The sequence below is a fragment of the Apodemus sylvaticus genome, chromosome 7 (genome assembly GCF_947179515.1).
Source record: "Apodemus sylvaticus chromosome 7, mApoSyl1.1, whole genome shotgun sequence".
NCBI classification, from domain to species: Eukaryota; Metazoa; Chordata; class Mammalia; order Rodentia; family Muridae; genus Apodemus; species Apodemus sylvaticus.
In genome coordinates, this window is record NC_067478.1 from 75,424,935 (window position 1) to 75,552,380 (window position 127,446).

At 41.7% G+C, this 127,446-nt stretch overlaps 3 protein-coding genes and 1 non-coding gene across 4 annotated transcripts; 3 read left to right on the forward strand and 1 right to left on the reverse strand.

Annotated features, from left to right (window-relative positions):
* Window positions 1-8,920: 8,920 nt before the first annotated feature.
* On the forward strand, window positions 8,921-31,493 carry Rab39a (RAB39A, member RAS oncogene family). Its single transcript, XM_052188327.1, has 2 exons — window positions 8,921-9,291; window positions 26,019-31,493. Exons 1-2 carry the CDS (start codon window positions 9,065-9,067, stop codon window positions 26,443-26,445), a joined length of 654 nt encoding a protein of 217 aa, XP_052044287.1. The 5' UTR covers window positions 8,921-9,064; the 3' UTR covers window positions 26,446-31,493.
* A 10,830-nt stretch (window positions 31,494-42,323) lies between these two features.
* On the forward strand, window positions 42,324-92,290 carry Cul5 (cullin 5). The gene is made up of 19 exons (XM_052188328.1): window positions 42,324-42,764; window positions 50,903-51,012; window positions 54,136-54,235; window positions 54,655-54,831; window positions 56,645-56,786; window positions 58,461-58,606; window positions 58,690-58,770; window positions 65,857-65,950; window positions 67,288-67,418; window positions 67,955-68,062; window positions 69,358-69,422; window positions 72,192-72,324; window positions 80,999-81,130; window positions 82,721-82,844; window positions 82,988-83,163; window positions 83,847-84,008; window positions 84,631-84,749; window positions 85,493-85,616; window positions 88,902-92,290. Exons 1-19 carry the CDS (start codon window positions 42,516-42,518, stop codon window positions 89,094-89,096), a joined length of 2,568 nt encoding a protein of 855 aa, XP_052044288.1. The 5' UTR covers window positions 42,324-42,515; the 3' UTR covers window positions 89,097-92,290.
* Window positions 60,795-60,920, reverse strand: LOC127690346 (small nucleolar RNA SNORA61). The gene has a single exon (XR_007979067.1). It is a non-coding gene; the product is annotated as a small nucleolar RNA SNORA61 (small nucleolar RNA).
* Window positions 92,291-95,709: 3,419 nt separating the features above from the next.
* Window positions 95,710-121,627, forward strand: Acat1 (acetyl-CoA acetyltransferase 1). Its single transcript, XM_052188329.1, has 12 exons — window positions 95,710-95,862; window positions 105,508-105,555; window positions 107,469-107,586; window positions 108,241-108,336; window positions 108,514-108,614; window positions 110,976-111,119; window positions 111,603-111,753; window positions 113,498-113,593; window positions 114,551-114,664; window positions 118,036-118,100; window positions 120,550-120,707; window positions 121,335-121,627. Exons 1-12 carry the CDS (start codon window positions 95,800-95,802, stop codon window positions 121,453-121,455), a joined length of 1,275 nt encoding a protein of 424 aa, XP_052044289.1. The 5' UTR covers window positions 95,710-95,799; the 3' UTR covers window positions 121,456-121,627.
* Window positions 121,628-127,446: the final 5,819 nt, after the last annotated feature.

Here is a 127,446-nt window from a genome sequence, read left to right on the forward strand (position 1 = left end):
TAAAATAAAATTTTTGCCTTGCAACATCTTGGTGTTAGCTCCTTGTTTTCTCAAAACTGATCAGCTAAGTCATTCAGCCTTATGAGCCAAACAACTGTTGGATTCTGAAGAAATAGGCTCTGATAACAGTTGGGGAATGAACTTGTCAGAGAGAATGAGGGCAAGTAGACAAAAAGGAAGAGCTTCCTTTCCCCATGTCCTTTATATAGATTGCTACCAGAAAGTGTGGCCTGGATTTAATATGAGTCTTCCTACCTCAAATGATCTGGATTTAATGTGAGTCTTCCCATCTCAAATGATCCAATGAAAAAAAATCCCTCACAGGTGTACTCAGCAGTTTGGATTTAGTTAATTCCAGATACAGTCAAGGTGACACCCCAAAATAGCCATCACACAGGTAGGTCAACCTCTATTTTCTGATAAGAAATGCATCTAAGGTTGGAGAAATGACTCAGAGATTAAGAACTCTGGCTGCTGAAAAAGAGCTCTGTCTGCTTCTCCAGAGGACCCTGTTTCAAATTTCCAACACCCACAGTGACTCACAACCATCTATAACCCTATAGTGCCATCTTCTGACTTCCTTGGGCACTGCAGGCATGTGGTGCACAGATAAACATTCAGACAGAACATTCATATACCTAGGATAAGAATATAAGTCTTTTAAAAAAATAAATACAAAAAAATCCTCATCCAAACATCCTTGGGATATCTGCCCTAATTAAAACACTTAAAATTCAGTCCCTGTACTTAAGGCTCAGGAACACTGCAGGAGTGGTTGGAAAGACTGTAAGAGCCAGAGGACCAAGATGATTGCTATGAGATCTTCCAGAGGGAGGGAGAGAAAGAACACAAAGAGTGTGGAGGGCGAGGTGGATCTGAGATGAATTGTAGGGAAGTGAGGAGTAAATATGATCAAGATATGTTGTATGAAATTCTCTCAAAATTAAAAATATTGCATAAAATATTCTTTTTATATACATTACATTTACAATACATAAAAATTATATTTGAAAGGCATTCCAACATATTTACTAGCTGGATTAGCTCCATGTATCTCAGTTTGAGTGGCTGGAATATTAATTTAGTTATACATGACTTAAAATCACCCTGGGTTACGCTACTAAAGTCAGGCTCCATTGTATACATCACTGGGGTCTAAGAGACTTTTTCATCCCAATGTACATCCTGAAGTGATGTATTTTTCCTCCCTAAAGCTGCTTCCATCCCTTCTAGATATTTCTATCTTTAAGAGAGGTTATGTATCTTATCACAAGCCAAAGGGACTATTAAATTTTATCTCTCTACCTTTAACTGCACTGCTGGCATTGAGATAACATTTAATTTACAATCTCTGTCCAAGTAAGATATAAGTAATACTCATGGATGTGTGATGGAACAGCTTATTCCCCTCGTTTATGCTCAGTGATATCCCTAGGAAGGACCAGAGTAGATGAAGGCTGGGCCGCATCTCTCCTCAGTCGTTCTTGCTGGAGTACGTTCAGATGGAAAGCCACTGTCCTACACCAAGGGGATTTTACACATATAAAAAAAAAAGCCAAACCCACTGGTCTTTCCAGGTCTCCACTTCTTCACCACAAGCTGGAGTTGTCATAGAGAAAGGAGCCTCCCTTGAGAAAATGCCTCCATGAGATCTAGCTGTGGATCTCAGTTGGTGACCAAGAGTGAGAAGGTCCATTGTGGGTGGTGCCATGCCTGGGCCAGTGGTCTTAGGTTCTATAAGAGAGCAAGCCAGGCGGTGGTGGCGCATGCCTGTAATCCCAGCACTCTGGGAGGCAGAGGCAGGCGGATTTCTGAGTTCGAGGCCAGACTGGTCTACAGAGTGAGTTCCAGGACAGCCAGGGCTACACAGAGAAACCCTGTCTTGGAAAAATCAAATCCAAAAAACAAAAAGACAGAAAGAGAGAGAGAGAGAGAGAGAGAGAGAGAGAGAGAGAGAGAGAGAGCAAGCTGAGCAAGCCAGGAGAAGCAAACTAGTAAGTAACATCCCTCCATGGCCTCTGCATCAGCTCCGGCTTCCTGACCTGCTTGAGTTCCAGTCCTGACTTCCTTTGGTGATGAACAGCAATGTGGAAGTGTAAGGTAAATAAACCCTTTCCTCCCCAACTTGCTTCTTGGTCACAATGCTTGTACAGGAATAGAACCCCCGACTAAGACACTGTCCCACTTCCTAAGTGACAGACCAAATGTCTCACCCTCCTAGCAGTCTGTTCAACTCCTTTTTTTTTTTTTTTTTTTTGGTTTTTTTCAAGACATCTCTCGAAATGTGTGATTGTCTATGCTTACAATCACACATGTGATTTACAAATCAGGGTAAGGCCGGGTGAGATGGTTCAATGAATAAAGACATCTCGTAAGCCTGAGGACTGAGTTCAACCCTGGAAGAACTTGGTGGAGAAAATTAATACATACACACACACACACACACACATGCGCGCGCACAAACAAATACACACAGAGACACACACACAAATGCACATTTTAAAAATAACTAAACACACAGATTAAAACTAAAACAAATTTTTCAGTCAAGGTTGGAATTTGGTTAGAGTTTGAGATAAAGGCTCAGAAGATGTCAGTATGGAGGATTCTCAAAAAAAAAAGACAACTGAAGAAACTATAAGCTCTCTGTCTCTGTCTCTGTCTCTCTCTGCCCCCTCTGTGTGTGTTTCCTGTCATATCTATAGATCGACAGACAGACAGACAGACAGAGACAGATAAATAGATAGATCCTTAGTTAGGGATTCTGTTGTTGTGTTGAAACACCACCACCAAAAGCAACTTGAAGAGTACATTTCTTACTCTTCCATTTCACAGTCCATCATTGAGGACTGTCAGGGCAGGAACCCAAGGCAGGAACCTGGATGCAGGGCTGACCCAGAGGCCACAGAGGAGTGCTGCTTACTAGCTTGCTCCACGTGGCTTACTCAGCTTGCTTTCTTATTGCACCCAGGACTACCAGCCAAGGAGCGCTCCTACCTACCACGGGCTAGACCCTCCCATGTCAATCACTAGTCAGGAAAATGCCCTACAGGCTTGCCTGCAACCAGAGCTTACAGAGCTATTTTTCAGTTGAAGTCCCTTCCTCTCAATGACTCTAGCTTGGGTTGAGTTGACATAAATTAGCCAGCACATACCCAAAGGACACTTGCAGGTCCATGTTGATTGCTGCACTATTCACAATAGCTAGAAAATGGAACTAATCTAGATATCCATCAACTGATGAGTGGAGAGTGTGGCATACATGCGGAAGTCTACACAGTTTGAAAGAGAAAGGGAGTCATGGCAATTGCAGGAAAAGATGTGCTGCCATCCATGCATTAAATAAAATAAGTAGGGTGACGTAGGGGGAACCGGGAAGGGGACAGGGGACCGGGAAGGGGGGGCAATATTTGGAATGTAAATAAATTAAAACAATTTTTAAAATAAAATAAACAGGTGGCTGGAGAGATGGCTCAGCAGTTAAGAGCACTGACTGCTCTTCCAGAGGTCCTGAGTTCAATTCCCAGCAACCACATGGTGGCTCACAGCCATCTGGATTGGGATCAGATGCCCTCTTCTGGTGTGTGTATGAAGACAGCTATAGTGTGCTCATATACATAAAATAAATAAATAAATAGTAAAAAAAAATCAGAAACCATTAAAAATTAATAAAATGAAATAAATATATGTATTTAAATAAAACCATGAAAAAATAAAATAATGAGTGTTTTACTTATTTTGTTTACTTATTTACTAATGAGTAAAAATAAATAAAACAAATTTTCTCTTATATGTGGAACTTGGATTTAAAATCGTGAGGGGAGAGATAAAGAGAGTGAGAGAAACTAGAAAGGGGATGGTTATCAAGAGGAAGAGATCTTAAAGGAGGTGGCAGGCAGTGTAACAGAATTCAGGTAATAAGAATGCACAAAGGGATGCGAACTGCAGAGGGAAGGGAAGAACCAGCTAGAAGGGAGCTAGAAAGACTCCACAATGAAACTCACTAATTTATACCACAGCCTGAAACATTAATTGGAGAATTCACTACTTAGAGCAGTGTCATTCCAGCGACACAAGAGGAGGTTCAGTGGCCACCCACAGATACAGTTCTCATCAAAGCTCCAAGATTCACTCAGATATCCTGTCTGAGCAAGTGTGAAGCATTTGTTGGCAAGCACACCCACTAAGATCCCTCTCACAGGTCAGTTATCATCGGTGTCAGTTCTTCCTCTTGCAGTAGGCAAGATTCGTCCAGTTTTACTGCTGCAGGCGTGGAAATGAACTATGAATTCTTCCTTCAACTCAGTGTGGTACTCATCCTGAGAGTCCATTCCACCTGACGATAATACATTTATTTAAGGTATTTTTTCAATATTTTTTATAGATTTAAATTACCAACTCAGGACTCCCTCCTCCTCATATTTGTTCAGATTATCCAAACACCTAGATGATTACGGGATGACATTAGATTGGAAGTGGGGCTGGCTGGGTGGTGCGTGTCTTGGATCCCGGCAGCAGATCCCTGACTTTAAGGCTAGCCTGGTCTACAGAGGGAGTTACAGGATAGCCAGGGCCACACATGTCTCAAAACAAACAAACACACAACAATGACAGGGAGTGGAATTGAACGTTAGCCCACTTGAGAGATGGCAAAGGCCTTCACAAGCAGTGACTGTAGAGTCTTAATTTTTGTTTGTCTTTGTTTTGCATCCATAGTTTCGCTAGGAGGCTTAGACTAGCCTGGTACTTGTATTAATCCTCTTGCTTCAGCCTTTCAAGTATTAAGATTATAGGTTTGTACAAGCTAGTTTTTATTTATTTATTCACTTTACAGCTGATACATACTCTCCTCCTGGAAAGGGTAGGGTCCCCTGGGTATCACCCCACCCTGGCACATCAACTCACTACAGGACCAGGCACATCCTCTCCCACAGAGGCCAGACAAAATGGCTTAGTTAGAGGAAATGGATCCATAGGCAAACAACAGACTCAGGGACAGGCTGGTTCCCCCCCTCAGCCCCCACTCCTGCCTCTCCAGTTGTTAGGGAACCCTCATGAAGACCAAGCTGCACATCTGCTACATGTGTTGTTTGGAGTAGGGGGTGGTTAGGTCCAGCCCAAGCTTCCTCTTTGGTTGGTGGTTCAATCTCCGGGAGCCTCTAAGGGCTCAGGTTAGTTGACTCTCTTGGTCTTCTTGTCGTGTTTCTGTCAGCTTAGGGTTCCTCAATCCTTCCCCTAACTTCTCTTCTACAACACTACCCAAGCTCTGTCTAATGTTTGGCTGTGGGTTTTTGTGTGGAGGCTGCATTTGTTTCCGTTGGCTGCTGAGTGGAGCCTCTCGGAGGACAGTGATGCTAGGTGCACATCTGCAAACATAACAGAGTACCGTTGATAGTGTCAGGGATTGGTTCTTGCCCATGGGATGGGTTCCAAGTTGGGTCAGTCATTGGTTGGCCATTCCTTCAGTCTCTGCTCCATCTTTGTCCCTGCATATCATGTAGACAGGACACATTTTGAGTTGAAGGTCTTGTGGGTGGTTTGACGTTCTTATCCCTCCATTGGACATCCGCCTGGCCACAGAAGGTGGCCACTTCAGGCTCTGTATGCCCCACTGCTAGGAGTCTCAGCTAGAGTCACCCCCATAAACTCTCTATCCCCACCCCATCCCAGGTCTCTGGCGCGTACTAGAGATGCCCCTCCACTGCTATTTTCTCCCCCGCCTTCCTACACTTTCTCCCCCGCCCCCACAACCCCATCCTCTCCCAAACTCAGTTCCCTCCCTCCATCTACCTCCGATGTCTATTTTATTTCCCCTTCTGAGTGAGATTGAAGCATTCTCCCTTGGGCTCTCCTTGTTATTTGGCTTCTTTGGGTCTGTGGATTATAGCATTGGTATCTTATACTTTATGGATAATATCCACTTATAAGCGAGTACATACTATGCATTTCTTTTAGGTCTGGGTTACTACTCAGGCAGCTGGGTGGGTCACCTACTTAATTCAAGAATTCGTAGATCTGGAGGAACAAAGAACTTAACCTTCACTCTTGAGCACTCCACCCTAGGTGGAACAGGATCCTGACTAGCAAGGGAATCCAGGCTGGGAGAAGTTTACCTTGACCAATGGCAAGTACACTCTTTGTGCTCCACCCTAGGATAAAAATTCCTGCTGTAACCTATTTCCCTATTATGCCCAAACATCAGATTCCTGCCCGAAGCCAGGAATTGTCCTTGGCCAATGTCAAGTTCCTACCATGTGGCATGATACCCCAATATGGCTCTGTACAGAGGAGGAAGAGGAAGAAGAGGAGAAAAAGAAAGACAAAAAGGTTGCCATTCCCTCATAAAATAGAAATAGTCCTTACAAAAAAACAAAACAAAACAAAACAAAACAAAAAAGGGCTACTCCTCTGTCTCCAAGGATAGAGCTGTCACTTGGTTACCTTTTAATGGAGGAGTCCTCAGAGGTCAGGGAGAGTGATGTGGTCAGAGGTGAGAATGAGGACAGGTGGGTTGAATCTGGTAATTAGGGGGTCTTATGCAGAGTTATCTGAAGTAATTGTTTCTTGAGAGTCTGTGGCATAGAAAATGTATGAAGGCTTGTTACAGATAGTCTTGGGGATAAGAATGAGGGTAGGGTGCTCTTTCGGATACGGGAAAAGGAACATGACGTGGAAGCAAAGGAGCATCACTGAAGTGGTTCTGGTTAATCAGCTCTAGGACTGTGAACACTCAAATGTGGCTGTAGACTGAGGAGTAGAAACAATAGTCGAGCTAGGTGGTGGTGGTGGTGGTGGTGGTGGTGGTGGTGGTGCACTCTTTTAATCCCAGCAACTAGGGATGCAGAGGCAGGCATATCTTTGTGAGTTCAAGGCCAGTCTGGCTGATAGCGCTAGTTCCAGGATAGCTAGGGCTACACACAAAAAAACCCTGTCTGGACAAAACAAAAATAATAACTAAATAAAGAGGAAGGAAGGGGACGAAGACAGAGAGAGAGAGAGAGAGAGAGAGAGAGAGAGAGAGAGAGAGAGGAGAAAGAGAGGAGAGAGGAAGGAAGGAAGGAAGGAAGGAAGGAAGGAAGGAAGGAAGGAAGGAAGGAAGGGTGAGAACCCTGTCAGGAATAGCCGGCCAGCTCCCCACGACCCAGAAAGGGGTCAGGGGGAGGGATCTATCCCTGGGGCAGGATAGATAAGGAAATGGCTTAAACAGAATCACCTTGCCTAAGATAAGGTCGGGGAGGGAAGTGACAAAAAAAAAAAAAAAAAAAAAAAAAAAAAAAAAAAGACAACGCCAGGAAAAACCACAAATACTTCAAGGTGGGCAGGACAGGGCCAAATGGCAGAGACAACCTCCCATTCGAGTTGACCAATAATTTTAAATGTTGCTCAGGGTAACCAATCACAGTCATCCAACTCTGGCAGCAGCTGAACTCCCCGGCAAATTGTTCATAAAAAGGGTATGCTTTGTGAGCTTGGGGTCTCCTCTTGCCTGTGTGCTGTGGGACCCCAGTGTACATTGGAACAATAAACCTCTTGCAGATTGTAGCAATTCCAGTCTCTATGGCCTTATTGAGTGAGGGGGTCTTCCAACGAACTCTTACAAAAGAAGCAACAATTGTAGAAGATGCATACCATATAAAATAAAGATGAACTAATTGCGGGCAGGGGGCTAAAGATGCATGGCAGAGAAAAGAACACCTGAAAGTCACACTTCTTCCTAGGTAAGGAAGAATGCGATCAATTTTGCAAGAAAAGAATGAAATAGTTGGCAAAAAAAAAAAAATCAGTATTGAGGCTCAAACCTAGGGTTTCATGCAGGCTGGAAAGAGTGCTAACACTGAGCTATATAGCTCTCATCACAAACTTTGGTTTTATAAACATACGACTTAAAGCTATCAAACTTTGATTTGACTTTCAAAAGTGAAATCGTCCTATAACTCTCTGTGTAGCTGAGGATAGTCTTAAACTTCTGATCCTCATGCTCCACGTGGTAGAATTATAACCGTGGGTCACCATATCTGTTTTATGTGGAGTTGGGGACTGAACCAAAGGCTTCATGTTGCTAAGTAAATCTACCACCTGAGGTCCAGAAGAGTAATACTCTTCTTCCTCATCAAACTTGAGGCAAAGGATGACATCTCAGTAAGGTCTCACTAAAATTTAAATATTAGTTCCTGTATTAGATCATTGGTCATACGCAAGCAGAGGGCAGCTGTAAGTTTTTCCCAGGCTGGAGGGCCACAAAGAGCATATGGCTAGAACCAGGCCTTTCTCTAGTCTAATCCTAAAAAAGCGCTATTGCAAACAGCAACAGGCGATCTGTAGCAGAAACTATCAGAACTAGTTCTGCAAATTTGTTTTCTTCAAAGGAAACTGCCAACTGGAATCTTTTGAGAACCCGGACACCACTAATCCACATACAGAAACCTGCTAGTGCCTGACTGACTTTCAAGACCAGGGTCTCAGTCTGAGGAGCCTTTGCGGACCCCTGAGAGAAAATGACTCTCACTTCCCATTGGCTGACCTTTCTGGAGTATAGCCCTTCAGTACATTTTCATTGGTTGCTATTGCTGTCACATCCTTTAGCCACACCCACTTCCTGGTCCACTTCCAGCAAAATCTGGACTAGGATACGCTAAGGTCGTCTAGAGTTCTGCTACTTCCCCATCGCCTAAACCGATGCTCTCGCCGCGCCCCACTAGTTAGAGGACCCGCCCCCGAATGACCAATGACCCGCCCCTAGAACGTCAGTTCCCGCCCTTTACTGCCCCTCATCCCGCGGCTGCTGCTCTGCAAGTTAGGTTTCCGCCCCCAACTCAAGATCACACACCTACCTGCGGTCCCTCCCTAACCCGTGGCCCCGCCCTCACATTCAAGCCACGCCCCAAGCAGAAAGGGCCCACGCCCCTTGCCCGCGGTCCCGCCCCTCCCTCCCCAGAGGGCGGCTACGAGGCGGCGGCCGCAGCCGCAGGAAGATGCTGGAAGCGGGCGAGCGCGCGCCCCGTAGGTGCTGAAGGGACAGTTCCTTCGGCAGAACTTGCTCCTAAGCGCACGGGGCACATCAGAGATGGAGACTATTTGGATCTACCAGTTCCGCCTTATCGTGATCGGAGACTCCACGGTGGGCAAGTCGTGCCTTCTGCACCGCTTCACCCAGGGCCGCTTCCCAGGGCTGCACTCCCCTGCCTGCGACCCCACAGTCGGCGTGGACTTCTTCTCGCGCCTGCTGGAGATTGAGCCGGGCAAGAGGATCAAGCTGCAGCTCTGGGACACAGCGGGGCAGGAGCGCTTCAGGTAGGGAGGCACCCGCCACAGGCTCTCGAAAGTGCTAGCGCTCGATGCTCGCTTCCCCTTCGCCCCTCCCCTTCCAGGGGCGACTTCCTCCTCCGCAGTTTCTTCTTTCTTTAGTGCGGATTTCCTGCGCCCCCTTTCTGTCTTCTTTCCTGCCCGAACCAGGGTCGCCGGTCTTTCCCAGCTCTGTCTGCTCCTCTTGGCGTTTGGGTCTCTTTGGCTCCACCGCTGTCTTCTCCCCAAAGTCGACTTCGCTCGCTGCGCGCACACACCCTGACTCAACCACCTTCCTCCTAGAACCTCCTCCCCAGTTTTGACCAAGCCTCTTTCAGGCCTGGGAAATATGCCAAGTGGGGTTCCCAGGTCTGTGAAAAATCTTTCGTTCTCATCAAGCAGATTTCCAGCCTGGGTTAAAGCCAGAGCTCCCTCAGAACAGTGAGATGCATGCGCTAATTGTTGAAACATCTGACAGCACCGAGTGTGCTCATCAGAAAATTCTGGGCCATGACCCTTGGGAGTAGGTCTTGGAAAACAACTGTATGCAACAACGGAGTCACTGACACAACTAAGGGTGTGTGTTTGTGTTTAAAGGGTGAAGTTGCCTTTAAAAGCTCGTCGCCTTTGGCTCTTTGATGTGAAAAACATAATACTGAGGGTTGCCTGCAGCCTTTCCTTTATTTCAATGATGGGTTGGTAACGTTCTTGATGTGTGACAACAGAAGAAAGTACTTTTCTAAATGGAGAGAGTCAGTCTCAAGTAGATAGTCACGTCTGGGTGTTCACCGGAGAACCTGAAAGATGATATAGTCGACTGACCTTACAGAAAAAAAAATAAATGAAACTGAAATCCTTGGATAGTTGAGATTAAATAACATTTAAAGTGTATTTCCAGTTTTTGAGGTCATAGAGTACTACTTTATGCTAGAGGAAGGTAAGAAAGCTGATAATGTAGGGTTTTGTTTCTTAAAAACCACGTGATCAATTGGAACTCTTGGAGGTAAGCATTTTAAATTTCTCAGCAAGTACTTTCGCTTGTGAAATAAAGAACTCCATTAAGGAACTTCACAAATATGGCTTCCCCTCCTGCAGCCAGCAGCCTTTCCAAGAGAGTTCAGCCTACACGTGTAGAATGTGCAACATTCAAAATGTTGGCTTCCAGCCAGACTATGAGAGGACAAGTCTTTAATCCCAGAACTCCGGAGGTAGAGGCAGGCAGATCGCTGGTCTCAAAAACCAAAGTGGGGTTTTGGTTTTTGTTTTGTTTTTTGTTTTTGTTTTGTTTTGTTTTTGGTTGTTTGCTTTTTGGTTTCCATTCCTGGGTCAGACACCGACTCCAGTGATTCACAGAGATAACAAGTGAACCACCTTTCTTGCTTGTAAAGAAGTTGTCTTACTTTTGTGATGTAGAGAAGCAGGAAGGCCAGCTTTCTGAGAGACACTGGAGGTAACTGACTGTTTAGAATTCCATGAAGACATTTACATTTCCTTTTCAATCAGCCTCCTTTGATTGAAACAGTTTTTGTTTTTTTTTAAACTTGTGCTTCATCTGTAAGATGAAGACATCTTTATGATTTCAAAGACTTCTTCCGGTTCAACCACTCGTGAAATCTGTTACAGATTCTTCCATTTGTGATCTGAGTCAGAGATGAACTTCGAGATATTTCAAAGTCTGGAGGAAAAGAACAGCATTTATTAAGAGCATTTGCTTTACCCTTTGAAGATAGTAAAATCTTCCTCGGTCTAATTATTTAGTTAAAAGAAATTCCTCACCCTATTAAAAAAAATTCCTCATCTTATTGACAGGAAGGTAAAGGATAGTTAATTTGTTAGAATGTAAGCCTTTGCTAATTGAGGGTTTTGTAATGCCTTTGAGAAGAATCTAAATAGCAATTCATTTTATTTATACATTATTAAGCCCATCCAATAATGCAAGAACAGTTAGAGAACATTTATGATGAGTCATACTTTGTTTAGTTTGGCTCTTTACCAATGATATATTCATAAATACATGTTCAGTAGCTACCTACAGTAGTTGCCTTCCTAGCATTTAGCAGAATGCTTCACCATAAAACAGCATTCAGAACAACCGCTGTTAAGTCATCCATGTCTTCTAGAAAATACAGATATTTGCTTTGAAACGTGGAATTTCTTCAAAGGTACTTGAAGATATATGTGTGTCATTACAGTCATAACCAAAGGAATTTGTGGGAAATATTGTATTAGGTTTGCTGGTGATTAGACATACGGAAAAAAGGAACTTAACTTAGGGAGCTCATAAGGTAGTTTGAAATATATTACAGAACAATGAATGATCAGCATATAATTATCACCATTAATTTTACTTTACAGTATTTAAATTAACATTCTGGTAGATTTTAACATAACAAAAAAGGAACAAGATCAGCTGGACACAGTGATACTTGCCTATCATTCAGAGGTTGAAGCAGGAGGATCATAAGTTCAAAGCCAGCTCAGGCTACACAACCAGACTTTATCTCAAAAGAGAACATTGCTGGGCATGATGATACAAGCCTTTAATCCCAGCATTTTGGAAACAGAACCAAACAAGTCTCTGACTTACAGGCCAGTCTTGTCTACACAGAATGTTACAAGTGAGACACTTTCTTAAAAAAAAAAAATAGAAGAATAAAGTCAGGGTATTGATTTGATTTGATATAATACTTAGGATTCCATGAAGAACCCTAGTTCAATAAGGGCCGCTCTATGTCTAGGAAGTGGGGAAATTAGAATTATGTGGGGAGTTTAGAATTATGAATGTTACAGGGGAACTAGCCATCACCACTTTTTACAATTTTTAATATAGTGGGGAAAGTTGAGTAGTAAAAGAAAAAGAAACCATGTTTAATGCAGTATTTGTTTGACTAGGGTTTTGTCTGTCTGTTTTGTTATTGTTGTTATTCTCTCCCCACCCCCTTTCTCTTTGGAACTCATTATAGAGAGGGCTGGCCTTGAACTCAGACAGACAGCTGCCTTTGCTCCCCAGGGATTGTATTAAAGGTGTGCACCATCACACCAAGTGCAATACGGTGTTAGTAAGTATACAGAAAGTGCTAAAATATGCAAAAGTATTAAGTAGAAGAATATAAATTCTGATTTTTTCCATAAAATACATTTATGTAATAAAAAAGTACTAATATTTATTCTTCATGTGTTGACATCACTAGTCTCAACCAAATTCACCAGAGTAATTGGTAAGAGGTGTTAGGACTCAAATGTAGGGGTCTATTGAGTAAAGTTATTGGGTTATTGGCTACATCATCCTTGGGAGGAATCGAATCATTTGATAACATATGTTTGGTTCCTGGGACCCACATGGTATAAAGAGAGCATTGGCTCTTGTTACAAGTTGTCCCCTGACCTCCATGTGGGTAATGAAGTGCCTTTCTCCATAAATAAATTCATGAAATAGAAACATGAATAGAAATAGAAAGACATATTTAGGATAGAGAATTTTAAAAAGTAATTTCTCATGGAACCCCAAATAGTTTCATGAAAATAAGTTCTTTCAAAAGAATGAGTCCAGCCCCTTCCAGCTTTCTGGCACCTTGTCTTGCTATGTGAAGTCTTCCTCTCAAACATGCAGCCAGGAGGATGTGATGCAGCCAAAGGGGACCTCACAAAACCCAGTGTTGGGTTGCTGGATGAACTGCTTTTCTTTATACTGTATCCAGCCTCAGATATCTTTTTTTTAATGATTTATTTATTTATTATATGTAAGTACCCTGTAGCTGTCTTCAGACACTCCAGAAGAGGGCATCAGATCTCATTACGGATGGTTGCAAGCCATAATGTGGTTGTTGGGATTTGAACTCAGGACCTTCAGAAGAGCAGTCAGTGCTCTTAACCCACTGAGCCATCTCTCCAGCCCCAGCCTCAGATATCTTGTCACTGTGGCAGGAAGTGGTCTAATACGTAAGGTGAAAAAAGCATAGTAGCAATATTGAATCCACACATGTACCATGAAACTTGTGAATTTCAAGCCAAATTTAGCCATTTTTTTATTTTCATATTGTCTGACCTTTTGGGGTAGTACAATTACAGGCACTAATTATAATGCTCAGGGGGTGATGCCTTCTTCTCTCTGTTCTCTCAAGATGTGCTTGATCCCTTGTGATTCTTTTCAAAGGATGACCTGGATAATCAAATGTGTTTAGATGTAGCTGCCAGCAGCTACTGCGAACTGGTTTCCTAGAAGAGAAGCTGGGGATAGATGGGGGCGGGGGGGGGGGGGGAGGGAGGAAGAATGGAGGCCAGGACAACCCGACTGCTGATTGAGGCCCTCAGTTTAATGGAGGTCTGACAATTTAAGAGTTTGGGCGAGTGAGTTCCAGGGAAGTCTCTGGTGGTTCCTTGGCTCCACTGCTCAGGCGCAGACCTGGAGGAACTTCACCTTCACTCTGAGCACTCCACCTAGGTGAAGCAGAATCCTGAATAGCACAGGAATCCCTGCTCTACAAAGGCTGGGAGAGAAAGTTCACCTTGATCAATGTCGAGTTCCTACCAAGTGACATGACACCCTAATATGGCTCTGTACATTTAGAAATCCCTATCACTTTAACAATCCTTTAATTCCCATATCAAAGCATCTAGGAAGCCAGGCATGATGGTGATCTAAGCATCTGGCAAGCAGAGACAGAATTCTAAGTTTGCCGTTAGCATAGGCTACCTAGCAAGACTTTGTCTCAAAATACCAAGGACTAAAGCTGTGACTCAGTGACAGAGTTCTTCATTACCATTCCTAAGGCTCTAGGTTTGATCTTCGCACAGAAGGAAGAAAGCTGCTAAGAAATATTGCAGCAAAGAAATTTGTTGTCATCATCATCATCATCATTATTAAACAGTCCAGTTTACTTGGTCTCTTTAAAAATATGCAATCAGGAATAACTATTTACCAAAGAGTATACAGAAGAAGAAGCAGCTCTTTTTTTTTTTTTTTTTTTTTAGATGAGAAGCAATAGCAGACCTACTAAGGAGTTAGCTGGCTGATTGTAGGCAGTAAGACCTGAACTCCAGGTCTCTTCCTGCCTTCACTAGCTCAGTGCTGGGGTGTCAGGTCCATGCTGCTGTACAGCCAGCCTTTTTTTAAATATGGGTGCTGTGGACCCAAATTCAGGTCCTCGTGCTTGCAAAGGAAGCTTTTACCCAGTTAGCCACTTCTGCATGCCTTTCTTCTTATTAGCCCTTCCCAATATACCCCCTTTTTACAGGATACAGGATGCACTTACAGGATACATATACATTAGTGTGATATGGGGTTATATAGACAGGGCTGAAGTATAGCTCCAACGATAAATGTGTGCCTTAGATATACAGAAGTGTAGCAAGTGTACCAAACTGAGACCTCTCTTCGAGACTAAGAGAGAATACTGCAGGGGGCAGGGGGCAGGGGGAGGCAGTAAGGGGTCCCCAAGAACTTCCCTAGCTACAAAAGAAAGCATTATGAAAAGAGATTATAGATTCTCAAATTACAGGTTTTGCCCATCACTTTTCTCTGAAATAGTTTACAATGTTCTATTATTAGTAGGTGTCATTGGAGGAAAGAGTTTTCTTAATTTTTTATGGACTAAATTTATTTTTACTGAAAAATGGTCTCATGAAATCCAGGCTGGCTTCAACTAACTTTGTAGTCATTCCCTTAAAATTCCCTTAAAATCTTGAACTCCTTCCTGCTCCTCCTGCCTCTACCTCTCAATTGCCATTTCCTTTCTTTCTTTTTGTTTTGTTTTGTTTTTGTTTTTGTTTTTTCCAGACAGGGTTTCTCTGTATAGCCCTGGCTGTCCTGGAACTCACTCTGTAGACCAGGCTGGCCTCGAACTCAGAAATCTGCCTGCCTCTGCCTCCCAAATGCTGGGATTAAAGGCGTGCACCACCACTGCCCGGCTGTCCACAATTTTATAGCTCATAGCTAACTGGCTTGCATAAAAAGTCTCTCTCCTTTCCTCCCCCCCCCCCCATATGTATATCTGTGCATTGCAAGTGTGCAGTGCCCACAGAGGCCAGAAGAAGGCACCAGATACCCTGGGATTGAACTGCCATCTGTGGGTAGTATTTAATTGTATCTAATAATCCATTTTACTATATAAAAAATACTGCTGAGCAGCCTGGCATTACTCATCTACAGGAGATACCAGGAAGCACTGGATTCAGAGCTGGGAGCTGGCTGGTGATGAAGAGCTTCCTGTTCCAGCATGGGCCCTGAGCCCTGAGCCCCAGCATTCACACAAAATGGCACATGTTTTTTTGTTTATGCAGGGTCTTAGTACATAGCCAAAGCTGGCTTCGAACTCATGATTCTCCTGCCTCCGCCTCTCAGTCTTGGGATTATAGGCATACACCACGGCTCTGTGGATCTCATTTTATAATGGGGGGAGTTGAGCTATAATCAAATAAGCTGAAAATCACATAGAATGTCAGAGTGTATTCATTGTTATGGAGAATAAAAACAAAAATAGCAAATAGGATACTGGGGATGGCAAGAAGCACTCTTACCAAATGAGGATGTGTCATGAAAGAGAAATGAAACACTGTCCACAGGGGAGTGGCTTGACTGACACATTCAAAGGGAAAGTGGGGTCGATCAGTCCCTTCTCAGTATTTCTTGGAGCCTTTGTAACCACAGCCTGATTTTTTTTTAAATTGGGAAGATGCTGGAATTATTAATGTTTGGGTGAAGAAAGATTAGCCTAATTTCAAAGTGTTGAGTTTCAGAATCCTAGGCAAGGGCAGGGACTGAGTGGGCAGACCATTCGTTGTAAGCAGTCCTAGGGGCTGGCATCACAAGGCACAAGGAGCAGGTGAGTGAGTGAAGCAGCAGCACCAGGCCTGTTCCCACAGGGCAGTCGGAGCACACCGCCCCGCCCGGCTGGAAAAGAGGCTAATGCATCTGTGAGCTACTAGCTGCCAACAGTCTTCAGCATCAAAGCACTCTTCTTCTAAATGCCTATTTTACAGTTGGCAAAGCCACAAGATGGGCATTTCCAGGAGGACCATCTGATTCGCTGAACCCAGGTCGGCAGATGCCCAGCGTTTTAAAGAGTCTGACGTCTATTCAGCGAAGTTCACAATGACATGCAAACTATTTAATCTTGCCACTTACACTTAAATATTTATATATGTCACTGCTATAAATCTGGGCACTCCTGGGCCTGTGGAATGTTGTTCTCCATACAGCAAAATCCTCTTCTTTTCAGTGCTTGCCAAAAAACTGGGTAGCTGTTTGAGATACCATTTATGTATTTTTAGAGCCTCTATAACTGTTTTTTTGTGCCAAAAGACTCCAAATTCCCCGTAGCAGTTCACTCCCAGTTCATTACATTAACCAAATAAGTAAGTCTTTATAAATCCAAGTAGGCTCTAAGCTGCTAGCAATTACTCATGTATACATTCTCTCTGGAGAAAAAGAAAGAAAGAAAATTCAGCAGCTAAAACTCTTTAAGTAGCCATGCTGGGCATGGTGGCACTCGCCTATCATCTCAGCACCGGAAAGCTAAGGCTAGCTCTGAGGGCAGACTGGGCTATACAGTGAATGTTGGAAAGAGACAGAGAGATGTCAGAGGATATATAATGCATGATTCTAGAAGCATTTAACTTAAACCTAAAGAAACAGGAAATAGTGATCCAGAGAGATCTAGACTTAGAGGCCTGAAGATCTGAGCAACATTGTCCTTAAAATGAACAACACTGTACTATACACTTAAAAATTACAGATGTGTGACAACTTGAGTCTGAGATGTCCCCCAAAAGCTTGTATGAAAGGGACTTAGTTGCCAGCTGATGGGCTTGGGAGAAGAGACTGAATCTTGACCTAACTGATTAATCCCCTGATGCTGTCACGGTTTTGACGATAATGTGAAGAAGTGACGAGTGATTGAAAGAAATGTCACTGAAAGATGCTTGTCTCTAGAATGGGTGTGTTTTTTCTCTCTCTCTCCACCCCCTCTGCCTATCATTTTCCTCTCCCTCTCTATCCCTACAGCCCTCTCCTCACTTTCTCTATCCCTGCCATCCTGAGGTGAGCAGTTCCGCTCCATCACACCCTGCCTGCCGTGATGCTTTTCCTTATTTCCGGCCTACACAGAGGGGTCAAGGGACTTTGGCCATAAGCCTCTGAGACCATAAGTGAAAATAAATCTTTTCTCTCCTTAAATTTCTTTTCTCAGGTATTTGTCAGGGTGACAAACAATCTGACTGACTAACATAGAGGAGGGGGTTGGAGAAAGGTAGAAAGAGAGAGAAAGAAGGCTGGAAAGATGTCTCAGTGGTTAAGAGCACATATTGCTCTTCCTAAGAACCTGAGTCCAATTCCCAGTACCCACAGCAAGAAGCTAACAACTGCCTATAACCTCACTCCACAGGGATCTGACACCTGTGGGCTCTGTGGGCATGTGCATTCATGTGCACGTTTACCTGCACCTTCCCACACACATGATAGAAAGAAAAAAGTGAAAGTTGCTCTGATCACTTTGTAGGCTGCCTTGATAGAATGGGATGAGGTTGTTCCTAAGCGGAAGAGGCAGGTTTAGAAGAACCAGGAGCTCCTATGAGCTCTGAGCAGCAAGAACCACGGGAAGCCTCTAGTCCCCACATGATTGTGCTGCCTCTCCTTGACTGCTCACCCGCTGTCATAAGAAGCTCCAAAGAGCCAGTGGGCAGCCTGGGCTAATTCAGTGGAAGCATTAGTGTTCTCAAGTAAAAGTTTTCCTCATCTGACTTCAAATTTTTCTTTATCAACAAAATTTAAAAGAATTAAAAGCATCCAAAGTATTTAGTAACTCACATGTGGAACATGGCAACTTATAACTCTTTTCTTGGGAGGAGATGGCAGAATTGCCTGGCGTTCGAGGCCTAGTCTGCTACAGTGTGAGTCACTATCAAAAAAACAAAAGAGAAATTGAAAAACAGAAAAAGATTTAGTGATTCATTAAATGCAACTAAGAAAGGCCCCCTCACTCAACCGTCACCTATAGCTTCCCATGCAACAACTAAGACTCGTGGAAGGAAAAGAAATTCACTTCTTGTACTGTTCATTAGTTTAAGATATATGCATTTTGAAGAATCATATCAAAATCTTACAAGGTGACATCCTCTGGCATGGCATATCTAAATCTCCATGAGCCCTTCCACGGTTGCATAGGAGCAGCTGCCTCTCGTGGTAGTGACAAGCTCTTGGAATCCCATTGTTGACATTAGTCCCCTTTCCATCTTCACCACGATCAACTGAATGCTTTAACCAGTGTGCTATATATAATACCACAGCAAGGAATGAGACATTCTGTGATTTCATGGATGGTGGCTAAGATGTCCTGATTCCAGAGTAAATCCTTTACAGTGAGACTATCCAATTTTCACATCAGTGGTTGCTGGAGATGTGGGTAGCAAACAGGAATGGATGTCCTAGGCCAACATGGATAAGAGCAAGACCCTCAAGTCCCAGAACGCTCCCAAGGCCAGTTTTCATTCAAACTAGAGTGAAAATCTTTACGGATAATGACAGGATGGAATTTTTGCTTTGTTAATTATCAAGAATTCCTCTATGGAGGACCTTTTGATAAGCTTTCATATAAGCTACAAGTGTTCATTACCTGTTCATCAATACATTCTTTCAAACCTCTTTATAACTAGTCCTCTGATGGTGGTTTTGGGTTTTATTTATTTATTTTTTATTTATTTATTGTTATATGTAAGTACACTGTAGCTGTCTTCAGACACACCAGAAGAGGGCATCTGATTTCATTACGGATGGTTGTGAGCCACCATGTGGTTGCTGGAATTTGAACTCAGGACCTTCGGAAGAGCAGTTAGTGTTCTTACCCGCTGAGCCATCTCTCCAGCCCCGGTGGTTTTGGTTTTTAATATGACAATCCCTTAGCCTGTACTAATGGATTTCTGTGGCTCTAAAGCCACATCTATCCTCTAGAAAAAGTAGACCATGCTTGGGCCACTAGAAACTTTCCAAATGGAGCTGACTGGTGCTAACTCTCTCTCTCTCTCTCTCTCTCTCTCTCTCTCTCTCTCTCTCTCTCTCTCTCTCTCTCGTGCGTGAGCCCCTATGGGTGTGTATCATCTGTCTGTCTTTCTAGTGACAAAGCTCAAGCCTGGTGAATCACAGAATAGCCTGCTCACAGCAAGCATCCAAGCTGCACAGTCATTCGGTGTTTACAGATGGGTGTTTAGTCTCTTTCAAGCCAGGTTATGAGCCAGGAACTATTTTTCAAAGGTATAATAACCTTTGACAAAGAGCATGCCTCTGCTACAAAATGTCACTCCTACGATTGTTCATTGGAGTCTTTCCTGGGCTTAATAGAACATCTCATTCTGCTGTGTACACTTGAGGCCAATATCATTAGATCTGATGGCTTAGATGGCAAAGTTGCTTTCATTATAGCGTATACCAGTGCTTTTCAACCTTCCAAATGCTACAGTCCTTTCATGCACTTCCTCATGTTATGGTGATCCCCCAACCATAGAATTATTATTGTTGCTATTAATAACTGTAATTTTGCTGCCATTGTGATCTTAGTCGACCCCTGTAAAAGGGTCGTTTGACCCCCACAAAGGGGTTATGACCACAGGTTGAGAACCACTGGCATAGACCAACTTAAGATACTTCACCTGTTAAAGGTGGTACCTTTCAGGTCTCACACTTATGGGTCGGAGAAGTGCATTATTCTCTTCAAATGTCCTCTAAGATTAAAAAAAGGCTTTCTTCTTGGCATGGGCATAAAATATACAGCTACAACTACAAAGTGGTATACAAGCCTGGTAACCTAAGTTTAATCCCAGAACTCACATATGGTGGTTTCAATAGATTTGCGCCCCCCCCCCAATAGATTCATGCATTTGAATGCTTGGCCATTGGCAGTGACAGTATTAGGAGGTGTGGCCTTTTTGGAGGAAGTGTATCACTATGAAGATAAGCTTTGAAGCTTCCTATGCTCAGGCTCCTCCCAGTGTGGAAGAGAGCCTCCTCCTAGCTGCCTATGGAGGACAGTCCATTTCTGCTGCCTGTGGATCAAGATGTAGAACCCTGGGTTCCTCCAACACCATGTCTGCATGCATGCTGCCATGCCTCCCACCATGATGATAATGGTCTGAACCTCTGAAACTGTAAGCCAGCCCCAATTAAATGTTAGCCTTTATGAGACTTGCTTTGGTCATGGTGTCTCCTCATAGCAATGGACCCCTATGACACCGAGAAGTGTAGAAGGAAAAAATTGAATCTTCATATTTGTGCCTCTGGCCTTCACATGCACGCCGTAGCAAGCCCACACATGTACCTCATACATATACAATAATGATGATGATGATTTCTTTTGAGATAGGATCTCACTATGTATTCCTGGTTGGCCCTAAATTCACAGAGATCTACCTGTCTCTGCTTCCCAAGTAGTGTCATTAAAGGCGCACACCACCATACCCAGCTAATTAATTTTAAAAGCTACTACAACTCACTTTCTTTGGGTTCATCTACACGAATTCAACTTAAGAGTCAGCTCCCACAGGAAACTTTACTAAGATCACTGACTATTGTATGTTAATCAACCTCTCCAAATACTGATAGCAAATGCTCTTGTATAAAACATGAGGCCAAACTACTAATCGATGACATGTTAGACAACATTTTTGTACTGCTCTTATCTCTTTGTCCTGACTTTTATTATTCTGTCATGTCTCTTATTTCTTCATCAGCTGTGTTAGTGACCCTGACCAGATCAGCCATTCATTCATTCACAAAGATACTAGGTCATCATTCTGTCCTATGCACTTGAAGAGCAGTGGATATGCAACAGTGAACAAAACAGACATGGCTCTTCATGCCTCCCAGTTAGCAATCCAGGAGCATGCATATAGCATGCATAGAGAGTGGAAGGGAGGGGAGAGGATGCCATGTAAGGGCACCGGCAGTGCTCCTTGGCACTGCTGAAAGCCCACTTGGGATTGGGTATAATTAATTCACAGTGATTTCAAACGATGTACTGCAGAACCACCTCCTCAGCACAAACTGCAGTTAAAATTGTTTTTGACATTTACTTATTTGGGGTGGGGTTATGCACATGACAAAGGACAGCTTGCAGGAGTAAGCTCTTTCTTTCCTCTGTGTGGGCCTGGAGTCTGAATTCAGGTCATCAGGCATAGCAGCGAGCACCTTCACCCATTGAACCATCTCATCTCACTGGGCCCCCAAATCTAGGCCATTAGAGATGAGAACATCTAGGAACAGGTACTGTTGAACAGCTCACCAGGGTAGCTGCAGATGTCAGTAGAATGGCAGGACTTGAGACAGACAAAAAGTCAAGTGCTAAAATCTCTAGTCTGTGGAGAATGGCTCAGAACTGACAGATACCAGCAGATGGCCACAGTCTCAGAGGAGCAGAGGATTTGTTTACAGCAGGGATTGGAGGGGATAACTGGGGGAGGGGCTAGGGGCAGGTGTTCCTGAGGCCTAGCCAGAGAAGATGTCTTTGAAAGTGGGTGAGACTGTGTCATCTTCAAACTGTAAAGGATCTGCAGGCTTCTTCCACATGTATCACCAGTGGGGCTGAGGATATAGCTCAATGGGAGAGTGCACGCTTATTAATGAAGGCTTGAGTTAACTCCTAAAGACATGAAAAACAGCAGACAAAACCTGGATCTTCCCTTTGGGAAGGATTCCAGTCCCATTATATTGTACTCTTGGGGTTCTGTATTCCCTTACACTCTGGCCAGAGGATAGTCTCACAACTATTCCCTCTAGTTCTACCTCTACCACACAAAATTGGGATTTTCTAAAAAAAAAAAAAAAAAAAAAAAAAATGCACATTTCTAGAAAACATGGTGTTTCCTACATTGTAAGGCATGCTTATGTATGTATATATGTATGTATGTATCTATCTATCTATCTATCTACATACACATACACACATACATCATGGAAACATTTCATCACTGAATTTTCCTTTTTAGGTGGTAACTCATTTTTAAAATTTTTGTTTTGTTTTGTTTTTTGTTTTTTTCGAGACAGGGTTTCTCTGTATAGCCCTGGCTGTCCTGGAACTCACTCTGTAGACCAGGCTGGCCTCGAACTCAGAAATCTGCCTGCCTCTGCCTCCCAAATGCTGAGATTAAAGGCATGCGCCACCACGGCCTGGCATTTTTTAAATTCTTAAACTTAAACATATTTACCAAGATATCTTGGTGATTCAATGAAGTCAAGCTAATTTGTTTGTATTACATCCTGTAATTTTGGAAAAAATCCATTTCTGTGTAGTCCCGACTGTCCTGAAACTCACTTTGTAGACCATGTTGACTTTGTGCTCTCAGAGACCCACCTACCTCTGCTTCCCAAATGTTGTGATACAGGCATGCATCCCACTGCATGGCCATTTCTGTTCTGTTTTTAAAATAATTTTATTTTTGAGATTAATATAATTATATCATTTCCAAACCCTCCCAAGTGCCACTCACCTTTATTCTTTTTCAAACCCATGGTCTTTTTTTCCCTTAATTTTTGTTGTCCGAGTGTGCTCACTTGCATGTGTGTGTGTGTGTGTGTGTGTGTGTGTGTGTCCCTGAATATATAAACACAACATTGTCTGTGTAATGTTTCTTGCATGTTAGTTTTCTCAGAGCTGACCACTTGGTATCTTGGTGTGTCTTCCTAGGGAGACCCTGTCTCCTGCTCTCAGCACTCTTGAGTTGCCTGTGGTTCTTTGTCTAGGATGGAACATGAGTCTCTCCTTCCTCACTAGCCTGTCTGTTGCTGTGGTCCTGGTACAGGCTCTATTGTTTTTAATTATGTATGCTTGTGTCTACATGTAACTATGTACATTTGAATGTTGCCCTCAAAGCCGAAACATCAGATGACTCTAGAACTCTGGGCAGTTGTGAGCCACCCAATTTGGATGCTGGAAACCCAATGTGGGTTCTCTGCAAGAGCTGCACATACTGTGACCACTGAGCTATCTCCTAAGCTCCCACCCATATCCCAGTAAAATTTTGACAAACTTGTGCTTACTAATCTTCTTCAGTTTTGAGTTTTCAACCTCAAAAGTTTTGTTTTTAAAAATTACTCTGAAAAAAAAAATTACTCTGGTGAAGCCAGTGAGGTGGCTTAGTGGCTAAAGGCGCTTGCAACCAAGCCTGAGGACGAGTTCAATCCCCAACCCCACATAGAGGGGAAAACCAACCCTCGAAAGTTTTCCCCTGATCTCCATGTGTGCATAGAATGCATATTCCCAAATACATATGTAACATATGCACATACATACATACATACACACATTAAGTAAATAAATGTAATAAAAATCACACCAATGTTAAGTTATAGAAAGTAATGTAGATTTGGTGCTGATGGAGTTCTGGCCTAACAACATAGCCTTAATTAGAGTTATCTTATGGCACGGCACATCTGCCTGAATGTGCACATACGGAAAAGTGACAGAACAATAACAAATTAATTATCCCACAGGATTAAAGAAGACAGCATCAACTTAATTGAAATAGATTATTTGTATCCTGCCAAAGATGATGGGGATTTTTCTTCTCACTGGAGTCCTCATGCTCCTGGAGCCTGGCGTGATGGTGCATGCCTACAGTCTGGCATGATGGCGCATGCCTACAGTCCTAGCACTCAGGAGGCTGAACCAGGAAAGCAGCTGGGCTGCATAGAAGTTCCAGGCTGTCCTGGACGTAGAACACCATGTCTTAAAAATAGAAAGATGTCAGCAGAAGCCCCAGGCAGACTGGCCAACTCTGCTGCCATCTGGGTCCAGCCCCAGCGCTTTGAGTAGGTCCACCCCAACATTGATTCTGTCTATGAGCTGCTGGAGCATGTGGAGGAGCTGGTCTTGCGGAACTGGATGTCATCATTGAATAGGGCCAGTCTAGGCCCTAGCTTAGAGATACTGGGGCTGCAGCCTGAGCTGGGAGACAGAGAGTTGGGGGTGTGGGTGTAGGCAGGGAAGTATGTGGCAGCCCAGAACTTGCACAGAACATGCCTTCCCTAACCCCCCAACCAGTGTAGCCACAAGATCACCCCAACTCTGGGCAACAGCATGATATCTGAGATAAGTTCCAGTGATGGCCTAGTATTTATGGTGCGTCAGAAGCCAGACACCTGAACCAGACCAATGCAATGAATATTTGCATGTAAAGCTGATAGGGGGAAAAAAACCAAAAAAACAAAACCAGATAAAAAGTTTGTGACAAGCCGAGCGGTGGTGGTGCATGCCTTTAATCCCAGCACTTGGGAGGTAGAGGCAGGCAGATTTCTTCCTCCCCAACTTGCTTCTTGGTCGTGATGTTTTGTGCAGGAATAGAAACCCTGACTAAAACAACCTTCAAGGAACTATGGACTGAGCTAGAGACATACCTGCATATTCAGTGAGCACATTATACAAATTGGGGTAAATATAATAGCAGTGTGCTAACAATTCAGTGGAATTATTTGAGAAAAAAGTCAATGACAGAGAAGGCTTCTCATTTCTTGAACTATTGAAGGAGAGATGGGAGTATGGAAGACAAAAGAGCCTCACTGAATCACAGGACAGGAGATCTGATTTACTCTCTGACACTTCTCCCTTTGCCCCCTCTCTGTTTTGTGTTTGGTTTTTTGTTTGTTTGGGTTTTGTTTTGTTCTGTCTCAAGTATCTCAGTCTGGCCTTAAACTCATTATGTAGATAGACAAAGAGGCCTGTCTGTGTGTCTAGTGTGGTGTAGAAATGTATACCTATTTTTGTGTGTGCGCAGAGGCTCATGAACATGTGTCTGGCTGTCCTAGACCAGACTGTAGACCAGACTGGCCTTGAACTCAAGATGCACCTCTGTCTCCCAAGACTAAAGGCATGGGCCACCGCCTGGTGCCTGTTTTGTGTTTTTGAGTCCCATCTCTCACTGGCCTAGAACTCACCCAGCATACTAGCTGCCTGGACAACAAGTCCCAGGGGTCTGCCTGTCCCTCACTCCCGAGTGCTAGGATTACAATTTTGAGCCACCACACACTTTTTTTCCCCCAAAACCATGAATTCCAGGGACCAAACTCAGGTCTTCTTGCTTTCTTGGCAAGCACTTTACCAACTGAGTTAGTCTCTCAGCAGAGCCTTGAGCTTCTCATCCTCCACCTTTACTTCCTGTGAAGGGATTACAGGAGTGTGCCACCATGTCTATCATATTTGGTAGGCATTGAACTCAGGGCTTCCTGCATACTAGGCACTCTACTGAGTTACATCCCTAGTTTTCTATTTGTCTATACGTTTTAAACCTAATTTTGTAATTAGGTTTAACTCTTCTACCAAATACTTAAAAATAAAACCTCATGCGGGGCGGTGGTGGTGCACGCCTATAATCCCAGTACTTGGGAGGCAGAGGCAGGCGGATTTCTGAGTTCGAGGCCAGCCTGGTCTACAGAGTAAGTTCCAGGACAGCCAGGGCTATACAGAGAAACCCTGTCTCAAAAAAAAATTTAAAAAAAAATTAAACCTCATAAGATACTGCAAGATGATATACTGCATAAGTTCTTATATATCTAAAAATGTTATTTTAATATTTTGTCAGCATATGAAATAGGCATATGTGTTAATCTCAGAATAGTTTGTTCATTTATGATTCTTCATATTGGATTTATAAATTCTAGTTAAAAGACATGATGGTATCTTCTAATTTGGTTCTGTTGTTTCATTATTCAAAGGAGGAAGAAAGAGCATTGTCCTCACACAGCCTTTTTTATTTTTCAGATCAATAACTCGATCCTATTACCGCAACTCAGTTGGAGGATTTTTAGTGTTTGACATTACTAATCGACGGTCTTTTGAACATGTGAAAGATTGGCTAGAAGAAGCAAAAATGCACGTACAGCCTTTTCAGATTATATTTCTACTGGTGGGACATAAATGTGATCTAGCTTCGCAACGTCAGGTTTCAAGAGAAGAAGCTGAGAAACTGTCAACAGACTGTGGAATGAAGTATATAGAAACCTCAGCAAAGGATGCTACAAATGTTGAAGAGTCCTTTACAATCTTGACAAGAGACATATATGAACTTATTAAAAAAGGAGAGATTTGTATTCAGGATGGATGGGAAGGGGTTAAAAGCGGTTTCGTTCCAAATACTGTGCATTCTTCTGAAGAAGCAGTGAAGCCCAGAAAAGAGTGCTTCTGTTGACTTTAACCTGCCAAAGATCTACCACAGACAGACCATGTCGCTCTGGATAGATGTCAACATTCACAGCAGAATGATGCAGAGTGAACATCTACGAACATCCAGAGCATTTCATAAGCAGGCGGACACAACGCTGTGTCTCACCACTTATACCAACAGGCTGGGTAGTCTGCTAAGTTAGGAGGAAAGGGAGACAACTTTTCTCTTGAAACCAGGGTGTACAAAATTACATCCATTCTCACTTCATTAGCATATAGCTGACCTTAATGTCTAGATATGTCAGTATTAATCATCTTTCTTGACAACTGAAATTATACTTTTTTGTATACACGTAACACCGCTGAAAAGAATGTATGAGGATTTATATTCTCCTGGGTCAACTAGTATTGAATACAAAGTGTACTTGAAGGGCCAATGAGGTGACTCATTGGGTAAAGAAGCTTGCCACCAAATCTGCAGACTTGAGTCTCATGCCTGGAGCCCCTGTGGGCGAAGGCAAGAACCCACTTCCCTTGAAGCTGTCCACTGACCACATGCATACTGTCACACACATGCACATACAAATGCACATGAGCAAGTGCAGGGCCATACACCAAATAATGTTGAAGATGCATAAGGTACAACTTGAAGGCTGGGCTATAGCTCACTGATAGAATGCTTCTTTAGTTATGAAAACTCAGATTCAATCCCCAGCATCAAAACTAGAGCAGGAAAAAAGCAAAGTACTTATAAGCAGTCTTAAAAATACTTACTAGGACTAAAATATAAATTTTCTTTTTAAAGTAGCACAGTTGATATTCTCAGAACATAATAGGTTTTATATTCCCCTTTTGTTCATGGATTTATTGCTCCTGGAATCTTCACATTTGATGATATATATAAGTGTTCAAAGGAGATGCTTTTAGCAAATATTGTAAGGAAATAAAAAGGATCATTCAATCAATATCAAATACTTTGTTGTTACAATACATTGCCCAAATTTAACTTATATACTGACATTTTCAAAGAAAAAAAATACAGTTTACCTTGAACTACTTTCAAAATGATTAACATATATACATAGTATTTTTTTTTCAAATTTCTAAATTATCTCACTTCCAGCAAAAGTGTGGACAATATGTTCTGAACAAAAAAAAAAAAAATGGTGTTAGAAAATTAATTTAGCAGCCAGGCGGTGGTGGCGCCTGCCTGTAATCCCAGCACTCTGGGAGGCAAAGGCAGGCGGATTTCTGAGTTCGAGACCAACCTAGTCTATAGAGTAAGTTCCAGGACAGCCAGGGCTATACAGAGAAACCCTGTCTTGAAAAAAAAAAAAAACACAACAACAACAACAACAACAACAACAACAACAAAAAAAAAACCAAAAAAAAAAGAAAGAATAAAAAGAAAGAAAATCAATTTAGCATTCAGAATTTATTATACAAACTCATTAGAAGAGAAGATAAAATACTCAGTTAAATGAATAAAATAATGTTCAAGTTCAATTCTTTTTTAAAAATAAAATAATATTGTTTTTCTTTTTTATAGATAGTTTTGCTATATATTTCAAACCCACTTGATTCAGTCTCCCAAGCACTGGGTATGTGACACCATACCCAGCTCCTTAATTTTTTATCATGGGGGTTGAGACTGGGAGCTCTTATGGACCTCAAACTCAGTATGGAGATTAGGCTAGATGTGAACTCAAGAGATCTGCCTGCCTCTGCCTCTGTGTCCTGGGATTCAAAGTTTTAACTTACTGCTTGAACATGCATGGAGAGGACATTTTATAATAATGTTAAATATCTTATAGTATGTATGTCTGTTCTATGCTATAAATTGCAAAGTGTAACTAATTACCCAATGAAGCTGACTTTTTGACACTGTAAGGTTCTTATGCTTATACAATAATAACCTTATGTGTATGAAAAGCAAATTGGTTTAGTGTAAAGTATATTAAGTAAGAAATCAGAGAACACAGCTCTAAGCTTACCTTTGCTCATTTTTTTTCCTGGTTTATAAATTGAGCCTACCAGACTCAGTTATTGAATTGTATGGAGTTATTCTGAAAATCAAGCAGATGGTGTTAAAAAGATTTGAGTGCAGAAAGCATAGTACAAGTGTTTTGCTGATTCTGGACATATCATTGTATTTACAATGGAAGGATTTTCTTGAGTTCTTTCTTTTTATTTCTGGGTAGAGATAGCAGAAGACAGTGTGTGTTTTCATGGACCCAAGGGAGCTCTTGGCTGGTGTTTGCCCTCTGTCCTTCTACCCTGAACTGCTGTTGAATCACTGTTTCTCTAAAGCATACACAATAGGGAAGAAATCCCTTGGGAAACTAATTCAACCAAAAAAATTGTATCTGAAAATATTTTGTGCAACTCTGAAGTAGGTATTTAATTGTATTTTAAAATATAAACACTTGTACATTTGCTAGATTTGTGTATTTTTAATAGTACTCATGAAGAAAAGAATATAAATTATGTCACTATGATAAGTTTTGAATATTTATATTGTCAATATTTTTATATCCCAAGGCTGTTTTGTGGGAATGAATGCAAACTGCCCCTCCCCACACAAGTCTATTTTTACTGTTATAATATTCAATTCCATCACATCCAAAATGGAGTGACTTAAAATGCTGAATAGCTAATGGTCTCAAGTACAGTTACCTGTGTCTACTTGTCAAGCTAAAAAACTGCAATTGAAAGTGTGATTTCATTTTCTTTGAACACCTCCTTATAATAATGCTGGATAAAGACTAAAATCTGGTCTGAAGCCTAGGATGTATTCCGTACTCAGAACAGAAGCTGGAAGAATGGATGGGAAGGTGGGGCCTCCAAAAGTTGATACTTGCACAAGCAAGTTCTGCAACTCTGTGTCTCTCAACTCTGGTTATCAGTGTGTGTGTGTGTGTGTGTGTGTGTGTGTGTGTGTGTGTGTGTGTGTAATGGATGCAAAAGGATTTAGTAAAGTGGCCACAGTTGATTTTACTTTATAGAGGAGGTCTTTCCCTCCTCTTATGAGGAGGTATTATCAGTGTGTGAAAATTGGCATGGTAACACATACTCTGGAGGTAGAGGCACACAGATTTCTGTGAGTTTGAAGACAGCCTGGCCCACAAAGTGAGTTCTAGTACAGTCAGGGGCCATGCAGAGAGACTCTGTTAGTGAGTAAAAACTAAAGATTTAAGGCTGCCAGAGTGTATACTCTTATTCCCAAATCTATTCAAATATATACATACATGTATGTGTGTAATTGACCTATTTTTAATATAGTTATAGAGGATGTGGGCGATCATGCCAAAACAGTCAAACATTTACTCTAGGCAAAAATATTTTGCCTATTCTTAAAAACCAGACATATATGCCTTTAATCCCCAGCACTTAGGAGATAAAGGTTAGGTGGATTTCCTGAGGCCAGCCTGGTCTACAGAGCAAGTTTCATGTTAGCCAGAGTTTGTGATAGTATCTTAAAAAATAGACATACCTTATTTTATATTACTATTACTACATTTAAATTTATCTAATTCAATACCAATAGATGTTATAGCTAATTACCAAATACTTTAAGTCATCTAATTTTATAAATGAACAAAAATCTACCCAGTGTACAATAAATTTGTGCCTGATTGACACTGCTCACCCACAGTGCTAAACACTTTTAGAACATGTAATGGTGTGATGGTTTACTATATGTAAACTTAAACAAAATGTTCAAGGGATCAGAAGCTTTTCAAAGTTCTATGTTTTTGCATCATCATAGGAGCAAGTAAGAGAGAGTTTCTGAGCCTGGAAACCTGAGGGTTAGGCTTCCAAAAGCATTTAAGAATTTCATGAGCTTTCTTTACACCATTGAACAACTGAATCTGGGGCTGGAGAGATGGCTCAATGGTTAAGAGCACTGACTATTCTTCCAGAGGTCCTGAGTTCAATTCCCAGCAATCACATGGTGGCTCACAACCATCCGTAATGGGATCTGATGCTCTCTTCTGGTGTGTCTCACATAAATAAAATAAATCTTAAAAAAAAAGAAGAAGAAAAGAAAAACTGAATCTGGATTAGTAAAAACATTTTAAGAATGTTTGTTTTTATATGGCCCTTGGTTCAATGAAGAGCAGATCTTCCATAACTTCAAAGTGCTCTGGACTTGCATAATTCCTTAGATCTGATACAATAAAAAGGATATAAGCAAGGCTAAAGATCCATTTGGATCCATATGGTTTCCTCAGACAGACTTAGATTGGAAAAGCAAAGGACACATCATCACCTCTAGGGGGAAATCACTCAAGAGTAGATCCTTTATGTTTTAAAATAGTAAGTAGGGCCAGGTGCAGGGTGCACTGCTGTCATCCAGAGACAGCAGCCGGATCACTGCTACAGAGCAAATCCCTTATCAGTCAACCAACAGTACAACAGACGCCTGAACAAAGCAACTCTGAGAGGTCCCACAGTTGATACATTTATGCTTCAGGACCTTTCCAAACCTCAAGCATTTGCACCAGTCTTTTCCTGGACAACCGATCTTCACCTGTGAAATAAGAAGCAATACTGTTCTCTTGAACATGAGTGAAGTGCTGTGTGATTCGCTCCTTCTATAACAGCAGTAACTGTAGACCAGAGCCATGAGCCATGGCAATCTGGATCAATCACTACACATTCTAGTTCACTTGCTGCACACAATCATGCTAAAGAAATAAACAAAGAGTTCTTTAAAGATATTACAAATGAATGCACCTTGTTATCTCTCTTGGTAAAAATTTTGTCTCTATTAAAATAGTGCCTACCATACTGTTGTAACTGTGACATTCAATGACTACTAACATGGTTATGGTGTTGAATTATGCCTTTTAAATGTGAGTTCCACATATTTAATTTTAACTTATACATTCCATGGGAGGATACATATTTTTCTGTCATCATCTCTTGGTATTTTTTCCACAATGACAAGAATCGTAAAATATGGTATAAACTTGATCTATATTTTTAATGCTACCTGTTTTAAAATAATGAAGACTGTGACAAAAGCCTTCAAAACTATGAACTGAAATAAACTGTTTAACAAGCTAATTAGTCATTTTTTTGTTATGGATACAGAAAGCTGAAAACATTTTCCTGATTACACATTCTTCTTTTGACTATACAGAACAAACCATTTGTAAAATAGCTTCCTATTTTATAACCAGGACACTAGTAAACCCGGGTTATTCAAAGAAACAAAACCGAGATAGTAAGCTTATAGGTAAAGATATTTATTATGCTGTATTTGTTACATAGCTAGTTTGAGCCCCACTTCTCTTGTGGAGGCTATCAATTCCAAAATATTCAGGCTGGAGACTCAAAAGAACTTCCTACAGTTGGACTTCAAAGGTCATCTGTCTGCCAAGAAACAGTGAAAAAGCCAATGTTGACAAGGATATTCAAAGGCAGTCTTCTGGAGAATTCCATTTTGATCAGAGCAGACCAGCTTCTTCATTCTATCAGCTTCAATTGATTAGATGACACCCAGCCACATTATGAAGGCTGATATGCTTTACTCAAAGTCCACGAATTTAGATGTTAACTTCCTCTGCTCATGTGGTGGCACATGTCTTTAACCCCAGAACTCAGGAGGAAGAGGCAGGCATATCTATGTGGGCCTAGTCTACATAGAGTTCTAAAATGGCCAAGGCTATGCAGAGACCCTGTCTCAAAAAAAAAAAAAAAAAAAAAAAAAAAAGGAAAAGAAAAATAAAGGTTAATTATCCGCCAAATACACCTGCACACAAACATCTAGAATAATCATTAATGTCATGGCTCAACAAAGTTGACACATTAAACTAGCCACCCCAAAACCTAGAAAAACAAATAGAATTCTCATTTACATGTAAACTATAAAACAAGAGAGCTAGTAAAAGGCAGAGATGAGAATGTTAGGAGCTGGAGGAAAATGGAGGTGTTACAAACCAAAGCCACAATCATTCAATTAGATAAGAGGGATGAACAATAAATACAATGATGGATATGTGTATTAGGTTGATTTAGTAATTCCACATTGTGTACCTATGTCATGGCATCTCTTTGTACCCCCATAAGCGCATATACTTTTATTTATTTATTTATTTATTTACCTATTTTGGTCTTTCAAGTCAATGTTTCTCTGGGTAGCCTTGGCTATCCTAAAACTGGGCTCTGTAGACCAGGCTGGCCTTGAACTGGCCAGATCCTCCTATCTCTGCTTCTCTAGTGCTGGGACTAAAGGCATGTACCACCACCGTGCAGCCCAATATTCAATTTTAAAAGTTAACCATTAAGAAACCATGTCTAGGGCTGGAGAGATGGCTCAGCAGTTAAGATCACTGACTGCTTTTCTAGAGGTCCTGAGTTCAATTCCCAGCAACTACATGGTGGTTCACAACCATCTGTAATGGGATCTGATGCTCTCTTCTGGTGTGTTTGAAGATAGCTACAGTATATTCATATATAGAAAATAAATAAATTTTAAAAATTAGAAAAAACCAACAACAAAGAAACCATGTCTAATTACTTTTCTATGAAGCAGCACAAAACAACACTTGGCTGCCCCCTGAACTTGCCATATATGACTGAAATCATATGGTCATTAAGTATTGTCACAAACTGTTAATACAGTCTCACGGTTGCTATTCCTATTGGAACGCCTGTAATGACCTTTCCTATCACCAGCTTTGGCCTAAAGAAGTAAGCTGCAAGAAGTGACCTTCGTGGAGAGAGACAAATGCCCTTTTCTTTCTCCCCCCCCCCCCCCCAGACAGGGTTTCTCTGTGTAGTCTTGTGTAACCGCCTGCGGCTACATGTGAACTGGGTTGCCTGTAAGAGAATTTTGAGGTTAAGGCGAGACAGAGATGTGAGTCAAGGTGGTATTCCGGTCAAGACTAACTTTAATATTTTTATGACATGATTTATAGTCTTGGGGGAATCAGCCACCCCTCCCAGAAGCCGGTCACATCAAAGGCAGGGCTGTGAGGTCCTAGTCTCCAGGTCTCAGCAGGTCGCCTGTCTTCAGCCTGGCGAGGTCTCTGTTGGGTATCAGGTGAAGCAGCTTTGGGGCAGTGTTGGTAGTTAAGGTGAGGCGCCTTATTGTTCCCAGGAACAAAGGCTGGAGGTAGCCCATCGGAAGAGTGGGGGTTGCCAGCCAGCTTAATGTTGTGGGGGAAGAGACAGTCTTGGCTGTCCTGGAACTCACTCTGTAGACCAGGTTGGCCTCGAATTTAGAAATCCTCCTGCCTCTGCCTCCCAAGTGCTGGGATTACAGGCGTGCGCCACCACGCCTAGCCTAAAAGCCCTTTTCTTAGGATACTTTTTACTGCCCTTTCTGCAGAACACAGGTATGTGGAGAGCCTCTCACTTTACACAGTACATCCATTTAGCATGCTCAATTTCTGGGCCTACTGTCATGGCAGTTCCTGAATTCCAAGAGCAGCTAATATGGACAGCACTGTCAGTCTTCCAGAGGTCATCCTAGAAAAAAGTTGGATTCTTGCCAGAGTACTAAATTTAATATTCCTGTTCCCATATCAAGAATATCTCCTGGGGGCTGGAGAGATGGCTCAGCAGGTAAGAGCACTGACTACTCTCTCAGAGGTCCTGAGTTCAATTCCCAGCAACCACATGGTGGCTCACAACCATCTGTAATGGGATCTGATGCTCTCTTGTGGTGTGTCTGAAGAGAGCTACAGTGTACTCACATACACACATACATATAATAAATATTTTTTAAAAAAGAATATCTCCTTTACCAATTCCCACTCCCCACTTTTTCCTCGGCCTTCTGAGTTTCTTTTTAAAAAACCAGTGGTGCCGGGCAGTGGTGGCGCACGTCTGTAATCCCAGCACTTGGGAGGCAGAGGCAGGAGGATTTCTGAGTTCGAGGCCAGCCTGGTCTACAGAGTGAGTTCCAGGACAGCCAGGACTACACAGAGAGACCCTGTCTCGAAAAAAAAAAAGAAAAAAAAATGTATAAAAAACCAGTGGCAAGGGCTGGAGAGCCAGCTCAGTGATTAAGAGCACTGTCTGCTCTTCCAGAGTTCAATCCCCAGCAACTACATGGTGGCTCACAAGCATCTGTAATGGGATCTGCCGTCCTCTTCTGGTGTGTCTAAAAACAGTGACAGTGTAGTCAGTCACATATCTAAAATAAACCTTTTTGGGCTGGTGAGATGGCTTAGTGGTTAAGAGCACTGCCTGTTCTTCTGAAGGTCTTGAGTTCAAATCCCAGCAACTACACGTTGGCTCACAACCAACTGTAATGGGATCCAACGCCCTCTTCTGGTATGTCTAAAGGCAGCTATAGTGTACTTACATATAACAATAAACAAATCTTTGAAAAAAAAATAACACCAAAACAGTGGCAAAGCAGAACATTATGGCATAAGCTTTTAATCCCAGCACTTGGGAGGCAAAGCCAGCCTCTCTACATAGCGACTTCCAGGACATCCAGGACTAACTACTAGAGAGACAGTTTCAAAACAAAAAATAAAACAAAAACATTACCTAACAACAAAAAGGCCAAAACCTAAAACAAGACAAAACAGAAAAACAGTGGCAGGCATAATTCTCTGTCCTTGTCAGTTGTAGTCTTGTAGCAGTATTTTGTTTTGTTTGAGAGGGATCTGCCTGCCTCTTGGGAGATTAAAGGTATAAACCTCATTGGGTTGTTTTAGATGTTGTTCTTGTTCAAATACGATTTTTACTGCCCTTCCAATTTATCTCCTGAATACTTTAAAAATTATTTTAATGTATTTCCTGCATGTGCATATGTGTACCACATGTTCCTGGTATCCATTGGATCCCCTGGAACTATAGATGGCTGTGAGCCATCATGCAGGCGATTGGAATTGAACCTAGTATTCTGAAAGAGCAACAAGTACTTTTAACTGCTGAGTCATCTCTCTGGCCACTCCTGAAAATATTTTTAAAATAGTTTGCCCTTGCCAAGTAAAAAAAAAAAAAAGCAGAAGTAATTTATTGGAATTTTAATAAATACACAGATTAAGTTTGGAGAAATCATATCAAAGGTAAATGTGACAAGATGCTCCTGCTGGTCGGAGCCGATTCTCTTCTAAACCACAGAAGGTGAAGGGGGATTTGTACTTCTTCAGCTTACCCCACCTATGATGGAGAAAAAGCTTAAAGACCAGAGACAGGGAGAAATGACTCTTTCAAGACATAGTGTCCATTGCAGCTACAGTGTAAATGCCTTAAGCTCTATTTTTTTTCTGTTATGTTTGTTCTCAATTGCTCCATAATTAGCACTTACAATTACACATTCTAAAATCATCAATATATTGTATTACAGAGAGCCAACTAAATGAAGCTTAATGAGACAGGTGTCTCAAGCAGAACTGATCCTGCCTCAATAGTGAAGTAGGTTTGGAAGACCAGAAGAACAATATAGAAAGGAGGGCCTGTGAGATGGCTCAGTGGGGAAAGGTACTGGCTGGCAATCACTGCAACATGAGTTCAGTCCTAGGAACCCACACCGTGAAGAAGAGAACACTCTTGGAATTTGTCCCCTGACTTCCACATAAACATGCACTGAGCTATACAAACACATATATACAGAGGGGAGCTGAATGTGCTAGTACACACCTGTAATTACAGCACTGGAGAGACAGAAAATTTACTAAACATCCCTGCATACCAGGACTACATAGTGAGATCTCCTTAGAACTACTAGAAGAGCCAGGCATGGTGACACACGCTTTCAGTCCCAGTACTTGGGAGGCAGAAGCAGATGGATCTCTGTGAGCTCGCGGCTAGCCTGGTCTACAGAGTAAATAAATTCCAGGGCAAGGCTATAGAGAGAGACCCTGGGGGCAGGGGAACCAGTAGAGAAAGTGGCAATATTTGGGTATTAATGTGATCTCATGGCCTAGATTTATAAAACCTGGCCATGTTTTAATTGTATAAGTAATGTGCTGGCTAATTTTAAGTCAACTTGACACAAGCTAGAGTCATCTTAGAGGAAGGAAATCCTTCTATAAGATCTCACCAGAGGCCAGCCTGCTGTGTACTTTTTAAATTAGTGATGTGAGAAGGCCTACCTCACTGTGGATGTAGACACTCCTAGGCTGGTGGCCCCGAATTCTATAAGAAAGCAGGCTGTGCAAACCACGAGGAGTAAGCCTGGAAGCACCTCTTCCTTCCATGCCTCTTCATCAGCTCTGCCTTCAGGTTCCCACTCATTCTGATTTCCTGCCTTGGCTTCTCTCAATGGACCGTGTGACTCAGGGCATGTAAGTGAAAACCTCCCTCCCAAGTTTCATCACAGCAATAGTAACCCTAACTAAGACAGGTAAGTAGTTTATTGAGAGAGAGAGAGAGAGAGAGAGAGAGAGAGAGAGAGAGAGAGAGAGAGAGAACAATCATTGCACTTTAAGTACTATTATATCTGTGCACAATAGAGAGTCTAGTAAACCTTAGTTTTAATTTTATTTATTTATTTTATGTATATGAGCACACTGTAGCTGTCTTCAGACTCACCACAAGAGGACATCAGATCACATTTCAGATGAGCCACCATACAGTTGCTGGGAATTGAACTCAGGACTTCTGGAAGAGCAGTCAGTGCTCTTAACCACTGAGCCATCTCTCCAGCCTCTTAATTTTATTAAGAAAGTGAGTTTGAAAAGAAAGAAAGAATTTTTTTAAAAAAGAAAGATACTGAATTCTGAGAGCTGGAGCAATAGATGGGTGGTTAGGAGCACTGGCTGCTCTCCCAGAGGACCCAAGTTTAATCACCCATGCCCACATGGTAGCTCATAACCATTTGTAACAGTCCCAAAGGACTGTTCTATGACCTTGGAGTCATTGTACACATACTGCACATCTATACAGGTAAACCGCCTACACACACACAAAATAATATAACAAAATAAATTTTAAAAGAAAAAAATGAGTTGTATAATTAGAAAAATCTGTTAAATCCCATTACTAAAATATTACTTTCAGTTGGTCCATTCTTATTTTTGAAAACTCTGACTGTGAATTTAAAAACAATTTTCATATGTTTTCTTTTTCTTTTTTTTTTCAAGACAGTGTTTCTCTGTGTAACAACCCTCATTGTCCTGGACTGGCTTTGTAGAGCAGGCTGGCCTTGAACTCTTGAGATTAGCCTGCCTCTGCCTCCGAGTGCAGGAATTAAAGGGGCACACCACTACACCCTGCTCTATCTTTTGTTCTTCTATTTAATGCTAATTAGATCAGCTAAAGTTGTTGACGTTTTCTGGTACTGGAAACGTAGGTAATCCGTTGTTCAATTATGTATAAGAAAGCAGTGCTGGGAAGCCGGGCACTTCTTTACTCCCAGCACCTTGGGGACCTGAATCAGATACGTGAATCTCTCTACCCTACCCAGCAAAACAAGAAGTGCTGGGACTGTGTTTCTTCGACTTTGTCTTCTTGTATCAAGTCCAAGGGGGCCAGATCGGGGAACAGGGAGTGTTATCTTCCAGGGCAATCTTGAAGTTAAAGCTGGGGGCTGTAGGGCAAAGGAGCAAGTTTCTATGTATTAGGCTAGTTGCTAGAAGTCTAAAAATATCGAGCTGGGGGCTCACATTTTGAGTTAGGGTATCACAACAACAGTTCCTGCCATCGGAGTTAATTGTTGTTATACCAGTTGTTATACCTGAAGTAGCACTTGGAATAGTCTCCATCCATCTCAATTGCTGCAAGCAGAAAAGTGGCCACTAGAGGGAACCACTAGCGTGTAGAACAGCCCTAAAATTCTTGCCTTGTCTGTAGCTACTTGAGATGGAGTAAACCTGAAGTGGACACTGAATTGAAGGGGTCTAGAAGGTAAACAAACAAGTCAAGTGGAAACATCAGAAAATCTAGAACAATCTCCAGGTTTATCACTCTTCTCCTACAGGAAGAGAGTTGTGGGAAAATGCTTGCTAATTAAGGTCAAAGTCTATCACCGACCAGATAGCCTTCTGAGCTCAGCACATAAGAGGACTCCATTCATTGACAGGGGTCCCTTCTCTGTCCTTGTCTGAGAAGTTCAATCTCCTGCCCCCATCTCTCCAGCACAAATCCTTATTTCTGAGTACTTAGGCTGAAAGGACTTAAAAGAAATCAACCTGAGAATGAGCATGAAGCTCTCTCCTAGTTTTCATACCTGAAGGCAATGTGCGGGCTGCTGGGGAAGGATTGTCTTGTCTTCCAGAGTCTTGCTTGTTGTGGCTGTTTGTTTGTTTGTTTGTTTGTTTTTGAGACAGGGTTTCTTTGTGTAGCAGCCCTGGCTGTGCTGGAACTCTCTCTGTAGATCAGGCTCTCCTCAAACCTTGCCTCTGTCTCCTAAGTGCTAGGATTAAAAGACTGTTCCAGGACAGCCAGGGCTACAGAGAAACCCTGTCTCGGAAAAACAAAAATAACAACAACAACAAAACCCAAAACAAAAACAAAACCAGCCTGTGTTAGCACCACGCAGCCCTTGAGCAGGACCTTAATGTCACACCGAGACCTGATATGCATTCCTTGATGCACAGTGGCATGGTTGTTGGGAGTGTAAATAACTAATTTTAGGACTGGACTTCAAGTCTGTTCCACAAGAGAAAACTTACACACAGAGCTGTAAACAAGGACAAAAGGCTGGTGGCTGGGAAGGTCTCAGGCCTCAGCGGGGAAGCAACTGCTATTGCATTGTTAAATGAGTATTATGTGCCTAGTAAATTGCCTTGTGATTGTGTAATTCGTGACAATACACATAATTACTGTCACTGTCAGCCTTGTTTGTCCTGGAGGGATTTTTTTCCTGCAGTGTATGGCAGAGACTCATTAACAAGTTAGTTAACCTCCTGAGAGTAACTGGCTGTGGCATTGTGGCCCAGTGTTCAGCTTCCCACGCAAGAAAACAATCCGTGGGAAAATAATCATAGAAGCGAGGATGGAAAGACTGTAAGCCAAAGGAAGGGACAGCAGGCTGTGTAGCTACTTCTTTGTTGAAACATTTATTCCTAAAGGGAGGAGGGAAGCTAAGGAGACTCAGGAAGCAAAACTTAAAGCTCAAAGGTTAGAAACTGTATTTGCTGGTGTTTCGCTGTTGTGTTACCCAAAAAAACCTGTCTGTGGTGTCCCACACGCAAGCTAAAGGAAGTCTGCCCCCAGCTAGCTCTGATTGGTAATAAAGAATTGCTGTATAGCCAATGGCTGGGCAGAGGGAGAGAAGGCAGGACCTCGAGATTTGCAAGGGTTAGGAACTAGACAAGATGAAGAGAAGGATAGGACTTAAGAACATCAAGAGAGCTGGGCAGTGGTGGTGCACGCTTTTAATCCCAGCACTTGGGAGGCAGAGAACTTCTGAGTTTGAGGCCAGCCTGGTCTACAGGGTGAGTTCCAGGAAAGCTAGGGCTATACAGAGGAACCCTGTCTCAATTGCCCCCCCCCCCCCAAAAAAAAAGAACAGCAAGAGAGCAAGGCTCAACAGCCTTGATTGTGTAATTAGTTGGGTAAGCATGGGAAGTCCCGGGCAGCATGGGAAGTCAGTGTAAGACCCCCAAAAACCGAGGGTGCCCCAGCACCCCACACCTCGGAAGGCGACACCTATATCACTCCCGAGAAACGGTCTTGATGCAATAACATGAGGATTTCTTTTATTCCAGAGCTCTGGGGTCAACAGCCATACACTGCACAGGGGTAGAGGACTGTGGGACCCTGTGCAACTGAAGTCAGGGGTATTTAAAGGGGAAAAATCACAAGGCTAGGGGTGGAGGACAAAACAAGCAAGGAATGGGAAGTATAGAAAGAGGAAGTCAGGCAATAGTTTAAGCCTTAAGGAAGGTTAGAGATTATCTGGAACAAACGTCCTCGGGCATTGTATATTTAAACATTGGAACTAGAACAGGGTGGGCTATCTTTCTCAAGCTGAAAGCAGAAAAAAAGTTACTCTGTGCTGGGCTAGTTGTTTAGAGGTCTAAAAACATTGAGTTGGGGTCTCTCATCAGCAGTAACAGAGGCGAGTGTTTGCTAGCAGGGGAAGGTTTATGTGTGCCGAATCTTTGAGCTAGTCACATCATGTCAAAATTAATTAATGATGTACATAAGTGCTGTGTGTACAGAGGCCCTAGGAGGCCAGAAACGTTAGATTCCCACAGAACTGGAGGTATGGCTAGGAGCCACCAAATGTGGGGTTTGGGAACACAACTCAGGGATCCTCTCAAAGAACAGGTGTGTTCTTTGCCCCAAAGGCATCTCTAGACTATTCTTCCTTTTGCATCATCTGCTTTTTCTTCTTCTTCACTGTTCTTTTCATAAAGTTTAATTAATGCTTAAGGTTTCTGCCATGAGTGATAAATTCCAGCATTCAGTATATTAATCTATTAAAATGTATGGAATCAGCTGAGGTGGTGGCACTCTAATCCTAGCACCCAGGAGGCAAAGGCAGGCAGATCTCAAGGCTAGCCTGTTTAAAGAGTGAGTTCCAGGACAGCCAGAGCTACAGAGAAACCTTTGTTTCAAAAAACAACAGAACAAAACCAAAAAAATGTATAGGATTGTGTCTTTTTTTTTTCCTAATGGAATAGGACTCCCTTTTCTTTTTTCTTTTTTGTTTTTTTAATTTACCTTATGTATGCGAGTACACTGTAGTTCTTTTCAGACACAAGAGAAGAAAGCATCGGATCCCATTACAGAAGGTTGTAAACCACCATGTAGTTGCTGGGAATTGAACTCAGGACCTCAGGAAGGGCAGTCAGTACTCTTAACTGCTGAGCCGTCTGTCTAGCCTTGTAGCAGATAACTCATTTTAAGCACTATATTGTTTAGATAGATTCTCATTGTATAGCTCTGTCTGGAACTCAGGAATTGTGCTAGGATTGTTCCACCACACCTAGCCTGAAGCCGATACAAGGAATTCTTGGCCCTTTGGAAGCACGGTCAAACTGGTCTACATATTGAATTCCTGGCCATCCCAGAATACACAGACCTCTTCAAACAAACAAAGATACCTGGAATGCTTGGGGCAGAAGATTTCAGGCTTAATATATAAAATAAAATCCTTCAGAGTGGAGCCTACAAGCTTGTTTTTCTAAGTAGCACCCCAGGTTATATTAATATAAGTAATGTACTGGCAATGTTTGAGTAACTTTTGTTGTTTTTTTGTAGCCCTGGCTGTTCTGGATCTTGCTCTGTAGACTAGGCTGTCCTCAATCTTACAGAGATCCTCCTGCCTCTGCTTTGAGTACTGGGACTAAAATCGTGGGACAGCGAGAGATGAGTTTAAAAGAAACAAGTTTGACACCAGGTGGTGGTTTCCCACATCTTTAACCCCAGCACTTGGGAGGCAGAGGCACCTACTTCCACTGTCTGTGTTCAAGGCCAGCCTGGTCTACAGATGGAGTTCCAGTACAGCCAGGGCTACATAGAGAAACTATCAAAAAACAAACCAACCAACCAAATAAACAAAACCCCAAAAGAGTAGTGTTAGGAACTTGCATTAAATAACAGCTAACCTGAGAGATCCCTATATTAATTACATTCTCTTCCTTTGATCAAGAGATTCGTGAGCTGAAGCGATGCAATTTGGAGAAAATACTAATAGGGTGCTCTAGGATATGTCTTAAGGAATCCAAGATTAATAATCACTTCTTGAACAAGCCGGGATTTTTTTTTAAGCGGAATAACAGCACGTTTGTGCATCATTCACTAAACAACTTACTGGGCGCCTTCTCGGTGTCAACCTTTACAGAGTTCAGCAGTAATTCCAGACTAATCTAATCCACAGCTCTGAATAGCAAGCCGGATCTGGGGCGAGCGCGTGAGGGCTGCGCCGGCTTCCAGCAGAGGGCGCGCTGCCACCCTCCGCGCGGCCTCGGGACCCAGTGGCTGGCTGTCGCCTGGGTTGCTCCCGAGCACGCCCCCGCCCGCCGCGTCACGTGACGCCGCCACGGAACCTGAGGTGCGGGCCCTAAGCCGAGCTAAAGTCGTTGCTGGCGTCCGAGGCGGGTGCAACCCCGGAGGCAGAACCGAAGACGAGCTGAGGAAGCCCGGGGAGGTCGATACTACCCCTTCCCGGTCAGGTCGGCTCCCTGTCCCTTCCCACCATTCACCGCTCGCGTCTCCTCAAGCGTTTGCATGCGCTCTCTCGCGTGGGCAGGCCGGGGTGACCATGTAGCGGGAAAGCCTGAGGAAGCACGGGTGCCCGGGACGAGCTCAGCGCTGACGGCACGCCGCTCCGGCGCCCCCCGCATCCCCCGCCGCGGCCTGCGGGGCCCTGCAGGGAACCCCGGCCTCTCGAGGAGGCCTGGCCCCGAGCGCCGCCAAGTCTCGCCTTGTCTCGCGAGAGTCCAAGTTGAGAACATGGCGACGTCTAATCTGTTAAAGGTAAGCCCCTGCCTGCAGCCCGGCTTCTGCCCGGCCACCGACGCGCTCGGCTCCCGGGGAAGGACCGGGCTCCGTGTGAGCGGCGAGATGTGAGAGTGGTTCGGGGTTGTCCACCGGAACGGGAGCCGGGGTGACTGTTGCCCGAGCACCCCGACGCCCGGCCCTGGCCTCGGGGTCCGGAGGATCTTGGTGGTTCCTCCCGGGGGCTGAGCGACTGACTCGGAGCGATGCTTCCCCGGGACCAGCCCAGGCTGGGAGCGAGAGCGGTGTTGCTGGGCCGCACCAAGCCACCGTGGTGACTCTTGGGGTCCGTTTCTTCTGAATGGAGTGTCAAAGACATAATAGGAAAAATCCCAACAAAATGCCACCGGCAGGTTTCAGACCCCATTTCTTACTTTCTGTTCATACTCTGCAGGAAATGCGAGTCAGACAGCAGTGCCTCCCACTTCACCTCCTTCTCCCTTTTCTGAATGTTACACCCTCCCTCCAGCACTCTCACGCTTGACTTCCTATTTCCACCTTTTTTATGTTCCTCGAGGAACTCTCTCCCAACCCCGGCCACCCTTACAGGACATCAGGGTGGCACCCTCAAAAGTGTTGCCATCATTTTAGGGTGTAGAAAAGTTATCATTAAAGAAAGCATTGAAAAGTTTTAAATACCAGGAGAGTCCCAGGGCGGGCAGATTATGTATAATCATTTAAAAAATGAGGATTGTAAGCCAGGCGGTGGTGGCGCTCGCCTGTAATCCCAGCACTCTGGGAGGCAGAGGCAGGCGGATTTCTGAGTTTGAGGCCAACCTGATTTTTCAAAGTGACGGTTTATGAGATAATGACTGGGAAAAAGCAGGTGTCCTAAATGAATATTATATAGTATGTGATTTATTTGTTTATGTATTTGTTTTTGAGGTAGATCTTTGTAGCTTTGGCTAGTCTTGGTACTCACTATGTAGACCAGGCTGGTCTTGAACTCAAGAGAGGTTTGTAGAGTGCTGGGATTCCAGGTGTTCCCCACCAGGCCTGGCCCAATAGTCTGCTTTTAGATAGTATTGTTGTAATATGAAGGACATAATAAACAGACATTTGATCCTCTTATCTACATTGTCAAACATTTACCTATTGAGTCGTTGAAACTTTTGGGGAGAGGAATTCCAAATACTCACATTTTGAATAGTACTAATCATAAAATGGGGAGACTGAAGTTTGTCTTTGGAATATGTGAGGACCTGCCAGGGTCCATCTATATTGTAATTTATGGGATTATTAAATTCAGGGCTGTTACTACTATGAGTAGATATAGAACTTACTGGGGAGTGGCCAAATGAGCGTATTTTTTGTTGGAATTTGTTGTTGTTTTTTTTTTGTTTGTTTTTGTTTGTTTGTTTTGGATTTGGTTTTTTCGAGACAGGGTTTCTCTGTATAGCCGTGGCTGTCCTGGAACTCACTCTGTAGACCAGGCTGGCCTCAACTCAGAAATCCGCCTGCCTCTGCCTCCCAGAGTGCTGGGATTACAGGCGTGCACCAACTGCCCGGCTTGTTGGATTATTATATTGGCTTATTAAAGAAATGCCAGACAAAGAGAAAATTAGTATGTCCATCAGTCAGAAAGGGAGATGTGGGCCAGACAAGAATACAGCTTGCGTCAGGTCTACCATTGTACCTGACCCGTGCTGAATAATGAGCAGGAACCCTTCAAGGGGTAAGTCGCCATTTACTTGTAACTTGAAGAAAGGTGGTATCTCTGTTTTGTTTCATTTGTTTGGGGGTAGGTTGTTTTGTTTTTGTAGTTGACAGAATTCAGAGGAATAAATACTAGTACATTTTGAGAAAATAAGATTAAACTTTCTTTATGAAATTTCTAAGAATCTGATGCAATAAGACCTGCTTTTATATTGGCATTTCATTTGGGATCATGTTTTCTGGTTAGATCAAGTGAACTGTCATTGGATCTTGGCAATCTCTTGAGAATAGAAAGAGGAGTTAGTGCATTTTGACATGCAGTTGGTAACGGGTTAAATCTTCTGACCCCTTTTCATGTGGGACTTTACCTGTTTTCTTTTCCTTACAGTCTAACTGTAGAACATTCCTAGCAATCTTACAGTACCATTTCCTCTCCTATTTTGGATTACTTGATACTTAATTCTACCTGTTGTTTTTCTTTTGCAATTGTCATCTGAGCCCGGAGTGCTCATTCTCCTCAGTTTCAGTTGATTCTCCTGCCCCAAACAGCAATTGTTCAAACGTTTTCACTCCTTAGTTCCTAGCACACTAACTAGCAATTTCCACTTGTATTTATCTCCCTTGGTCACTCCCAGAGTCTTTCTGGTTTCTCCATATTGCCATAGCTCTTTTCAGGTGGCCCTCCACCTGTGTTGTTTAGCCTGCAGTGTCCTCCAGGACTTGGTGGCGTGTCTCTCTCATGCTGCTCTTTTCTTTTCCCTTGTCTAACTGTAAAAAGGTTTGTATCTCTTGTATAAACCTGTATCCTGCTAAGACTTTGCCTGTGGGCCCTTTATAGCACTCTTTTCCTAAGTGACCCATTCAGTTACCTTGAAGCTGTCAGAGTAACAGCCTGAACTGTAGTGACACCCTGCTTGCCAAACCAGACTCTTCTTGATAAGTTTTATCCACTTGTCTGGTATTTCTTAGTCTCTGCTGTTTCTCTTTTTTTATGTGATTTTTTTTTCTCCTTATTTTTACTGTCTTCCCCAATTACGTATTTTTTACCAACATCCAAATTATTTCTCCGGATTCAATATTCAGCCCTTTCTGTCTTTGTTTTTTGTTGTTGTTCTGGTGCAGTTGAAACACCTCTTTCATAATTTTTTATCTTAGTGGTAATCTGATCTCTTGACCAAAATACAGTTTTGACCCTATCACTTTCTTGCTTAGTTATGGTCCACAGTGCCAATCATTTGAAACCATCTCAGTTGGATCTTTTAACAAGAAACTGAAAAGGAACTAAAATGGGAGGCCCAGCTTTTTCTCAGTGCAAACTTTCATCCTTTGAAAAGAAGGAAAATAAAAGTACAAACGAGCAATTCTTTTTTAAAAAAAGATTTATTTATTTTATGTATATACTCATATACATACACACTATAGCTGAACAGATGGTTGTGAGCCATCATGTGGTTGCTAGGACCTGAACTCAGGGCCTCTGCTTGCTCTGGTCCTGCCCACTCCAGCCCAAAAGATTTATTTATTATTATGTGAGTACACTGTAGCTATCTTTAGACACACCAGAAGAGGGTGTCAGATCTCATTATGAATAGTTGTGAGCCAACATGTGGTTGCTGGGATTTGAACTCAGGACCTTTGGAAGAGCAACCAATGCTCTTTTTTTTTTTTTTTTTTTTTTTTTGGATTTGGTTTTTTATTTTTTTGTTTTTGTTTTTTTGTTTTTGTTTTTTTTGAGACAGGGTTTCTCTGTGTAGCCCTGGCTGTCCTGGAACTCACTCTGTAGACCAGGCTGGCCTCGAACTCAGAAATCCACCTGCCTCTGCTTCTCAGAGTGCTGGGATTAAAGGCGTGCACCATCACCACCCGGCCGCAATCAGTGCTCTTAACCTCTAAGCTATCTCTCCAGCCATAAAGATTTTTATTAGACACCAACATGCAAGGATACCCTAAGGAATTCAAAGACATATATAATAATGCCCGTGTTCTATGGAAATTTGTCATGTTCAAGAAGATTGTACTGGTGGTTTTCTCTTAGGGCAGAAGAAGTTTTTAGAAATGTTACTATGTGCTATTTGTGCCTTACAGATTGAAATATTTTTGATGGGATAATTAAAGCTAGGAAGAGAGCTGGAATGAATTTTGAAGAATGGATATTGTGTGTTTGCATATGCAAATGTGTGGACATGCATATGTTTGAATGTGGAAGGCAGAGTCCACTTCAGGTGTCATCCCCCAGGAGCTGTCCACCTTGTTTTTTGACAGTGGCTCTCAAAATTCACTTGTCTAGACTTTTCCAGTTAACCTAGATTGCCTGGGAGGGAGTCTCAGGGATACACATGCCACTGTTTCAACTAGCACTGGGATTACACAGAAATGCCACCATACTAAGGATTTTGGTTTTGAGGTTTGTTTTTGTTTGTTTGAGACAGGATTTCTCTATGAAACAGAGCTTTGGCTGTCTTGGACTGGCTTTGTAGACAAGGTTGGCCTCAAACTCACAAAGATCTATTTCCTTCTGTCTCCCAGTGCCCAGCCTTTTTTTTTTTTTTTTTTTAAATAAGGGTTCTGGAAGATTGAACACAGGTCTTCTCATTTTTGCAAGGCAAGTATGTACCAACTGAGCCATCATGCAATACTGTGTAGCATCTTGAATTTTGATTGTAAGACTTGCATTCCTTAACTTTATAATTGCCAAAACTGCCTGTGTAGAATGACTTAGTTGAAATGAAAAGCATCTTTTCTGTTAGCACCAGGAAGTTGTAAGACTCCTTCTATAATTTGTTTATTTGTACACCCCTTTCAGGAAGGAAGGACAGAGAGAAGGGAGTGTGGTGGCTTGCACTGGGTACGGGGGGTGGGGGTGGGTGGGGGGGTGGAGAGGGGTTTGGGGGGAGGCATAGGTGGATCTCTGAGTTTGATGCCAGCCTGGTCTTGAAGATGAATTCTAGGCCACCTGAAATATATAGTGAAACCATGTCTCAAAAAGAGGGTTAGTGGTTGGAGAGATCACTCAGCAATTAAGAGCACTGGCTGTTTTTGCAGTTGACCTGGGTTCAGTTCCCATCACCCAAATTGTGTCTTAGAGTTAACTATAACTCCAGGTCAGAGAGAACCAGAGCTCTCTTCTGCCCTCTGCAGGCAACTACACACATGCACATGCATATACACATACACACACACACACAGAAATAAACTTTTTTTTTTTTAAGGAGAAATGAAGTTACAGGAAAATAATAGCAGTAGAAAAAAAATAATAGGAAGCCAGCCATGAGCTTAGCATATAATGTATACTTTGGGATCCCAAATCTGGCTAAACTCATTAGCTAGCTCCATGAGAACAAAATTAACCTTTCAGTTTACCCGAGTTCTTCTGTTTACACAGGGTCTAACTGTGTAGCTTACATTGTTCTGGGATTTGCTTTGTAGATCAGGTTGGAACTCAAATAGGGCTTCTACCTCCTAAGTGCTGAGACTTAAAGGTATGTATACACCTTGTGCCTGGCTCACTTAAATTCTGTAGTTGGTGAAGGGAAAAAGGCTCAGCTACTCCTGGCACTGAGTTTTGGTGTTTTTCTCTCAGGTGTCTTTATAATATTACTATGGGATAGCTGTAGGCACTTGGGGCAAGATAGACTAGTTTAGGGGTAACTGTTGTAAGTCACTATAAGAAACATCACTTTCAGCTGGGCGGTGGTAGCACACACCTGTAATCCCAGCACTCTGGGAGGCAGAGGCAGGTGGATTTCTGAGTTTGAGGCCAGCCTGGTCTACAGAGTGAGTTCCAGGACAGCCAGGGCTACACAGAGAAACCCTGTCTCAAAAAAACACAAAAAAAAGAAAAAAAAAAAAAAAAGAAAGTCAACAAATAGAACAAAAGAATCATGTAATAAATGATCAGACTAGGCAGTGTCCTTAAAAACACTGTGTGGTTTGGCCAGCAGGCCAGCTAATAAAGCTCTGGCTGCCAAGCTTGCTACCTTGAGTTCAATCCTCTGCTACTCACATAGTAGAAGAGACTCTGCATTCAGAAATTGTCTGACCTCCATGTGTACACCAGGGCGCTCATGCACCATATGGGAAGACATAAAATAAATAGGTATTTTAAAAAGTAATGTATATAAAAACAAATCATGAGTTTCATAAAATATGGCTACTCTACTAGAAAATGAATGGGGGCAAAAGTCAAGAAAGAAAAGTAAATGAAATTTATTGAAGTTGGATAAATACATTTAGCCTGAATAGGAGCTAAGCTCTTGACTGGTACATGTGAGGTTGTTCTGGTACCGTGACTAATTAATTTGTTTTCTTCCTCCAAGTAAGATACCATTCATCGGACAAAATGGTTAGAATGAACTAGTGTTTTGATATACTTGTTCAATTTGATAATGCTCATTTAAATCTTTATATATGTTTTCTTTGTGTTTTGTGCTGCTCTCAAATTTGATGTCAACATTTTACCAACATTGTAAGATGAAACATTTTCTTTTAGCATTGATTTCAACCAACCGTGGATCAAAAGTACTTAAAATAATTTAGACTTTTTTTGTTGTTGTTGTTTTGAGACAGGGTTTCTCTGTGTAGCCCTGGCTGTCCTGGAACTCACTCTGTAGACCGGGCTGGCCCTGAACTCAGAAATCCACCTACTTCTGCCTCCCAAGTTCTGAGATCAAAGGCGTGCGCCACCACTGATGGACAAAATTTAGACTTTTAAACATACAGATATTTTTCTTGTCATTTGATAATCATTTATGTAACATGATATATTAGGAATTAGGAGTAAGCCAGGTGGTGATGACCCACACCTTTAAACCCAGACCTTAGGGAGGCAGAGATAGATGGATCTGTGAGTTTGAGGCCATCCAGATCTACAGAATGAGTTCAGGACGGTCAGAGCTATATAGAGAAACCCTGTCTTGATGAAAACAAAACAAAACCCCACAAAAGTACAGTAGAATTAAAGGTGACTGGCACCACTGCCCAGCGGGCTTTTGTGGGTTTATAATGTTTTGTTTCTTCGAGTTGGGTCTTTGTAGCTATAGCTTGTCCTAGAACTCACTATGTGACCAGGCTGGCCTTGAACTCAGACATTCACCTGCTTCTGTCTCTAAGTTCTGGCACCACACCTAGCCTCATCCCATTTTTTTTTTTAAAGAAAACATCCATGGGTATAAATATTTTGCATGCATATATGTGCACTATGTTCATGACTGATGTCCCGGGAAGCTTGAAGAGGGAGTCAGAGCCCTTAGAAGTGGAGTTGCAGAGAGTTGTGAGTTACCATGGGTGCTAGGATCTAAACCCGGTTCTTTGCAAGAGTAGCAAGTGTTCTTAGCTGCTGAACTATCTCCTCAGCTGACAGCTTTACAGTGTGAAGAGTTTAGTACAGCTAAAGAATTAGAGGATTAGGTCTCTGTAAGATACCCATTCATTTTCTTTCTTTCTTTCTTTCTTTTCTTTTCTTTTTTTTTTTTTTTGGTTTTTGGATTTGGTTTTTGTCAAGACAGGGTTTCTCTGTGTAGTCCTGGCTGTCCTGGAACTCACTCTGTAGACCAGGCTGGCCTCGAACTCAGAAATCTGCCTGCTTCTGCCTCCCAGAGTGCTGGGATTACAGGCGTGCGCCACCACTGTCCAGCCCCATTCATTTTCAATACCAGAGAGACTCAGGCTTTACTGCAAGCTGCCATCATTACTGTTATTTGTTATGTAGCTGCAACATTCAGTTCAAGATCAGATAGAGAGAAGCATGGGACACAGTCTAGGAGGTCCCAAGTACAGCGCTGTTGTCCTCCCTGTGTTCAGTGTATGACAGTGTACATGAATTATACCCAAGGAAGCTAATCTAACTTTTTTCCTGGTCAATTTTGTGGAATTTCTTCACAAAGAACGAGAATGTTTATGTCCATGGGCTCTTTGACCTCTGCATTGACACAAAGCCCTTCTCTACATTACATTGTTACGCTTTTAAATTGGCCAGCCCCACTTTTGAGACCATGTTGACTCTGCCAGTCCCCTAGCAAAACCATATTTGTTAGCTTGTCCCTTACATAAGATCTAAGGTTCATTTTAGGTGCACATTCCAGTTGTTCAGGGATTATCTGCCAGAAGGAGCCAAGGGGAAGGGCCCCACTCTATAACAAACTCTTCCCTGTACACTCCGTTTTAGTCTTAGTATTGCTGTCTCTTCTTTCCCCCTCCTCCTAGGATTGACCCCAGGGACTCATGCACAGGCTATAAATCTGACCTATAACTTCAGCCCTGATTTGTGTTTTAGTTATCTTTGATCCTCTGCTATAAGATTAAGCCTATAAGAACTCTGTTTTGGAAAGCTGTTTGTTTTAAATTTAATCTCTTTATTTTTCTGGGCATCTCTTAGGAGATATATTTTTAGATAAAAGTATGTGAGACATTTGTATTTAATTGCTTTAAAATAAGTCATATTTTATTTCTTTTTTATTTTTAAGAATAAAGGTTCTCTCCAGTTTGAAGACAAGTGGGATTTCATGCGTCCAATTGTTTTGAAGCTTTTACGCCAGGAATCTGTAACAAAGCAACAGTGGTTCGATCTGTTTTCGTAAGTAAACTCCAGTGATTCTGTTTGTTAACAGAGAGAATTTTGGTGGCTTTCCATCCTGGTGGACAGTATGGGTTTAAGTGATATGAAAACCTGTGTATTGTTGCTAGTTCTGTTGGAGGTTCCCAAGACAGAGTCTAGGTTCCCTGACCTGCTAGGTGACCTTACAAGCTTGAACATACAGGGAAAAGGCGCATGGGTTGAAAGTTTTAAGGAAGAGATTAAGCACAAATTTCCAAAAGTTCTTTTCCAGGGATTCACCTGGGACATTACTTTTTTTTTTTTTAGATTTGTTTATCTCATTTTATATGTTTGAATATTTTGCTTGCATGTATGTCTATGTAATATGTGCACTTGGTACTGGTGGAGGACAGAAGAAAGTGTTGGATATCATGGAAATGGAGTTAATGAGCCACCATGTCGGTGCTAGGAAATGACCTTGGGTCCTCTGCAAAAATAACAAGTGCTCTTAACTGCTGAGATATCTCCCCAGCCATGGGACATTTAATTTCTTCAGCAGCAAGATTGACAACATGTGATATTATCAAGAGTTAATGACAGTGGCTATATAGTCACTGAAATTCTGGACTCCTAGGAAGAACAAGTATACATTCAATAAAAATCAGGATATTTGTATTGTCAGTTTAGGTACACTGAGCCAGTGTTATCATTTTAGGAAAGTTTTATTTAAATGTGGGAACCTGACAGTTCTCAGATTCCAGGCTAAGGCTAACCTTACAAACAGATTTTTCTAAGGAATTGAATCTCAGGTCTGCTTTGTTATTGCTCAGCCCTTGGCCAAATGTTTAGAGAACAGTTGAGTAGACGTCCCTAGGAGGCATAATTTAATATGTATGAATGTTTTGCCTGCATATATACAAGTATACAATGTGCATGCTTGGTTCCATGCACATTAGAAACCGGAAGGGTATGCTAGATCCCTTGAACAGTTGTAAACCTCCATGTGGCTGATGAGAACTGAAAGCCAGTCCCGAGATAGTAACAAACAAGTCTTCCTAATCACTGAGCCATTTCTATAGTATCTCCATCCCAACATCTTTTTTTTTTAGATATATATTTCATGTATATGAGTACACTATAGCTGTCTTTAGACTCACCAGAAGAGGGCATCATATCACATTACAGATGGTTGTGAGCCACCATGTGGTTGCTGGGAATTGAACTCAGGACCTCTGGAAGAGCAATTAGTGTTCTTAACTGCTGAACCATCTCTGCAGCGCCACCACCCCTCCCCAACATACTTTGTAAAAACTAACTTTTGGTCTAGTGGTAGAATACTTGCTTAATATGGATAAGACCCTAGTTTAATCCCAGTACTGGGGTGGGAAGGTAGGAACAAGAACATAGCTAAGGCCTGAAACATTAATTTAGGCACAGAGCCTAAAGCTTCCAGGGCTATAATCTATAATATCTAAGGTTAGGGCATTGTACACAGGTCTATTTAATTCCAGAGGACACATTTTGTTGTCAAGCAAAGCCAGATAAGTTGGTTAGTGAAGGCAAGCGATTACGATTCCACCAGTGTTGGGAAGCTATCCACATTGGGCTTCTCAGTTGAGCCAGCTAATTCGGCTCAGGCCTTGGCAGCAGGTGGCTATTCTGGGTTAGTCTCAGGGTTGCTTAGGTGTCACACCAATGAGGTGAGCAAAATTTGCAAGTTTTTTGTATGGCAAGTGCAGAAAGAAGTGGGAGTTGTCTCAGCTGTTTCATAGGCAATGCCAATAGGTATGATTGCCTCTGAGTGGAAAGTGCTCACAGCAGTTTAGAAAATCAGCGCTGAACATTTTCATTGAAGGGAAGCCTTCAGCAGTTGTTCTGGAAAAGCACAGCTAGTGGTCATTCCTTTACGTGAACTTCGTCTTCCCAGATGCTGTATATCAATTTTTTTTCATTTATTCAGAGCTATGAGAACAAAAGTATTCATTAAAATAGAAATACAGCATTACAATGTAACTAGAAAGTGTTTATGGGTTGGTTAGGTTGAAATCCACAAATTTTACAACTTCTAAGAATAGGTTTACATTGTAATAAAAAAAGATACTAAGTTAATGATAGTTACATTAAATATTAGTACATACTCAAAGCCTTACAAGATCAATTACCAAGTAGTAGAGCTGGGAAAAATTATAACCAAAGTATAGTCAGGGGCTAGGGAGAGGATTCAGTTGATAGAGTTTTTACAATGCAAGCATGAGGACCATCCAATTTGGCACCCAGAAATGGGTGTGCCTGTGAGTGTGTGCGTGTGAGCGTGTGTGTGTGTGTGTGTGTGTGTGTGTGTGTGTGTGTGTGTGTGTGTGTGTGATGCGTGTACATGCATACACCCATGTGTGTGTGTATGCAGAGGCCAAAGATTGACAAGGTAGAAGTCTTTACTTACTAAACCTGTAATTCACCAGTTCAACTAAATTGGCTGACTGTGTAAGCTTTCTGGGCCCCCTTCTTTCTGCCTCCCAGTGTTGGGACTGCAGGCATGCACCACACTCCTGGATAACAAAAATCAGTTAACTTAGGGGATAGAGATTAGGAGACAGGGACGTACTTTTGTAATGATTTTGGTTTTTTGTTTGTTTTGTTTTGTTTTTCAACATAAGGTTTCTTTGTGTAACCCTGGCTTCTTGGAATTCCCTTTGTAGACCAGACTAACCTTGAACTCAGACCCTGCTTCTTGGGATTAAAGGCTTGTGCTACCACCACCTGGCTTGTAATAAATTTCTATACCACAAATAGAGAATTAAGAAAGAGCGGCCTGGAGGGAGGTGATGATGCACATCTTTAATTGCCAGCACTAGGGAGGCAGGTAGGTGGTTTTCTGTGAGCTTGAGGCCAGCCTGGTTTACAAGAACAAGGTCTATGACTGCAGGAGCTATACAGAGAAATCCTGTCTAAACAAACAACAAAGAGAGAGAGAGAGAGAGAAAGAAAGAAAAAAAGCCCAACAATGACAAGGTAATAATAGTAATAGAAAGTCACCTGTTTGAGATCCCTTACAAAGAGCTCTCATGAGTGGTCCATGGGAACTGTACTGAAGTGAACTTAAGATGAATGCGTTTATGTGTCCGATTCACTACTGATCTTTATCCATCTGCTTTATTTTTACAGGGATGTACATGCTGTCTGTCTTTGGGATGATAAAGGCTCATCAAAAATTCATCAGGCTTTAAAAGAAGATATTCTTGAGTTTATTAAGCAAGCACAGGCAGTAAGTTCTGCATATTTTCCATGTTTTTTCTTATTAGTGCTGGGTGTCAATTCTGGAGCCTTAGACCCTTGGTTAATAAATGAGCATGGACTGGACCAGTGAGTCACAGCCTCATCCTTTGGTTGCGTCATTGTTTGGGTTGGTAAAATATATATAAAATGTAACTTATTGTATAAAGTAATATATATATATATATATCTCCCCAGACAGGGTTTCTCTCTGTAGCCCCGGCTGTCCGTAGACCAGGCTGGCCTTGAACTCACAAATTCACCTGCCTCTGCCTCCCAAGTGCTGGGATTATAGGCGGGTGCCATCACCACCCAGCTAAATAATATATTTTAAAATTATTGCTTGACTGCATACTGTTATTTTTCAAAGCATTTTAAGTTCATTTCAAGTTGATAAAATTTTGTTTTCAGCGTGTACTGAGCCATCAAGATGACACAGCTCTGCTAAAGGCATATATAGTTGAATGGCGAAAATTCTTCACACAGTGTGATATTTTACCAAAACCTTTTTGTCAACTAGAGGTGACTTTATTGGGTAAACAAAGCAGCAATAAAAAATCAAATATGGAAGACAGTATTGTTCGAAAGGTATGTATCTCACCCTGTTGTTTCCTGGTGTCACCTAATGCCCTAAACGTCTTTAGGAAGAAGGCGTTCGTTTTGATTTATGTAGGCTTTACTATTCACATGCAGACTCTTTATAGTTGGTTTGTTTTCCATGAATCTTTCTTGTGCACTCATAAATTTAAGCTTCAGCTTTCTTTATCTTTGTATGCCCTCTTACACTGTTTGTTTTCAAACATAACCTCAATTTTCCTTATTAGCTTTTCCTAGTTTTTATCTTCAGTATCTTTTTTATGTTCTTTGTGCTTTATCTTCTTATGAATTAATTACTCGTTTTCTCTTTGAAAAATAATTTCTTCTAACTTTCCATTTAATTGTGCTAACCAACTGTTATCTTTATAGGTTACTTTATGCTGGTTTAAGTTTGGTATATACTGTGTTAATTTCTATATATGCATGTTTTCTAAATAAAAAACCTGTGTCCGGTAGCTACTTGTGCTTTAGTGAACAGGCTAGTCATGTGTGTCTCAAGGCTTCTTTCAACTCTAAGTTATTTTTTTAAATTGCTATACCTATTTACCAATTACCTTCCTCTAGTGAGAACTGAGTGACCGCAGAGCTGTGTATGAGCACAGACATGCTGTATACGCTCTGCCACTGAGCCGCATCTTCAGCCTTAGCAACATGTAAAGAATAAAAACTGCCATTTGAATTTCAAAAACTGTCTGCTGTGATGGTTAGGTTAGCAGACCAATACTAGAATTGTGTAGTCTGGGAGTTACCATCCATCCTACTCTTAAAATTTGCTTTATGTGAAAATACTATGAAATTAGGTGTATATATATATATATATATATATGGTTTTTCAGTGCTTGAATTTGCTGCAAATTGAAACATTTCTTTTTAAAGGCAAAAAACCAACTTTGAAGATGCTGTTTAATGTGTAGCCCATAATCTTACCCTGTTTTATTTTGTTTTGTTTTTGTTATTCCTTTCATTTTTACCATTTTTAAAATTTGCCTTGAGGCTCACTGGTTTAGACGAGTATTGTTTCTGGGAATGTTCTTGTTGGGTGCAGATGTGGGCCTGTTAGTGCTGCCTGCTGGGCCCGGCTCTCTCCACAGAAAGAGAAGGAGGAGTTCCTAGTTCAGAACTGTTGGCTTTGCATTAAATGCCATGAAATCTGTGGAAAATGCACAGTGCAGTCCAGGGTATGTGATGAGAATTACAGACTTCTTAACCTTCGCCACCACTCTCCCTGTCACTAGTAACTGTGGGACAAAGTGACTTGCAGCATCAGTCTTGTTTACCAGTGTGTACACTTTATTTCTATAATTGTGATAACCAGATAGTAGGAAGACACACACATTTTTATTAAGACCATTAGCACAGACATGCATATGAGCATTCTAAATATAGTTTTCCATATATTACCATATTTAATTTTTATAACACTCAATATTTGGCTATTAGTATTTTGCATATGGGAAAAGAAATAAATAGCAGAGCTAGGAATCAAGTTCTTTTTGAAGAATTAGTTTTTTGTTTTTTGGATTTTGGGGACAGAGTATCTATATAGTCCTGCTGTCCTGGAGCTCACTGTGTAGCTTTAAACTCAAAGAGATACTCCTGCCTCTGCCTCCAGTGTTCAGATTAAAGGTGTGTGTTACCATATTGGTCCTAGTTCTTTACTATTGGGCTAGTATGTGACTTCCTAAAGGACCCAGCACTGCAGATCTAGTAACAGGGTTTCCTTTTCTCCCATTTGTCCTGAACCCTGTGTGTGGTACTTGAGATGTTAATCACTGAAAATGATGCTGTATTTCTTCTCTCCCAGCTCATGCTTGATACGTGGAATGAGTCAATTTTTTCAAATATAAAGAACAGACTCCAGGATAGTGCAATGAAGCTGGTGCATGCTGAGAGATTAGGGGAAGCTTTTGATTCCCAGCTGGTCATAGGAGTGCGAGAGTCCTATGGTATGTTCCCAACTTTTATAATCACATTTCCATCCTGGAATTCTTAGGATATTCGGTCAGATTCCCATGTACTTTCTGTTCCAAATACTTTTCAATTTTAACATTATACAAATGATATTGACTCTGGTTCAGAGAAACCTGCTAAATTCAAATGTATTTTTCATACTTCTTCGTTAACAACTTTCTGGTGTCCTAGAGAACTGTAAATTACAACCAACAGCTTATAAAAAATGACTTTGTTTTAAATAGATCTTTTCAGAAGTTAGGTTTATGTGCACATTTTCAGCCTTCTCAGCTTCCGACAGTGAGGTTTTGTTCCATTTCCTCAAATACCTTGTCTCTTCTGCCTTAGAGAGTGCTTCCTCCCCTTCAGATTATCCAGTGCCTCATTTCACCCTTCTTGCTTTTCAGACTAGGTTAAGTCCTCACATTTAATGGCTCCTAGTCATTGTGCCTCCTTAGTGTAATAGTTTACTTAAGGGTCTTTCTTACTGATGCTTCATTTTACTGAATTATTATACCTAACACAAAATAACCTTCAGTAAATCTGTTTGTTGAAGTAATGAACTTTAAGTCATTTTAAAATGTTTTTATCCTATTTTGGTGGTTAAAAAAAAAAAGATTTATATGAATACACTTTAGCTGTTTTCAGACACACCAGAAGAGGGCATTGGATCCCACTACAGATGGTTGTGAGCTGGGAATTGAACTCAGAGCCTCTGGAAGAGCAGTCAGTGCTCTTAACTGTTCTCCAGCCCTAGTTTGGTTGTTTTAATTAGGTCTTTAGATTTTCTTTACCAGTATAATTGAAATTGTTCTTATTTCATCTGTTACTGGTCTAGACCTCTTTAAATTCTTACCTAGACTTTTGAAATGATCCTTTTACAGTTAAATTTTATTCCAGTTCTGGAAATTATTCCAGTACCTTGGGCCTCATAGGTGCTATGTCTAAGCTCTTCTAATAAACTGTTTCTGTAGCCTCCCTTTTCCATTTTATTTTGTTTTTATTTGTGTGTAGATGTGTGTATATGTGTGTGGAGGTCAGAAAAGAACTTGCAGACTTCAGTTCTTTCCACCATGTGTAACTCAGGGATTGAATTCAAGCTTTCAGGCGTGATAGCGAGTACCTTTGCCTGTTTACCAGTCTTCTTAGTGGCATCTCACACTACATTCAGAGTTGTCTCTCCACAACTGTTCTCACTTCCATTCTCTTAGGCAGCTTAGTCAGTACACTTGAGCTTTTGTGCTTCTGGGTATTGATTTTCTTATCCTGACTCTGCAAATCCTTGTTTATTCCTACAGATTCACTTAAAATTAAAAGTTCAAAAGGCAGTCTCTTTTCTTTAAAAAAAAAAAAAAAATCCGACATGACTATAATATTTGTTAATTTACTGCTTTGTGCTATGATCTTTTGGTTTTTTCGAGACAGGTTTTCTCTGTATAGCCCTGGCTGTCTTGAAACTCACTCTGTAGACCAGGCTGGCCTCAAACTCAGAAATCCACCTGCCTTTGCCTCCCAAGTGCTGGGATTAAAGGTGTGCACCACCATCGCCCACCCTGTGCTATGATCTTTGGAACTTTTTTTTGAGTCACATAACCATATCTCAGTATATTTTTCATCTGTCATTCTTAAAACACTCAAAAGTGATAAAAGAACTTTATTTTCTCTTTCAGTTAATCTTTGTTCTAATCCTGAGGACAAGCTTCAGATCTATAGGGATAATTTTGAGAAGGCATACTTGGACTCAACAGAGAGATTTTATAGAACACAGGCACCTTCATATTTACAGCAAAATGGTGTGCAGAATTATATGAAATATGTAAGTCAGAATTTAGTGCATTTTGTAATTTTGACTAGTTTGCTGATAAGTCTTAAAATGATTGCTATTTTGCTTCTGGACAGGCAGATGCTAAATTAAAAGAAGAAGAAAAAAGAGCACTCCGATACCTAGAAACAAGACGAGAGTGTAACTCTGTGGAAGCAGTAAGTAATGTGACCCTGCCCTTTCTGGGACTGTCGAAAGTCATGTAGCACAGGGACAACAATGCATCACTGACATCACTTCTTTGTTGTTGCTCTTATTTTTAATTTTATTTCACCTATTGAGTGGTTTGCCTGTATGTATGTATGTATACATGCATGCACTGTTTGTGTCTGGTATCTTTAGAGATCAGATGGTCTTAGATATCTGGAACTGGCAGTTGTAAGTCAACATGGAGATGTTGGGAATTGAACCTGAATTCTTTGGAAGAGCAGACAGTACTCATAACTGCTGAGCCATCCCTCCAGACTCCCACACTGCTGCTTGTTATATCTTTAACTAGTATTGGTAACTGGTTATAATACTCTTCCCAGGTGAGAAAAGTATATCTGCAAAGGTATCTTACTCTGTATTCTAGGCTTTACTGCATACAGTGTACAGTATTTCAGCTTTAGTCATCCTCCGTACATATGTTTTATATCAAAAACACGTTCTAAACATAGTTAAAAAATGGACCAATAGGATTGTACTCAAGACCTTTTTGGGTTCCTCTGTCTTGACTGATAGTCATGCTAATTGTATTCTTTGTTCTGATATAACACTGAGTAGAGTCTTTGAACATGTTTGTTTGTTTGTTTGTTTGATACTGGCAACGAAAAGGTGAAAAGTAGAGGCTAATTTAGTGGTTCTTTATAGAAAATTTTATAGAAATTTGTAGCTAGGCTTGGCTTTACTCAGAAGACTGGGCCGTTTTTTTTTTTTTTATACAGGTATGCCATGATCAGTTATTCTCTGTGGCCCAGGGAAGTCACTACGTGGGTACTGTGCTTGCTATGCAACTGAATTGTGCTGTTACAGAGCAACTGAGTATAAAACATTTTAAAAATAACAAAAATTCCAGGGAAGTTACTTATTAGTTAAAAATGAATGACCTGGGTTCAATTTCCAAAACCCATGTCAAATGCCAGATGCAGGGGATTGTAATCCCCTACTCCTACAAAGTAACATTTGTAATCGCACCACTCCTAAGGCAAAGATGACAGAGTGGCAAGAGAATTGCTAAGCAGCTTGAGAACTGACTTCTGAAAGCTGTCCTCTTGATTTGTTTCCACACATTTATATGATGTACACACACACACACACACACACACACACACACACACACACACACGCACGCACGCAGGCACGCACGCACAAATATCAAAAACAAAGTGAACAGGGAAGTATGTTGTAATTTATAAATTGTGAAATATACCTTAGCCTTCAATATTTCAGTATGTTAAGGGCCTTGGGTTTGATCTTTGTCACCCAAAATAGCCACACACACACACACACACACTGACAACAATGACGAGGTGGAGGATAGTTTAGAAATGAAGCAGATGCCACTAGTTACAGTGGTGGAAAAGATCTTAACCAAGCCAGAAGAGCCAAGAGAAATCAATTTTGAGACTAGCTTGTCACATAGAAAATGAATTAACTCCTAAATACGTTACAGATGTCCTTCTTTGGTTGAGGAACTTTGATGATAGTGTTAAAACAGAATCGTGGACCAGCAGATAGTTCAGAAGAAGGATGCTGCTCTTCACCAAGCCTACTGCTGACTTCAGTTCAGGTCTCAGGACCCACATGGTAGAGAGAACTGATACTTGTAAATTGTCCTGACCTCTACACATGTGCTGTCCCCTCCACAAATAAAACTATAATTTCAAAAACTTAAATAAAATGCAGGTAACTTTTAGTTTAACTCTTATTTTATAGCTGAAGCAAATTAAATTATTTACAAATTTATATAATTAATCATAACCAAATCTGTTTTGTTGCCTTCATTAAATTTCAGTGGAGTAGAATTAACTGCAGTTAATTGAATCCCATTAAAAGAAAAGGTACCCTATCATGTAGCCATCATGTAGCCATCTCTCATCTTTCACCTTCACTGACTGTGAATGTGATCCTTTTTTCCCCCAATACTACTGGCCAAAGGCATTTTTAATTCTCAAGTTATTCCATTTTACAAAGAGCACAGACATGTTTGAGTCTGGCCTGATGTTCAGCAGACTGCATCACTGTGAGGCCAGCTTCAGTGTGTTCTTCCTCCTTTAAAACCACCAAGACCAGTGTTGAGGTCAGATGGGAAAGGGAATGGGAGGTTGTGTTCCTTCTTTTTTAAATGCTAGCTGTGCCCTTTGAAGGGCAGCCTTACCTTTGAAGGGTTTCTGGTCCTGGTGCAGCAGAGGTAAAACATTAAGCACAATGATTAAAGTGTTCCACCTTGCAGATCCCTGGGGATAGAGTGCTCATCTCAGGGAAACAAATACAGGAGGGGCTGATGGCGTTTGACAAAAGGTTTTTTTTCTTCATGGAAGCTAGCAAATGGAGCAGAAGGGGCATCGGAGATGAGAGAGGGGGTTGCACATCCATCCATTTGAGATATTTTCACATAGCAAGTATATAGCTAGGTTCAACCATGGATATAGTACTTTAATAAATGGTATAAAGAAATATAAAAAAGAGATTTAAATGGTTTCAAGAAATGGAATTTTTTGGTATAGGATGAAACTTATTTGGAGCAAGAAAAGAAATTAGCAATCTCTTTTTTGCCTGATGAAAATTATTTTCTAAATGATATTTTAATAGATAGGGTCTCTAGCATTATTTGACTTCAAGTTGTTTGTTTTGCTGCTGCTGCTCTCAAATACCCCTTCTCTCAGGACCCCCGAGAGTAGTCCTGGCAAGTAAGGAATCCTGACTTGTGTTTAACAGGCAAAGTATTATTTGTTTGTTTGTTTTTTGTATTTTTGGATTTGTTTTTTTTTGAGACAGGGTTTCTCTGTGTAGTCCTGGCTGTCCTGGCACTCACTCTGTAGACCAGGCTGGCCTTGAACTCAGAAATCTGCCTGCCTCTGCCTCCCAGAGTGCTGGGATTATAGGTGTGCACCACCACCACCCGGCTATGTTTATTTTCAGTACATATGTGCATGGGAGCACACGTGCCACAACATGCATCTGGAGCTCAGGAGGATAGATTGCTAGGATCGGTTCTCTCTACCAGAGAGGTTCCGAGGATCAAAACTTAGTCACCAGGCTCCACAACTTGCCCAAACTCACACACACACATTTTTTCTAGCGGTGCTGATGATCAAGCCCGTACCACTTAGGCATGCCAGGCAAGCACTCTGCCTGCCACTAACACCAGAGCCACAGTTGTCTCATTTTATCATACTCATTTGCTTCATTTCTTTTCCTCTTTCCTTCCCTTCCTAATCTCTTCTCTTCCTTCCTGTACTCTGGCATTTTAAAAAGAAGTTTATGATATTGTGTATACATATTGACTCAATACTGTTGTAACATTTCAGTACAAATACACCATAATATACCTAGCCAGCTTTCTATTGGGAGCCATTTTTCATTGTTTAAGTTTCTTATAAGAACTGTTGGCTGAGGGCAGGAGAGATGGCTTAGAGGTTGAGAGTACTGACTGCTCTTCCAAAAGTCCTGAGTTCAATTCCCAGCACCCACATGGTGGCTCACAACCATCTATAATGAGATCTGGTGCCCTCTTCTGATACGTAGGTAGAACACTGTGTATATAATAAATAAATAAATAAGTCTTTAAAAAAAAAGTTTGCTGGGATACTGTTAATGTCTAGCTTTTTAAACACAACTACAGATATCTTCACTATAAGACACTATCAGTAACTTCCTGATACTTTGCACTCTCTTGAGATGGAATCTCCTGGAAAAGAGACTGCTAGCTGGGCGGTGGTGGCGTACACCTGTAATCCCAGCACTCTGGGAGGCAGAGGCGGGCAGATTTCTGAGTTCGAGGCCAGCCTGGTCTACAGAGTGAGTTCCAGGACAGCCAGGGCTATACAGAGAAACCCTGTCTTCAAAAAACCAAAATCCAAAAAAACCAAAAAAAAAAAAAAAGAGAGAGAGACTGCTGAAGAAAGAGTATTGTATCACCCATATACAAACTGCTATTTAATTCCAAACTGCCATTTGAATTGTTATAGTTCTTATTCTAATCCATCTGTACAGACCTAAATTTTATTGGTTTTTAATATTCTTCAATTTCTCAGTGTAATAATTTTTTTTTCCGAGACAGGGTTTTTCTGTGTAGCCCTGGCTGTCCTGGAACTCATTCTGTAGACCAGGCTGGCCTCGAACTCAGAAATCCGCCTGCCTCTGTCTCCCAAGTGCTGAGATTAAAGGCGTGCGCCGCCACCACCCAGCTAGTGTAATTTTAAAAGATTTTTCTGTGCATTTAAAAATTATTTGGTTGGTGCTGGAGGGATGGTTCAGCATTTCAGAGCACTAGTTGCTGGGTTTGCTTTCAATACCACATGTTATCTCACAGCTACCAGTAGGGAATCCCAACACCAGCACCCACTTTTGGCCTCATGCCAAAAACTGAAGCCAAAACACCTATAAAATAAAATACAGGTTAAAATGTTAAAATTCATTGTGGTGTGAGAGATGGCTCAGTAGGTAACAGCACTCCTAGCTTTAGCAGAGGACACAGATTTTGCTATCAGCATCCACATTGCGGCTCACAGCTCTGTAACTTCAGTATGGAGTCTGATGCCTCCATTTCACAAGCACCAGGCATGCATACAGTACACTTAGATACATTCTAATAGATGAAGCTGGGCATGTCTATTTTTTACTTTTTTTTGTAAGTTCATGCTAATTTTTCAAACGTATCACTCTGAATCCTTATTTAAGAACTACTTATTTAATCTCTGAGTACTTGTTAGGCAGAGGTAGGTGGATGTCCGTAATGAGGTCAGTCTGGTCTACTTAGTGAGTTCGGGGACAGCCAAGGCTATGCAAACTTGTGTACAAAATCCAAAAAATCATTAATTCCTAATTCAAGGACCTTCAGAATCTGGCCTTTGCCTGTATGTCATGCTCAATATTATTCAAAATAATTGGACAAAGTGGCACAAAGATTATAATCTGTTTTGTCATGTCCTTTCTCCGACACCAGCTGTTTGAGAGACCAAGCCTACAGCTGTGGTCCGAGCACAGCCTGTCCTATGGAGTGTGCTGAGTGTAGCAGTCATGGAGGTAGTCCACCTCTGTGCTTCCTCAGGAATGCATTCTCTTTTGTGAGTGATATACAGATTGCACGTTATAATTAGGTTCCAAGAAAGGTTATAGCCCATCGAAGATAGCTGGACTGGTGTGGTGCATGCCTTTAATCCTACCACTCAGGAAACCAGAGGTAGGTGGGTCACTGAGTTGTAGGATAACCTGGTTTACAGAGGTGGTTCAGGGCTATACAGGGAAAACCTGTCTCCGGAGGGGATTGGTGTTTTTTTTTTGTTCTCAACTTGTTCTCCAAGAACATTAGGAATTGTAAGTCTTAAAGCCATATTCCTATCTTTCAGCTATAGCACCAACCCTTGTGAATTAGCTGTTTAGTTTCGCCTTTTGCTGTTGCCCTCCCCACTTTGAAACATGGTCTTACTTAGCACATGTTGGCCTCTTAACTTTCTGTGTAGTTAAGGATGGCCATGAATCTCGATCTGACTCTCATTTCTCCACTGGGATCATAGACACATACCACAATGCCTTACTCAGCCCTTGTCTCCATTTAGTAAGAAGATGCTTTATAAGGCCGCTTATTACATGTGAGGCCTGGAGAGATGAATCAGCAGTTAAAAATACTGGTTGCTCTTCCAGAGGACCCAGGTTCACTTCCTGAACTCACAGGACAGCTTAGTACCATTCATAACTTCAATTCCAGGGTTTCGTGATGCCCTTTTCTGGCCTCCTTTTGCACCAGGAATTGGAGTGGTGCTCTGATATACAAACACCCATACACATATAAAACAGAAGATACTTGTTAGAAATATTTGAATGTTTCAAACTAGAAACTGCCTCATCTACCAGATTCCTTTCATTGAGGCAGTTACTAAATTCTGTGTAATTGTCTGGTTCTTTTCAATTTGACCTCCTATTTAAATCTCCTTGTAAACCACAATAAGAAGTACATTTTATGTTTACGTCTATTTATACATGAATTATCTTAGTATATATGTTTATATGGATGTCTGTAATTTATTTGTACATATCGGCAACAAATGTTTTATGGAATGATCATTGTTTCGAGGTATGATATATTCTGCTGTTGTTTTTTTTTTTTTTGTACTGTTTTGACTTTCTTGGTTTTGAGATGGGGTCTGGTTGCCTGAGTTCCCAAGTGCTGGGATTTAAGGGGTTTGATACCATATCTGGATTTACTCTTCTGTAATACTAAAAAAAGTCATAGCATTTAAACCTGTTTTTATAACATTTTGAAATATAACAGGCTAGATTTTGGGAATCTGAAAATTCTGGATCTGTGTATAAACAACATGTTTATGTACAACATTTATTGAAACATAAATTTTCAGTAGAAGACATTTAAGTGACGGGGCTTAAGCTTATCAGTTTGTTTAATCCAGAATTTTTGTTTCTTCATATGATTAAACTTTCATCTGGTTTCACTGGGGGAGGTAATTGTTGGGTATGGGTCTAGCACTACAGCTCAGCTGTTAAGAGCACTGTTTGTTCTTACAGAGTGCCTTCATAGGCAGTTCACAAACAGCTGTAACTCCAGCTCCAGGGGATCTCATGCACACAGGCAAAACACTCCTACAAATAGCATAAATTAATCAGTGTTTAAAGGGAGGATGTTGAGTGAGCGCACCCGGGTCTATGGCAGAGTGACATCACTACTCAGCAGGTGGGGCAGACATCCCTACAGTATTGGACAAGAGTTTTTAACCATGTATGTATTATGTTTGAATGTTTATGTATTTTTGGACTATATGTAGAACTAAAATTCTAACAGATTTCACCAGGTAAGAGAAGCTAGCCAAAGTTTGTTTTGTTGTAACCTAAGTTCTGGGTTTTCCCTTTACTTTGGTAAAGTAGTGAGGTGTAGTCAGTGATCCATACACAAACAGCGAGCCTGCATAAAGGCAGATGGTGTCTACTTCAGTGCACTCACTTTTCTTCTGTTTGTTCAACAGTATGATTTGACTCATTAGTGTGCTGTAAAGCTTACATAGCTGTTACTGTTCTTGCTGTTTCAGCTCATGGAGTGCTGTGTAAATGCGCTGGTGACCTCGTTTAAAGAGACCATTTTAGCAGAATGCCAAGGCATGATCAAGCGAAATGAAACTGAAAGTAGGTAAAAACCTCACAAAGACAAAACCTTTTATGAGGGTATCTTAAGTCCATCACCTAATGAATTGCTATTAGGTCATTCATGTAGATGGAGCTGCCTTTCCTTCTGCATATACCAACACTTATTGTTTGGGAAGACTTTTGTCTTATTTTTCCTTGAAGTTGAACTGCTTTTACAGGCTAGTTTAAGTTGTAGGCATACAGTGTAGAATAGAACTGGGTATTGGAGACTTATGTAGAAATTTGGTACATCTTTTTAGAAAATAATAAAGATGGTTCAGGTAGGCCTGATGACCTGAGCTCAACCTCCAAAGCACATGTGATGCAAGGAAGACTCCTAGATTGTTGTCTGACTTTGACATGTTTAGGTTTTGCACTCATGCATGAATGTGCACATGCTCTCTCACACACTGATACTAAGAAAATAATTTTTAGTATAAAACATTATGTTAAGACATGACATGTTGTTTTAGTCAGGGTTCTCTAGAGTCAGACCGTATGGGTAGTCTTTATATAGTAAGGGAATTTGTTGATGACTTACAGGCTGTAGTCAACTCACCAACAGTGGTCAGCAGCAGCTGTGGACAGAACCCCAAGGATCTAGCAATTGCTCAGCCCCATAAGGCAAACAGGCGAAGGAGAGAGTGATCTTCCTTCTTCCAATGTAGGTCTCCAGCAGAAGGTGTGGCCCAGATTAAAGGTGTGTGCCCCCACTCCTGGATCTGGAACTTGCTTTGTCCCAGTTGACTTTGAAATCATAGACCTCCCTATCTTAATCTTCTGGGATTCATAGCCACTAAACCTCAAGATCTCCATGCCGAGATCCAGGTCAGAGTTCATTCCAGATATAGTAAAGTTGACAACCAGGAATAGTCACTACACATGTCAATGTTTATCCTGCCCAGCAGTGCTGGTACACAGCTTTAATTGAAGCACTCAGGAGGTAGATGCTGGCTGATCTCCAGTGTGAGGCCAGCCTGTACTACAGAGTGAGTTCCTGGATAACCAGGGCTACATGGAGAAACCTATTTTGAAAACAATTAAAACAAAAAAAACTTTTCTTTTAAATTTTGGACTAATTATAGCCACAGGATACTAATAATACATTTAAAACTCCCACGTAACATTTCTTCGGGACCTTATGGCTGAAGACATAGCTACCATTAGTGCCACACGCCATGGGAGGCAGAGGCAGGTCGGTTTCTGTGAGTTTGAGGCCAGCTTGCTCTGTATAGTGAGGCCCTGTCACAAAATCAAAAACAGAAGGCCACAGATATTAATCAAGAAAGAATTTTATTCTTATAAAGTAATTGCATGAGTGTGTTGTGTCCTTTCAGAGTTACATTTGATGTTTTCATTGATGGACAAAGTTCCTAATGGGATAGAGCCGATGTTGAAGGATTTGGAGGAGCACATCATAAGTGCTGGCCTAGCAGACATGGTGGCAGCTGCTGAAACCATCACTACTGTAAGTTCATTCAATGGCAGTAACCATGCATCCACAGTTACATCTACAAGAGTGATTGGTAACATTCAGATTTACTTTTTTTTAAGGCATTTCTTTTTTTTTTTTTTTTGGTTTTTTGAGATAGGGTTTCTCTGTGTGGTCCTAGAACTCACTCTGTAGACCAGGCTGGCCTCAATCTCAGAAATCCACCTGTCTCTGCCTCTGAGTGCTGGGATTAAAAGCCTGCACCACCACTGCCTGGCTCAGATATACTTTTTTTTTTTTTTAAAGATTTATTTATGTATGTGAGTACACTGTAGCTGTCTTCAGACACACCAGAAGAGGGCATCTAATCCCATTACAGATGGTTGTGAGGTACCATGTGGTTGCTTGGATTTGACCTCCGGAAGAGCAGTCAGTGCTCTTAACCACTGAGCCAGATCTCCAGCACTCAGATTTACTTTTAAGAAAAGAATTTTCCCCAAGTTTAAGTCTTAGTCTTTTATTAGAATAGTATTTTCTTTTAAAAGCTAATATGAAAAACATTTTGTTTCTAGGACTCTGAGAAGTATGTGGAGCAATTACTTACATTGTTTAATAGATTCAGTAAACTGGTCAAAGAAGCTTTTCAGGATGATCCTCGTTTCCTTACTGCAAGAGATAAGGTGACATTTCTCTTTGTGGACATTTTGAATAAAAGGACACTGTTATAGTTGACTTAGTGAACAGTGACATCATACTGCTAAGTTGACAACTAAGACTGTGGGAACGCCCATTGTTTTGTAGAGCACAGCAGCTATATTTATTACATTTGGTTTAGTCTTTCTTTTGTATCATTGTGACCTAGGATTCAACCAGGAAGCTTCTCCCTCCTTCAGTTTTCCAGGGATATTTTCCTGTGGTTTGAAGGTTACTGCTGGTTGACTTGTTATTCATTCTTCTTTAGAGACTACACTGCTACACTGCTGCTCTCCACAGCTCATCCTAAGCAGAGCCATTCTCATTCAGATCCCACACCTCCAATGTTAGGTTTTGTTGCTGGTGTTTTTCTGTGTAGCCATGGCTGACCTGGAATTTGCTCTGTAAACAGGCTGGTCTGAAACTCAGAAATCCACCTGTCTCTGCCTCTGAGTGCTGGGATTCAAAGCATGCAGCCATCACCCTCTGCCCGATACTCTTTAATATATATTATTTATTTGGGGAATTGTAAGAGATGGTATGTATGCTGAGCTGTATTTGAGTATGGAGATCAAAGGACAACTTCCAAGAGATAGTTCTCTCAAAATGAGGGCATCAGGTTTAGCAGCAACTGCCTCTACCTGTTGGGCCACCTCTGTCCTTTGGTGGAGCTCATGTGAGAGTTCCTTTAAAGTTAGTTGTCTTTGTGTCCCATAGGAACATTAGCATGCATCTCCTCTGTCAGTTTTCTCAGTGAAATGGGAAAACATACCAGTTGTTGAAGATGGACACTGGAAAGAAAATGTTGGCAGTTCTAGGAGAAAGGAGGTGGAACAAATGTTTAGCAAGCTGAACAAGGGCAAGTGAAGGATATGACCTCACTTGAGAATTCTGCTAAATGGAATAATGGTAGTTACATTGTGACAAGGAATGTGCAGGAATGTTTGAAACAGTCCCCTGGGAGGGGGTCAGAGGTAGCTTCTAGGATGATGAGCCAGTTGTCATGATGTCTCGTCTAGAAGTAGATGAGAGCCCCACACCACAGCACACATGCACGTGACACACCCTGTGCCTACCCTGCCCAATAATAACATTAATTTTAAAAAATTAAAGTTGAGTTGGAGATAAACTTTTTCAGTCTTCATGCAGTTCCAGCACAACAAAAAAGAAATAAATCGAGAAAAATATCTGATTCATATTTTACTTGTATCATTGAACATGTAGTTTCTATATTTTAAATATTAAATCTCATTCCATTCCAAATTGGGTTTTTTTTTTACAGGCATATAAAGCAGTTGTTAATGATGCTACTATATTTAAACTTGAATTGCCTTTGAAGCAAAAAGGGTAAGCTTTTAAACTATTTTTTAAAAAAATAATTCAAGTTTGGGGGACTGTATTACACATTATTGGGCTGCTGGGTAAGCATGGAACACTGTTTCCCTGTTTGGGTTTTACTTGGGCTTGCTTTTAAGTTTAATTGTTGGCTGTTTTGTTTAGTTTTTGAGATAAGGTCTCTAGCCTTGAATGGTCTCAGCCCCCCTATGTAGCCAAGGAGGACCTTAAACGACTCCTAATCGTCATGTCTCTACTTCTGAGTGTTGGGATTACAGATTCAATGCGCTGTGCCTGGATTAGTCAGTGCTGGGAATTGACTCCAGGGCTTTCTGTATACTAAGCAAATATTCTATCTACCAATTGAGCTACGTCCTTTGCCCTTGTTTTTGTTTTATTATTTTTTTTTTATGTGTAGGAGTGTGTGCCTGGTATCCATATAAGTAGTCAGAAGATGGTCTCACATCTCACAGAACTAGAAATCGAGTTAAAGCTATTTGTGAGCCACCACGTGGGTGCTAACAACCAAATCTGGGTCCTTTGGAAGAGCAACCAGTGCTCCTAATCACTGAGGCACCTCTAAGTTTCATATCTTTTTTATCTTTTGGTGTTTTATTTGTCTCACTGTGTAGCCTGCTAGCCTTTAACTTTTGTAGGTCAGGCCAGATTGGCTACAAAAATCCTTATTTCACCCGTGCTTGGATTAAAGGCACGTGCCATCACAGCGGGCTTTGTCAATGACTTACGAGAACATTTGTCTACAGACCCTCCTGCTTCCAGTTCAGAAGTGCTGTGTTGCATACCTTACTCCGTTTGGCTTTTGTTGGTTTTTTTGCTACCTGTTGCTATTAAAATTCTTCAACATAGAATTTTTTTGAATCTCCTTTGTATCAAAATACTGTTTTAGAAGTTAGAAAATACCTTTTGTTCCAAGTCTTTAGAATCTCTGCCTGGTTTTCCTTTATTAGTCACTAAAAATTTACTATTCTGAAAGCATAGAAAATGAAAAGGGAAATCGGTTTTAATGTAAACTTTGAATTCTCATTTTTAACACATGATCCTCTTAATAGAGCATTTATCTACCAAGTGTGAGAACCTTGTTTGATCCCAGCTCAGAAGGAAGTAAACATGAATTGGTAAGGGAATGTATGTACCATAAAGGGAGAAGAGAGAGGCTAGCTGGAGCAGGGAGGAGGAGCGGCCAGTTGGAGCAGGCATGGGGGATGCACAAAATGTCGAAATAAAGCCTATTAGTGAGCCTACAGAATGGTTCAAGTGATGAAGAGCCAGACAATCTGAGTTCAGTCCTAGAGCTAACTCCTGTAAATTGTCCTCTGACTATCACGTACCTACCGCACACATGTAAATAAAGGGGTTACTTAAGTAAAAGGAACTCATTACTTATCTATACTAAATTTAAACCATAAGTTAAAAGGAAAATAAGCCTCTTCATAAAGTAAATTGATTTGTGCTTAGTAAAATTTAGAGAAAAATGGGAATTTGGACTACTTAGGGGCCTGGAAAAATGGCTCAGTGGTTAAGATCACTGTTCTTCCAGAGGTTTTGAGTTCAATTCCCAGCCACCTCATGGTAGCTTACAACCATCTATCCTGGGATCTGATGCCCTCTTCTGCGATGCAGGTGTACATACAGATAGAGCATTCATTTACATACAATAAATAAATCTTAAAAACAATTTGGACTACAATAAATCTGACATAGGTACAGCATCCCTTCTTATAGTTTATAGCTGAAAATGAACATTTCATAGAAATTTGGTGTGTGGTGTGTTCCTTTAATTTAGCACCCCCCCCCCCCAAGAGTACAGAGGGAAGATCTTGAGTTTGACACTAATCTGGACTTTATAGATCCTGTCTTCAAAAATAATAAAAGAACACTTATTTAATCTGGGCACTGCAGAATCACAGTCAGATCATTTGAATTTGAGGCCAGCTTAGCCTGAAAAATGAGTTCTAGGACAGCCAAGGCTGTATAGAGAAACCCTGTAAAAGGTAAAAACAAGCAAACAGATAAAGAAAACATAAAAGGTAAATCTTAAAAATTAAATAATGTGAAGGGTGCAAAGATTTATTGTGTTTTGTCAGCTCATGATGGCAGGGAAGGTTACAGCTGATTACATCACAGATGACAGGAAATATTGACGCTAGAAATAGGCCAGGGAGGATACAGCCTTGAAGGACACTCATGCCTACACCTGACCTGGTACCGACTTCCTGAATGAGGCCATGGCCCAGCAGTCTCTTCACAATTGAATCCATAACAGATGATGCAATAGACTGATCCTGACTGGAAACAGCCCTCACAGATACACCCGTCAGTGTGCTTTTCTAACATGGGTGTTACTCAGTGAAACAAGTTGGCAGTCAAGATGAATTTACCACTAAGAGTAAACTTGTAGTAGCATCTAGATTACTTAGGCACTCACTTGTGAGGAGGAAATAAGTGGTTGATGCTAGGCCTGTGCTTCTGAGAAAAACTGGAATGAGGTACCTGCAGGAAGAGATCTGCAGCACAGGTTAAGCCTATTCAGTTCATACTTAGATTAAAGTGATCACCTCTTCCCATGCAGAGTGAGGGGCAAATCTACTGTTGACACATGTCCTCTAGTTTGTGTCCTCATGATTCTCTCACGATGATGTGTCCTCATGATTCGCCCTTGCCAGCTCTCCATCACCAGTGCTGTGGAGACAATCAATTTCCAGGCACATGTTTAGGTGATTGTAGTATTCCAATAAAGGATAGCTAATTTTTCTTTTCTAGAGTGGGGTTGAAAACTCAGCCTGAGTCAAAATGCCCTGAGTTGCTTGCCAATTACTGTGACATGTTGTTAAGGAAAACACCATTAAGCAAAAAACTAACATCTGAGGAGATTGAAGCCAAGCTTAAGGAAGTGGTAAGTACATTTTTTTTTAATTTCATTTCTTTATCAATAAATATTTATTTTCTGTAGTAGGTAAGGAAAAGGTTTGTATCCAAATCATTGTCCTCTGATAAAGGAGGCATTGCAGTGTTATATGGGGACCTATATACATTCATATAGGAAAACAAATCAAGGGAAGGTATAGTCCTATAGCATGCTCAGTTCAGTAACTCTAATCAGGAAGGAAATACAGCTGGCATGCTTTGGGGTATACCTAGTCAAGGTGTGAGGATTATATGTGAAGCACTGAAATGGGCATAGGAACACGAGGGGCCTGCCCAGCTTGTGTCTTTAGAGTCCCATCCAGGAATGGGTATGTTCACTTTTCTGTAAATGTTTTAATTGTGCCAGTAAGGAAAGTATGATTATCCTTTCCAAGGCAGTGTTGTCTTCCTGATAAGGAAAAAACAGATATTTTGGTATATTTCATGCTCTTAAATAAACTTCCATTGATGGCTCAGTGGAGTAAAGTACTTGCAGTATAAGCTGAGGACCTGAATTTGGATCTCTGCACTCACATAAACACCAGAGTTTTGTGTAGTGGTGTGCAGCTGTGGCCCAGCACTGTGGCTAAACATATGGGTGCTAGAGACAGGGAGTGAACAGGGCCCACTGACTAACCAGTCTTGCTGAACCAGTGAGCTCTAGGTTCAGTGGAAAAGCCTGTCTCAAAAACGAAGGTGGACTAGAGAAATGGTCTGCAGCTCCAAGGTCTCACAACCATCTATCTATAACTCCAGTTCTAGAAAATCTGACATCTTCTTCTGACGTGCACAGGTTCTACATGGAGGAACAGTCATACACATAAAATATATTTAGAGAATAGAGGAAGGTGCTAGATATCTACCTCTGACCTCCATAACACACAGACTCCACACAGATAGAAATGTATTTATTTGTAAATATTAAAAAGTTTTACAGTGTAACACACTTCATAAGGTGTCTAGTTATACTTAAAATTTTTTATTCAATGCTTTCCTGAAAAGAAAATACCATCTATTTCGGCTGGTGAGATGGCTCAGTCGTTAATAGCACTGACTGCTCTTCCAGAGGTTCAATTCCCAGCAACCACATGGTGGCTCACAACCATCTGTAATGGGATCTGATGCCCTCTTCTGGTGTGTCTGGAGACAACAATGTACTCATATAAATGAAATAAATAATTCTTTAAAAAAAAAAAGAAAGAAAGAAAATAGCTATTCCTAATTATGTGTGTGCATGCCTTTTCCTGCCTATGTGTGGTGGTAGAGATGGACTTGGGCCTGTACATGCTAAACAGGCAGGAAAGGGTTTATTCAGCTTACACTTCCACATTGCTGTTCATCACCAAAGAAGTCATGACTGGAACTTAAGCAGGTCAGGAAGCAAGGGCTGATGAAGAGGCCATGGAGGAATGTTTCTTCCTGGCTTGCTCAGCCTTGCTTTATTACAGAACCCAAGACCACCAGCCCAGGGATGGTACCACCCACAAGGGGGTAGGCCCTCCCCCTTTGATCACTAATTGAGAAAGTGCCTTACATCTGGATCTCATGGAAGCATTTCCTCAGCTGAAGCGCCTTTCTCTGTGGTAACTCCAGCTTGTGTCAAGTTGACGCACAAAGCCAGCTACTACATTTGAGCCTTTGTCAACTTGACCCACAAACATATCACTATTAAGCCTTAACCCTTACTTTCTTATTCATCGTCAAGATCTAAATAACTTTGAGTCCCACAGTCTTTACATATTAAAAGTTCTATCCCTTTAAAATATCCAATATATTTTAAAATTCAAAGTCTTAACTGTGGACTCCACTAAAACACCTCCTTATTTCAAGAGGGAAAAATATCAGAGCACAGTCACAGTCAAAATCAAAATCAAACTACAAGTGTCCAATGTCTGGAATCCACTCACGATATTCTAGGCTCCACCAAGGGCTTGGGTCTACTAATTAGTGCTGGGTCAGAAGTGATCATTACAAACTAAAGAAACTTCATTCTTGGCCATAGCATTCCTTCTTCACTTTCTCCCCTGTTAACTTTAGCTAGCCTACTTGATGCCTTCTGCCTTCTCCTATTGCCCATCCTTCTGACCATTTTCTGATGGTCAAGCTCACAAAATGATGTAATGGCCAGGATCAAGGTGAATGAAAAGGAAAGGAATCAGTGTAATTAACAGCCTGGCTATACATGTCTTAAGTGCTTCGCAATGCTGAGATCGACTCAACATTAGCTCATGGCATCTGTGTGCCTGCCGTGTGGCTCGTCTCATGTGAGCTGGCTTGTAGTGGATGTCAAGGCAGGGGAGGCAGAGACAGACAGAGACAGTCAGACAGACAGATGGGTGGATGCATGACCTACTGTAGTTCCTCAGTGTATTAGTCAGGGTTCTATAAAGTAAAGGAACTGACAGTGAGTATATAGATATTAAAAGGGGATTCGTTAAAGTGGCTTTCCAGCCATGGATCAAGGCCATCCAATGGCTGCCTCCTGATAGATCCGGCAGCTGTTTAATCCACAAGACTGGTGTCTCATCCATTCCAATCTGGAGCCGAGTCCCAGGGTATTCCCAGAGCTGCCAGTTTTCAGGCTGTGTTGACATCCTGAAGCAGTTGATCCACTTGATGGTTCTAGCACCAAAAAGGCTCGAGAACAAGACAGAGGAACTTTCCAATGAGAGTGGGAACAAGCAGGCTGAAAAACCCCAAAGCTTCTTCCTTCTTCCATGACCTTTATTGTGTGTGGGGGTGGGGAGGTGGGGGGCGTTCACCAGAAGAAGTGGCCCAGATTTAGGGTGGGTCTTCCCACTTCAAATGATCCATCCAATAAAAATCTTTCACAGGTGCTTGGGTTTTTCAGATGTAGTCAAGTTGACAACCAAGATTAGCCATCATACTTAGCTATATGTTAAGGTCAGCTAAAGATGACACAGAGCAGGCACCCAAGTCCTGTTTGCTAAATGAGTTTATCTCAACCCATGTAGTGTACTTCAGACACTCGAACAGTCTGTCAACTTTTATCGATGGTTAGGATTTGGCTCTGTACATGCTATTATTCTGATGTCATGGCTAACGAATCAGGGTGGTTATTATTTAAAGATGAGAAAGTGACATTTGTGTTAGTTTAGGATCTGACTATCTTGTATCTAGTAAATAATAAAGCCAGAACAGTTACCATTAAGTTTGGCACTTTGTGTTTGGTGTTTGACTGTTTTGAGACAAACTCTCACCTGTTATTGTGAGTTGGTCCTGAACTCACTATGTGGCCAAGCAGGTAACAGGTGTGAGACACCCTGGCCTTTAGACTCTTTCCTTCCGTCTTCTAAATACCACCAGCGAGGTTGTGAGAGACAAGTCTGGCCATCCTAACCCCTACACACCTCTACAGCACTGAGGAGGCCTAAGCGAGATGCCTGGGGCCGGAAGCTCAGTCTGCGCTGCATGAAAGATGCTTTTCACACACAACTTCCGACGCCTGCACTGCAGTAGACTCCATATGCCCAGAGCTTCAGCTCCTCCGCAGTCGAGCTCTCTGAGCTCATCTCCTGCGTCCCCATCCATAACAGACACCCAAGTGCCCAGGACCTTGTTCATTCCTCCTGGCTCTAAAAATCCTTAAATATTGTGACATAGTTTCTATCCTTCCCAAACACACACGGCAGCAGGGTCTTTATTCTGCCCTTCTGGGTATTTGAATTCCAAATATAAAAGTAATAAAGTCATCCAGGCAGTGGTGGTGCATGCCTTTAATCCCAGCACTTGGGAGGCAGAGGCAGACGGATTTCTGAGTTTGAGGCCAGCCTGGTCTACAGAGTGAGTTCCAGGACAGCCAGGGCCACACAGAGAAACCCTGTCTCGAAAAAAATAATAAAATAAAAAAATTAAAGTCATAATATTGAAACAATGCTGGATGTTTGCTGCCGTTCCAATCACTACATAAATTTTGCACTAGGTTCTCCATGTTAATTCTCACAAACACTTTGTGCTGATCTACTGTATCTTCATTTGGAGATCTGGGTAAGGAAACTGAGGCTGAGCTCTTAGTAATTATGCAAGCTCACATCATTAGAAAGGCACTCAATTATGCACTGTTTCTTCAGAGGAAACCATGCCTGGTCTGACCCTGTGTCTGCAGAGTCTGGCCAGTGTTGGTGTATAATTGCCCAATTTCAAGCGTGATCTATAGGTGGGTGATGACAACCCTGCTCCCTGCCTCACTAAATAGTTTGGACAAGAGTCAGCAAACAAGACCACAGACATTCTGACCTTCCACCATTTGTAGCACTTTGGTTATATAGCCACGTGGGAGTGTTTCTGTTATCCCTGGCTGCTATTCTACTACAAAGACAAAAGAAAGCAGTTACAGCAGAGCCAACACAGCTCGCTGCCCAACGTCACTAGAAAGATCATGTGCAGGGTTTGCTCACTCCGTTTATAGCTCAGCTAACCCAGGCTGGCCTTATTCTCTGTGAAACCAAGGCTGACCTTGAACTCCTGATCCACCTGCCTATCTCTACCTGCCGTGTGCTATGATTTCGAGCATTTACCACCATGCCTGACATCTCTGTACCTTTAGATACATGGGGGAGGAAAGGGTTTCTTACAGTTCCACGTTGCTGCTCATCACCAAAGGAAGTCAGGACTGGAACTCAAGCAGGTCAGGGAGCAGGAGCTGATGCTGAGGCCATGGAGGGGTGCTGCTTACTGGCTTGCTCAGCTTGCTTTCTTATAGAACACAAGACTACCAGCCCAGAGATGGCACCACCCACAAGAGCCCTCCGCCCTCGATCACTAATTGAGAAAATAAATGCCTTACAGCTGGATCTCACGGAGGCATTTCCTCACCTGAAGCTCCTTTCTGTGATATCAGCTTGTGTCAAGTTGACACAAAACCAACTGATACCATTGACCTCTTGTCAACTTTACACACAAACATATCACTATTAAGCTTCAACCATTACTTTCTTATTCATCCCCAAGATCTAAATAACATTAAAAATCCCACACCTTGCAAATTCTTATAATTTCAGTCCCTTTAAAAATCCAATCTCTTTTAAGATTCAAAGTTTTTTTACAATTAAAAGTTTCTTAACTGTGGGCTCCACTAAAATACTTCCTTCAAGAAGGAAAAATATCAGGGCACAGTCAAAAGCAAAATCAGATTCCAAGTGTCCAGTATCTGGGATCCACTCATGATCTTCCTGGGTCTTCCAAGAGCTTGGGACCCTTCTCCAGCTCTGCCCTTTGTAGCACATACCTTGTCTTCTAGGCCCCAGCGCCTGTACTCCACTGCTGCTGCTGTTCTTGGTGGTCATCTCATGGCACTGGCATCTCCAGAACACTGCTGTCTTCCACTGCAACTAGGCTTCACCAATAGCCTCTCATAGGGTCTCTTCACGGTACCAAGCCTTAATCAACTCCTTTGCATGACCCCTTCAGTCCTGGGCCATCAATTGCAACTGAGGCTGTACCTTCACCAATGGCCTTCCATGGCCTCTCAAGGTGCCGAGCCTCAGCTGTTCTTTATGACTCCTTCATCCCTTCAAAATCAGTACCACCTGGGTGACTCTTACACAGTACCAAGTCCAGTCGCAGCACAAGGTACAACCGTGGCTATCTCTGGAACATAGCCTTTGTGCTCTCAGAACACACTTCCCAGATTTCACCTCAGTGATGCTGGTGTCTTCTTAAATCACTGGTAATTTCTTAGCTCCAGCTAACTAGCATCAATAGTCGCTTTAGTGGTTCTGGTATCTTGTTAATCACAGCTGATTCTTCAGATACAGCTAACCAAACCACAGAATCCTCACAATCAAAACATGGCCCTGATATAAGAGTCTTTAATCTTCCTTCTGAAATTTCACAAGCCAGGCCTCCATCTTTTGCACTGTTCTCAATATTATCTTCCAAGCTCCTACATAACATCCCACAGAGCTCTTAACACCAAATGGAACTTCTAGCCCAAAGTTCCAAAGTTCTTCCACAGTCCTCCCCAAAACATGGTCAGGTTGTCACAGGAATACCCCACTATGCTGGTACCAATTTGTCCTAGTCAGGGTTTCTTTTTCTTTCTTTTCTTTTTTCTTTCTTTCTTTTTTGGTTTCTCTGTATAGCCCTGGCTGTCCTGGAACTCACTCTGTAGACCAGGCTGGCCTAGAACTCAGAAATCCGCCTGCCTCTCTGCCTCCCAGAGTGCTGGGATTACAGGCATGCGCTACCACCGCCTAGTCTAGTCAGGGTTTCTATTCCTGCACAGACATCATGACCAAGAAGTACACTGGGGAGGAAAGGGTTTATTACAGTTCCAAGTTGCTGTTCATCTCCAAAGGAAGTCAGGACTGGAACTCAAGCAGGTCAGGAAGCAGGAGCTGATGCAGAGGCCATAAAGGAATGTTTCTTACTGGCTGGCTTGCTCAGCTTGCTTGTAAAACCCAAGACTACCCGCCCAGGGATGGCACCACCCACAATAGGCTGGGCCCGTCCCCTTTGATCAGTTATTGAGAAAATGCCTTACAGCTGGAACTTAAGGAGATTTTCTCAACTGAAGCTCCTTTCTCTGTGATAACTCCAGCTTGTGTTAGGTTGACACACAAAACCAGCCAGTCCACACCTCCAGCCCTGTGTTTTTAAGAATGATTCTCTCCAGTGTTACTGGTTGACCTATCATTATCAACTTCCTCTTTCTCCTGAGTGCTGAAGTACAGGTATGCATCTCCTGGCCGTTTTTTAAATTAAAATATCCAATGTATACAAAGAACTCAAGAAATTAGACTCCAGAGAATCAAATAACTCCATTAAAAAACAGGGTGCAGAGCTAAACAGAGAATTCTCAACTGAGGAGACTGGAATGGCTGTGAAGCACCTAAAGACATGTTCAACCTGCTTAGTTATCAGGGAAATGCAAATCAAAACAACCCTGAGATTCCACCTCAAACCAGGCAGAATGGCTAAGATGAAACACTCGGGACAGTAGGTGCTGGCTAGGATGTGGAGAAAGAGGAACACTCCATTGCTGGTGGGATTGCAAGCTGGTACAACCACTCTGGAAATCAGTTTTGTGAAAAGAAAGAAAAAATCATTTTGCATTATTAAATGTTTTTTATTAATTGCTTTATTCATTTACAATCCAAGTGTTGCCCCCTTCCTGGTCCCCTCCAAGAGTTCTTCACTCCCCTTTCCTTTGCCTCTGAGACGATGCTCCCTACCTTCCTTCCCTGTTCCCTGGAGTATCAAGTCTCTACAGGATTAGTTAGGTGCATCATCTCCCACAGAGGCCAGACAAGTGAGTCCTCTACTACATATGTGCTGGAGCCACTCTTGGCCTTCCTGTGGGGTTGCAATCAGCTCCTTCAATCCTTCTCCTAGCTCTTCTTTAGGGGTCCTCAACCTTAGTCCAGTGATTGGCTATAAGTATCTGCATCTGTCTCAGTCAGCTGCTCATGGAGCCTCTCAGAGAACAGCTCCTGTCTGCAAGCACAACATGGCTTCAGCAATAGTGTTGGGGTTTGATCCTGCATATGGAATGGATCCCAAGTTGGTCCTGTCATTGGATGGCTTTTCCTTCAATCTCTGCTCCATTTTTGTCCCTGTATTTCTTTTAGTTAGGATCAATTCTGGGTCAAAATTTTTGAAGGGTTGGCCCCCTCCACTGGGGGGGTTCTGTCTATTTACCGTAGGTGGTCTCTTCAGGTTCCCTCTCCCCACTGTTGGACATTGAGTCCTGGAAGCCTCTCACATCCCAGTTCTCTGGGACTTTCTAGAGGTTCCCTCTGCCCTCCTGACTTCTTTCTTGATGCTTTAGTTGATTAAAGTCAGTTTCTGTTAAAGAATAAAAAAAAAAAATTGTAGTTTTTTTGTGTTTGTGCGTGAGAGACACAGACAGACAGACAGACAGACAGACAAATGATAATAGATGAAAACAAGTTTTTATGTGCATTAGTGTTTTGCTTACCATGCATGTCTGTGTGAGGGTGTCACATTCCCTGAACTGCAGTTACAGACAGTTGGATGCTATTAATTGAACTTGGGCTATAGAAGAGGATAGTGCTCTTTTACAGCTGAGCCATCTTTTCAATTCCCTGGGTCCTCCTGATTGGTTGTTAGTAAGATTATTTAAGCCCAGGAATGCAGAGAGATGGGTAAAATGAGAGAAACATCACACAAGTACAGACAGACCAACAGGCCTAGGGAGACGATTGATGTCACAAAGGAAGGGATTAAGATGTGTTGAGAAATTACTACTAGTTTTCCCATAAGATGATATCACATTTACATAAAGTGAAAAATTTGCATTAGCAGGAACTAAAACCTTAGTTGGTTTAGAGCTTCAAGTGTGTAGCTAGACATAGTGCTGTACCTTTAATCCTAACACTCAGGAGGCAAAGGTAGGTGGATCTGGGTTTGAAGCCAGCCTTGTGTATGTAATGAGGTTCCAGGACATACCCTGTCTCAAAAATAAATGAATGAATGATTAGTAGCAAAATTTGCTATAGAACAGATTTGCTGTTGAAGCAGTTACTAAAATTAGTATCTCAGAGATGAGTAATCTAATAGACCTGTCTGTGTATATGTCTTTGTAAATCTCTTCGTCTTTGCTTTTGGGGATATAGAAAGGTCTACACAAAAGAAATGGTTAAGTATATAAGAATTTAAAGTAACTGTCTTCTGTGCAGCTCTTGGTACTTAAATATGTACAAAACAAAGACGTTTTTATGAGGTATCACAAAGCTCATCTTACCCGACGTCTCATATTGGACATCTCTGCTGATAGTGAGATTGAAGAAAACATGGTAGAGTGGCTAAGAGTAAGTACAACAGTTTTCTAAAATGTTATTGGTGGTGTGGTCTGGTAAATAGGCATATCACTGTTTTGTCCCAGGTTAGTGCAAGTAGGAGAGAAAACAGAGAGGTGCAAGTGTCTTATTAAATAGAGTTGTTGGTGTGGTGGGGCCTCAAAGGCTGTTGCAGAGAGAGGTGGACAGCCCAAAAGAGTGTGGTAGGGAGTTAAGGTGGAGAGAAGAAGCAGCTGAAGAGAATCAGATTTGGTGGGTGGCAAAGCCAGCAGAAACATGAACCATACATACCTTAGGACAGTCAGATTAGCAGCTTCCTTAGGAGCTGCTGAGTTCTTTGGGGAGGGAACTCATTTAAGCCACTGTCTTGGTTTCTATAAAAGATGAATGAAAAAGAAGAAAGAAAGAAGAAGGAAAGGATATGACTGCTGCTGGGTATGTTGGAGGTGAAGTTTATTGTAGACAAAAGGGAGACAGCCAGAGGAGAGTCCAAAGTGGTTATGACCCTAAGCCAAGTGAGCAGAGTGAAGGGAGCCAGAGGTAGTATCCAGGAGGCCAACGGTACAAATGGGGGAGGATAACCAAAGTGTCTGCAACAGGGGCAGGGTGTGTCCTCCATGCCCTTTAATGAGTAGGGACTGAGGAATGTTAGCTGAACTCAGGCCAAGCCTGCTTTGATATGTTAAATAGGCATCTCAGTTGGTTGTCCTGGATTTGAAACTTAACAGGCTCAAAGGTTAGTTTGCCGGAGTCTGTTCTCTCTGACCTTGGCAGGGAATGAGCTCAGGTGGTCATTCCATTCAGCAAGCACCTTCACCTGATGAGCCATCTCATTTGCTTAAAGTGTTGTTTTATGTTTCTATTATTGATACAGCATATGACTCATATGCATGCTAAAGTAATTGTTTTGGTATTACTATTAATGTCAGGCAGATTCATTTTATAAGAATATATAGTCAAATATATAAATAGTAGTATCTAATAAAGTGAATTTTCTTAATTAATTTTAATCCTGTTTTCTTTTTACTGTTGTACTTTCATTTCCACCCACTCTCAATTTTAACTGATTTTACTTAAGTAGTATCTAAGACAAAACAGCAACTTTTTACCATGTCTTTGGTAAGAAATGCTTAACTATAGACATATTTGTAATGAATAGTAACCATTGTAATGTTTTAAGAGCTGGGAGTGGTAGTTCATAATAGTAAATTCAAGAAGTGGAGGCTTGGACGGCCATCTTCCTCCATTTGTCCAGGCCGCCCTAATAAATGAGTTCGTTCTTACTAGCTAGTGGCCAAGCCCAAAGACCCTTAGGCATGCCGTGCTTGAGCTGTACCAGTGACATCCTTCTGTCATTTGTCCTCACTTATGGACTGAGGAGTTAAAGGTGTAGGTTGCACTCTATGCAAATACATTTATTTTACATAGTGTCATCAGTAGTTGAGTTGGGAGCTGATTTTATTCACAATGTGGTAACTGAAATCCATGCAAACTGTAATTGAACAAAGCAAGGAGTACTGAAACTAGTGCTTATTTCCTATGAATCATGAAATAGTATTACAGTGTATATGATTATTATCTATCTGACTTTGATTTTCATAGGAAGTTGGTATGCCAGCAGATTATGTGAACAAGCTTGCTAGAATGTTTCAGGACATAAAAGTATCTGAAGACTTGAACCAAGCTTTTAAGGAAATGCACAAAAATAATAAGTTGGCATTACCAGGTATTATTTATAATTATATATAAGTATGTTTTTAAGCTTAAAAAACAATCTTTTTCTTTTAACAAAATCTTCTTAAACAAGATTTTTCACCAAATTTGAACTTGTCTCAAAATATGTATAATTTCTGATTTTCTTACCTGCAGCTGATTCAGTTAATATAAAGATTTTGAATGCTGGTGCTTGGTCTAGAAGCTCTGAGAAAGTCTTTGTCTCTCTTCCTACGGAACTGGAGGATTTGATACCTGAAGTAGAAGAATTTTACAAAAAAAATCATAGTGGTAGAAAATTACATTGGCACCATCTCATGTCAAATGGAATTGTAAGTAAGCTGTTAGTTTGGGTGTTAGTTGAAAGAGATACTTAAGGGCTGGAGAAATGTTTCAGTGGTTAGGAACTGCTTTTCCAGAGATCTGCATTCAATTCCAGGCAACCACACAGCAGCTCACATACTTATAACTTAAATCCTAAAGGGATTTGATGCCCTCTTTTGGCCTCTATAGGCACGACACATAGTGGTGCATAGGCATATATGCAAGCAAAACACACATGTAAAATAAAGTAAAAAAGAAAACAAAAAGGTAAGAACAGTAACAGTGGCTCTCCCCCTAGTTTTCAGGACTGTAGTTTTTATCAGTGTGTTTGTTTACCAAATAAATGCTCTTGACTGTAGAATCCAGTCTGATCCCCAATTCTCTGTCTTCCTGCAAAAAGGAGGGAAAGAAGGGAGAACCTTCTTTTAAGGTAATTGATAAACATTTTCCTCACCATTTCTACTTCAAACCCATTGGACAGAATGAAGTCATATGACCACCTTGAGCTGCAGGGAAATCTGGGAGATGCATTTATGTGTGCTAAGATTATTACCTATGTGTAAGAAAGAATGGGTCTTGGGAAAAAACTAGCAATCTCATTTTTCCCATAGTATCTTATATACATTATTAGGTATTGGAATAAGCTTCATGAACAAATGAGTTACTTATTGAAGCCCATTATCTATTACAGATAACATTTAAGAATGAAGTAGGGCAGTACGATTTGGAAGTAACCACGTTCCAGTTGGCTGTGCTGTTTGCATGGAACCAAAGGCCCAGAGAAAAAATCAGCTTTGAAAATCTGAAACTTGCAACGGAACTCCCTGACGCTGAACTTAGAAGGACTTTATGGGTTTGTTTTATTATCTGTTTGGCTTTGTTTTTAAAATAGTGTTGTGTCGTCACATAGCTGGGAATATGTGGCTGGCTCCTAAAACTGGGTTTTGGTGCTGAGAGTTAACTCCGGGGCTTTGTACACCTTAGGCATACATCCCTCACTGAACTACATAACTAAGCACTGCATTTATTACTGTTTAAAGATTTTTGTTACTAAATAGATGAGTCACTTCTTCTCAGTTTATAAACTGCTTATGATATTCTTGATTATAAGAGCATTTAATTCTGACTCTGTAGTATGATCTCCAGAATAAACTGTTTCCTCTGGACAGAACTGCCTCCACCTTACTGGCAGGTAGCTTCCTGTAGTCCTGTTTCAGTCCTAATTGCTCATGTCACTGTATGCAGTAAGAGAACATTTATTGCTGTCTCGGAGCTGGCTTTCCTTCCCCTCTTTACCATCCGTTTACATTGGCACATGCTTGGAGGCTCTACATAACTTTTGGGTTGTGATTTCGTACATTTACTGCATGAGTGTGGGTTATAGATTGTCTAGAAGTCATTCTTGCCTGTGTGGGAGAGTTGAAACTATCACTCCGTATAACTTACGGTATTAATTGTTTTCTTTTTCTTCATAGTCTTTAGTAGCTTTTCCCAAGCTCAAACGGCAAGTATTGTTGTATGACCCTCAAGTCAACTCACCCAAAGATTTTACAGAAGGCACCCTTTTCTCAGTGAACCAGGACTTCAGTTTAATGTAAGTAAGTTCAAGCTGCTTGATTTAAAATGGAAAGTACTGTGTTCAATTTCAGTGCTTTATTTTTATTAATGTAATTATTTGTCATGTGTGATGTTAAAAACAGTAAATGAATAGTATCACTAAATCTGTTGTCATTTTATTTTTTAATTAAAAAGTAAAGACCAAAAGGTCTGGATAAAACAGCTTTGTTTAGGCAGAGCTGTTTATCTGAAGACTTAATAAGATAATGCTGTATAAAACTCTTTTGCTTTGGGCTGGAGAGATGGCTCAGTGGTTAAAAGCACTGGCTGCTCTTCCAGAAGTCCTGAGTTCAATTCCCAGTAACCACATGGTGGCTCATAACCATCTGTAACCAGATGTCCTCTTCTGGTGTGTCTAAAGACAGCTACAGTGTACTCATATATATAAATAAATCTTTAAAAAAAGCCTCTTTTGCTTTAATTATTATTGTTTTCAGGGCAATGTAATTTGTTGTCTTCTGAGGAATGCAGTTACTAGTCAGCAGAGGTTATATCGCCTATAATCCCAGCACTCTGGGAGGCAGAGGCAGGCAGATTTCTGAGTTCGAAGCCAGCTTGGTCTACAGAGTGAGTGCCAGGACAGCCAGGGCTATACAGAGAAACCCTGTCTTGAAAAAAACCAAATCCAAAAAATCAAAAAAAAAAAAAAAAAGAATTCTTCTAAAACTTCAGACATTATGATGTAATAAATGTTTAACGCTTTCATTTTTTTTTTTGTAGAAAAAATGCAAAAGTACAGAAAAGGGGAAAAATCAATTTGATTGGACGCTTGCAGCTCACTACAGAACGAATGAGAGAAGAAGAAAATGAAGGGATAGTTCAGCTAAGAATATTACGAACCCAGGTTTGTATAGGGAGAAAGAATGTCTGAATTCTTAAAAGCTTCTTTGAAAAAAAAAAAAAACATCAAAGATGGACATAGTGACATAGTCTTTTAACCTCAGTCCTTGGGAATTAGAAGCAGACTGATAAGGCCTGGTCCATAGAGGATTTCAGGAAAGCCAGGGCTACCTAGACCCTGCCTCCAAAAAAACTGAACAAAACCCTTCAAACATTGAATTAAAAGCCATGAAAGTTATTTATTTGTAAATAAGAACTAATGTTCATTTATTAGTAATTAAAAATTAATTTAATTTAATTATTACTATCAGAAATGTTCTTATGGATTGGAGGTTTCTGATGTATTCTGTGGATAAAACCTTGGTTTTTACTTATGTCTCTTTTTGATACCCAGCTGAATAAATGCATCTCAGCAACAACTTAGAATCTGTAGAATTCAAGTATTTAAAATTTAATTTTGAATTGTAATGTGCCCATAGGAAATTTGTTTTACTCAGAACAAAGAAGCATTATCTGATATATTTTCCTTTGAAAAATATGTTAAAATTAGGAATATGATGGCATCTGAACATGATAAAAATATTACTAGAAAGATGGCTCAGTCCTGGGGACCCATGTGGTGGAAGGAGAGAACAGACGCTGTAAGAAAGTGGCCGGGCAGTGGTGGCACACACCTTTAATACCAGCACTTGGGAGGCAGAGGCAGGCGGATTTCTGAGTTTGAGGCCAGCCTGGCCTAGAGTGTGTTCCAGGACAGCCAGGGCTAAACAGAGAAACCCTGTCTCAAAAAAAAAAAAAAAAAAAAAAAAAAAAAAAAAAAATGAACAACAACAAAAAAAAACCACCAAGAAAAAAAAAAAAGGAAGTCGTTCTCTCTACTACATGAAAATAAATACAATATAATACAAAAAAATAGAGCTTGTCAGATGATGGCGTAATAGGTAATGCAACTGACAACCTTAGTTCAGTTCCAGGAATGTTCTTGATGTAAGGAAGAAACTGACTCCCACAGTTGTCTTCTGACCTTTGCATGTGTAGGAGTGCGGCACTATGTATGTGTATACACATACAAACAAGTTTCTAAAACTTTTAATGTATTGCAAACTGATATTTTAATTTTAGAAAAAAGTTTTAATAGGACTGCTTTTTTTGTTATATTTTTACAGTTTTTATTTAATATTATTCAAAATTCTGGCCAGTGCAATACAGTTTGAAACACAAAGATTAGAAGGTTTTATGGTCCTATAATCTTCACATTCCTGGATGGACAGATTTGCTTTTTTCTTTCTTTGTATTTTTGATGTAAGACCCTATTTATAATCTGATCAAAAGTCTGGTATTATTGGACAAGATGACTCATCAGGTAACAGAAGTCTGGTGGTCTGAGTTTGATCTCAGGAAGCCACTTAGATGTACAGAATGAGTTCCAGGACAGTGAGGGCTACACAGAGAAACAAACTCTGCCTCAAAAATACCAACCAATCAACCAAACAAAAGATGGGGAGAGAGAGAGCTGATTTTAGAAAGCTGTCCCGTCTACCCCACCCCACCCCACCCCACCCCCTGTGTAGCCCTGGCTGTCATGGAACTCACTCTGTAGACCAGACTGGCCTCGAACTCAGAAATCCGCAAATCCGCCTGCCTCTGCCTCCCAAGTGCGCCACCACTGCCTGGCTAGAAAGCTGTCTTCTGACCTCCACATGCTTGCTATGGCGTGTACTTGTAAACATGTAACATATAGTGTATGAACAAAAAACTTAAATAAAAAGCCTTGCAACTGGATGTATCATAAATTAGCTAGTACCAATGAAAAGACTGTCATACCTGCACAGTACAGTTGGGAAGTTGAAGGGATTTCATCCTGCTGAGTATTGCCAGGTCCCTGAGCCTGTTTGTGTCATTAGTACCCGGTGTTAAATACAGTGCCCACAGGGCAAGGCTCAGGGATTTCCTGCAGGTCCCAGAATCTCTTGTATAAAATGTGTAGGAGTTGAATTTGCACCCTACAGATTTTATACCATATATTTAAATAATCTCTAGGTCATCATAGCACCTAATAGTCACCATACTGTGTTTAGGAGGCAATGTTTAAGTTTGTGTGTTTAATACAGATGCAACTATCATGGGCCTAACTATAGTTTTGTGGTTGGTTGGTTGTCGTTTGTTTTGGTTTGGTTGCTTGGTTTTGTTTTTGAGATAGCGTTTCTCTGTGTAGCCCTGGTTGTTCTGGAACTCACTTTGTGGACCAGACTGATCTCAAACTCAGAGATCTAACTGGGATTAATGGCATGGGCCACCATAGTCAGCTCATAATTCTCTTGTTCATCCAGTCTGTGGGTGTGGAGCTCATGGATACAGAGAACCAAGTCTCTCTCTTCACATTTCCTTTACTAGTCTCTATTAAGGCTCCTAGTTGCCTAAGGAAAGCTAAAATTGAATGGTGATTATAGCAGTTCTACTTTGCAGGTAATGTCATTGCCAGCGTCTATGTAGTTTAAAAATCACCAAGACCATATTGGTAAAATTGACTTAGATGAAAATGTTGATTTCTTTAGAAACATTTAAATATCAAAAAGATGAACTAAATTAATAAAAGTAAAAACAGGATGTTTTTCTGCAGAAATATTGTTATCACTTTATTAGTCTAGTTAATACGTAGTGTTTACTTTTAAGAGTAGATACCCATGGTTCTCTTCTGTTAACAAAGATAGATCTTAGTATTAGAGGCAAACTTGTATAGGTGGAGCCCTTTGTCTTAGAGATTTATTTATTTGTATGTGTGTGTGATCCTGTGTGCATATATGTCAGAGCACAGCTGTTAAGAATTGATAGTATTTTTCCACCATGTTGGTCCTAAGGCTTGAGCTCAGGTCATCATGCTTCTTAGCAAGCAAGCGCCTTTACCACCTGGGCTGGTAAAGCACCCACGCATTTGCTTGTGACTGTGACTCCAGTTCTAGGGGATCCAATGCTTCTTTTCCCAGCCTTTTCAGGTATCGGGCTTATATGTGGTGCACAGTCATACAGGGAAACAAACATTCAAATGCATTATTAATTTTTATAAAACAATAGAGAGGTTATACGTTTATTTTGGCTTCCTGTACTTTCAAAATCTTTGTAATAAGTGTAATGGAAAAAAATTGTAGCTGCTGAGAAATCTGCAGCTGATTGCCTAGGGGCTGCTGGGCAGTGTGGTGGTGTTAGAAGATAATGTGGAGAGCGTTACTTGTTTGCTTTGCTCAAACTAGTTGAACATATTAATGCACCTTTATTTTCATTTTTCTCTTAGGAAGCCATCATACAAATAATGAAAATGAGAAAGAAAATTAGCAATGCTCAGCTACAGACTGAATTAGTAGAAATTCTGAAAAACATGTTCTTACCACAGAAGAAAATGATAAAAGAACAAATCGAGTGGCTGATCGAGCACAAGTACATCCGGAGGGACGAGGCCGACATCAACACCTTCATATACATGGCGTAGTGAGCCCTGCCTGCGCAGCCGCACACCCGGAGTCCTGGGCGGGAGGCCGTCCCAGTCCCAGCTGCAGGAAGGTTTATTTGGACTTTGATTACATAAATATTAAACTCTGCCTTACCTTACAAAACGACTCTATTGTGCCAGTCACGTTAGTTAGCATGATGGCATTCCCTTCATGTTGCACACTCTTTACCAGCATGCTGTTCTGTGGAGAAACTTGCATTCATGAAGAGCCCATTATGAACTTTCAAAGTCAATTCACTTTTTATCCACCTAGAGAAATAACATTTTGGAATGGTGAGGGTGGGTTCTTTTTGCTTCTTATATCCCCTTTCCTCTTCAAAGGAATACACTTGCACAGGGAAGGGTTTTCAGATAGTCATGCACTGAAAAATGCTGGGGGTTTTTGTTTGTTTGTTTGTTTGTTTGGGTTTTTTTTAATGCAATTAAAGCTAGAGGTAGCACTCAGCTACTTTTGATGAGAAGAGTGAATTGTCAACACCGTGTTGGGCAAGGGCAGGCACACTGGAGAAAACACGTGCGCCAGTGTCAATTTGTTTGTCAAACACGCTCTCACTTTAGTGACTGGATCTTAATGGTAACCTGAAAATGGTATTAAATATTTATACCTGATTACAAATCCTGATTTTTATTGAGCAGGAGAGTGCTGTTTAGTTATTTGTTGTTAAATGATAACAGTTTGGAATTTTCTTTTTAAACCTTATATGGCTGGAGAGCTTGTTTTGAAAACATGAAGTTTATAATGAATGTTACTTCATTTAAAACATTTATGGGTATAGGCCCATCACTGATTGCAGAATCAGGATCTCAAAGCAAACATTAAGTGTGTTACTAATACACTTAATATTCATACACCTAATATTTATTAAACTGTACCTAAATTTGTTGAAAACAATGCAGAAATATTCTGATACAGTACAGTGAGAGAATTGCTTTCTTAACCTGTAGCATAGATTATTTGGTGATTGAAAGTGTTGTGATTAGGGATTTACCACCTCAGTTTTCTGGAAAGACATTCTCTATTTAAAAATAATAATTACCTGCCACTTAGCAGGAAGAAAGGTGAGATTACGACCTGCAACCTGAAAAGCACTCAGAGTTGTTAGTCTTAACATGAACAGTAACCTTGCCAAATATGTACATATATATTTATATATTTTAAAAATAAACATTTTTAAAATGTTCAGTGGGCAACACCTACCTTGCTCCTCTCGGTAATCCAGAGTGGTGACTCAGGACTTCACAGAGCAGTGGAAAGTTAGAAATTGAGGACTTGAGCAACTGAAGAGAATTCTTCCCCCGCAGGAAGAATGGCTCCCTGTGGACTTCTACTCATCGTGGTGCACGTTTCAAGTTTTCTTGCAAATTTTAGAATTTTTGATGTTACGTAGTGTTTTGAAGTGTGGTTCTGAAGCTAGCAGAAAATGGAGTGCCGAGAAGCTTACAGTATTACTCTATCACCACAGTGGGCTATGGACCTGCCCTGCCACTCAGCAGCTGTGAGCTTCTTGCTGGAAAGAAGTAAAGTGTATGTTAGGTGTTTAAGGTTTCAATAATTATAGTCATATATCTGTTTTGAAACTCATAGGAAGTTGGAGGTGCGTGTGTGCTTACCGTCTGCCGCAGCTCTGAGGTGAAGGCTAGAGCAGGTGTGAGGAGCACTCTGTGCTTGCTGCTCTGTGACATGGATGACAGTACATCCAGAATTCAGAGGGACAGTTTTATGACTGTGGCCCTTCTGTTCAATAGCTTGGTGTTGGCCAATTTTCCTGTCCCAATACCAGAATGCCAAAGGAGGAGACAATCAAGGGAGACATTTTAGGCCATTTCTTAATGTTTAAGATTTGTCATTTTAAACCATAATTTTTCTTAGAACATCTTTGAAATTTCTAATCACTTTGGTCATTTAAGAATGAGAGCTGTGATGTATTGATTTATAAAGGCAAACTTAATGCAAAGTGGGTAACACTAAATCCATAGCAAAGTTTTTTTATTAAATTTTTATAAATTTTTTAATAGTTAATTATGTCCTAATTGTACTTTGGGGAGTGAGCAGCAGTAAATACCACAGACTTAACAGTTTTCATCCTTTTTTTAAAATATATATACAAAAGTGTAACTACTTTTTGGTGTTTATCAAAACTATTTAGTTGACAAGGTGCCTGTACCATTGTTGAAATTTTCTTTAAATGTTATGAATAGATTTGATAATTTAAACAAACTCCTTGAGCAGGAGTTTTCTGAAGGCTCAGAACCACTGACAGTGTTCCCTCTGACTTCTCCTCTCCTGGCAGGTTTCACACTTGCTGTCTGAGCAGGGCCAAGCATGTCACAGGAGAGGGAGGGAAAGCCCAGCTCCCACTCACACCACAGAGACATTTTGAAGTGACTGGTACGGCAGGCTCAGATTTGAACACTTCTGTCTACCTAAGGTGGCACCATCTATAAATGCTAACCTGTCACCATCTCAAGGCCAGAGTAGGGAGACAGGGAATAGACTCATGCAGTGGAAAGGGTAGACTCATGGATGTGCACAGTTAGACAAATGTGGGGTCATCATCATTCTAATAATTTTATAAGGATCCTCAACTAAATTCTGAAGTCTCCTAGATTTTACAATTACTGGAAGAGATCCCTGAGTTTACCAGCCTGTTGTTCACTGAAAGCTCTTACTCTGTGCATAAATATTAAAGTCTCCAAAAAGGTGAAATGCTAATCATTCTTATTTTTTTTTAACTCTTCATTAAATTGAATATGATATCATTAGCTCTGCTCCAAGGGCAAATTTTTCAAATTCAATATGGGTGAAATATTTGCTAGTTTACAGAAAGATTTGCTATCATAAACTCAAGCCGGCTCTTCTGTTTTTGTGTGAATGACTGGGATGCTGCCATAAGTTTTCCTAAGGTCATAGTTATGAGAGAAACATGGTTTGAGAGTGTTCCTGTCATCTACACTATGTGTGGTCTAGAGTTCCTGAGGTGTAGTCTCTATCATGACCTGTACAGTTTTGAATGTGCACCACTACATACTGAGATGACACTGTACAGTTTTCCACGGTAGCAGTTTCTGTATGCAGTAGGCTGAAATATTTTGATGAACTGCTTAATTTTTGGATTTTATTTTTTAAGTTGTATAATTTATTTTCTTGCAAAATAAAAGTGTAATATAAAACATTTCTTCTAGCCAGAAAATCTTGATGTTCTACCATAAAAGGCCAGCCAAGGCAGTATCGTGTACCTTTAATCCCAGCATTACAGAGACAGAGGCAGGGGATCTCTGAGTTCAGGATCAGCCTGGTGTACTGGCAAGTTCCAGGCCAGTCAGGGCTAGCCTGTCTTTAAAATCTGTGACAATTGTTTCAGTTGGGGAGGACTGCATCTGGTCATCCAGCTGCTTGGGAAGATGTGGTAGCTGATTGTTCAGGCCCAGCTCAAGACTAATATAGACAAACATCATGACACCGTCTCAAGGAAGAACATCTTGTTATGTGTCGGGATATAATAGTAAATTGTAGCCACCATACAGAAATAAGACATGACACTTGGGTGAATGAATACGTGTGACTTCCTAATGGCTAGAGCTTTTGCCTTCACTGGGATTGGGGGAATTGAAGAATAGGGGTGACTGGGAATTGAAGCCACAAAAAACACAAAACAAAACAAAACAAAAAAAAACATGAGGTTAACCCAAGCCAAACCAAGATTAATAGTTAAGCTTAGATTTTAGGCGGCTTGCACAAGTGCATTCCAAAGCTTTGGCAGTCCCGCCCAATGCAGTATCTTAATGAGGAAAGCACACCCCCACCACCCAGGAAACAGTAGGCTTTCCAGTGAGCTAAATTAGAAAAGACCAGAATCATACAGACGAGAATGGAGTCAACAACTAGAAGCAGGCAACATTAAAACAGTTGGATGTGTATTGGATAGACATTTCTTCTATGAAAGAATTTTCATGAAATAAATAGCAGTCAATGACAATAGGTTTAAAACAGAAGTATGGTATGTAGTAACACACTTCTAATTTCCCAGCACTTGGGAAGTGGAAGCAGCAGAATCCTGAGCTCAGAGTTCTACTTAGCTATATAAGGAGTCTGAAACCAGCTTAGACTACAGGATGACAAAAACAAAGCTAAAGCACCGGCAGGATGGCTCAGTGGGTAAAGGCATTTGTTGTGAAGCATGGTAGCTGGTGTTCAGTCCCCACAACCTATATAAAAGTGGGAAAGAATCCACCCTACAGAGTTACCATCTGACCCACAAACACTGCAGCATGTGTGCTACAAAGACTGACAATACAAACTTAGTTGGTTTTGGAAAATGGAATTTATGGATAGAAGAACTATTTGTACATAAAGGCATTTCTAAAGAATATAAAGATAACACCTTTCACCAAACAACAGAATCCTGGTAATATCTAGTGTACTAGAATAAGATGTTAATCTGTTATTTTTTGTGAGACATAGATTTCTACATAGTCCTGGCTGTTCTAGAACTCACTATGTGCACCAGGCCAGCCTCTGCCTCCTGAGTGGGGGTTTAAAATGTGTGTGCTACACCGAGCTTAAATTTGTTTGCTTGTTTTTTTTTTTTCCCACAAAATTTTGAGGGGCTTGTGACTGAGCAGTTAAGAGTATTTGCTGCCTTTCGCTAGGCCTTGGGTTTAAGTGGGTGAAGGAGCTTGCTACCAATTCGGTAACCTGAGTTTGATCCCAGGGCCCTGTGGTATGAAAAGAGAGTGCCCACTCCTGCACTGTGTTATCTTCTGATCTCCACATACATGCTGTGGAACATTCACTCCTTCTTTGACTATTACACACACTCCAAAACAAACAAAAAACCCAAAACAACAACAGAACAAAAACCATGTTGAAGATGTGTAGGCTTACACAGGCGCAAAGCTTTGGTGATGACCTGAGGCATTTTGATATAGTGAGTATCTTAATGAGGAAGGCACACCCCCACCATCCAAGGAAACAGTAGGCTTCATAGTGAAGATGGAGCTTAGTAGAATACTTGTCTAGATTATATGGAGCCCTAGGTTCAATACCCACCTCTGTTGCCAGCAATCTAAAGGCAGAGGTTGGAGGAGTATAGATTCAAGGCCATCTTTGACTACCTAGTAGGATTGAGAGCATCCACATGAGACTCTGACTTTAAGAACAAAACAAAACAAAATAAGCAGACCTTATGGCTTAGCAGTTAAAAAAAATACGATTAGCATTTAGAAAGGACCTGGGTTCAGTTCTCAGAACACAGCAGACTGTTCCCAACTTATACCTTCAGTTCCAGGGGTTTTGATGTCCTCTACTGCCCTCTTCAGGCACCTGTTTGCGTTTGGTGCATATACACAAAAGTGCATATACACGTACACACACTTTACCCCAAAGGGGGCTGGGAAGATGACTCAGTGTGCGAATTGTTTGCATCACAAGCAAGCAATCATCCATATAAAAAGCTAGGTGTGGTGGCCCTCGATTGTAGTCCCAGTGCTATGAATGGGGTTGGAAGAGAAGGAGCAGAGATGGTGTCTTATTAGTCAGCCATTTTAGTGAGCTCCAGGTGCAAAGACAGGTAGACCCAGTCTCACAAAACAAAAAACGGCAGAAAGCCTCAGAGTGAGTTATCTGAGGTCGATCCTTGACCTACACAGGAATGCACACAATTACATAAAACAGGTTGACTTGAAGTACACTGTTCAATTTGTATGCTGTGCCTTTTGCTTTACGTGAAGGAAAATTAATGTTACACGTCAGAAAGATCTGCTATCCCCAACTAAAGATTCAAAGTCAACAAGTGGGCTGGCACAGTGCATTAGTCCTAGCACCAGGGAGGCAAAGACAGACACATCTCTGAGTTCAAGGCCATCCTGATCTACATAGTGAATTCCAGGATAGCCAGAGCTGCACACGGGGACCCTAACTTAAAAACAAAGGAAACAAACCCCCAACTAACCTTAGCAATGGGTTCAGACAAATCAGAGAATTATCATTTAACTAACATCAGTTAATGCATAGAGGGTTTTTGTTTAGTTTTAACTTTACTGAGACAGGGTCTCCGTTTGTAGTTTTAGTTGTTGGGGCCTTGCTATGTGAACCAGACAACATCAAATTCACAGAGATTCACCAGCCTCTTTCCTGAGTGTGTGCCACCACACCACACCCAGCCTACAAGGAGGTTTTATGAAAACTGATGTAATCTTATTAATACTCAGTGAAGTTTAGATAGTAATATGTATTTTACTTAGTATCCTATGGAAAAACAACTTCAAAATTCTCTTTACATAAGTAATTGGTTTGTTTATAAGTTGCTGGAAACATTTACCAATATCCTTCGTCTGGGTAATACAGTCACGCGGTCAGGCGCCGCTGAGTGACTGGAAAGTCTTGATTGTACGGAAACTACAGACATCAAGAGGTTAAAAGCGGTTTAGGCTGCACCAGCCAGGTGTCAAGCCACGTGGTCCTTTGTCCATTTTTTTCCGTCTCGGAGAGCCTCAGCAACGCCCTCTTGCTCAGCGCCAGGCCCCGCCCCTGGCTACGGGCCAATCGCCGCCAAGCACAGCGATCTCGGACTGCTATTGGAGGAGAGGGCTGGGGCGGCGCCCGCCACGACGTCGCGGGGTCTGCGGTGGGAAGTGGAGGCCGCGGCGCGTCTCTCTGCCCTTGACAGCCTTTCCTGTCTCCATGGCTGCCCTGGTGACTCTGCACGGCGTCGTCCGCAGGCCTCTGCTTCGCGGACTGCTGCAGGTGAGCAGGGTCGATCCCGGGGGTGGGGCCGGGTTCGGGGACCCCACCGCCCGCCCGAGAGGTCGGTCCTCGCCGGCCACAGCGTTCAGCACAAGCGCCTCCGGGGTCGAGTGGCCAGCGCTGTCGTGTGTCCACCAGTCTGCCTGTGCTGCTGTCACACTCCGTACCGGCTGTGCAGCAAAGCTTGGGCCTGGCCAGGTGCGATCCCAGGTTGCAGAGAGCTGAGTCTCTGCAGGCCCCGGAGTTTCTAAGACGTTTAAAGTATGCTTGTGACCTTGTGGTTTCCTTTTCCTTGTTTTTTTGTTTGTTTGATTGGTTTTGATTTTGGGTTTTGGTTTGTATTTATGATACAGGTTTTTCTGTGTAACCCTGGTTGTCCTGGAACTCTAACTCACTCACTCTCTCTCTCTCTCTCTCTCTCTCTCACTCTCTCACTCTCCCACTCTCTCTCCCTCATTCGCCTTCCTCCTCTTCCAGAGAGCTGGGATTAAAGGCATGCACTACCACCTGGTTAATCATTGGTTTAATTATTGGTCTTAATCAGGGCTCAGGCACTATATGACAATCAGAAGATTGTCTTAAAACTTAACAAGATGGCTACTGAGACAGTACAAGAAATAAATTATATTTGGAGTGAGTGCCTCTCTTGTGGTTGTTGTGTTTGGTGAATACTTTGCATCTTCCAAAGGTAGAGTTCTAGATCGCGTCTGTCCGTCTTTAAGAGTCTGGAGTTAGGTTTACATGGTTTTTGTTTCTGTAATAGGCAGGGTTCCCTGAACTGGGTAGTTCTGGCAGTAGGAGCTGAAAGAGCGCATTGCTATGCCAGAGACTGAAAGAATAAAGGACATGAGGTTTGCAGCTGGATGCTGAGGGCAAACAAACTAAACTATAAAATTAATCCTACTTGAGTTGCCAGTGTTTCCAGTTCCAGCAACTCCACATGCCCGGGGCAAGAGGAGCTTGAGGTCAAGGGTTCAACCCACATGGGCAACTGGGAGATACTCAGTCTCAGAATGATAAAAAAATCAATAATAAATACTGGGTGACTGCAGTAATAGGAAAGCCAGAAGGATAGTTTATTTTCTCGTCTGGAGATGGGCAGTACCTCACCCATAAAAATAAGTGTTCCTAAAAGAGGAAAAGAGTGCCATTTTCCTCCCCCCTTCCCCCTTTCCTTCCTTTCCCTTCCCCCACACCCCTCCACTATTATTCTCTGTCTACTGGTTTTGCTGTCTGGGCCATCTGATTTTGAACTCCTCACTCTCCTACCTCAGCCTCTGGATTATCTGGGATTGAAAGAGCAGGCCATCACTCCCAGAGGAGTTTTTGATCAATTTGTAAATTTCGCTAGGATGGCTGGTAAAATTAGGTTAACTGGGGTTCTGAATAATGGTGCCAAGATGAATTAATGAGATAAGCCAGGTACTAGGGCTGTGTAAACAAAAGCGTGCAGAGCCTTCTTAGTTTACACTGAAGATTTTATAACCAAGTGCAAATTATCTTCTGCATGAGAAAAGTGAATCTGAACTGGTGGAATAGAGTCCATCTATATGTCATCCCACATTGAAGAAGCTGAGGCAGGAGGATTATGATTTGAGGCTGTATAGTGAAAGATTGTCTCAAAACAGTGCAACCAGAATAAAACTGATCAAAGTCTAGAACTTGAGTCTGAAGGAGGGATTTCTACACAGTATCAAATGCAATTTAACAGTCAGTGAATCCCCTTCCCTTAGTCCTGGATTTGGGGCCTTCTCTATATTCTTCTCTGGGTCGCAATGGCTTAAGTCTGTCTTCCCAGCACTTATTTTTACACAGTCTAGCTGCCTGTGTTCTGGGCGCTCCTTCCCACCTGGAGGCTCTGTAGCACGTGCCATGCGCTCATCTCCCCTTTATGTCGGGTCTTACTCAGTTCTAACGTGGTCTCCGGAATGCATGCTCTGTTTGCCTCTTCATCCTGAGTTCTGGAGTTAACAGTCAGGCGCCACCACATGCTTGGGACTGACTCCAAGTTCTCCAGCCCAGGCCACTTTTGTGAACTCTAGAAATGAATTATTGGATGTCACTTGAATTAAATTAAGCATAACCATAGAAATCTTTCTAAAAAGAATTTTTAATATTCTGTGCTGTATTGTGGAATGGAAATTGACCTTTCACCCATTGTGTGGGCTCTTTAACCTTTGCTTTCAAGTACACACAAGCCTCTCTGGTTAACAAACCTTTATGGGACTTTATCTTTATTCTGTTATCTGTCTGTCTGTCTGTCTGTCTGGTTTTTTTTTTTTTTTGGTTATTTAAGACTGGGTTTCTCTTTATAATATTGATTGTCCTGGAATTTGCTCTGTAGACCAAGCTGGGCTCAAACTTTGATATTGACCCGCCTCTGTCTCTTGAGTGCTGGAACTAAAGATATACCCCATCACCACCCTGCTGTCTTATGTTTTTAATACAAGTGTAGCCCTTCAGGGCCTTGGATTTCTGATCCTTTTGTATCCACATCCCATGTACTGAGATGCTAGGAATGCCTAGCATATTGGGCAGGGTTTTACAGTTGTTTTAACATACAGGATTTACTTGTAATTTTTTCCCTGTGCCTCTGGTTATACTTATACCTACAAAAGTGCAGTAAAAAAAATTAGTATTGGACTGGAGAGATGGCTCAGCAGTTAAGAGCACTGACTGCTCTTCCAAAGGTCCTGAGTTCAATTCCCAGCCACCACATGGTGGCTCATAACCATCTGTAATGGAATCTGTCTTCTGGTGTGTCTAAAGACAGCAACAGTGTACTCATACATAAAAGAATGAATAAAGCCGGGTGGTGGTGGCGGCGCACGCCTTTAATCCCAGCACTTGGGAGGCAGAGGCAGGCAGATTTCTGAGTTCGAGGCCAGCCTGGTCTACAGAGTGAGTTCCAGGACAGCCAGGGCTACACAGAGAAACCCTGTCTCAAAAAACCAAAAAACAAAACAAAATAAAAAAGAATGACTAAATTAAAAAGATAGTGTTACTGTGGACTGACTTGACCCATGAAGTAAATAATCACTGCCCAATGAGAGGGCATCCTCTGGGAGGAGCAGTGCCTCAGGTTTATAACAGTCTAAAGTAGAGGTCCTGGAGGACTTGACAGCCTGTGCCCTTCCCTGGCTTTGTGACTTCAGATGCTGGACCTGCCAGGGCTTTAGATTCCTGTTTGTGAAAGGAGAGCAGCAGTAGCCACGGGTGCTCCCGACTTTAAGGCATTCCAGACCCCGTGTCTAACCCTCCTAACAGCAGCCACACTCATCCTTGCCTGCCCTGCCCCCACCTCCTACTCTTGCCTGTTACATTCAGCTTTTTATGCTGTAGCTAGAGCTTTCTTAGGAAAGTAGCTGGGGATGGCCTGGGCAGGATCCAGGCCCATCCCGTGCCCGCAGCTACTTCTGCAGCCTTGGTTCCTATGCTTGCCTATTTCTGCATGTCCCTTTTCCCAGCATACTGACTGGTTTTGTGTCAACCTGACACAAGTGGAAGTCATCAAAAAGAAAGGAGCCTTGGGTGAGGAAATGCCTTCATGAGGTATTTTCTCAATTAGTGATCAATGTGAGAGGAACCAGCCAACTGTGAGTGGTGCCATTCCTAGGCTGGTGGTCTTGAGTTCTATAAGAAAGCAGGCTGAGCAAGCCTGGGGGAACAAGCCAGTAGGCAGCACTTCTCCATGGCCTCTGCATCAGCTCCTGCCTCCAGGTTCCTACCCTGTGTGAGTTCCAGCCTGACTTCCTTTGGCCATGAACAGCAATGTGGAGGTGTAAGCTGAATAAACCGTTTCCTCCCCAGCTTGCGTTTTGGTCATGATGGTTTTCTCGCTGCAGTAGAAACCCTAAGACACCCAAGGAGTGGTATTAGGGCCTCAGAAGCATTGTCCCCCAGAGCTCTGCTCTCAGCCCTGCCCTGTCTATTCCTGGGTTTAGCATATGCTGCTTGTTATTCACCTTGGGCTGGCTGACCACTCCCTGTGACTCAAATACCTTCTCCCTTAGGCTGACTCTGCTTATCAGCTCCACGGCCATCCCAGAGAGGCTTTTCTGACCATGTAAGATAGATAGGCTGCAGCTCCTCTGGGCTGCTTGTTTGCTGCTTTCTTAGTGTTATGGGAAATATGTTGTTGAACCTTGTTAGTAAACACCAGACTTTGTTCTCATACTTGTTCAGCACCTGCAGCTGTCACTGAGATAAGGAAACAATATCTTGTCATTCATTCTTCAGGTTTTTGATGCTGGGATTTATCTGTGAACAATAGCTACAGTCCTGATCTCAGGATGATGGCTTTCTGTTTGGGGGAGGCGTGATGGATGCTACCGCTGTTCAGGACATACTTCTAAGTTAGAAAAGTTACTCTGAGGGAGGAACTAATGGTATCAACATAAAAAAGAGATAAAAAAAAAATAGAGGTCTATAAGCACATAAAGGCACTTCAACTCCTCTAGCCTAGAACATGTAACTGAATACACAGCCCACAGGCAGGGAACTTTGGCATCTGCTGTGGCCTGCATTGTCTCCGCACTCTTGCTTCCTGTCATCTTTGCCACTTTGCCACTGTTGGCTCTGAACAAGGTCAATACTGTCTGGAACAAAAGCTTCAGAACTGCATGGTAGTCTGGATTCCTGTGAGATCCAGACTACTGTGGTTATCAGTGCTGGGTTGAAAAATGTATTGCCTACACATGAAAGAAGCCCGGTGTAGTAGGTGGTTACCCATATGCACATGCAAAGCTATTTTTTTATGAAACATATTCATATATAGTAATAAGTGTGGAGATTTTTTATCCAGGTATGAATGTGGCTCTAATCACCAGTCTAGGTATGTAATAGAAAGCAATGGTATACCTTTATGGAATTGAACTGGTACTATCAGTATCTATACTTTTTTGTTTTGTTTTGCTTTTTCGAGACAGGGTTTCTCTGTATAGCTCTGGCTGTCCTGGAACTCACTCTGTACACCAGGCTGGCCTTGAACTCAGAAATCCACCTGCCTCTGCCTCCCAAGTGCTGGGATTAAAGGCGAGCGCCCCCACCGCCCCCACCTATCCATATCATCCTCCTACCCCCTTCCCCCCCAGCGATGGAGTTGGTGCTGTTCTTCTGTCAGTCCAGGCAGAGCAGGTGGCAGTGCTTTGTTCATCATAGCCTGAGGCCTGGCGTGATGGCCACAGCTGTCTTTGGACTCAGAAATCCAATCCAATCCAATCCAGGCAGCATAGGCCTGCCATACACCTCTGTCTTCAGATGCTTTGTGAAAACCAGTTTGGTTACCCTGACTATTTCCATTCATAACTCCTGCATCAAATTTATGTTTTGTTTATTCTGAGTTTTAAGTTGAAAATTTTAGCTATCTACGTTCAGTTAGGACAAAGTGTGAAAATCCAAATTCTTGGGACTGGAGAGATGTCTCAGTGGTCAAGAGCACTGACTGCTCTTCCAAAGGTCCTGAGTTCAAATCCCAGCAACCACATGGTGGCTTACAACCATCCCTAATGAGATCTGGCGCCTTCTTCTAGGGTGTCTGAAGACAGCTACAACAGTGTACTTACATATAATCAATAAATAAATCTTAAAAAAAAAAAAAGAAAAGGAAAGAGAATCCAAATTCTTGGTTCAGCTGGAAGTTTAGCCATTTGCAGGCAGGGCTGTTTGTCGCTCCCTCCCTCCCTCGTGAGCTCTGACTGCACTCTGCAGCTGTGGCCAGCTGCTGACTGCACATGGGCTGCCGACTTCAACTGTCGGGCTTGCTGACCTCACAGGCCAGCTTCAGATCAGGCATGGCTTGACCTCTGCTCTACATTCTCAGGACTCCGTCTGTTGACATCTGTTTCTACAAACAGTGTGGAGAGAATGAGGTGCTCCTTCTTGTGTGCTTTGTGAGTGTGGTGCAGAGGACCAACCAGAGCTCACATATGCCAAGCCTTCACAGCCCCCGAGCTACACTGCAGCCTGCCTTTACTTAAGAATTATCTGGCAATGTAGGCCCTGTTCCGTGAAGAACGTTTGCCTTGTGTAAATCACGAGGCACCCGTTGGAAGGGCTTGGGGAGTAACAGCAAGTTTTACTTAAAATGTTTTTAAAGTAGATGTTTCATCTAGTAGTCTTTAAAAAATACTGTGAGCTGGTCGGTGGTGGCGCACGCCTGTAATCCCAGCGCTCTGGGAGGCAGAGGCAGGTGGATTTCTGAGTTCAAGGCCAGCCTGTTGTACAGAGTTCCAGGACAGCCAGGGCTTTACAGAAAAACCCTGTCTCGGGAAAAAAAAAAAAAAAACAACCAAAAAAGCCAAAAAAAACCCAAACCAAAACAAAACCTCTGTGTGTGTGTGTGTGTGTGTGTGTATGAGAGAGACAGAGACAGAGAGAGAGAGAGAGAGAGAGAACGAACCTTGTCTGTGTCTTCTGAAAGAATAGCAGGGCCTGTTAACCATTGTTTTCTGCTACTTAAAATTAATAAACAATAGCCAGGCAGTGGTGACGCACGCCTGTAATCCCAGCGCTCTGGGAGGCAGAGGTAGAGGCAGGCGGATTTCTGAGTTCGAGGTCAGTCTGGTCTATAGAGTGAGTTCTAGGACAGCCAGGGCTATACAGAGAAACCCTGTCTCAAAAAACCAAAAACCAAAACAAAACAACAACAAAAAAAAAACCCAAAAAACAACAAAAAACCTCAATACTTTTATGTGTATGTGAAACTTTAATATTACATAATTAAGAACTTATATTTTTTTAGGAAGCTAATATAGGTGGGGGGTGCATTCAAGGCTGCTTTGGGTCTCAATGAGTTTGAGGTCGGTCAGCCTGGACTTTACAAAGTACTTTCTCAAAACTGAGGCTGGAGTTAGAGATGAGTTCAGCCGCTAGAGTGACTGAGTGGTGTGTGCAAAGCCTTGGGTTTACCCATCTCCAAGTAAACCAAGTGTGGCAGTTCAAGTCTGTAGTCTCAACATTTGGGAGGCAGAGAGGCAGGAGAATCAGAAAATCACCATATAGTAACTTTGAAGCCAGCCTAGTTCACATGAAATTCTGTCTCAAAACAAAGCGACAAAAATGAACAAACAAAAACCTTCAAAACAAAACCACTGTATTTGGGGACTGGAGAGATGGTTCAGAGGTTAAGAGCACTGACTGCTCTTCCAAAGGTTCGGAGTTCAAATCTCAGCAACCACATGGTGACTCACAACTATCTGTAATAAGATCTGACACCCTCTTCTGGAGTATCTGAAGATAGCTACAGTGTACTTACATGTAATAAATAAATATTTTTTTTAAAAACCACTGTATTTTACTAAATATTTACTTTATTTTTTAAAATATTTATTTTATATATATGAATACACTGTAGCTGTACTGATGGTTGTGAGCCATCATGTGTTTGCTGGGATTTGAACTCAGGACCTTTGGAAGAGCAATCAGTGTTCTTAACATTATACCAAGCCATCTCTCCAGCCCCAAATTTAATTTTATGTTACTTATTCACTTTACATCCTGCTTATTGCTCCCCTCCCAGGCATTTCCCCCAAATCCTCCCCCTCCCTCTCTCCTTAAGTGGATGGGGTCCCCTGGCTATGCCTCCCACTCTGGCACTTCAAGTCTCTTTGAGGCTAGGTGCTTCCTCTGCCACTGTGACCAGACAAGGCAGCCCAGCTAGAACATATCCCATATCCCAAGTACAGGCAACAGCTTTGGGATAGCCCCAGTCCAGTTGTTCAGGACCCACATGAAGACCAAGCTACACACCTGCTACATATGAGCAGGGAGACCTAGATACCAACAAGCCAAATAACCCAATTAAAACATGGGATACAGAACTAAACAGAATTCTCAACAGAGGAATCTCAAATGGCAGTTAAAGAAATGTTTAACTGAGAAGCAGTTAAAGAAATGTTTAACATCCATAGTCATCAGGGAAATGTAAATCGAAACAACTCTGAGGTTCCATCTCACACCCATCAGAATGGCTAAAGTAAAAAACTCAAGATTTAGTGCGTGCTGGCAAGGATACGGAGAAAGGCTGGACGTGTTTGCATTTCCTCCATTGCTGGTGGAAGTACAAACAAGTACAACCACTTTGGGGTTTTCTCAAAATACTGGGAATAGTTCTACCTCAAGCAAGACCCAGTATACCACTCCTGGGCATGTACCCAAGATGCTTTTTATTTTATTTTTTTTAAATTTACTTGAAAAGTTTTAGGGGCTAGAAAGATGGCCCAGTGGTTTTTCTGGCTGTTCTTGCAGAGGAACTGGTTTAATTCCTAATACCCACCTGGCAGTTCACAACCCTTTATATCTTCAGTCCCAGAGTATCTGATGCCTCCTGTCCCCTACTGCATGAATATTATACACAGACACACATGTAGACAAAACATCCATATACAAATGGCAGTTCTTCAAGAGTTACAATGTATGTTGTGGGACTGTGGAAGGTATCCTGGTTCCTGGTGAGCTAAGTCTAGAAACCCTGGGACCGTAGGAGCTTTGCCTGTTCCAGGGTACCAGGCCCCTGTTACTAGCTGCAGGTACCCCACAAGTAGGAAAAGACTGTGGTCACACAGATCTCCATTTTAATGAGGTCCCTAAAGGCTGGAGGGCTTAGCCAATAAGCTTTCCTTCCTAAACATTCCTCCCTGCAAAAGGGATTTCATCTCAGGCCCACCCTGAGAAGTGGGGTATGGATTTACACAACGACTTTTCGCCATGACAATAAATGCCTCAAAACCATGGCCTGCCTCTTTTCATCAGGATCTGAGTGGGGAGCCACCGAGAAGGCCTTTGCCTACAGAGCTGCTGTCTAGTCCCCCATGGAAGGCCTCTCTGTGATCCCAGCCATGACTGCCACCAAGGCCAAGCCTGCAGTCATCAAGCCACCTTTCCTGGTGGAAACCGTGGAAACAGTCAGAGCTTCTCCATCTCCCTCAACCCTGGGCTAAATCTAGCCCACAGGGTGGGGCCCACGCCATTCTCAGCTCTTCTGGGACTTCCAGTGGTGCCTGGACTTCCAAGAGCCTGAGGATCAGTCAGCCCCAGCCTCTTCACAGGCCCAGGGATCCCCAACCAGCTTCAGCTGGCCCTCACCTCAGACTGTGCTTCCCACCCCCAGAGGAGCAGTGTCCTGGGCTTCCCTAAGGGGACTGTGAGGGATAAGCCCAGTCACTCCCCCAGTCCTGCCTCCAGGACTCACCAGCAGCCATGTCCTGTGGCGGAGTAGATGCAGGACCCCACAACCCTACAGTATGTTTCCAATGAACAGCTTATCAGAAAAGCAATTTTTAAGCTGGGCAGTGATGTCACAAGCCTTTGATCCCAGCACTCAGGAGGCAGAAGCAGGTGGATCTCTCAGTTTGAGGCCAACCTGGTCTCCAATGTGAGTTCTGGGATAGCTAGGACTACACAGAGAATCCCTGTCAGGAAAAAGAAAAACAAAAAAACAACAACAAAAAAAAAAAAGAGAGAGAGAGAGAGAGAGAGAAAGGAAACATTGGTTATAACCATTTTCTATTAAGAGTGGTGTATATAGACTATGGAAAACTTGGAAATAAAAGTGTAAAAATGAAAATCACCTTGATTCTATTATTGCTAAGTGTAAAATTAATGGATGAATTTTTAAATATTATAACATAAACATTTACCTTACAGGAAATAAGATGCCTGGGGCGAAGTTATGCATCCAAACCCACTTTGAATGTAAGTAAAGTTTAAAGTGCACCTTCAGGAATTTAAAGGTGTGTGGCCAGTAGAGACACACATGTTGCTAGGCAAGGTGGCTCATGGCTTGAGGATCACCAACCTATCACAAGCAAACACATCAAACCCAGCTGCATACAGCTATGTCTTGAATATATTTGAAGGGTAATGGGAGTATGTGGCTAGGGAAAGTGGACAATTCACATACTAAGTTCCTGTCTTATCACAAAAGGGGTTCATTCAGTCTGGGAATAATTCTCTAACCCTAACCTACACTATGAAACAGTTTTTCTCCAAAACTGTAGAGTATTCTTCCTTTATTATGAGAGATGCCCATTGCACTGTAGGTGGTACCGTACAGTGGGCACGAGAGACTTGACAAAAGAGGAACTGACTACCTAGAGGTTAACCCGAAAGGCCTTTACTTCATTTCCTAGCTACTGATTTCTGCCTTTGTCTATAGGTTCCCAAAGTGACATCAAGTCTTTCCATCTTTTTACTGCATCTAATGCTTTGGGGGAGACTGTAGGAACCAAACACGAGAATGTGTTTCATGGCATTGATGAGGACTTACCTGCTTTCTTATTTTGTAGTTAAGGAAATTATGGTTCTGGCTATGTCTAATTAATACTGTTCATGCAGCATATACAGCTGGATTGCTAGCCCAGGGCTTTCTTTTTTAGTAAAGGAACTTTTGGTTAGTGTTGTTAATTTTTTGGTTTAAAAGATTAATGGTACTGAAGCAATGGCTAAGAGCGCTCGTAGCTCTTCTAGAGACCTGTGCTTACCTCCCAGTGACCGAGGTAAGTGGTTTTTACCACACACACCTCTAATTCCAAGGGGTCTGACACTTGTCTGGCAAGGGCACCCCTCCCACACACATAACATTTACTTTTACATATATACACTTGTGTATGTGTCTGTGTGAATGTATACACGTCTGGGGGACATTACATATGCTGTGTGTGTAGAGGTCAGAAGGTGTCAGACCTCACCTAGTATAGTCTCGGGTATTTGTGAAGCACCTTGCACCTTGTTTGTTACAGAGGTGCTGTGATTTGATTCCTGGTTCTCAGGTTAATACAACAGGCTTCTTTGGCCTCAGTGTTGTTTATTGAAGCAGTTTTTTTTTTTTTTTTTTTAATATTGTAAGGTTACCATTTTAAAACGTCTTTAAAATTTTATTATTGCTGGGTGTAAACCTTTAGCCCTAGCACTCAGATGCAGAGTTAGGCAATCTCTGATGTGGCTATTCAGGTCTGTGTAAGAAGTTCCACGTGGCCAGTTACAAGTCAAAAAAAAATCCCTCCCAAAATAAACAGTTATTTGGGGCTTATGCGCGCGTGTGTGTATGTGTGTGTGTGTGTGTGTGTGTGTGCACACGCCCGTGCGCACTCTTGAGTGTGGACATGCACATGTGGACATTTTTCCTAGGATCAAGCTCAGGTCGTCCAGGGATCATTGCAAATCTTTACCACAGTCACCTTGACCACCTGCATTTTTAAGGCTCTGACTGAGCAGGCTGCCTAAGGTTAAGCTTCTGGTGTTAAACATCCCAGAGAAAGTTGGGAAGGATTTTTGTGTGCTTTAGAATTTGCCCTAGTTTCTTCTTTCATCTCCCTCAGTCTCTCTGTTGTGACCCCACCTGCTCCCTACCACCCCAGCCTCTGTGGATTTGTGGATTGAACCCAGAGCTTTGTGCTCAATGGACAAGTACTCTATCATAGTGCTACACTCTTGTCCCATCTTTCTGTTTTGCCTTAAATTGTGTGTCATGGTGTTTTCCAACTGCTCAAGTTTCATTTTAGCCCTTGCTAAATAACTATTCATAAGTTGTCTGGGTATGAATGTTTATTAAATGAAAGAGAATTTGAGTATGCCTATGCTAATTTTTACCTTTCCTGTCTTGCCAGGAAGTGGTTATAGTAAGTGCTATGAGGACTCCCATTGGATCCTTCCTGGGCAGCCTTGCCTCCCAGCCAGCCACTAAGCTTGGTACTATTGCGATCCAGGGAGCCATTGGGAAGGCAGGTCAGTGACTGCCCTGTTTTGGTGTTGAGGGGCAGATGATGGAGTGATGCATAATTGTTTTGCATTTACTGAATAAATAATTGCAATTCCTCTTAGAAATGACTCGGTTCTGACATATCTAAATGCCTTGTCAAAGATACATAGGAATGAAACCTAAAACTAACAGGACAAAGAAATTATTCCTGTCCTGTCACGAAATTTGCTTGGTAACCTTGATTATTAAATTGAATGTTGGGGCTGGAGAGCTTCCTCAGGGGTTAAGGGCAGTTAAGGGGACTTGGGTTCAGTTTCCACCTGGCACAGCAGTCCAAAACTTCAGTTCCAGGTGAGCTGATGCCCTCTCCTGGCCTTTCTGGGCACTGCATGCACATGGCAAACTATAGGCAAAACACCCATACATATACAGTAAAAGCAAATAAAATCTTCAGCCAGGCAGTGGTGGCGCACACCTGTAATCCCAGCACTTGGGAGGCAGAGGCAGGTGGATTTCTGAGTTTGAGGCCAGCCTGGTCTACAGAGTGAGTTCCAGGACAGCCAGGGCTACACAGAGAAACCCTGTCTCAAAAAAAACAAATAAATAGATAAATAATGTTTAAAAGAAAAAAAAATGAGTTGAATAAATCCAGGACAGTCTTTTTTTGCTGTCTTTAAAAGGGATTCCAAAAGAAGAAGTGAAGGAGGTCTACATGGGCAATGTCATCCAAGGAGGGGAAGGCCAGGCCCCTGCCCGGCAGGCCACACTGGGCGCAGGTACCACACTCACCCGCTTTTCTGCCTAATATTCCTGAAAGTGTGAAGGTCAGCTCAGCCAGTAAATGCACAGCACTTATAGAAACAAAATTTGCAGATTATAGTCACAAGCTCTGTTTTAATTCTATAGGCATTTTTGTTTCTGCTTTTCAAAAATCTGATTTATGTTGGCTTTAGGTTTACCTATTTCCACCCCATGCACCACAGTAAACAAGGTCTGTGCTTCAGGGATGAAAGCCATCATGATGGCCTCTCAAAGCCTTATGTGTGGACATCAGGTAAGAAACCTCTTGTCTTATCTGTCACTTGGAAGAACTCCAAATTCTAGAAAATGCTAAATGTCTAAGAACAATTATGTTGTAGCGGTAAGATTCGTTCTTTATTCTTATAGTATGTGTATTAGTGTTTTACCTGTATGTATTTGGGCATCACATGCATGCCAGGTGTTCAGAGGATGGAAGAGGGCATTGGCTCCCCTGGAAATGGAGTTATAGTTATGATTCAACCACATGGGTACAGAAAATCAACCTCAGGTCTCAGGAGAGAGCAGCATGTGCTCCTAACAGCTGGGCCACTTTTCTAACCCATGCCTCTTTTTAAAAGTACTTATTTTATGAGAGTACTTATTTTTGCCTTGCATGTATGTATGTGCAGCACATGCATGCCTAGTATACATGGAAGTCAGAAAAGAATATTGGATAGCTTGTTGAATGGTTCTGAACCACCATCTGGATGCTGTGAATTGAACCTGGGTCTTTGGAAGATCATCAAGTACTCTTAACCATTGACCATCCACACTGCTTTGTTTTTAATTGTTTTGGTTTTTGTTTGTTTGGTTTTTTGAGACAGGGTTTCTGTTTAGCTTTGGCTGTCCTGGAATTTACTCTGTAGCCTAGGCTGGCCTCGAACTCACAGAGATCCGCCTGCCTCTGCCTCCCAAGTACTGGGACTTAAAAAGGCATGCACCACCACAGCCTGGACCCTCTTATTTTTTAAAATGTTTATTTTCATTTATGTGTGTGTGCTTGTGTAAGCAAATGCACGTGCAAACATGTCCTGTGGTGACTAGACGAGCATGCTGCATCTCCTGGAGCCAGAGTTCCAGGTGGCTATGAGCTGTCTGAAGTAGGTGCTAGAACTGAATTCCAGCCCTGAGATTCTTTCCAGTTAAACAAATGCCGAATTTTAGCGTTTTGAGATACAGCAAGGGAATGCAAGTTTGAGGCCTGTTGGTTGAAATCTTATCTTTACCTAAGAGTGAGGAAGAGACAGGATGCTCAGGGGACTATGCTGTGATATTAAGAGGCTGTTTTCTGCTGGTGTCTGAATTTAAGTGGTAATTTAAGAATTAACACTTCATCAGTTTTCAGATAGAAGGATACTGAAACAGCCACAGAAACAAAGATATAGGGTGGGGGTTAGAAAGACCAGGTCTTTATTAGCTATCTCCATTCCTGGATGTTGTACCTACCACTGTATGTCACAATAAAACCAAGAGTAAGTGTTGCATGCTTTCATATTACTTCTCACAAACATCAAGAAACACACTTAAGGGCTGGAGAGATGGCTCAGTGGTCCAGAGCACTGACTCTTCCTCCACAGAACTAGGTGGGTTCAGTTCCCATCACCACCTCTACTACAGTTCCAGGGTATCTGACACCCTTTTCTAGCCTCTGTGGGGATTAGGCCACATGTGTACACAGACACACATGCAAACAAAACACTCATGCACATAACACACAGAAAATGGAAACATGAAGAAACAAACTGTATTTTTATGTTCCCTTTTAGAGAAGAAAAGAGTACATTGAGGCCTAAGCTACTGTGACAGGGACCTCATCACTGAAACATTATATGCAAATCCTAGAAAAGTCACAGCTATAGAAAGCATAAAAGGAAAAAATATTTTTCTCACACTTCCCTCCATTCCTGAGTATACTACCAGTTTGAATATTCTACTACATAGGAGATTCTACATTTGGGCAGGTTATTTAACCTCAGTGCCCTACTTGATGTACAGGAGATCTACAACTTTGTCTAAACATATTCTGTTAAGTACTTAGGATCTATAAGAACAGAGCAGTAAACAAGACAGCTTTGAATAATCCCCCCAAAGAAACAAACAAAAAGCCTAAAGAATTGGTGTATTCTTGGAAGTTGTCAATTGTTTTCCAAACCTACCAGCTCTACCTTCCAAAGTTGGGTGCCGTCAGATTGTCCACATCTTACCTTTTCTTCTTTGTTTCATTTGTTTTCTGAGACAGTGACTCATGGCTTCAAACCCTATATAGGGCTGCCAGTGACCTTGAACTCCTGACACTCCTGCCTCAGCTTTCCAAGCGCTACATTATAGATGTGTACCACCATACCCTGCTTCTAATGTTAATCTTGACTGTCTTTGAACATTTTAAACTGTTTTCTTCTCATCAGAGAGAAGTGATAAAGAGGGCATTTGCTGTGTAACCGTGGTTGGTAAAACCATGTTGAACACTCCTTTGCCGACAGCTGTGTGTGCAGAGTGTAGTGGACTGTTGCCGACAGCTGTGTGTGCAGAGTGCAGTGGACTGTTGCCGACAGCTGTGTATGTGGAGTGCAGTGGATCACAATACTGACCTTGGCTTTGCTGTGTTGCTGAGCAGGATGTGATGGTGGCAGGCGGGATGGAGAGCATGTCCAATGTCCCGTATGTAATGAGCAGAGGAGCAACACCATATGGTGGGGTAAAACTTGAAGACCTGATTGTAAAAGACGGGCTGACTGATGTCTACAATAAAATTCATATGGTAAATATTACTTCTAAAGAACATTTGTGTGTTGGTACCCATGGAAGCCAGCATGGTGTCAGATCCTCTGGGGCTAGAGTAGGTGGGTTTGAGGTACCTGACCAGAGAATCTAACTCAAGTACTCTGGAAGATCACTGTGGGCTCTCAGTTGCTAAGGTCTCTCTGGTCCCTAAATGTTGCTTTAATACATAACCCTTGGATTTTCATAGTATATATATTTTAAATACTGAGTTCTAGGGTGAGTTCTATAAACATTTTAGTCAACTTTATAAAAATATTTTACTATGTCCATTTCCTTAGCATAGACTAACTATAACTGCCCTACACTTAAGTGAGGTATTTCCTTCTAAAATGGCAATTGTGTTTCCTGCAACCATTTGAAGACAAGACACAGGGAGGAGTTACCTAGAATGGAGGAAAGGAATGCAGAGAAATGGAATTGAACTCCCGAGCATTGCATAGGTATTTTTTAAATTTCTTAGGGTAACTGTGCTGAGAATACTGCAAAGAAGCTGAGTATCTCCCGGGATGAACAGGACACGTATGCCATCAGCTCCTACACCAGAAGTAAAGAAGCCTGGGATGCAGGGAAGTTTGCGAATGAGGTTACTCCCATCACCATCTCAGTGAAAGGTAGAGACATTTCCAAACAGACTTCACATTTTTAGTCATTTATTTTTCTTGGTTAGAGTTTACTATAAATAGATCTATGTGTTGTAGAATTGATGTTTCCATTTTTTTAAAGAAAATATTTTTCTTTTATGTGCATTGGTGTTTTGCCTGCATGCATGTCTCTGTGAGGGTGCTGGATCCTCTAGAACTGGAGTTACAGAAAGGTGTGAGCTGCCATGTGGGTGTTGGGAATTGAGCCTGTGTCCTCTGGAAGAGCAGCCAGTGCTATTATCTGAGCCATTTCTTCAACCCATATTTTCACTTTAAATGAATATCATCTCTGTTCATCTGTGCTGAACACATTAACAGATTTGCTTACAGTTAATAAAAGGAGGATTACAGGTTAAACCTAACAATCCACCTGTTCACAGTGCCTTAACTTACTACTTTTAGAATTTTTTTCCTAATTTTTGTTTGCTTATTTCGTGCATATTTGGCATGTGTATGCAGTGTTGTATGTGTGGAAGCCAGAGGACAGGCTGAACGAGTTGGTTCTCTTTCATCATGTGTGTTCCAGGGATTGAATTCAGGTCATCAGGCTAGTTTTTAATTGAGAAACAAGTTATTAGAATTCTTTCTCATACAAGTGACAGCACATTAGCTTATGTATTTTACATATTTAGTTAAGTTATTCATCTTGTTTCTTTTTTTTTTTTTTCAAGACAGGGTTTCTTTGTCTAACAATCTTGGCTGTCCAGGAACTCGCTCTATAGATAAGGCTATCCTTGAACTCACACAGATCCCCCAACTCTCTCCATCCCGAGTGCTGGGATTAAAGGCATACACCACTACACCTGGCCTTAAATTAGTTTTTAAAAGATTTTATTCTTACTATTTTGTATTTGTATTATATGTACACTAGTGCAGGTGCCTGAAGAGGCCAGAGGTATTTAGATCCCCTGGAGCTGGAGTTATAGGCAGTTGTGAGATATCTGACATGGGTGCTGAGGAGCAAACTCTGGAAGAGCAGCCAGTGCTATTATCTGAGCCATTTCTTCAACCCATATTTTCACTTTAAATGAGTATCATCTCTGTTCATCTGTGCTGAACACATTAACAGATTTGCTTACAGTTAATAAAAGGAGGATTACAGGTTAAACCTGTATATCTAGTATATGCTCTATACCACTGAGCTGTCTATCCAGCCCTGCTTAGAAGACTATTAGGGCTACCTCCCAGAATTGAAGGCTTAATTCACCTGTAGAGTTACATGTGCTGTAGTACTCAGAGTCAAAGAAAGAGGCCTTCTCACCAGCATCACTGGCATACATTCATGGTACATAGTAATTAGTTAGTTTGGGCTATTTCACAGAGTGTTCACTGTGCCTGGGTTATAGATAACTAGTTCTTGCAGCACTGGTTGAGCATCTACCAGGAGTATACACTGTGAGGTCTGTGATCATAGAAGAGGGTTGGGAAGACTGGGTGTGGACACTTGCCTTTAACCACAGTATTTGAATTTGGGAGATAGAAGCGGGGGGAATCTGTGTATCCAAGGACAGTCTAGTCTACGTATTGAGTTCCAAGATAGCCAGGAATACATAGAGACCCTGTCTAAAAAGAAGAAAGAAAAAGAGAGAAAGAAGGCTGGGAAATAACGAGTTGTTGGTGTGGGTTTCACATTCTAGTTGAACTTAAAGCTTGTTAAAGGTCACAGTTTCTTCCCGAGTTAGTGTCTTGACTGGGGATTACTTTTCAATTTTAGGTAAATCAGATGTGGTGGTGAAAGAAGATGAGGAATACAAGCGTGTTGACTTTAGTAAAGTGCCAAAGCTCAAGACAGTGTTCCAGAAAGAAAATGGTGAGTAGGAAGAAATCAGACAGAAGGAAAAACAGAGTTAATACGAAAGCTTTATTCTTGGATTTGACTAACAGTTTTTAAAAGATTTATGCATGTGTGAGTGTTCAGCCTGCATGTATGTCTGTGTATCACTTCCTGCCTGGTATGCTTGGAGGCCAGGAAATGACATCTAACCTCTGGAACTGGAATTGTTACCTGCCATCTGGGTGCAGGGACCCAAACTCTGGTCTCCTAAGAGCAGCCAGTGCTCCGACCTGAGGAACCATCTCTCTTCAGCCCTGGCCTAACACTTTAAACAAAGGTATTGTAGGAAACATCTAGATGTCACTTAACATTTTTAGAATACTGTATTCAAATAAAATAAACCAAATTATATAAATTCCAGGTATGTTTAAGGTTGCTTACCAGCATATCCTTTCAGTATATGAAGTCCTAGGGAGAGGAGTGTGTACAACATGGCTAGAGAGCTCCTCCACAGGTGGCCGAAAATAGACTCACATGTTGATGAGTTCCTTGAGTCTCCTGCTGATGGCTGTTTACCAGTATTTAGTACCAGGCTTAGCATGTGTTAAGCTTTAATACTGGGATAAATAAGAGTCTGTGTTCTGAATTTCCTTTTGGGAGGGTTTCCTGGGGATCAAACTTAGAAGCTCAAATATTAGGCAAATACTCTTGTACTGAGTGACATGCCTAGCCTCTAAATTTCTAAGTGGTTTGGGACTTTAAACTTTGAGAAAATATGATCTCTTTAAGATTAGCTGTATGCAGCTGTGATACTCTGCAATTACTTTTGACACAAACTGTGGAGCTAGCTTTGTGTATGTTTCCTCAGGGCAGAAATCATCTCCAAGCCTATCTATAACCTATCTATTCACTATTCACTCACAGTGCTCTGAGTGATTGAGGAAGAGCAGAATGGACTCAGTGAAATGAATGTGTGACTTTTGTTGATTTCAGGCACAGTGACAGCTGCCAATGCCAGTACACTGAACGATGGAGCAGCTGCTGTGGTTCTCATGACTGCAGAGGCAGCCCAGAGGCTCAACGTTAAGCCATTGGCACGAATTGCAGGTAGATGTTCTCACCTTGTTTTTCCTCTTTCCTACCTGGTATTGAGAATCTGGGGTTTTTAGTCCAGGTTACTAATGCTGAGATGAAACACCATGACCAAAGCAACCTGGAGAAGGAAAGGGTATATTCAGCTTTTGCTGCCACACCACAGTTTATCAAAGGATGTCAGGACAGGAACTCAAATGGAACAGGGATCTGGGGGGCAGGAGCTGACAGAGGTCACGGAGTGGTGTTGCTTACTGGCTTGCTCCTCATGGTTTGCTCAGCCTGCTGCTTGCTTATAGAACATAGGCCCACCAGACCAGGGACGGCATGACCCACAATGGGCTGGGTCCTCCCCCAAATCACTAGTTAAGAATCCCCTTCCCCCTTTCCTCCAGCTCCTCTCCTCCCCTCCCCTTCCTTTCTCCCAGCCACTATTTTTATTTCCCTTCAGAAATCAGCAGGCTTCCCAGGGATATCAACCAAACATGGCATAATGTTACAACAAGACTGGGCATATGCCCTGCTATCAAGCCGGGCTGAGACTACCCAGTAGGAGGACTAGGATCCCAAAGGAAGGCATGAGTCGAGAGAAAACCCCACTCTCAGGAGTTTCACAAAAGACCAAACTATATAACATATGCAGAGGACTTAGGCCTTACCTCTATAGGCTCCCTGACTGTAGGCTCAGTCTCTGTGAGCCACTCTGGGCCTTGCTTAGTTGATCCTGTGGGCCATGTTCCTGTGCTGTTGTTGACCCCGCTGGCTCCCATCCTTCTTCAGGATTCCCTGAACTACATCTAACAATTTGCTAGAGGCATTTTCTTGAGGCTCCCTCCTCTCAGATTGACTTTAGCTTGTATAAAGTTGGCATAAAGCTAGCCAGTGCACATATGCTAAAAGCAAATATTCTGTCACTGAGCTATATATCTCTAGCTCTTTTGGGACGACTCAGTTGTACATGCTGGCCTAAACTCAGTCTTGTAGCTCAGGCTGGTTATGATCTTATGTTTGCCACACCTTCCCTAGATAGGATTATAGGCTTGTGCCATCAAGCCTGGCTTAACCCTGTCTACCCCGATTCCTTTTTCTTTTTTCTTCTCTTCCTTCCCTTTCTTTCTTTTCTTCCTTTTTAGATTATTTTTCTGGGTAACATTCCTGGCTGGCCTAGAACTCTGTAGACCAGGCTGGCTTCCACAGAGATTCTCCTGACTCTGGCTCCCAAGTGCTGGGATTAAAGTCATGTGCTACCATTGCCCAGGCCTCTGTCCTTAATTAAAATAAATATTGTGTGTGAATGTGTGTTCTTGTATCTGGAGCCCAATGTACTTTTCTCAATTACATTCCATCTTTAGTTTTGGAAAGTGTCTCTCCTTGATAACAGGTAGTAGTGGAGTTGGCTATCTTTGTCTATTTTGATTGATAGAAGTTCCTTTAATATCTTTATTTTTAAAAAATCTGCTTTATGTAATGATTTAAGGGCTGGTAAGATATTTCAGTGGGTAAAAGGTGCTTCCTGCCAAACCTGATGACCTGAATTGGATCCTTGTAACCCACATGGAAGGTAGAATATTCATTTCCACAAATTGTCCTCTGACCTCCACAGATGCCAAGGCATGAACCCTCACACAAAATAAATTCACACACAAGTTTTCTTAAAGAGTATTATTTAAAATCAAAACCTCCTGTTATCCATCCTACATGAGTAGGGAAAAGGAAAAGTTATGCTTTACTAAAAGACAGCCAAATGGAATAAAAAGAAGATGGAATTAGGAGTCTGGGAAAAAACAAACAAGTTACTACTGTCTTTATGTATGAGATGCATGTGGAAAGTCAGAGATGTTTGTGGAGTTGGTTTTCTCCCTCCACCTTTACATGGGTTTTAGGATTGAACTTGGATCTGGGGACAGTGAGCCATCTTGCCACCTTTAAAATGTGCTGTGCCTTCTGTGTAAGGACTTAAGTACAATTTGCTTTATTATACATTTAGCTTAATTTTATTCTAGCTTCTGTCATAGGCTTTTATTTACATTTGTGGTACATGGGATTGAACCAACAGCCTTATGAGTTCTACCTTTAAGTCATACCACCAAACATTAGATCTTTATTTAACATTTATGTATTGGTATGTGTCTGCATGTGGCAATGGGCATCTAGTAGGCTATAGGTGCTATGGAGAATATGGTGTTACACACAGTTGTGAGATGCCCGATGTGGTGCTGAGAACTGAACTCTGATGCTCTGGAAGAACAGCATATGCTCTCGACTGCTCCTAGGCTAGTGGCTCTCAACCTGTAGGTCCCAACCTGTGTTAGTTTTATTGTTGTGAAGAAAAACATGACCACAGGTCCATCTGAGAGTTGAACAACCCCGTGGTGGTTTGAATAAAAGTGGCCCCCATAAGTCCATAGGGTGTGGCAGTATTAGGGGGTGTGGTCTTGTTGGAGTAGGTGTGGCTATGTTGGAGGAAGTGCCTCACTTGAAGTCTCAGAAGCTCAAACCAGGCCTAGTGGTTCAGTTCTCTTCCTGCTGCTTACTGAGTTGGAATGTAGAACTCTCCTCTGCCTCTCCAGCACCATGTCTGCCTGCATACTACCCTGCTACTCGGACGCTTTAGTCTGTGATAATGGACTAAACCGTGAGCCAGCCCCAATTAAGTGTTTTCCTTTAAATAGTTGCTGTGGTCCAGCTGTAGAGTTGGACTCCTCTCAAGCACCAGCATGTGTGGTACACAGACACACATGAAGGCAAAACATACACATAAAAGCCATAAAATAATAAAAATAAATATTTAAGAGTTTCCATGTTCATGGTGTCTCTTCACAGCAATAAAACCCGAAGACAATTCCTTTCACAGGGATCACACATCAAGTATTTATATTATGATTCCTAAGAGTAGCAACATTACAGTTAGGAAGTAGCAACAAAAACAATTCTGTGGTTGGGCTCAGCACATGAGGAACTGTATGAAAGGGTCGCAGCATTTCATAGGTTGGAAACCACTGTCCTAGACAGTGTTATTGTCTTTAACCTCTCCCCAGGCAAATCTGTGTCTTAGAAGCTAATGTAATTTTATTAAGAATAGACTCTTACAAAAGGAGCAATGTGTAGCTGGGTGTAGTGGTACAAATCTTTAATCCTAACTTATAAGGTAGGGGCAATAAGTCTCTTGAGTATGAGGCTAAGGCTACCCTGGTTTTCAGAGTGAGTGAAAGCAAAGGCAGGGCTACATACAGACACCCTGCCTTAAAAAATAAAAAAGAGCAAATACAAGTCTCACGTGGCATAGAGATCAGGCACCGTGCATTTGTTAGCTTGGATTCTGAGTCTTACACATAAGGATGAAACCTCTTGGTACATGTAAGACTTAACGGTTATTGTTTTTGCAGCATTTGCTGATGCTGCTGTAGACCCCATTGATTTTCCAGTTGCACCTGCATATGCTGTACCTAAGGTAAGAAAAAAAGAGGGGCTGTACCCATTATAACAACTTCTGGTACCAAGACTGCAGTTACATTTTAAATGTTCATTTGCCGAAGCAGAGATGATTTGGTATTGAGCCTTTCCACTTCAGAAAATAGTAAATGACAGGAAACCTCAAACTGCATCTTCATTAGAATCAATTAGAAGTGGATAGCTGAATTACTTGTAAATACATACAGTGCTCATCCCTGGAGTGGTAAAGGAAAGGTGCTAGGTCTAGAATAAAATGAAGAGCTGCTTGCAGAGGTTTCTCCATGCTGAAAGGAACCATGGACTGTATGGTTTGCAGTCAAGAGTAACACTAGTCTCAGTGAACCCACACTGTTGTCTTTGCTTCCAAAGGCAAACACAACCCAGTCTGTGGGAAACCACTCACAGGCAAAGAAAGAGCAGAACACTTAGGGGTTCAGGGATCTTAGATGTGTTCAGCAAATGTATGCTTACAAGAGATAGCCTCAATTTGACCTTTTTTTAAAAATTGAATATTCAATTAAATATATTAAATATATTCTTCATTTACATTTCAAATGCTCAAACCTTTCCCAGTTTCCTCCCTCCCCGAAAACTCCTAACCTCTTCTCCCACCTCCTGCCTCCAAATATATGCCCCCCCACCTGACCCACTCCCACCCCCCCACCTCGATTTCCCTTTATTGGGGCCTCTATTGAGCCTTCACAGGACCAAGGACCACTCCTCCCACTGATGCCTGACAAGGCATTCCTCTGCCACACTTTTGGCTGGTACCATGTGTACCCCTTGATTGATTGTTTAGTCCTTGGGAGTCCTGGGGTGTCTGGGTGGCCAACATCATTGTTCTTCCTATGGGACTGCAAATCCCTTCAGATCCTCCAGTCCACCCTCCAACTCCTTCACTGGGGACCCCAAGCTCAGTCCAATGGTTGGCTGCTATCATCTGCCTCTGTATCTGTAAGGCTCTGGCAGGGCCCCTCAGGAGACAACCATAACAGGCTCCTTTCAGTATGCACTTCTTGTGGTCAGGGTTGGGTGACTTTATAGGATGAATCTCCAAGTAGGGCAGTCTCTGGGTGGCCTTTCCTTCAGTCTCTGCTCTACACTTTGTCTCCATAATTGCTCCTGTGAGTATTTTGTTCCCTTTCTCAGAGGAACCAAAGCACCCCCACTTCAGTCCTCCTTTGTCTTGAGCTTCCTGTGGTCTGTGAATTGTAACCTGTTTATTTTGAGCTTTTGGGCTAACATCCACTTATCAGTGAGTGCATACAATGTGTGTTCTTTTGTGATTGGGTTACCTCACTCAGGATACTTTCTAGTTCTGTTTTCCTAAGAATTTCATGAATTCATGGTTTCTAATAGCTGAATAGTATTCCATTGTGTATATATACCACAATATCTGTATCCATTCCTCTGTTGAGGGACATCTGGATTCTTTCCAGCTTCTGGCTATTATAAATAAGACTGTTGTGAACATAGTAGAATTTGACCTTTTGTTTGCAAGTTCTTGCTGTTTTCTGGGCTGGTATTGAACTTGAAATGCTCCTACCCCAGCCTCCCAAGTGTTAGGGTTAGAGGTGTACACCACCCTATTCAACTAGAGTTGATGTCTGAGACCAGCACATAAAGAAGGTAAATGTATGGTAGGGATCAGACACAACTCCACACACCTTTGAAAGTGAATGCGCTAGGTTAGCAGCTAATGGTAAAATTTCTAAACAAAAAAGGACTTTGGCAATATTTTAAAATGCTATTATTATAAGGATAAGAATCCCTTGGGCTGGAGATGGCTCAGTGGTTAAGAACACTGCCTGCTCTTCCTGAGGTCCTGAGTTCAATTCCTCAACAACCACATGGTGGCTCACAGCCATCTGTAATGAGACCTGATGCCTTCTTCTGGTGTGTCTGCAGACAGTTAGATACAGTGTACTCATATATACACATACAAAATAAATAAATCTTAAAAAAAAAAAAAAAGAATCCCTTACCTTCAAGATGGTCATGTTTGTGAAACAAACCACCATCAAAGATTTCATAAGACCTGTGATATGTCTGGCTGAGATAATCATCCCACAGCTTTTCTGAAGAAATTGAGGAGATGTGTGGGAATAGACAGAATTCTCCAAGAATATAGAACTATGTAATAGAACCAGCAATGTACATCTTCAGGACATATAGCAAGATGTATTTTCATATAGAAAATGCATCTTTTCCAACATTTGTGGAGACTAAATTATACTATAATGTAATTGTAAACAAATTCTGATTATAACAGAAAAGCAAAGTCTGAAAAACAAATCCTTCTAAATAGAAAAAAAATCCCTTCCTATTTAAGCATATAATTACTTTAAAGAAGAAATATAAAACAAAACTATAAAACCTCTAGAAAATAATGAAAATAAATTCTGAATGCTAAATATCTAGATAATCATCCTGAAATTTATTTTTAGGTTCTTAAATATGCAGGACTAAAAAAGGACGACATTGCCATGTGGGAAGTGAATGAAGCATTCAGTTTGGTTGCACTCGCCAACATTAAAATGCTGGACATTGACCCCCAGAAAGTAAACATCCATGGAGGAGCCGTTTCTCTGGGCCATCCAATTGGGTGAGTAGCCTAAAAAGCAATCGAACCAAGCTAATAGCTGCCACTGTATTCTATAAGCTGCTTCTCCACCTCTCCTGTTGCTCTTTGATTGGCAGTATTCCTTTCTGTCCATCTTTAAGATAAACACTGTTTCTGAGACAGTATTCAGCAGTGAACAGAGTTGGCACTTCTGTGGCTTGAAACCTAACTGCCTTAGGCTGTCTATTGCTATGATGAAACACCATGAACAAAAGCAAATTGGAGGAAAGAGTTTATTTGGCTATATTTTCACATAGTAGTCTACTGCTGAAGGAAGTGAGGTCAGGAGATCAAACAGGGCAGGAACTTGGAGGCAGGAGTTGATCCGACAGGTTTTTATACAGCCTGATCTCATGGAGACATCTTCTCTGATGATTACAGATTGTGTCAAGCTGACATAAAACTGTCTAGGACACTAACTGTGTTGAATAAAGAAGCCAAAGCTCAGGTTTTTATAAGAGCTATAACCCTCTTCCTGAAATTGTCTGAACTTAAGAGCACTTACCCACAATTACTAGATTTTCAGGAAGTTAATTTGGAATAGAAACTTTTCTGGTTAGTCCTAAATTCTGTTCTTGATTAAAGAACCAAATGCTTTCTTAATCCTAGGATGTCTGGAGCCCGGATTGTCGTTCACTTGGCTCATGCCTTGAAGCAAGGAGAATTCGGTCTGGCTAGTATTTGCAATGGAGGAGGAGGTGCTTCTGCCGTGCTGATTGAGAAGCTGTAGACACTTGTTTTCACGAGACAGTTCCATGTGACCTGCTGAAGTGAATGTGACTCCCTCAGGCCAGGTTATATTCAGCATAAGCTATTTCATTTTTTTATTATTTTATATTAAAATTTTTAAAAATCATATCCAAAAACCCACTGAAATTACAAATAAAACTTTCTTCAATTTTTTTTTTTTTTTGGTAAACTTAAACAGTCTGATCCTCTACTATTTGAAATACCAATGTAGGTACTAGAGGCATGGCTCAGCAGTTAAGAGCGTTTGTTGCTAGTTGGGTGGTGCATGGCTTTAATCCAGCACTTGGAGTCAGAGGCAAGTGGATCTTTCTGAGTTTAGGGCTAGCCTGGTCCACAGAGCTACTTCTATGACAGCCAAGAGTACACATAGAAGTAGAAACGAACAAAAAAAAGAGCATCTCTTGCTCTCACAGAAGACACAGGGTGATACACAGCCCAGGAGGACTTGTACACTGTGCTGGAAGGAGAAACCAGAGAGAAGTGAATTATTATGCTTTCCTACCTCACTGCTGCTGGCACAAGTGGAGGAAGCCATCCCTGGAGATAATCTGTAGCCTGGGTTCTTTCCTGATGAAGGTAGAGTAAAAGTTCCAGCATTTTTAGTGTTGAAATGAGACTATTATAGATGGGTTCCTTCAGGGTTCCCACCAACCACCATCACAATAGCAGCAACAGAGCTCCTTTACTTTCCCGAGCCCCATGAACTTCTAGTCTGCCACTAGAATGAACACTGTGGCGGCTATGTGTTCTGTTTTGGTTTTGAACTTTAATCCTTGAATAGTCAAATTTGGTTTCAAATAAAGCTATGTGAATGCAAATGAAAATAAAAAAAAGTTGGTTAAGTCTTCCAAGTGAGCACAAGTCATAGCAATCCATGTCTACCAAGCCAGCATAGAAGCTCTTTAAAGGAGTCCTACAAACAGAGCAGGATGAAACAGTCTCAGAACTCAAGAGCACAGCAAAGAATAAATCCCATGAGAGGAGCTGAGAACCAGAGAGGGATAGACTATGCCCAACTCAGTAAACTAGAAGAGCTATATATAGAATGAGTAAGGAAGAAATGAGAAAATATCCTCAGCCCATTTTAATGGGTTCAACATAAAATTTAAAAATACTATCTCAAAAACATGATCCACTGGGTGTGGTGGTGCATGGCTTTAAATCCCAGCACTTGGAAAGAAGCAGGAGGATCTGAGTCTACATAGCCAGCCTGGTCTACATACTGAGTTCCAAGGACTACACAGAGAGAAAATGGAATCTTGAAAAAAGACCAACAAAGTATTGTTTTATAAGAGACCTCACAGGTGAACACTCATATACCAAAAGTGGCAGAATGGGAAACCATAGGCTCTCAAGTAGAAGCTAAACTCAAGTAGGTGTAGCTTTATCCATCAATGATAAAAGCTAGATTTCAAGACAGCCTGTCAGATAAAAAGAATGTTACTACATATTACTAAAGGGAACAACCCATTAAGAAGACAGAGGAGGACTGGGAATGTAGCTCAGTTGGTAGTACTGGCCCAGCAGACCGAAAGCCCTGTACTACAGAAATAAGCAGCGAGGGAGGTGGAGTAGAGGAAGAGAGAGAAGAAGAGAGGGAAAGAAGACTTGACTCAAAGTATATACATTATGAATGTCGATATACTCAGCTTCATAATTCTGAATGTGAAGTTTTAAACCCTGGATAAATGGTTGAGATGCCTTTTTAATATACCAAAGCAGACCTGGCCTCTTGGTTTTCCCAGCACCCCACAGTCCCAACCTATTAAAGGAGTCTGACTGGATACCCTTCCCCCAGAGGCTCTTCTCTATATAATGCAGACATTTTGGCTGCCCATTTTGTACCTTTGGCCTCCAGGCTGCTTCACCTGGTTTGGCTCCCTGCTATCCCCTCCCCCAACATGGCCCAGCTCAGTCTGATCATGTGTACTCTGGACTCTCCCAGCTCTAACTCTAGCTATGCTCTCACAGCTAGAACCAAGTTTCACCTCCACACCTTGGGGCAGTCATGTCTTTTTCTTTCCTCTTTATTTTTTGCGTCCACTGAACAAAACTGCACAGTATTATCTGAGCCTATTGCCACCCATCAATAGGGAGGGATTTAAGAACAAAACTTCAGAATCCAGAATCCAGAAATAAATCCACAGCTATGGCTGATTCTCAGCAGCTGTTGCAAAGGAAAACCTCCAGAACAAATGATGCTGGGAAAACTGGATGTCCTCACACAAAAGAATGAAACTAAACTCTGTACTCACCTGTTGGAGTATGGTTTTATGTACTGTGTATTCAGAGGATTTCTATGCCCAGACACGTGGTTGCAGTCCAGAAGATGGCATAGTTAAACATCTCTAGTCTCTTAACATTGTTTTCAACCACTTATGATTAGTTAATAAAGAGCTGATCAGCCAATTAGGTGGGTAGAAGAGAATAGGGTAGGATTTCCAATCCTAGTAAGGGGGTCCCAGAAAGAGATATAAGAGAGGGAGAGAGAAAGAACCATGAGAAGAAAGTGTGGAGAGGCCATAAAGTGGAAGCTTAAAGGTTCTTTGGAAAGTTGGTTGGATGGTGTTTTGCTGCTGCAAACACATGAAGAGGACAAGGGTGAAAGGATGTTCTGCTAAAGCAACCATGTGAAAGGGCACGTGATGAAGGATTCTTTGCTAACATGATGTATTGGTTGGTCTTACATAGTTGAGTTGTGTTTGTTGCGACTCCATAGAGAGAAACTCACCAAAAAACTTCTGGTGCTGTGCTGCAGTTTCTTGTCACTTCAGTGGACTCAGGCTGATTGGCAAAATGATGTCAGCTGAGACAGGTATTTGTGCTGTGACAACAACCGGTAGAGAGAGGACTTGTGACGTTTGGAGGCCTATGATATTAGGTCCAACAGGCAGTGATGGAGGTTTGGCTGGGCTTGCTTATAGACCTAGCTGTGCAACACTGTGGGTCTGTGGGTCGAGTCTTCATTGATCTTTGCTTCCCTGAGAGAAGCACAGCTGTGAACTTCTGGCGTCCCTCTGGGTCCCTCCTGCTGACCTGAGCTGCAGCTGAGGCCTGGCTGTCTTTGCTACATCACTACCTAGCTAACCCAACTCTATGGAACTTGACTGCTGGTTTATCTGTGAAGTGTCTGTGAGTGGATCAAGCTGACACGGCTAACCTGTGAAACGAACTGCTGATTTCCAGACATTTTGGAGTTGCTCCAAAAACCTTTCTAAAAAGCTCCACCCCCCCCCCCTCCCCGCTCCCATATCCTTTCTTTTTCACTACCTCTAGTGGGTGTGGGCTAAAAGGGAGGTTAAAGTGTTCAAGGACCATCATCAGAAATAGGTTTTGAAAAAATTAAAGTTACATATGTGGATGGACCGGGAAGGTTGACAAGGTCACGAGGAAAGACCAGCCATGAGAACACACATGGAATAGAGGGAACAAAGACAAAACTCAGACTGAAGTAAAGGACCACATGGCTGGGAGACAGGAAGCCTTGGAGGGTTAGAAGAGCTCAGTGGAGTGTATGCAGCTTGTTAATAAAAACAACATGTCTCTGTGTCATTTATTTGGGAGCTAAAACAGACTAGAGCTCGCACAGAAATGCCCTGCAGTTATTTGGGAGCAAAAGGGACATAAGAAATCCCTCCAATTACTTTCACACTCACCTTGTTCAAAAACCAGTTTTAAAATGGACCAAAGACATTAATTTATGACTTGAAACCTTGAAACCACTACAGGAAAACAAGAGGAGATAATTCTCAATACAGAACAGAACAAGTGCCGACTAAGATTCCAGCAGTCCAGGAAAGCTGATCAAGAACCAAGAAACGGGATTGCACAAAATTCAAAGATCAGGACAGTAAAGCTGATAGAATGGAAAGATAGTCTACAGGATGAAATATTCACCATTCATCTGACAGACTATTAATATTCATGATATATAAAGAACAAAAAATTATAATCAAAGGGGGAAACCCACACCAAATAACCAAGTTTGTGCAGATAAGCAAACAGTTCTTAAGAAGTGGAAGTGGTATGTAAATATGGTTTGTAAATACAGAACTAAATGTGGGGGCTCAGCAAATTTCTCAGTAAAGTACCTGTCACATAAGCATGAGGACATGCTCTCAGATTTCTAGCATCCACATAAAAGCTGAGATTGTCATATGTCTAACCCTAGCACAGGGCAAGAGAGGCAAAATGGCTAGGCAGATGGATCCTGGAGTTCACGGGTCAACCAATCTAGGTTATTAGTGGGATTTTGGCTCAGTAAAAGAACATATTTCAAAATACAAGAATAGTGCTAGAGAAATGGTTCTGGTTCATTCAAGGAATCAAGGAGTATGCACTGATCTTCCAAAGAACCCAAGTTCAGATTTTAGCACTCATACTGGGTGTAGCTCCCAGCGGTCTGTAATTCTAGCTCCATGGGACCTAATACCCTTGTTTGGACATGTGCACAAAACCATACTAAAATACACATGATTAAGAATAAAAATGAAAAAGGTAGAGACATAAGACACAGTTCACACAAGACCAATGGCAACATGGGAACGATTACTAGAGACACCTCTCCTCAAATAAGGGTTTGGCTCCACTACTGTTCTTACCATTTCTTGCTCTGTCCCCTTTGAAGGGTAGCTAATGATCAGGCAGAGGTGTTCCTGTCTTTTCAGGCCAGCAATGCAAGTCTTGGATTTACCTTCAAGGTTCCTAACAGGTACATGACAGAGACCAACAAGAGAGAGGAAAAGTGGCATCAAAGAGCATTTCCCATTTCAGAATGGATCAGGATAACCTCTTATTTTACTGCTGTATATCAAGAACCTTCCCTGATCCTTGCCTCAAAAAGTTCTGCCAGCCAGAACCAGAAGGAAAGTATAGAAGAGAGACTAGATTCTTATTGGGGGTGCAATGTATACTCAGGCTCCATGAAAGTGAATATAAGTTTCTTATTCAACCCAGGTAAAATGTTCCAGAATGCGCAGCTAGTTGTTACCAGTAACTCACACTTTATACTATTATCACTAACTCTTTCAAATGGGAAGGAAACAGAGCCCTACTCCTGAAGGTCATAGGGGTTCATAGGGTTAGAATGTCCACAGCAACAATATCCTGGGAACACTGCAGTCGCTTTTAAATTGTGCAAGCAGGGCCAGTGAGACAGCTCTGCACATAAGTGTGCCCACTACAAAGCCTGATGACCTGGGTTTGATCTTCTGAACATCTGGGGTAGAAGGAAACTATTCAATGTGTGATTATTTTTTTTTAAAGAAAGAAGAAATCATGCAAGCAAAGTTCATTACTTATGACTTAACCCTGACATAACCCCAGCCTCACCTGGGACTACTCAGGACCACAGCTGTCTCTCCCTTTGCTGTCTTTAGGGATACTAGACAGACTTGCATTAAACTTAAATCTCCCTTGGCCAATGGTTCTCAACCTTCCTAATGTTGTGACCCATTAGTACAGTTCCTGATGTGGTGACCTCCAACCATAAAATTATTTGTTGATACTTCATAACTGTAACTTTGTTACTGTTATGAATTGTAATATTAATATCAATATATGTGGCTCCCCCAAAGGGTCATGATCCACAGGTTGAGAACCACTGCTATAGGATATTAGGTATTTAAATGAAAATGGCATTCTCTTAAGGTTAGGTACATAAAACTTCTAAATGCTACTAGATAGAATTTAATGTAGCCTATACTGACCTCAAACTTAGCATGTACCTGAGGAGACCTTCAACAACTATTCTTCCTGCCCTCATAGCCCAGCTGATAGAATTAGAGGCTTGCACCATACATCCTTGTTCCATTGTAGACCCAGCTTTGAGCACACTTCTAAATTCAAGAAGGATTAATCGGCATTATTACCAAAGACCTAACTGGCCATTTAAAGGTACTTTCTCAAAAAGAACCTGCCTCCTCCCCCCAAAATCTTAACCTAGTTCCAGTTTCTGACATTAAAATACTAT

Excerpts from the sequence above, each read along its gene's own strand:
- Acat1 (XM_052188329.1), top strand. The coding sequence starts at position 95,800 with ATGGCTGCCCTGGTGACTCTGCACGGCGTCGTCCGCAGGCCTCTGCTT. Across the intron at positions 105,556-107,468 it reads CATCCAAACCCACTTTGAAT|GAAGTGGTTATAGTAAGTGC; the intron begins GTAAGTAAAGTT and ends CTGTCTTGCCAG. Across the intron at positions 114,665-118,035 it reads GCCATTGGCACGAATTGCAG|CATTTGCTGATGCTGCTGTA; the intron begins GTAGATGTTCTC and ends TTGTTTTTGCAG.
- Rab39a (XM_052188327.1), top strand. The coding sequence starts at position 9,065 with ATGGAGACTATTTGGATCTACCAGTTCCGCCTTATCGTGATCGGAGAC. Across the intron at positions 9,292-26,018 it reads GCGGGGCAGGAGCGCTTCAG|ATCAATAACTCGATCCTATT; the intron begins GTAGGGAGGCAC and ends TTTATTTTTCAG.
- Cul5 (XM_052188328.1), top strand. The coding sequence starts at position 42,516 with ATGCGCTCTCTCGCGTGGGCAGGCCGGGGTGACCATGTAGCGGGAAAG. Across the intron at positions 56,787-58,460 it reads AGGAGTGCGAGAGTCCTATG|TTAATCTTTGTTCTAATCCT; the intron begins GTATGTTCCCAA and ends TTTCTCTTTCAG. Across the intron at positions 68,063-69,357 it reads TCCTTACTGCAAGAGATAAG|GCATATAAAGCAGTTGTTAA; the intron begins GTGACATTTCTC and ends TTTTTTTTACAG.